Source organism: Triturus cristatus, chromosome 6 (genome assembly GCF_964204655.1).
Source record: "Triturus cristatus chromosome 6, aTriCri1.1, whole genome shotgun sequence".
Lineage (NCBI taxonomy): Eukaryota > Metazoa > Chordata > Amphibia > Caudata > Salamandridae > Triturus > Triturus cristatus.
Window position 1 is genome coordinate 1,747,718,760 of NC_140589.1, and position 144,179 is coordinate 1,747,862,938.

General features: G+C 45.9%; 1 long non-coding RNA gene across 1 annotated transcript; it reads right to left on the reverse strand.

The window, feature by feature from the left end:
- Positions 1-42,924: 42,924 nt before the first annotated feature.
- LOC146821918 (uncharacterized) lies at positions 42,925-90,232 on the reverse strand. The gene is made up of 3 exons (XR_014962784.1): positions 90,116-90,232; positions 43,522-43,590; positions 42,925-43,036 (listed from the first exon to the last, which is right to left on the reverse strand). It is a non-coding gene; the product is annotated as an uncharacterized LOC146821918 (long non-coding RNA).
- Between the last annotated feature and the right edge of the window lie 53,947 nt (positions 90,233-144,179).

Consider the following 144,179-nt stretch of genomic DNA (forward strand, 5'->3'; position numbering starts at 1 on the left):
AAAGTCAAAAAGGTGATAATTGGCCAAGAGTTATCAAGAGACTGAAATATCGATTTAAGACAATCAATGAAGAACCTGATCAAGTAAATGAAGTAACTAGTCAATCTGGACCTTCCAAAGTAATACCAAAACGAAGGAGTCAAAGATTGAAGACATTAAATAACAAGTTCAAGGGTCCTGAATGGACATATATTATTCTTGAAGACTTTGAAAACCTCGATTTAAATGAAGAAAGTGATGAAGAGCTGAATATTGAACAAGTTAAAGAAGAAGTGAGACCGACCTGAAAGAGAAAGGCATCTAAGGTGTTATCTCATACAAAGATCTGAACTTAAGAAGATATAATCTTCTTGCCCAATATGTCTGATAATAATGTTGCCCGAAAACCAAAACAAAGCTGCATAAAGAGGTGCTGTAGGATTTGTATATGTAGTTTAATATTAGTCCTCATAATATGGGTGATATTAGCAATAGCTATTCCCTATCTGATGGTTACTGATAAACAAAATAGTACTAACACGCATACAGAAGTTGCAAACATTAAAGGAGCTAGAGTAGACTTAGAAACACCAGATGAGCTAGATTTACGCCACACTGTAGAAAAGAATGAGACTGATTTAAATGTATTTGCAAATCTCTTAGTACATTATGTAGAAACTATGGAAGTTAGTGATTGTTATGTTTGCATGAAATTGCCAAGCTCAGTAGCTGAAGGAGTAGCTTATCATAATTTACCCTCGACATATGGAATTTCATGTAGTGTACTAGCTAGTTTATTCTATAGAACTGGAAAATTGCAGTATTACTATTCTAATGTAGTTGTTATATTTTCAGAAGTTCCCATGCGAAAGAGCATGAACCCTGTTCTTAGTACAAGAGACTCAAAATTCATGGGTGAATATTTCCTAACAATGAAGACAGTAGATATAGCTGATGCACATAGACGCAACTTAACCTGTAAATTGCACGAAGAAGAAAAGATATTTTTGAATCTAGTAGAAAATAGGAGACAGGATTTCCAAAGAAGAGCTTCTGAACCGAAACCTCAGATACCTAAATGGGCTGAAAGGGAAGACCTTTTAGTAACTAGCAAGACTCATGCTGCTATGTCCCTGGACTTTGAAAAGAAAGGGAAAATCTGTCTCCATAGGCTTAAAACAGAGTATAACAATGTATTTATTGGTTCCAGTGAATGTGAGCATAACTTTTTAGTAATTGGGGGTTGGGGACTAAAAGGAGGAACTGATCCAGTATTTCCTGGAATTTATTATATTTGTGGAAACAAAGCCTATTTTAGGTTGCCTGATCACTGGTATGGGAGTTGTTATTTCGGAATAGTGTTCCCTAAAGTCTATCATGTTAAAAGAATCACTGGAAGCAATAATGACAGTAGTGGACTAACAAGATATAAAAGAGCTAGTTTTTCAGAAATAGTAGTTGATATATTTGGTGCATTGATATCTTCAGTGGGGGTTCTGTTAAATTCTCAGAAAATTTGTCAATTGTCAACAGTAGTTGATCGGTTATCTACTGACACTGCTGGAGGATTTCTGCTGATCAATACTGAATTAGTTGCGGTCATGTCTATGGTTTCACAGAATCGACTTGCCCTTGATATCTTATTAGCAAAAGAGGGCGGAGTCTGTAAAATGATGAAAGCGCAACATTGTTGCACGTATATACCTGATAAAAGTGTAGAAATTGGAGGATATATCAAAAATATTACACATTTGGAAGAAGAATTGAAACCACTGGAGGTTGACAGTGTATGGAAGAAATTAACAAATAGTTTTTCCACCAATAGTAGTTGGATTTCTAACATAGGTAAAGGTATTTTAGGTCAAATATTATTGCCGATCATGGGCATCACTTTGCTAGTTCTAATGATAATGTGTTGTCATAAATGCAGTGGGAAAAGGAAAAGGTACGAAGGGAATGAGAAAGGTAGGAAAAGAAAATTAGAAGAAATACGACTTTAAGAATTGAAGGGAAATATCTACAAAAGAATGAAAGGGTCACAATTTAAGAAAGATAAGGGAAGGAATGAAAGATTTGAAGACATCGAAATGGTAGAATGCTAAAGTTGGCATCTGATTTAAATAGAATTTAGTGATGGCATAAAATACCATCAGAGAGGGGATTGATAGAGCAAGGTTTCACATCAAAAGAAACTTGCTCGTATGCAATCCTCTCGAATAACATGTAATACTGTAACCAACTTGTCCGTGAGTACTAAAATTGCACCACATTTTACATAATCATATCTAGGGGAAGCTTTTCTATGTGCTGTGGTAATAAGTAACTCAAGTGTACTAAAAATGGCCGCTTAAACGTGGGAACTCTTCTGAGCATGCGTCTACCACATCACGTGGTGTGACGTTCTGCTGTCGCTTGGGGGGAAATCTTTGCAACTGCGCAGTAGCTTCTAAAATGGCCGCTTCAAAGTAACATACTAATGCGCATGCCGATCTGAAATTAACCTATGCACGTACTACTAAGCTATTAATGCGAAAGATTTATTAAGTAAATGGGGTTAGAGTAGAAGTAAGTGGTATACATTGAATTCATTAAATTTGGTATTCTAACATATCTCTCTTTGACTTTATTAATAGTTCGCATTTGGGCCTTGGAGGATGACTGATGTCCTAATCCTTTGTCGCAACCACGCATGCGCCTTACATCTCTGCTCTCAAGTCCATGAAGTCATGGGACGACTGCCAAACCCTAAGCCCAGCAAGGACATGGGAATTCAACTTTTGAACCCTACGAGAGGAAATCAAAGAAACATTGTGCCATAAATTTTATGGCAAGACCGGAGTCTCCTATTATGCCTTCTTTTCTTGCCCTTTATTTCAATAGCAGCCAAGAAAAGTAAAACTACAGTTCCCAGAGGGCCAAGCAGAAAAAAAACTGGCCAATGGGAACACAATAAAACAGAACCTTATAACCAATCAGCGTGTACTAGCATGAATAACGTCACAACTGACTGCGAACAGTCCTCTTTTCCTGCTGCTCGCAGTCAGATAAGTGACTTATCTTCGTTGCTCCTTTCGTTTATTGCAATTCGAATGTATTTGTTTTATTGAACAATGTATTTCCTTATGAATTTCGTTAGTTAATCCATGCGTAGCTTACCGCTTCACTTTTCAGCGTTTTATTGCTGCCGCTTTCGTCGTTCCGCTCCGTTTTCCTCCCCTGCTCGTGCGAGTTTCGGTTGGTCCCAACCATCGTGCAGTGACAGTTTTCTCCCGCTTCCTCCCTCACGGAGAGCGCACGTCTCCTGCCTTCTCAGTCTCTATTACAGAGCTTCTGTTGCTCGTATTTTCCCTCACGCCCCTGGGGGAGTGTCCTGGTTGTGTTCCTCCCTCTCAGCCTGGTTAACCCTTACCTACCTCGTTTTTTCTCCTTTACTGAGTCTATGGAGATTGACAGTTCTCCTGGTTCAGACCGGCAACATGATGAAGGCGAGGCCTTCAAGTATGATTTAAACAAATGTATAAATAATTCACTGGAGACTGCAGTGGAAACGTCAATGAAACGTTTTTCAAAGGGCATGGAAAATTCCATGATTAGTCTGTTGTTCAAAGCACTGGCCCAGTCTGCGGGGGATAGCAGAAAAACAAAGGTGGTTCCCTCTGCTTCTATACCTGTCTCTAATACTGCGTCACGCTCGAACAGCGAGGTCTCCTCGCACTTGACTGAGGACTATGTTTCTCCCAGGCCTCCTTCTAAGGAGGGGTTGTTAAGTTCAAATGGTAAACGCAAAAATAAATCAAAGCATACAGAGGTTCCCAAAAAGTTGGTTATTTCCGCCATTTTGGACACAGACGATGACATGGATGACGCAGATGATTTATTTGACTTATTTGATGTGTCCGATCCTCCCTCCCCTCCTGCTAAAAAATCCAAGTCCGATTCTTTTACTTTTGAGCCTGTCCTAGACTCTGAAGGGGTTCCCATGTTTGACCCTTCTTCCATCCGCCACCCTAATTTCACCTAGTGGTTTCCGATCACTCACGTTGGTGATTACATTTCTGCCAGACTTCGCCTTCCTTTGGAATCTTCCGCTAGATCTAAGTTGAAGTCTGAGTGTCCTAAACCCTCCTTACCTGCGAAAGTTTCCATCGACCCTTCCATTGACCAACCTTTACTCACCTTTTTCTTAACGTTTGGCAAGGATCCTCGCAAGGGGGTTGACAGAGCCTGGTCCACCTGCCAGGATAAACTTCTTGATGTGGTGGGTCCTTTGGCTCGCACCTTTGACTTGGCAGAAACTGCTCATCTGGAGGGGTCTAATTTGCCTGCGGAAGATATCTCGCTGTGGGTTCAGCGAGCCTTTTGTTTTCTAGGGAATGCCAATGCCGCGATTACACACGAACGCCGCAAGCAGAGACGTTTTAAGGCATGGGCAAAGTGGGCTCTGGCCCAGGGCCCCAGCCTTTCAAAGGGGTGGGGGGGTGAAAGAGTCTTGCCATCATGACCTTTGAAATATTTGTTAACACGTTGTAAATAGCGTTTTTCTATCATTCATTTTTAATGTGTAAGAGTCTATTATAGACATTTTGCAGACAAAATGAGTTTATGCGTCATGCATTATTTTAGATCAATACAGGACCTCGCATATGAGAAATGGGAGGGTGTGATCGAGATTATTTGCAGTAATTTTAGTGAACTTCTGTTGTGTTACATACTGAAAACACACATCACTATCCCTGAATATCAGATGTACACACATTTAGTATTTGACCAAAGAAGGCATGAAAGAGTTGAGACTGGATCATAAAATCAAAGCTGGTCCGAACAGGGGCCCCCAATATACATTTGGCCCAGGGCCCCCAAAATCCTTAAAACGTCCCTGGCCGCAAGGGACTTCTGATCAAACTTGATCTCAAATTGGCTAATCTAGCTCCACAGGACCCAGGCATTAAGGCGAATGGTTTTCTCTTTGGGGAGTCTCTTGTTAAAGATCTCAGCAGGGTTGTCACTACCTTCGCCTCCTTGGATACGGCGCAACAGTCAATCAAAAAGGCTTTTTCCCCTCTGGTTTTTCGGCGGGCCGGCAGAGGCAGGGGTCGCTCTTCCGGCCACTCCTATCCCAACCAAGGCTCCAGAGGTTCCTTCAACTCCGGTTCCCAAGAGTACAAACCTCAATTCTACCCACAAAGAGGTCATGGTTTCAGAGGGCGAGGTTAGAAGAATTTCCGCAACAACAACCAACAAGGTAGGTCTTTCACCTCCTCCCCCGGTGGGAGGTCGTCTCAACCTTTTTCTGCAAAAGTGGCAAACTCTCAGGGCAGATCCGTGGGTCCTGAATACGGTCCAAGGTTATCTTATAGAGCTTTATGCGCTGGCTTCCCAAACTGTGTTCCCTCCTCCTCTGGTTTTCTCAGCAGAAATGTCTCATCTCATCTCTCTGGAGGTCCAAAGTCTGCTCCAAAAACGGGCCATTCAAATCGCTCCTCTATATCCAACAGGGTTTCTCAGTTCTATTTTTATGTTCAGAAAAAGAACAAAAAGATGCGTCCAGTTATCAACCTGAAATGGTTCAACCAATTTGTGGTTTATCGCCACTTCAAAATGGAGACTATGATTCACTTACGAGATATCCTTCGGCCAAACGATTGGATGATCAGGTTAGACTTGCAAGATGCATACCTCACCATTCCGATTCACCCTTGTCATACAAAGTTTCTTCAATTCCAATGGCTAGGCGTAACCTATCGTTTCTGCTCTCTTCCTTTCGGTCTGTCTTCAGCACCATGGTGCCTTACAAAAGTCTTGAAACCAGTGGTGGCCTACCTCCGATCTCACAGGATCAGGCTTATAATATACTTAGACGACATTCTGATCATGAACACAGACAAACAACATCTTCTGTCCGATCTCAACACCACTCAATCCTTACTCCTAGACCTTGATTTCCTTCTCGAACATGAAAAGTCTATGCTCCTTCCTTCCCAACGCATCGAGTTCTTGGGCTTCCTCGTGGACTCTTCCACGGCGTCTCTCCTGCTTCCACAGTCAAAGGTCTCGACCATCAAGTCAGAGATTTCTCACGTTCTTCTGACCTCTCAAATTTCTCTCAGATCTCTCGCAAGAATCGTCGGCATTCTCTCGGCTTCCATTCAAGCCATTTTTCCAGGTCCCCTCCATTATCGTGCTCTGCAACGTCTGAAAATCAGACATCTACGGCAAGGGCTAGCCTACGCCGATCTTATCGCTTTGGATCAAGAGTCCTGCATCGAGCTTCAATGGTGGATCGACCATTTAGATGCATGGAACGGGCAAACTATCTTCGCTTCTGCCCCAGATCTTGTGTTAGAATCAGATGCAAGCCTGTCAGGCTGGGGCACCCGTTGTGGACCAATATCGACTGGCGGTACATGGTCTCGCGAGGAGTCGAAATTGCACATCAATTGTTTAGAGATGCTTGCAGGCTCCTTTGCGATCCAAAGCCTCACAAAGAACAGGGTTCGGTGTTCCATTCTCCTTCGCATGGACAATGTTTCTGCGGTTCGCTACATCAACCATCTAGGTGGCACCAAATCTAAACCCCTCGCAGAGCTAGCAAAGAGCCTTTGGGAGTATTGTCTGTCAAACAAACTATCGTTGACAGCGGAGTATCTTCCGGGAGATCTCAATTCTGTTGCAGATTGGCACTCTTGCTATCTTCGGGACTCCAGCGATTAGAAGCTTCTTCCATCCGTCTTCCAATCTCTATCTCAAAGATGGGGCCCTTTTTATATCGATCTTTTTGCTTCTCGCCTCAACTCCCAATTGCCTCTCTTCTTCAGCTGGCGCCCGGATCCTTCGGCCCTAGCTACGGATGCTTTCCTCCAGGATTGGTCCCTTCACCTCAACTATGCCATTCCTCCTTCATCATGATCAACAGAGTACTTTCCCAAGTGCGTCGCCAGTCGACATCCTTGGTCATAGTGGTCCCATTCTGGCAATCTCAGATTTGGTTTCCTTCCCTTCTGGAGATGGTAGTGGACTTCCTGGTTCTCCTCTCTGCCCGCAAGGACTTGCTTCTGAACCCCTTAGGACTTCCACACAGTCTCATTCTGGACAATTCTCTGGTTCTATCAGCATGGAAGGTCTTCAGCCTCTCCCTTCTGACCTCCTCATTTCGCAAGAGGCTTCTCTCTTTATCAGCAAAGCCTGTGCCCCTCGACCTTCAAAACATACAAGTCCGCTTGGTCTTTATGGGCAAGCTGGTGTCTGGAAAGGCATATCGATCCCTTTTCAGCCCCTCTGAATTTTGTGGGCAATTTCTTGGCTTCTGAGGACAGCGCAGGTAAGTCCTACAGAACGGTCAATTTGTATAGATCTGTTATTTCCCTCAATCATTCACCAGTTGACGGTAAGCCAGTGGGAGTTCACACTTTGATTTGCCGCCATTTACGAGGAGTTCAGTTTTCCAAACCTCCGTTGGCTAAGTGTTCAAATTTATGGGATGTTAATGTAGTTCTCAAGTTATTTTCTGATTGGCCAGACAATTCTACTCTTTCTCTCAAAATGTTGTCTGCTAAGCTTACCATGTTACTGTATCTTGTTTCTATCAAACGTGTTTCAGATGTTAAAGCATTGGATATTTCATCTTGTCAGTTTTCTCCTACAGGTGTTTTGTTTCAGATCAAGAGACGGACTAAGACAAATTTAAACTCTGTTTTTTATCCTTATTTTCCTTCCCATCCTAAATTATGTGTAGGTCGATGTCTCAAAGTGTATGAACAAAGAACTTCTGATCTCAGAACGGCCTCTCATTCCCAGCTTCTCATTTCTTTTCGTAAGCCCCATCTTCCCGTTTCCTCTGCTACTCTGGCCCGTTGGGTCATGTCCCTTGCGGGCATTGACGTCTCTGTTTTCGGAGCCCATTCCACCAGGGGAGCCATGGCCTCCAAAGCTTTTTGGGCGGGCTCTCGTTTGGAGGACATTCTGAGATCGGCAGATTGGTCTAATGACAATGTTTTCCGAATGTTTTATTGCAAACCTGTTGTTACTGCTGCTTCTTTAGTGGTTGATATGCTTTAAACAAGCATAATATGAGCCTCTGGTCTTGCCGTAAAATGTAGATTTTCCTAATAGATTATGACGGAAAGTCTTAATTTTATTAAAGACACGGAGGCGAGTATTATCCCACCACAACACTTCTAATCTGTGTTTCTCCCTCCCTACAGCGACTCCAGCGTTGCCTCTCGCTTCTTCGTGATGGAACTAATAATCTGCAAGAGCGTTCTCCACCTCGTCTTGACGTCTCTCCTTCCTGTTTGGATTCTTCTTCAGTGATTCCTGCGGTTCGACTGTCCTGGCTGGATGTTGGTCAAGAGATTTGTTCCTGGACTTTAGCCCTTACTATTGTTCTATCGATTGTTCCACTATTTTTATTATAGATAGGTAGTCACACTTGAGACTTGATCCTGAGATGCTGATGCTATGCTGAGATGCTGCCCGATTTTGCTGCAGTCTGACTGAAGACTCCAACACTAGGGAAAATTTGCGGAACAACCGAGGAGGCACATCTTCGAAGGGTCCGGACGTGCCGAAGACGGAGAGAGTAGCACCAGAGAGGGGTGTAACGCTGGCGTTGTACTAGAAGTCACCTTTCCCTGTCCCGAACCTTTCCTGAATCCTTGACTCTCTGATGTCGGGGTCCTCACACCATTCTAGGTAAATATATCTGTAGGGTAAATGTTCCATACTTGATCTCTGTCCTTTCTTTCCTCAGGTGCTGTCATTACAAGAACTTATCAATGCAAACTGATTATAAGCTAATTGTACTATTTTACCTGATGGAGATTTTCTGGCATATTCATGTGTATTTGATTTGACTCACAAAATTATTAATTCAGATAATCTTTTAAAACTCCTTGTGAGTCTGTGGTTCTTTAAATAAAAGTTAAATGTATTGTTGTATTTCCTCCCTATTCTAATCTACTACTAGATCCTTTGACAGTGCATTTTACCCAGGAGACAGGATTGGTAAGGTTACTGGTGTAAAGGTTTCCTAGGGTAAACAAATTGATGTTCAGTGGATATTTGCCAGCTCATTGCGTGTATGAATGTATATGGGCCCAAATGAGTGTTGTGTGTATGAATGTGTTGAGCTGGTAAACTCCGCTGCATCAAAGGGCACCCTTCCAGTTCAAAACCTATGTTTCAAAGAACACACACCCTAGAATTATGGTGCAAGGGTGTGTGCATTGGCACAAAACACCCTACAGAGCTCCTACGCAGGGAAAGAAAAAAAAAATGTGGGTAGACAAAAACAGTGCCATTTCTTAGAAGATATGGCGCTGTTTTTCTCTCTCCCTTTCACACAGCACAGTGCACCCCAGTAACTTTGGTTGCTGCGTTGCATCAAAATTTACACACACATCTGACATTACCACAGCCTGCCATGACAGCGCTTAGCTGCCAACCAGTGCCACTCTTATTCGTGTTACCGTTCACAGCTAATACAGTGAAAATACAAGGGGGCAGATTTACAAGCCCCTTGCGCCACTTTTGCGTCACTTTTAACATGGGAAAAGTGACGCAAAAGTGGCGTAAGGGACTTGTAAATCTGCCCCCTTGTTTTTATGTAACACTTAAGGTACAGCTTATGTCTGTATACGTTTTCCACGAAGTTAATTTAACACATATTTCCCATTATAGCTATTAGCGTCAGTGCTGAATGCCACAAGCACGGCAGTGCCTAGCAGTGACCACAGGCAGCGATGCCCTTATTTGACCTTACAGTGACATTGCCACTTCAAGTGGGGGGCAGCGCAGCCTTGTTTCCCTCTTTCTCCTCTTTGATTGTGTTTGGGCGGCGAGGCATGTCGAATAGCATCTGTAAAGTGAACCAGGTTATCGCGGCTTGCCTAGGGCAGACGACAGCGCCCTCCCTCGCCTTTGTGTGCGCAACAACCCCATTGTACCATCGGCGCTTATCTTTTCAGCGTGATCTCTTATCTAGGTCGGCACAATGCAGCCCTGACTCGCGAGAAGAGCCCCCCAGGCGCTCGAGTCACCCCGATATTGAGTAAGGAAGGGTCTATGAACGGCGCTCCCTACGCAGCAGCACTCCAATCAAGGGCTGCCTTTAGTAATTTGCATACGGCGCCAATGCTCAGCAAATGCCAGGAGTGTGTGCGTGCTGTTTTGTTTAGTTCGTCGGTACTTCAAGGAATGAATGATACATTGAATCGGAAATGTTACTTATGGTAAAAAAAAAAACCAGACAATAGATGCGGAAGTGTGGGTGTAATGTGCGTGATTCACAGTGGCTTTTGAAGGGGTACACAGGAAGACCATATTTGTACCAAAAAAACAACAGAGCGAGGCTTTTCTTTTTGATTAAATGTTGTCATTTGACGAATTGCACGCAAATTTGAGACGCTTTCAAACCCACTCAAGTCTACTCATACACGTTGGTCAGAGAACCCCGGATGCCAGCTGCGTGAGCGCCTGAGTCACGTCACGAGCCTCCGTCCAAAAATGCTGACTCAGCTTTTAATCACTACGGAAAAAATACACATTGCACCGTAACCTATTCAAGACGTCTTAAGGCATCTTTGTAAAATAATATGCGGCTCGACAAACCTATATTCTTTCAAACAGCTGTTCGACAGCAATCAATGTGTAGTTTGTGATATTGAACTCGCTGGTCTAACCCCAACGAAAACGCGTAAACATGCTCGGTCCACCTGCAACGTAAACCTCCCCCTTACTTTAAGAATAAAAATGTGACACAAGAAAAGGCTGGGCTCGTAGCAGTACAGGAAGTGGAAATACGGTTTTATAAAGCCATGACATTTTTCCTCGGAGTGTAATTTCACAATATCATCAAATTCCAAATTTATCATCGAATATTCATTCACTCCGGATTTAGGCTTGTGAATTGCTTCCTGTCCGTGACCCAGAAGGGAGGTTACGAACACAAGAGCTGATTCATTTGCGACCCTGGGAAGACTCATGCAGAGACACTTTGTAACGCCCCCTCCCATTGCTGTTCGCCCTACCATAATTGCAGGGGCGGCTGGTGACATTTGAAAGTGGTGAGGCGCAAACTTTGTGTCGGAGTGCACCGTGGCGAGCGAGTGGGTAAACAGTGCATTTTCAAGCAATTTTGAGAAGCAAGAAGGTTAATGAAGCAATTGTGAAAGTGCAGTTATGACATTAATAGACTAGACAACCACACTGCCAAAAGCATACTGTTGAGCAACTCTGGTACAAGGGACCAACCGACTCGCAGCAAATCTGGCTCTCATTCAAAACTGGCACTCCCAGGGGGCTGCAAATGTGAAGCACGCATCACTTGCACAATTTCCCTCCCCCACCCCGTCAGTCCCCCAGACCTTCAGCAACCAGAATAACCCCCACCCCCCAAAGTGCATTTCCACCTCCACCATTAAACACCACCAAGAGCAATGCAAAGGTCTCAGCGCATGCTCACGTCTGTCAGACACCAGTGGCATTCACGCTGCCGCCATTTACTTTGCACAGTCAATCTAGTGACGTACATGTGCGAATGTGTCTACTGCTAACACAGGCACACCACAAACTGACATGTACCCATACCCTAAAGAAATGTCTGCTTTACTTATTGCTGGCCTTGTTGCTTCACTATAAAACCTACACGTCTCTTAACATTCGAAAAATCCACATTACTAATTACGGACCAAAACAATTTCAAAGCTAAAAATAAAATCACATTTTTGCAGTCGTATATTATCACGATTTTTCGCAATTTTACTAAGGAACACACCCTTTTAAAAAACCGTAAAACGTGTGAGTCAGGGGGCAAACATTTTATACACATGGGAATATTCATCTGCTTAATGCAAGCCTGTCCTACATACACACCAACCCCTGCACAGACCCTCCAAAGATGTGTGGAGGGGGTCTCGGTTACTTAATCGTGGGCCTGTTGTTGCGAACAATAAAGTTATTCCATTTGTTATTTATGATTGGCGAGCCCCCGAGCAACCTGTAAGATTATGCCTCCTGTAAAACCGAAACTTTGCCAGCAGCAAGCACATGCGATAACACCTGTGATCCAAAACCAAACTATAAACAAGCATTTGCAATGCAATAGGTCTCGCAGTTACGCGAGTTTCAGCTATTGACATTGTAAATAACAATGCCTTTTATTTATGTTTTTAAAACAAAAACAACAGGCATTATTATTTGCAATGTGAATATCTCGCGTAAATGCGAGACTTATTGAATTGCAAATGCTTGTTTTTAAATAGCGCTTCATACCACACTTCTACACTTTCCAAGCAATGTAAATTCCCAATGTAATGGTTGGTAGACAATTTACCAACCACAAGAGGATGGAAAGCGGAGTCTGCCTTGCTAGGGATGTATACACGTATCTTTCAGGCCCCTGCTGAAGTCTACGGAGAGAATTATCTCTCGGGACACCGATTCACCAAAATACCAAGGGCCGCAGAAGGGAAATCTCACACCTTCTAACTTGGGTTTGCATCACAATATGTGCCCAGCAGCCCGCTATTTCCTGCTGGGGGGGAGTCAGGGGAAGGGCATCGAGTGCAAACAACCGAAAGTAAACAGGGCTCACAGAGGCGGCTTCCTTACTCTACTTGGTGCTCAATTGCTGTGGCAACGCCAGAAATGAAAGTTAATTTTGCTTCCCCACAGATTACAGTCAAGCCACGGCCCACGTGCTCTGAGATCCATTGTTCGCCTCTGAATATTTCAGCTGGTGCCTAAGCTTCAGTGCATATAAATCCCTTCCTCACGAAAAGTTTCTCTTTCCGATGGGGTTTGCTATCTGTTTTCAAGTTGAAACATGATTTCATTGTCGCTTGGCGGTCTGGTATTTTCTTTCAGTCAGACACGGCAGGCTTCAATAACCCTACCTGTGTGACGAGTTCTATTGGATAGCCACGCTACCCCACTGAGAACTTGTGAAAATATTAACACGCTTCGAAATCGCATATTTTTGTAATGATTCCTTTTTATTAGATAACCATGCTAATGTCGAAAGAAACGGCGGTAAGATATCAGATTTCTCAGAGCTGTGTTTTCACTTAAGAGACTTTGAGACGCAGATAGCGCTTTCACATTAATAACTTTACAGGGTTGAGATTCGCGGAGGAGTCTATAAATCGATTCGCAATAACATCTCCATTAAAATGAATCGAAGATAAGAAACATACTTTGAAGACCATAAAATGGGCCGTCAAGAGTTGTAAAAAATGCAGGCAGAAGCAGTCGCGGCTCGCGGGGGGGGTGGGGGGGGTTGGGGTCGCGCACGGGGGGGGGGGGAAATGAAATATTTAATTTAAAAAAAAAAACTTACCTCACAGCCGGTCCCGTCCACGCCACCTCGCTCTCAGACCTCTGATCCCTTGGGCGCCTTCACTAGTGACGGTACTGGAGGAGGGGCCTGCCAACCCCTCTCAGCCAATCCTGGCGCTGCCAGCAGCGCCAGGATTGGCTGACGGCACAGCTTACGCTACGCCCGCCGCCTGCCCATTAGGAGACCGAGGGGCTCCTAATGGGCATGCGCAAGGCAGTAAAATCACAAGTACGCATGACTGGGCACGGAGTAAAAAATTAATCTCCATGCCCACTCATGCGCACTTGTGCTGCCTTTCCCTAGCTTGTGACAATGCATGTCAGTCAACATGACGCCGGACCGCCCACGGTCCGACGTCATGCTGACTGACATGCATTGTCAGTTAGTTCTCCCCCACCCTCGGCCTCGGCGTCTCTGAACTTGCGGGCGCGGGCGGGGGGGCTACGCCCCAACGCCCCAATGGACGATCCGCGCCTGCATAATTGTATTTATGTAGCGCTTACTACCCTTGACCAGGCGTTGAAGTGCTTTACGGCGAGTAGCACGTTTGTCCCGAACCCATGGCAGCTGGGGACTTATTTGAGAAAATAAAGAATTGTTTATTTATGGCTGGTGGACCTGCTACTTGTCTCATTCATAGTTTTAATTCCAAAAGCATTTTTTCATGCAAGGTTTTAGGAATATATAGGAGACTTTTTGACACAACATCCAATTTGAGAATGCAAAACTGTAGAAAGAAATAACAATATTGACACATATGATAGTGTATTGTATTGCAGAATTTGTCTAGCTCTTGCTACCCATATATGAGTCCTGAAGCGCTTACCCGCGTGGGTAGCACGCTATTCCATGTGGGTGTGTGGTTGGAAATGTGTTGTTTTTACTTTGAGCCAATGTGGAAAGTGTTTCTAGGTTGAGGATGTTGACCACTGAGGTGCGGTTATCGTGTTATGGGATGTGGAGCTTGGATGGATGAGGATGTGTGAGAGATATGAATGTGTCCTCATGTAACGCAACTGGTACTTGTGTATAGCGCTCTGATACCTTCGGGTCAAGTTTACGCTATATAAAACTCCGTCAAAAAAAAAATAGACGTACATTTTTATAGTTTGCCAGTGTGAAATAAGGTTGAGGTGTCTGATGGGGAGCAAGCAGACCCTTACACCACTCATTAACATTTCAACACAGCAGTTGTGTTTATGTGACCTCTTGCTGGTATGCTGAGTACATCAGGGTTTGGCTTTGTTCTTGTGGGCATAAAAGACTACTTCTCCTTAGTCCGCCTTCCTTGTCATATAGTCCGGATTTAGTGGTAATTATGGAAAGTGAGCCTTGCACCTGATCACATCCAGCTCGATGTTTGTTTTTTACACCATTTTCTTTATCTCTTGATAATGTTCCATTAACAAGTCTTCATTAATCCCGTCATTCACAAATCTGTATGGTGGTTGTATTACATTACTTGTTAAAGTTGTCAACAAAACTGCTGTTAGTACTTCAGTCAAAGTTTTTGAACCAAGTAAGTCTCGAATTTACAGCAAGACAACAGTAAATAGCAAATAATGCATTCAAAATCAAAATAAAAGAGAAAAAATAGCCACAGCTCAGAACTTTGCAATCCGCACCCTGATCATACTATTAAGGGGAATTGCAGGGTATAGCACTGAGCAGTGAACCCTGGACTGTGACAAATACAACCAGTGGATCATCAATTGCACACAAAAGTGCCATAGAGTATTGCCCCATTTGTACCCAAGGGCTTCAATTCAGGCTTTAACCAGACTCTTTGTGAATTCATTATATTATAATAACACAGTCAGACATTATCCCCAAATCCCCCTTTCCACTGACATTTCTCTGTAGATAGTTTTCTTGATATTTTATCCAGATGTCTAAAAAATAGAATTTGTGTTGATCAAAGCCCATTTTGAATTGGATATCCTTGGAAGGCTCATTTAACCACACAACAAATTGCTTAATTCTTGGGTAGTGGTGGTGCAAGTGCAAATAATGTCCTTGATATATCTTATCCAACTGGAAATATTAGCAATAAAATGGTTTTGAGTGAAGACGAACTGTTTTTCAAATTCGGCCATGCAAAGAACAGCTACTTCTGGAACAAACGAACAGCCCTTCGCTGTCCCTTTGACTTGAAGGTAACGCTCACCACAAAAAAGGAAACAGTTTCTCATGAGGGCGTCCCTTTCACAGGAACCACAACAATGTTTTATAATATTCTCAGAAACATCCTCTTATGAGTTGGATACTGACCAGAACTCATTTGAAGGTCCATTCAACAGCAACTACGAGAGATGTCTCAACACCCAAAATATTTTAGGTCGAGGCCAGTATCGAGAAAGAGGCCGGTTCAAGCCTGCAGGAAGGTTGAATCTGACTGCATGGTTACCCCCACTTTTTGCCTGGTGTTTTGCTGGTTTTCAACTTAGTCTGACTGGGATCCTGCTAATCAGGACCGCAGTCTATCTGCTTTGTCCCTAAATTGATTGCATGTACTTTAGGTACACCACAGATTGGATTCTGGAGTACCTTTATAAGTTCCTAGTATATGGTATACTATGTACCTAGGGCATAGGTACCCCAGAGGCCTCTCAGGGACTGCAGCATGTATTATGCCACCCCTGGGAGACCATTCAAAATGACACAACAGGTCTGCTACAGCAGCCTGTGTAAGGTGGTATATGCACCCCTTACTTAGACATAGGTTCCCTATATCTATCCATATCACTGCACATATAAACCTATCAGTCACCCCTATGGCAGGCCTTATCAATCCTGAAGGCAGGGTGCTGGATTTTATGTGAGAGGGTGCCCATGCATGAGCAGAGCCCCTCTGCAGCCTTCAGAACCTTTATTCCGGGGTTGTTTGTGATGCAGCCAAACCATATACTCTTAAGTGCATTATAACCTCGTGGTAAATGCTAACTTTGGAATGGCTGCATGGAAACATGTTTTGTTTGGTGTCAAACACCTTGGAATCATACTTACCTGCCAGTAACTGACGGGGCAGGTATGATTCCTCCCTACTAGAGGGAGAAATATGACTTCACCAGTACACCCGGTACCAGCTTCACAGAACCCTGGCATCACAAAATGGATGGTGCCAGCCACAGACATGAGTCTGCCCTCCTGCTGCTGGACAAAACTCCAGCAGGGGAGGCTGGACAATAGGTTTCCTGTCACAGGGAGGTGTGACCACCTCCCAGACAGGCTTTATTGTATCGGGGCTGTGTGGGTGCACTCCAAGAGTGCTTTGATATCTGCACTGGGGGCACATTTGGTGTCCCTGTGCATAGTCCAGCGCAAATCGGTTGTAGGGGCTACCAGCCCCTGCTCTGGCGCAAAACTGGACAAAGGACATGGGTGTAGCCACTCCTCTGTCCTGACCCTCCCACAGGTGGGTCCCCAGAGCTTGTCCCACCTCTTCCTTGGGTATAAAGTAGGAACCCCTGGCTACAGGACTTTAGATTTACCTGGACGAATCTCTGCTACAGAATCCCAGAACTTCTACTATCTACACGATGTTGGATGACCAAAGAATCTCCCTTGGAGTAAAGGAGTTACTCCCCTGTAGGGCAGGCACCAAAGACGCATCTGTCCGGTTTCAACTACGCAGCTCCTGAAGGACTCCGAAGACTTTGCAACACAGGAGGTGGGTTTCCAAGCTTTCCCGAGGCCGATCCGTGCTCTTAGCAAACCTGAGATCCAAAGCCCTCGTGGGGACTGTGCAACCCAAACCCCTGAACACCGTGCCCCTTTGCAGCAGCATATGCTTTTTGGCGATCCCTGAGGGTGTGCTTTGAGCTACTTGTAGTACAGACCCCGAGCAGTGATTCCACCGAAGATTACAGACCTACACTCCTCGAGTGTCCCGTGCGCTGGTATTTAGTGATTCCTCTCGAGGTCCCTTCGCAATCCCTTCTCCGTCGACGTGTGGGTCCCTGAGAAGGGTACTTTAACTTTCAATGGGCTTATCTGGTTGCTCCAGACGTGCCCTGACTCTCCATCGCTTGGGGAGTCCACAGGAACTTGCTGGTCCACACCAAAGCCGTTTTACTCTCACAGCGTGGGTTGCAGTTGCCAAGGCTTGCTGGTCTCCAATCTGGACATCGACCCCCCAGTACTCGACATCCTTCGTGGGACAGCCTGCCTGCGGACTGTGTTTGTTGTTGACGTCTCCTGGTCCCCCTTGGCAGTGGAGTCAAGCTTTACATCATCGTACCTGAAACACCCGACATCGGTGGGCATTCGTCTATCGTGCCCCTGGTCACAGGCAAGTGACTCAGACTCTGTCCCCTCTGCTTTCAGGTTTGTCTCATCTTCTAACCAGGCTTGGACCACACCGGACACTTTTCCTTTCCACGGCAGCAGCACTTTGCAGCAACTCACCATTGAAAACAGCGAAGATTCCCAACACCATTTGACACCTATGCACCCGGCTTCCCTGGGTTAGGTAACACGAGTACTCCGGTGCTCACATGGGTGCTGGCCTTAGAACCTTCTAAGTCTCCAAGAGTTTGCTCCAAGTCCTCTCCTAAGTGTCCTTAATCTTTCAAATTCCAACCGCGACTTTCCCATAGGATTGTACGGAGCTCGCGGCTGTGTTCTCACACTGCAGGCGTTCCCCGTGGGTCCCCTGTGTCACTACCTTGGGTGGTTCCTTGGGGTCCCAGCGATTCTACGTGCTCTAGGCACTGTGTCTAGTCAAGCCATGGTTCTTATACCACTTTCTTAATATATGGTTTGGTCTCCCCTGGGGCCCATTGTATATTGTGCTATTTACTGTCGTTTTAGAACTGTAATATTGTGTGCCTTGCTCTCTAATCTCATAAAGAGGTTAGTAGAGAGTGTTTAGAAATAAATACATATATTTTTTATGTATCTGGTGTGGTTCTCCTTTCATTTGGTCATTCAGGAGGTTAAAATCTGGTAAACCAAACTGCTTTACATTCCTTCGAGACTTAGCCTGAAGGCTGCTCTCCACAGCTACCACTAGGATAGCTTTCAATAAAGGTTGTCTTTACCAATAAGGGTTGTTTGGACTGGTGCAAGATGCCCACTATAACTAGCGGACAGCATATACCAGGCCAACTTCTCACATTGGTGTGCAGCGGTTGGATTCAAGCTTGCTATTGCTTTACCAGATAATCTCATTGAGTGACTAACTGAAAACCACTATAGGTACATAGGTACATATAAATCAAGTCTGGAATACAATAAGTTCTACTGAACTTAGAGTTGTGTGTCAAGGACTTAGCACACCCTTTCTACAACTCAAGAGAGTTTAGTAGTTCCCACTAGGTTAGGTAGGTGCAACACCTCACAACACTAGTATGTCGTCAAGATCAGAAGCCAGTGGCTCCTTGCTAACTAAGTATAACCATCTCTCATTTCAGGAATTGAGAAATATGTGTGCATCTAGAAAATTGAAGACAGGGAAAAACCCTAGGACTCAAAGCCTCATAGAGGCTTTGCTTTTAAATGTGCTCAGAAAGACCCCAGGGTCTGATGAGACAGGCAAGTTGGGCCGAGCAGCAGAAGATGACAAGACTGGAAGTGAAAACATCCAGGACCTGGACTCTGAAGCTGACCAGGAGGATCAAGATGATTCTAACCTGGACAATCCAATCTTTCCCGAAGGTGCAGGTGAGGGAGAAGGCATTAATGGCCCTCTCTTTCCCCCCCCCCTAGAGGCGTTAACAGTTTACCAAGAAGGTCTAGATCTCCTTCTCAGGAATCTAATCATTCTGGTACTTCTGTAGAGTTCTCTGCTTCTTAAAGGACCACTACCTCTCATAAAAGGGAGTTCTCTTATGACGGAAGTGCAGACTGCTTGACTTTGAGAGAGCAAAGCTCAGAATCAAGAAAGAGCAGCTGGCCTTAGACAGGGAATCCCTGGAGATCCTGAGAGCTTCACAAAGGTTGGGGCTAAAGCCCCATATTGGCAGCAACAGTGTCCCTAGAGGTAGAGAACATACACATGACCATTGGAACCTGAACAAGATTGTCCCTCCCTACCAGAGTGGGGATGACTTCCACAAATGGATAACTGCCCTGGAGAGGGCCTGTAAAGTACAGAGGGTCCCTCAAGAGCAGTGGGCAGCAATCTTGTGGCTCTCCTTTGCAGACAAAGGTAGAGACAAGCTCCTCACTATTAGAGAAGGGGATGCTGATAATTATAAAGTCTTGAAGAGTGCTCTGATTGATGGGTTTGACTTAACCACTGAACAATACAGGATTAAGTTCAGAGACACCCAAAAAGCACAGACTCAAGACTGGGTTGACTTTGTAGATTGTGCTACTAAGGCTCTGGAAGGTTGGATACATGGCAGCAAGGTGCATGACTTTTTAGGATTGTACAATTTGATTATGCTGGAGCAGATCCTTAATAATTGTCAAAAACAGCTTTTACACCAGTACCTGGTTGACTCTGATCTGACCTCTCCCCAAGAATTGGGAAAGAAGGCAGACAAATGGGTCAGAACCAGAGTAAAGCCAAAAACACAGGGTGGTGCCCAGAAGACAGATTCTTCCAAGACCCAAGAGAAAGGTGGGGATAAATCAAAAGATAAGTCCACTACAGGGCCCAAAAGTCTTTTTCTGGGGGTGGGCCCCAAACTCCTTCCTCCCCCGAAAAGAAACCTTACTGCCATGTCTGTAAAAAGTCTGGCCACTGGAAAACTGATCCCAGTTGCCCTAGGGTTAGCAATAAGGAAAATGTTCCTCCAAGCAATACTACCACTCCTGCTGGTACTACAAGTAGTAATCCCCCAGTTGGTAGTAGTGTACCCAAAACGTTAGGTGCATTCTAATGGGGAACAGAGGTGGACCATAATTTAGAAAGGTCCCCCTCACAGGCCTCCTCAGTCTGTGATGGTGGCATGGGATTTGCCACTTTTACTGTCAGCCCTAATTCCTTGGGCAAGTACAAACAGGAGCTAATAATCAATGGTCAGAAGGCGTTGGCATTCAGGGACACAGGGGTTAGTGTCACCATGGTGACAGGGAAGCTAGTCCCCCCTCAACAGCTTTTACTTGAGTTCAAGTACCAGGTGACCAACATTGATGGTATCAGAACAGATCATCCCATGCCCATAGTCAATCTCAGCTGGGGAGGGGTCACTGGCCCAAAGAGAGTGGCAGTGTCCCCAAACTTGCCTGTAGATTGCCTGTTGGGTAAAGATCTAGACAGTTCACCCTGGGCTGAAGTTGAATACCAGGCCCACTTAAGAATGTTAGGCCTCCCTGAGAGAGTTGGTGGGGCTGTGAGGGCCACAACCCAACCCCAGTGAAAGTTTGGAGTAATGGAGCCTGAAAGAATGGCCCACTCTCCTCCACAAGAGAGCACAAGGGTTGAAGAAAAGTCTTCTTTCCCCCAGACTATAGGTAAGGGTCAGGCTCCTCAGGGAACTGATCGTACCCCTAGTGAAGGAACTGCCCCAGAGGTGGTCAGGCCTGTCCTGGCAATACCCCTGATGGCAGGGGCCCCTTCCAAGGTGGTACCCAGTCTGGAGCAGGTAACCTGCACCTCTCTACCCTGCCTTGATCAGCCTAGGGCTGCAGAGGTCAGAAAGGTCAGTAGACCCCTAAAGTCCCACTGGCCAGAGGAACCCCCCCATCAACAGATTAGGGGCACCCAGTCTAGTAGCCCTAGCCAGGTGAAAATTCATCAACACACTGAGGGAGCCCTCTTAACATTGAATAGGGACCCCCCCAGATGGACCCTGTTGGGCAAAGGCAAACCTGGGACCAAGTGGTTCCAAACCTACCATGTCCCTCCAGTGTTCCAACCAAAGGGACCCAACCCCCTGCTGTTGGCAGACAGAGGTTGACCCTTAGGGCCAGATACAGCTCAGTCATGGAAAGAAAGGCCTCCATGGTGGCCAGTGATCTGAGGAAGCTGAGGCCAACTTTATTAGGGCCTCACTTCTCTACTCAGACACCCCACCAGCCTTTTACTTTGCCAAAATACCCCATAGTTAGAAATCCCAACTTTTGGAGACCATCTCGTACCCTTAGGAGTAGGGACTGCCTAGTGGACCATAAGACAGGGGGTATCCATGCTAGTGCAGGATCTTCCTTATATAGCCACTTAGTTAATAAAGGCTCAACTGGCCAAGGTTAGCCTTATCTCCTTTCGTTTGGGGGGTTGTGTAGGAAGTTGGAATCTGACTGCATGGTTACCCCCACTTTTTGCCTGGTGTTTTGCTGTTTTTCGACTTAGTTTGACTGGGATCCTGCTAATCAGGACCCCAGCCTACCTGCTTTCTCCCTAAATTGATTGCATGTACTTTAGGTACACCACAGATTGGATTCTGGAGTACCCCTATACGTCCCTAGTATATGGTATACTATGTACCTAGGGCATAGGTACCCCAGAGGCCCTCAGGGACTGCAGCATGTATTATGCCACTCTTGGGAGACCATTCAAAATGACACAACAGGTCTGCTACAGCAGCCTGTGTATGGTGGTGTATGCACCCCTTACTTAGATATAGGTTCCCTATATCTATCCATATCGCTGCACATATATACCTATCAGACACCCCTATGGCAGGCCTTATCAATCCTGAAGGCAGGGTGCTGGGTTTTATGTGAGAGGTTGCCCGTGCATGAGCAGAGCCCCTCTGCAGCCTTCGGAACCTTTATTCCGGGGTTTTGGTTGTGATGCAGCCAAACCATATACACTTAAGTGCATTATAACCTCGCGGTAAATGCTAACTTTGGGATGGCTGCATGGAAACATGTCCTGTTTGGTGTCAAACACCTTGGAATCATACCTCCCCACCAGTAGGTATAATGCCACCCTACTAGAGGGAGAAATATGACTTCACCGGTACACCCGGTACCAGCTTCACAAAACCCTGGCATCACAAAATGGATGCTGCCAGCCACAGACACGAATCTGCCCTCCTGCTGCTGGACGAAACTCCGGCAGGGGAGGCTGGACAACAGGTTTCCTGTCACAGGGAGGTGTGACCACCTCCCAGACAGGCTTTAGTGTATTGGGGCTGGGTGGGTGCACTCCAAGAGAGCTTTGATGTCTGCACTGGGGGCACATTTGGTGTCCCAGTGCATAGTCCAGCTCAAACCGGTTGCAGAAGCTACCAGCCCCTGCTCTGGTGTGAAACTGGACAAAGGACATGGGTGTAGCCACCCCTCTGTCCTGATCCTCCCATAGGTGGGTCCCCAGAGTTTGTCCCACCCCTTCCTTGGGTATAAAGTAGGAACCCCTGGTTACAGGACTTTAGATTTACCTGGATGAAACTCTGCTACAGAATCCCAGAACTTCTACTATCTACACGATGTTGGATGATCAAAGAATCTCCCTCGGAGTAAAGGAGTTACTCCCCTGAAAGGCAGGCACCAAAGACGCATCTGTCCGGTTTGCAACTAGGCAGCTCGTGAAGGACTCCAAAGACTTTGCAACACAGGAGGTGGGTTTCCAAGCTTCCCCGAGGCCGATCCGTGCTCTCAGCAAACCTGGGATACAAAGCCCTCGTGGGGACCCTGCAACCCGAACCCCTGGACACCGTGCACATTTGCAGCAGCATATGCTTTTTGGCGATCCCTGAGGCTGTGCTTTGAGCTACTTGTAGTCCAGACCCTGAGCAGTGATTCCACCGAAGATTACTGATCTACACTCCTCGAGTGTCCCGTGGGCTGGTATTTAGTGATTCCTCTCGAGGTCAATTCACTATCCCTTGTCCGTCGACTTGTGGGTCCCTGAGAAGGGTACTTTAACTTTCAATGGGCTTACCTGGTTGCTCGCCTGCGGACTGTGGTCATCGTCGACGTCTCCTGGTCCCCGTGGCAGTGGAGTTAAGCTTCACCTCATCGCACCTGAAACACCCGACAGTGGTGGGCATTCGTCTATCGTGCCCCAGGTCACTGGCAAGTGACCCAGACTCTGTCCCTTCTGCTTTCAGGTTCGTCTCATCTTCGATCCAGTTTATCAATCATAGTCCTTTGTATGATATACCATCAACACCTAATCCTTAAAACAGAACCAGGAAGTATACCAGAACACCTCCTGATGTATCTAGTTCCTTTGTTATCATTTTGACCATCTTATTGTCACACTAAACCAATCATTTTGACCTCCATCGATCCCGACCCTATTGCCATGTCTGATCGATTTTCGTAGTGGGTAATACACTCAAGTGGGTCGTGGTATCAACGACATCGACACTTATCCACATGAAGTTTTACTCAGGTGACATATCTCCCCTTCACCGCTCCAAGATGGCCGCCCCCTCTTCTCCTGAACTTCGCCCAGCATCGTACTCATATACAGAACACAGGGTGTATCCCTAACCCCTACATAGACTTACCACACTGGTTCCCTATCAAACAGGGTACAGAGACACTGATTAATTATGGTCTCTGCAATCTAACCCGGGCTTGATCTTCGTCTTGACCGAACAGAGTACCAATATTGATACCATTTCGAGACTCGCGTTTCCCATTCCAACATGGCCGCCACCTCTCGGATAGTCACTGACGAGCCCCCTTCACGCTACGTGATGACGCCACGGCCACAACCTTCCGCCGCGTTGATTCCCGTATTTAGGGAGGTCCGCTTCCCGACCAGGTATGCTACCGGCAGTACCGTTGGACGGGTAGGTTTCCGGTTCCGTGAGGCCATATCAGAAGTAAGTAACTCTCTGTCTGTATTAAGGATGCTGTGCTGGTTCCTGACAAATCCGCTGGGTTCACCTGATGTAACTGAGTCCCTCTTCTTGTTTGTTTTTCTCAGCTTCACATCGCGGTACATCCGACGGAGCCCTTCTCAGACCATGGGAGGGTAGGCGGGAATTTGTATCTCTCAGTATATAATTTTTTCCAATTAAAATTTTTTCCAATGTATATGCACCACTGCCACATTTAACTCTGGGTCCGGTGTAATTTCGCTCCCGACCCCACACGAGTCCTTTCAGCTGTACCTAAGCTAGTTCTATGTTCTCCAGGCATGTCTCGTCCTTAGCGACTCCGCACGGGGTCTAGATTTTAACCAGCGTCACTTCCTTTTCTCACTTTTTTATCACAAAACCTGTGGCCACCGAATATCAAAATATGGCACCGGGTGGTAGAGGTGTACCACCCATACATTACACCATCACCATTCGGCGTCACAATGTAAATCTATGATGCAGCGTAGTTCACTCTGTGCACTTCCGTCACAGCTGCACTTTGTAGGTACTGCCGCTCGCCGTTACCCAGGTAGAACCCACTCCACAGTATTTTCTTTTTACAATGCATGTTACATCGAAGACGCACTGACGCTTCACTAGTTTCATGCATCTGGCACTTGGGCACAACCCGTGCACTTGTGACTTCGAGCTCTCTTTCTACAGGAACATATGTAATTAATATGTCACTGGGCTCTGAATACCCTTTTTTCTTTTTTCTCTTTTTTTCCCCCCCCCCCTCCTTTTGTCTCCTTTTAGGCTGTGAACTAGGACATTAGTATAAGAACGGGTCCTTATAATTATTACCGTTACATACCTTAACCAGGTTTTTCTAGGGATACAGTGTGTCTTTTCCTGATCCCTGGTTTCTTTCTCCAACTGGTCCTGATGAAGCGCTGAAGGATCCTTTAGGGACCAATCTGTAGCGCGAAACATGTCGACCCCCTTTTAAAACCGCACCTTATCACACAACACTCGGGTTGAGAGAAGTGGGAACTTATTTGGTTCTGTTTCCCCTCTCGCAACGGCACAAATGTGCATCTCCATCCCCGTTGACTTTTATTTTGGAGCAGGGGTCCTACAAATAAAATTTACAGGGCCTTCTGTTCCATTTTAACTCACACTCACTGACACTTCCTTCCCACATACCCGCACTCACCACTGTGGCAAACTCCTAAAAGATCTCCGCCAGAGAGCCCCTTGGGGCCCGTGAGGGACTGCAGCGCCACCCCCACGAGGAGCAACCTTGCCCGATGATGATGCTATACACTCGAAAGGGTGTGTGAGGGCACTACGTACCAAACTAAGGAGTACCTTCCTCTTTCTGTGCACACTCACCTATCCCAGGAGACTACCCCTCTTCTCTATAACACCACGTAATTAGTGGCTGTGTTCCCCTTAACCCATAGGAACTGAAACCATCCATTGTAATTATTAGTAATAATTTTGGGAGCATTGGTTCAGGACCTTCTCTGAATAGCTCCTAGTCCCCCCTCTCCATTTTTTGACTTGCAATTAGTACGGCTGTTGGCCGTGGGACAACCCCCTATCTTCCTACTTTTGCACACATATTTCATTCCCCTTCTACCTGTGGTTTATTGTTACGGTCTAGACTGACATCTTACATCCTTGGGATACGATGGATAACCCAGGCCTAAGTTTTGATGACGAGATGGTAGCTGAGATCTTAAGAGCACCATCACTCCTAGCAGAAGATGGCAGCGCACCATCGGGCAGTGGCAATGATGACTGGAGGTCGCTTCAAAATCTGCGCAAACTCCAGATCAAAACAGCTTTACATGGAACGATTATGACGGAATATCTCAGAGCTAATATCGCCCCCAATGGCCTATTGATAACTTTGGCCCCAAGGATATTCTTGGAAGATCTGACATTCCGGCGTGAATGGTCAAGAATATCCTGGAAGTGTACACGTGATTGGCTGATACTGATCATTAATACAGCAAAGCGCCTTTCTGATGAATTACTGATCCAGATCAACCTGTCGGAGAACAGACTCAAGACAGGCATTTCAATTACAGCATTCAAATCGAAACTCTCCGAGATAAATCTGGAAATGAATGAACACAAAGAATATCTCACAAAACAAAAAATCAATCAGCTACAAAAGGATGTCAAGAGGTTCGACAAAGAAAAGATCTACCCATATACAAAAGACGACTATGTCTTCCCAAGTATGGACACCTCGACAGAAGAGACGGGCAGCAATTATTCAGGCAGCTCTGGCTCTTCGAGCAACGAATCCAACTATGAAAATAGAAATCAGAAACCAAGAGGAGGATACAGACACCAGCATCCACCACCACCATTGTTTCACGGCTTCCCCGCACATCCATTCTCTACACCAATGTATCAAGGACCATGGATGGGTCCCCAACCCGTATGGAATGGCCCCATGGGACAGAACCCGATACAGAACTACCAACAATACCAGAACCCTCCCCCCCCTTTTTTCAACAGAGGGAGGGGCAGAGGCAGAGGCAAAAGAAGAGGAGGCAACAAGTCCGTCCATTGGCAGGATCCGGAACCGATGATCTTGCGAAGCAAGACAACAAGACCCTAGTGGTGAACCTATCCTCGAGACCCATCACTGACGGTGAAAATAGCCTTCTGGAAAAAGGCTTAGGGTTTGTACCAACACCTAAGGAAGACGATTTTATCTTACATCAAGAACTCCATCAATTCTTTCGCAAGGTGCGCCTTAAAGCATTTTTTCAAGACAAACCAGAGACCACACCTGTCGGCTCAGGTCTCAAGAATAAATCCAGATTTACCCCCACTGCAGCAATGACCCTGCATGAGGTACTGACTTTTGAACAGGCTGTTTTGAAAGAGGTAGAGAATATAACCGCTACCCGCCCCTTCAACAATCTTTCCAAAAAAGACAGGCTTCTTCTGAAAAATCTGACAGAGGACAAAACCATCGTTCTGAAGCCAGCGGACAAAGGAGGTGCCATAGTCATTCAGGATAAGGTCGTCTATGATGATGAATGCCTACGACAACTTTCCAACACTAGGTACTACGAACCAATTGAAGAAGACCCAACCACACGTCTCTCCACCCAGATACAGCACTTGACTGTGGAAGCGGAGGCAGAAGGCTGGATAACGAAGGACGAGGCTTCATTCCTTATGAACAAGTACCCCCGTACTCCGTACTTCTATTGTCTACCAAAAATCCACAAAGGGGTCACCCCCCCACCTGGAAGGCCCATTGTCTCTGGGATCGATTCCCTGTTAGAACCACTCAGTAAGTTCTGCGATGTATTCCTACGCCCTTTGGTTACTAAGACCCCTACCTATCTGAGGGACACAACAGAAGTTCTGAACCTTATTGAACAATTTGAAACACCAGAATCGATTACCCTCCTAGTCACCTTAGACGTTGAGGCTTTATACACGAACATTCCTCAAGATGCGACACTCATAGTCTTGGACAAGGTGCTCCGTAACGTGGACCCATGGCCATCCGAGACACCTATCACTTTCATCTGTGACTGTGCTACCATAGCATTGAAAGAGAATTACTTTGCTTTTGAAGAACAACTTTACCATCAGGTCCAGGGGACCAGCATGGGGAGCACCTTTGCGCCGAGTCTGGCCTGTTTGTATATGGCGGACTTTGAAGAAGAACACATCCTCACAGACGCCAACCCCTACAAGACCAACATTCTACTATGGCGAAGGTACATCGACGATATCATCATCTTCTGGAAAGGGGACGAAGAGTTGTGTCGAACCTTTTTAACATGGATTAACACTCTTAACCCATTCCTCAATTTTGTGGGCACCATGTCATCGGAGTCCATCCCTTTCCTAGACCTCCTCATATCTTTGAAAGACGGGTCTCTGATGACCACTAACTACAAAAAACCGACTGACAGGAACAGTCTCCTCCTGTTCAATAGCCACCATCCTAAATCTTTAAGGAACAATTTACCAGTGGGTCAGTTTCTACGGTTACGACGCAACTGCAATACCATCACAGAATATGAAAAAGAGGCGGACACCCTAACAAAAAACCTGATTCAAAGGGAGTACCCTAAGAAAATCGTGAATCAAGCCCGAAAACGAGCCAGGAACAATCACAGAGGAGCACTACTTGAAATAAAAGATAAACCGACCACAGATGTCCTGACCTGTGTCACATCTTACACACCCAATTCCAATAAGATTCAAAAAATCATCAAGAAGAATTGGAAGATCCTTGAAACCGGACAGTTCCAACCGGGTCCTCAACCACTCTTTTCTTTCAAAAGAACCCAGAATCTCAGGGACATGCTCGTGCACACACGTCCCAAGAAGACTATTCAGACACAACCCACACTATGGAATCTACCTCCAGTGGTTGGTCATTATCCATGTGGCTCATGTGCAGCATGCCCCCAGACAAGCACTACCAAGGAACTAGACTTGGGACTTCCAAGGCTCTGGAAACAGACACGGCACACGAACTGCAATACCAAGAACTGCGTGTACTTAATTACCTGTCCCTGTAGCCTACAGTACATTGGCATGACCACCAGACCAGTGAAGGTCCGAATAGGGGAGCATAAAAGTACAATCCGTCGCAAACGCGCAGCCACCAGACTACAAAGTCACTTTCTGGACAAGAACCATCCACCAGAAAGTTTGCATTGGACAATAATCGAATCCAACTCCCAGTGGTCAGCAACCACATTATTCAGACAAGAACAACGATGGGTGTTCAAACTCAGTAGCAACAAAAAAGGACTGAACGAAGATATACCCTGGGTAGACCTATCACACTAAACCCTGACACCATGGACAGTTGTATTAAGATGCTTGCTACAACCCATACATCCCATCGTTATATACTCTCTTAAGAACCCTTAATCAGTTTATCAATCATAGTCCTTTGTATGATATACCATCAACACCTAATCCTTAAAACAGAACCAGGAAGTATACCAGAACACCTCCTGATGTATCTAGTTCCTTTGTTATCATTTTGACCATCTTATTGTCACACTAAACCAATAATTTTGACCTCCATCGATCCCGACCCTATTGCCATGTCTGATCGATTTTCGTAGTGGGTAATACACTCAAGTGGGTCGTGGTATCAACGACATCGACACTTATCCACATGAAGTTTTACTCAGGTGACATATCTCCCCTTCACCGCTCCAAGATGGCCGCCCCCTCTTCTCCTGAACTTCGCCCAGCATCGTACTCATATACAGAACACAGGGTGTATCCCTAACCCCTACATAGACTTACCACACTGGTTCCCTATCAAACAGGGTACAGAGACACTGATTAATTATGGTCTCTGCAATCTAACCCGGGCTTGATCTTCGTCTTGACCGAACAGAGTACCAATATTGATACCATTTCGAGACTCGCGTTTCCCATTCCAACATGGCCGCCACCTCTCGGATAGTCACTGACGAGCCCCCTTCACGCTACGTGATGACGCCACGGCCACAACCTTCCGCCGCGTTGATTCCCGTATTTAGGGAGGTCCGCTTCCCGACCAGGTATGCTACCGGCAGTACCGTTGGACGGGTAGGTTTCCGGTTCCGTGAGGCCATATCAGAAGTAAGTAACTCTCTGTCTGTATTAAGGATGCTGTGCTGGTTCCTGACAAATCCGCTGGGTTCACCTGATGTAACTGAGTCCCTCTTCTTGTTTGTTTTTCTCAGCTTCACATCGCGGTACATCCGACGGAGCCCTTCTCAGACCATGGGAGGGTAGGCGGGAATTTGTATCTCTCAGTATATAATTTTTTCCAATTAAAATTTTTTCCAATGTATATGCACCACTGCCACATTTAACTCTGGGTCCGGTGTAATTTCGCTCCCGACCCCACACGAGTCCTTTCAGCTGTACCTAAGCTAGTTCTATGTTCTCCAGGCATGTCTCGTCCTTAGCGACTCCGCACGGGGTCTAGATTTTAACCAGCGTCACTTCCTTTTCTCACTTTTTTATCACAAAACCTGTGGCCACCGAATATCAAAATATGGCACCGGGTGGTAGAGGTGTACCACCCATACATTACACCATCACCATTCGGCGTCACAATGTAAATCTATGATGCAGCGTAGTTCACTCTGTGCACTTCCGTCACAGCTGCACTTTGTAGGTACTGCCGCTCGCCGTTACCCAGGTAGAACCCACTCCACAGTATTTTCTTTTTACAATGCATGTTACATCGAAGACGCACTGACGCTTCACTAGTTTCATGCATCTGGCACTTGGGCACAACCCGTGCACTTGTGACTTCGAGCTCTCTTTCTACAGGAACATATGTAATTAATATGTCACTGGGCTCTGAATACCCTTTTTTCTTTTTTCTCTTTTTTTCCCCCCCCCCCTCCTTTTGTCTCCTTTTAGGCTGTGAACTAGGACATTAGTATAAGAACGGGTCCTTATAATTATTACCGTTACATACCTTAACCAGGTTTTTCTAGGGATACAGTGTGTCTTTTCCTGATCCCTGGTTTCTTTCTCCAACTGGTCCTGATGAAGCGCTGAAGGATCCTTTAGGGACCAATCTGTAGCGCGAAACATGTCGACCCCCTTTTAAAACCGCACCTTATCACACAACACTCGGGTTGAGAGAAGTGGGAACTTATTTGGTTCTGTTTCCCCTCTCGCAACGGCACAAATGTGCATCTCCATCCCCGTTGACTTTTATTTTGGAGCAGGGGTCCTACAAATAAAATTTACAGGGCCTTCTGTTCCATTTTAACTCACACTCACTGACACTTCCTTCCCACATACCCGCACTCACCACTGTGGCAAACTCCTAAAAGATCTCCGCCAGAGAGCCCCTTGGGGCCCGTGAGGGACTGCAGCGCCACCCCCACGAGGAGCAACCTTGCCCGATGATGATGCTATACACTCGAAAGGGTGTGTGAGGGCACTACGTACCAAACTAAGGAGTACCTTCCTCTTTCTGTGCACACTCACCTATCCCAGGAGACTACCCCTCTTCTCTATAACACCACGTAATTAGTGGCTGTGTTCCCCTTAACCCATAGGAACTGAAACCATCCATTGTAATTATTAGTAATAATTTTGGGAGCATTGGTTCAGGACCTTCTCTGAATAGCTCCTAGTCCCCCCTCTCCATTTTTTGACTTGGATCACACGGACACTTTTCCTTTCCACTGCAGCAGCACTTTACAGCAACTCGCCATTGAAAACAGCGAAGATTCCCGACACCATTTGACACCTATGCACCCAGCTTCCTTGGGTTAGGTAACACGAGTACTCCGGTGCTCACATGGATGCTGGCCTTAGAACCTTCTAAGTCTCCAAGGGTTTGCTCCAATTCCTTTCCTAAGTGTCCTTAATCTTTAAAATTCCAACCGCGACTTTCCCATAGGATTGTACGGAGCTCGCGGCTGTGTTCTCACACTGCACGCATCCCCTGTGGGTCCCCTGTGTCACTACATTGGGTGGTTCCTTGGGGTCCCAGCAATTCTACGTGCTCTAGGCATTGTGTCTAGCCAAGTCGTGGTTCTTATACCACTTACTTAATATATGGTTTGGTCTCCCCCTGGGGCCCATTGTATATTGTGCTATTTACTGTTGTTTTAGAACTGTAATATTGTGTGCCTTGCTCTCTAATCTCATAAAGAGGTTAGTAGAGAGTGTTTAGAAATAAATACACATATTTTATATATACCTGGTGTGGTTCTCCTTTCATTTGGTCATTCAGGAGGTTATGATCTAGTAAACCAAGCTGCTTTACATTCCTTAGAGACTTAGCCTGAAGGCTGCTCTCCATAGCTACTACTAGGATAGCTTTCAATAAAGGTTGTCTTTAACCTAATCATCAATGAGGGTTGTTTGGACTGGTGCAAGGTGCCCACAATAACTAGTCGACAGCATATACCAGGCCAACTTCTCACAAAACCCACCATTGAGCTATAGGATATATTAATAAGGAGCCAAAATTATAAGAGACAGTGATGAATCCAATTCTCAGTCTCTGACGATTCCCACTTACTGGAGAACAACTCAAAGTCTTGCCCAGTAGGCATGGGTGAGATTTAAATTATGCCTGCATAATGCGACTAATATTGGGAATTTCGCATTACGCTTTTTACATCAATTTCCCAAAATGACACCCATATACCACTTTGTGCAATAAAAATTTACAGCGAATGGGGCAATTCATGTTAATTTGCAGTGGAAAAGTACTGGGAACGCACAGAAATAACAGAACACCAGTGACTGTTGTTCATGCTCTTGTTTACATGCATCCTTGCAGCAAAAATAAGCGCAATTTTGCATTCGGAGCTAAAATATAGTGCACATTGGTGAATTTGCATATCGCTCAATTACGCATAATTTTGCTGTAATTATGTGAAAGAAAATCATGCACATTTTGCAGACCCCTTGTGTCCAAATGACTGTCTTTTGTGCCAGCTGGAAAGTTGGATTTCATTCTCCTTAAAACTGAAGCTCTTGAACTAATCTGCAAAATCAGATTAAAAAATGTTTTTTTCAGCTAAGGATATTCCACAACAAGAGGAAGCCTGCGCTCTGAAAAAAATCTACATTTACACCACCTGCCACTGAAATGCTGGAGAAGTACTGACTTTTGAAAAAATAACCCTTTCTGCAATTAACCATTTGGAGAAAAAGTTCAACTTCTTCAAACCAGACATGCCGTTATCACATATAAAAGCTATCACGGAATAAAAAAAACAACAAAACTATTTTCATTATGTGCCTGCAGAGAAAGGCGGAACAATTGTGAATCAGAATAAAAATGACTACCAGGTACCGGGTACTCATAGTACGGCCCGCGGGCCGTTGGCGGCCCGGCAAGCCTTCCTTGGCGGCCCGCGGACCTTGCAGACAGTGCCTGTGCCCTGTGCTTGTCAGCGAACACAGCCGGTTACAGCAGCGCGGAGCTGTGAGGCCGAGCGATTCTTTTAAAGGCCATTTACTTGTTAATGAGGCTTTGTTGTATTTCACCTCTTCTTAGCACCCCTGCATCTCCCCTCTCATTGAGTGGAGATGCAGGGGCGCTAAGAAGAGGTGAAATACAACAAAGTCTCATTAACAAGTGAATGGTCTTTAAAAGACCTGTGAAGTACTTGGGTGCGGCGGCCGTGTGCGTTCCCTGGAAGCCCTCTCAGCGCGGGGTGAGGTGACAGAGGACAGCAGGGTGAGGTGATGGAGGGCAGCAGGGAGTGAGAGCAGGGGGGGAGGTGACAGCGGGAGGAAGACAGAGTGCAACAGAGGGAGGAAGAGGGAGGGAGAGAGAGGGAGAGGAGGAAGACAGGGAGAGGAGGAAGACAGGGAGAGGAGGAAGACAGGGAGAGGGGGGAAGACAGGGAGACAGAGAGGGAGACAGAGGGAGGGGGAGGGAGAAGGAGGGAGATGGAGGGAGAACAGAGGAGGGAGGGAGGGAGACAGAGTGAGAGATAGATAGATAGATAGATAGATAGATAGATAGATAGATAGATAGATAGATAGATAGATAGATAGATAGATAGATAGATAGATAGATAGATAGAGCGGGAGACAGAGCGATAGATAGATAGATAGATAGATAGATAGATAGATAGATAGATAGATAGATAGATAGATAGATAGATAGATAGATAGAGCGGGAGACAGAGTGATAGATAGATAGATAGATAGAAAGATAGAGCGGGAGACAGAGTGATAGATAGATAGATAGATAGATAGATAGATAGATAGATAGATAGATAGATAGATAGATAGATAGATAGATAGATAGATAGATAGATAGAGCGGGAGACAGAGTGATAGATAGAGCGGGAGACAGAGTGATAGATAGAGCGGGAGACAGAGTGATAGATAGAGCGGGAGACAGAGTGATAGATAGATAGGGCGGGAGACAGAGTGATAGATAGATAGGGCGGGAGACAGAGAGATAGATAGATAGGGCGGGAGACAGAGAGATAGATAGATAGATAGATAGATAGATAGATAGATAGATAGATAGATAGATAGATAGGGCGGGAGACAGAGAGATAGATAGATAGATAGGGCGGGAGACAGATAGATAGATAGATAGATAGATAGATAGATAGATAGATAGATAGATAGATAGATAGATAGATAGATAGATAGATAGATAGATAGATAGATAGAGCGGGAGACAGAGTGATAGATAGATAGATAGATAGATAGATAGATAGATAGATAGATAGATAGATAGATAGATAGATAGATAGATAGATAGATAGATAGATAGATAGATAGATAGATAGATAGATAGATGGATAGATAGATCGGGAGACAGAGTGATAGATAGATAGATAGATAGATAGATAGATAGATAGATAGATAGATAGATAGATAGATAGATAGATAGATAGATAGATAGATAGATAGATAGATAGATAGATAGATAGATAGATAGATAGATAGATAGATAGAGCGGGAGACAGAGTGATAGATAGATAGATAGATAGATAGATAGATAGATAGATAGATAGATAGATAGATAGATAGATAGATAGATAGATAGATAGATAGATAGATAGATAGATAGATAGATAGATAGATAGATAGAGCGGGAGACAGAGTGATAGATAGATAGATAGATAGAGCGGGAGACAGAGTGATAGATAGATAGATAGATAGATAGATAGATAGATAGATAGATAGATAGATAGATAGATAGATAGATAGATAGATAGATAGATAGATAGATAGATAGATAGATAGATAGATAGATAGATAGATAGATAGATAGATAGATAGATAGATAGATAGATAGATAGATAGGTGTGCATACCGGGTCTGGTGGCTCAGTAGATGAAGGCGTCTGCTGCAGTGGCCTGTGTTCAACCTCATGGTCATAGTTTTTTTTTTGCTCTAGCCCCGCCCCCTCCCCCACTGGCCCCGCCCCCACCGGTGCGGCCCTCAGCCAGAAACCACACTGTAAATTTGGCCCCCGAGAGAAAGTTTGTGAGTACCCATGCTCTAGGCTTTAGTTACATTTGATGCCATCTCACTTTACACGAACATCCCACAAGATAACATTGTTACAGGTGATAGAAGGTTATCTAGATAAACATCCAAGAACACGCAGGCTACCCACGGTCTTTATTGTCTCCCTTGCAAGGATTGCCCTCATGAGAAACTATTTCCTCTTCGGTGGTAAATTTTACTTTCAAGTCAAAGAGACTGCAACATGCTGTTCCTTTGCCCCAGCAGCAGCCATTCTTTACATGGTCGGATTTAAGGAACAGTTCATCTTCGGTCAAGACCCTTCCTTTTTACATATGGATGACACTCTTAGCATTTGGAATGGAACAGCCCAAGAATTAAAAAAAAATTCTGTGGTAACTTCCCATTCCAGAGATAGCCAATTTAACGTGAGCTTTGACAACACACAATCAATTGCTGGACAACTGGATCAAAAAAAATCACAAAACTGTTTGGTCAGCTCACTTTACATCAAACCAACGGATACATTATAGTGACTGTTCTGGTGGTGCAGTCTCCTATGACCCAGCTGCTTTCTACTCTTTCTTTTTAGATAGCTGGGCTCTTGGTAGGATTCTTTTAAGATGTGCATCTTGAATGTTTGCCTAAACTGGAGCAGCGTTTCGGGGAAGTCTTAATAGATACTGGGATGATATGTTGTCCATGATCGTGTGCGTGGATGGAAAAGTTAGCAACTCTGTTTTTTCTTTTATACACTTCTTAGTCACCAATGTGATGGTGTCCTGGCTGTAGGTGGGCTTGGAGTCACCAGAGATGGTGAGCTTGTCTCAGTATAAGTATGGGTGGTGCTTGTAATGGCTTTGTAAATGATGCAGCTGATTTTGAAGATGATGCAAGCAGTAATGGAAGCTAATGGAGTTCCAACACAATGGAGGTGATGTGATCATATTTCCTCGGGCCCCAGATGAGATGTGCAACAGTAGGATGTCCCTACTGTGTTAAGAAGAATAAAAAGGATGTTACACAAATTGTTAGTCACGCACAAGCTATGGGCCCTTTAAGGACCGCAAAATTTGCACATTTGACTACAATTTTTCGTTGAGAAAAGTGTCATCCCTAGTTTGAACCTTAACGTGTGTTACAAACTGTTAGTGCATACAAGTCATTTGGAAAGCTTGCCACACATTTGTACTGAGTCTATGAAATGTATGTACTCTGGACCTTAAACTGAAAGGGATACACAGGCCATATGTAAAGCAGGAGGAACTGCAAGATGCCCATAGGCATGTTTTTGTACAGAAATTCTATTTAATTGCAACAAAGGTGTGCCACTTTTAATGTTCCCATATTCTGAGTAATTTTAATACATTAGTGATGATAAGTGAACATTGTACTATTATTCCGTTCTCTCCGTTGCAGTTAGTACTTTGAGAGTAGTATTTAAGTGGGACTATGAAGAGGGACAGACTTTGTTTTATCTATTCAATAATCATTATGTACTGTTTGCACACCTAACAAATTTTATTATGAAAATATTCTCCCCATTTGCATGATCTCAGTCTGTTGTTCCCCTCCTCAACCAGGTACCCTTCTACAACTAAACCGCAAAGTAGATTGGATAATATCAATATGGATGCAATGTGTGGTGCAGTTATAATGAAGTTCAAGTTCTGAGACCCCCATCCCAGTCCTACCATATGGCAATTGTCACATCAAACTGATGTAGACATTTTGTGCATTTTTCAGGCTCACTTCAGGATCTGTAATTTTTAAGAATGAGCCCAAAAACGCTATCAGGAGCACAAAGTCGGAAGAGGAAAGCGGAAAGTGAAGCACACAAACAGAAAGCTGCAAGAAGCCTTGAGAAATTTTTACGACTTGGTGGACCATCTAAAAAAAAATTGATGAAGGAGGAGGGCCGAGTGTAGGGATTCTAGGAATTTAGAATTAGAATCGTCTTTTGCTTCAACGGACAAAGAAATTGACAACGTGACAGCTGTGCTAATTGACCAAAATGCTAGTATCCTGTCTGCTGAGCACAATATCTTGTCATCCTCCGAGTGTCTGGATTCTACAAATTTTGAATTAGAGTCATCTCTGGCTTCAATTGAAAAAGAAATTGAAGACAACTCAGCTACTGCTGTAAATAGTCAAACTAGTACATTGCCAGCTGAGCACAATACCTCGTCATCCCCCATACATGACACAGCTGATCCAGCACTGTGGCCAGACAAATTGAATTCTACATTTGAGGATAATATTGTAACTTCTGGACCACCTGAAATTGAGGATATAACATTCCCTTTAGATAAAAATAAACGTCATTTTTCTAAAATCTTTCAGATGAGGACACTGGACAATAGTGAAATAATAAAGCGCAGATGGCTTGTTTAGTCAAAAACTTCAGACTGTGTGTATTGTTTTTGCTGCAAACTTTTTCCATCTGAAAAAGTCACAAACTTCTCTAGGAAGTACAGGTTTTCTGGATTGGAGACACATTAGTGTTCGTTTGAAGGAGCATGAAAAATCACAGGATCATATGACCTCTTATTGTGTTTGGATGGAAACAGAGGTAAGACTTCGGTTAAATAAAGGTGTGGATGTGTCACATCAGCAAATGATAAACCAAGAAACTATTCATTGGAGAGGTGTTCTAGAAAGGCTTATGTCAATAAATGTATTTTTATCGGAGCACAACTTGGCCTTCATGGGATCCTCTGATAAGCCGTTTACGCCAAATAATGGAAATTTCTTGTGATTGGTACAACGTCTTGGCAAGTTTGAAGTTGTGACCCAATAACATTTGAGACGTGTTTGTGCTAAGGAGAATACCGATCATTATCTTGGAAAAAACACACAGAATGAAATAATCAATCTTTTAGCAAACCAAGTGCTTAAGGCTATTCCACTTCGAGCAAAGACAGCGCGATATTTTTCTGTTATATTAGACTGCACACCTGACATAAGCCATTCTGAGAAGCTATCACTGACCATAAGGTTTACTGATATCACAAAAAAAGATATATATGTTAAGGAGCATTTTATTGGTTTTAAAGAGGTGAATGACTCTACAGGTGAAGGACTAACTGAACTGTTATTAGGAGTGCTGAAACAGCATGACTTGAATTTACAAGATCTATGAGGTCAAGGCTATGATAACGCTGCCAACATGAAAGGTAAAAATAAAGGTGTCCAGGCCAGAATACTTAGAATGAATTCAAGAGCATTTTTTCTTCCATGTGGATGTCATTCCCTGAATTTAGTGATGTCGGATGCAGCCGCAGCATCTATAGAAGCTGTTTCACTTTTTGGAGTACTACAAAGAACTTACACTCTGTTTTCTGCTTCAACTCAGCGATGGAAGATTTTACTAAATCATGTACCTACCCTAACTCTTAAGCCATTAAGTGTAACTTGTTGGGAAAGCCGCATCGAAAGCGTGAAAGCGTTGTGCACCCAAACATCAGAAATTTATGATGCTTTAACAGAATTACATGATTCAAATGCAGTAGATGCAGGTATCCGGCACGAAGCATATTGTCTGTTTGAGTAACTTATGGACTTTAAACTTCTGATAGCTCTTTCTGTATGGTATGACATTTTATATCAAATCAATACTGTCAGCAAACAATTGCAGAGTGAAAAAGTAGATGTAACAACAGCAACCGCTTTAATAGAGGGCACTATACATTTTTTGTCCTCTTACAGAGAGAATGGATATGAAGAATCAAAGACAAAAGCAAAAATATTAGCCACATCTCTTGAAGCAGACACTACCTTCAAAGAGACACGCAGATGAAACAAAAAGAGGATGTTTGATTATGAAAGTTTCGATGCAATGAATAAAAACCCAGAGGAAACATTTAAGCGAGAATTATTTTTCACCACGGTCGATGCAGCTTTCAGGAACGTTTCCAGCAACTATGTGATCATACAAAGTTGTGGGGATTTTTATTTAATTTGAAATCTCTGCCTGAAGGTCTTTCTGCACATTGCAGGGATTCACATGTAGCCCTTACAGATGGAGAGTCTTCTGATATTAATGCATCAGCCCTAACTGAAGAATTAAAACACTTTCAATTCAGTCTTCTTGATGGTAAAAATACTCCTCGTGAAGCATTGCAGTTTCTTCAAGACATGAGTATGCAAGATATCTTTCCTAATATTTATGTGGCTTTGCGCATACTTTTAACTCTTCCAGTGACAGTAGTTAGTGGAGAGAGAAGTTTTCCTAAGTTAAAGTTAATTAAAACATATTTAAGATCCACAATGAAAGATGAAAGGCTATCATCTTTGGCAATCCTATCCATTGAAAATGATATTGCACAACAACTGGACTTATCCACGTCAATATTGGCATTTGCAAAAATGAAAGCCCGTAAAGTTACATTTACTTGAAATTTGCAAATTGTATTTTACAAAATTAACACAGTTAGATGTTAATAATTACATCAACAAGATATGTATATTGCTTTAGGCTATAAAATAAAAGTTATATTTGACTGATGGTGTCGTAATATCTGTTCCCCATCTAATCCCTATTTAATTTAAATGATATTTGAGCATACATTTTATATACTCTAAAATGTATCCTGTATATATTTAATATGCGGTTGAGAAACCATACAACTCAACACAAAAAATAATGTTTATTGGGGGGGGAGGAGGTGGGCGCCAGGAAAGATTGTAGCACAGGGCGCCAAAACCTCTAAAGCCCTGACAGTACATTACTTGCTTTCAGGTGTTTCTGGTCTCTTGGTTTGTTGCTGCTAAATGCCACCGTTTGTTAGTCGTTAGAGGAGGTGTTTTTATCTCTGAAATGTAGATCTGCTGGCATTCTATTCATGCTTTTCGTGCGAGCACAAATCTGCCCCATCTTCATTGTTCTCCATTCAAACCCCTGTATCTATGCAACTGCCAGTGCTTTGCTCCCCCTTTCGCTCCAAGCGAAACCAATTGGCTTTGCTAATGCTTGTTTTCAGACTTGTTTACAGCATTTCTTTAAAACGTCCTTGCAATCTCTTCTGTGCAGGCAGAACAGTTCCCGTGCTGTTTTTGAAGTAGTGCTTTCCCTTCGTCCCTGTAGAGGGCGCACGCTTCCCATGGCTGGAGCCCTGTGTGCTTGATGTGCAGAGCTACAGAGGCACCGAGACAGATGCAGAGGAGAGATAAACTGTGAGTAAAAATAAAACCCACCACCAAGGAGGGGCTGCAACTTGATTTGTCTGACTTATAAAGGATTTATGGCCGATACATTAGTTATAGATGTAAATCCTCAGTTTTGGAAACGTTTTCTGCATTTTCATTGCTGCGTTTATTTTCCTCTGGAATTTGAAAACATCTTGGGGGATTAAGCGCGGCTTCTAATTCTCCCAGCAATGATTGTTTTAGCTTGGGGAAGAAAAATGAAAATGTGCAATTACATTCCAAGCCAACAAAATAAATGAATCTCCGAGCTGGGGCGAGCGGAATACTAAACCAGCGCTGGGGAAGATCTCCCGCCAGAAAGCAAACACAGCACACTCAAATACAAATGATGATCGAAAAATGAAACAACTGGTTCCTTGATCACTGTTTGATGTTTTATTTGAGCGGCGGTTTCCTGCGGGGTGTTTTGTGGCAATTCAGAATGCCACCAGCCGAGGAGAGTCACAGCTTGTCACAACCATGACTGCAAGCGACCTTTGTGAGATAAAAATAGAAACTGTGCACATTGAAAATGCCTCCATTATCCCCTCTAACCCCCCCTCCCTGCCCAACGAGAAGGATCATCAGCTGAGGACAACAAAGACATGGAAAATACATTTCCATCTGTAAGTCGAATTAAGGATTAAAACATTCAACTTTGATGTGACAAAAAAATACCCATGTATTAGCTGAATTGCAGAGAGTCAAACTGGAAAACCAGGGGTCAGTCCAGGCTTCCCTGCTTGACCAAATGTTGTGATCCTTGGCAAATACAGGTTTCACTAAAGGGCCTATTTGTTCATTATCACACATGAGAGCACGTTCAAATACTTGAGTTGGGGATGTGGGCTGCACAAAAACCTCTTGTTTATGACTGAATAATCTATTTTGTTGCGTTAGAGATGGGCGAGCCAGCAAACTAACAGGGAGAGCAGAGCCAAGCCAAGGGTCTGGCATGGCTCTTAGAGCCCATGCATGAGCCGATCCCTGAAAATGTTTGTTGTGTAGATCATAGAACAAACATCACATAAAATATGATAAAGTCTCTACAAAATAAAAAAAATGTGATTTTTTTACCTTCTGGGAACTTGAGGCTTGATTTTGAGACACACTCGCGGTGGTGCAGCGGTGGCGGTCCTGCATCCGCCCTATTCCAAGGATGCTTTTAGGGCTGGCCTCTGCTGCGCCAGGGAGTTGCCCTTCCCTGGTGGTCGCGCAGCACAGAAGCCTATATAGTATGCAAGGCCGGCCCGCAGTAGTCCGCCAAGCATATTATGAGTTTCTCTTCCACCAGTTTGCATGCACCCCAAGTTCCTGAGTGGCATGGACTTCAAAGTCCATGCTGTTCTGGAACTTCTTTTGCGTTCCCATTGTGGTGCCGTTTTCAGGGCACCACCGTGGGAACGGCAAAAGAAAAGACAGGAAAAGTCCGCCAGATACAAGTTCAACTGTCCCTGCATGGCTTTGGAGGTGCTGAGCTGGCGCAGAGCTGGCGCAGCTCCACCAAAGTCATAAACTGACCATAAGATATTAATAGGACCCATTAAAGGACTTCACTGAGAAATACTTACTAAAAGTGCTAGTTTCTAAACATTAACTTAGGACCATTCCTACCCCTTCCCACACTAGCAACAGTGCTGTAAGTGTACCAAGAGGCAAGACAGTTGTAATGTGAACCCTGTATGTAACCCAGATTGTTATAGATAGAACAACATCATAGTATATTAAATAAAATACAATGGTTTTTGTACCACTGATATTTTGAACTCACGCATTCGAATGTGCTATCACACCCAATTATGAAGAAAAATAAGTTTTTATCAAATAAAATATTTGCCTAAGATCACACAGTTTAAGTGGGGAAGCTGTGATTTATCCAGGGTTTTTGTTTTCACTTTGTACAAATCAGCCACTAAATGGTCATCTAAATATTAATCCTTTTTATGTTAATGCTTTATTTTGACCTCTTTGTCCATTTTACTGAAGTATTGTTTAATTAGCGCAAACTCGATCCAAAGATTTTGAAGCTCTTTATATGAGCACCAGGTACATTAACTTGGTCATGGTAATTTTTTTAGGCATAGGGCAATTAAGTGATTTACCCAGACTCACAGGATGTTGAGCTGGTGCCGAGACTCATACCTAGTCCCCAGTTCCAAAGGCTGCAGCTCTGGTCATAACTCCACATCCTGGATAAAGCAAGGTTGGCAGGCAGAGGCCACATGAAATCCTGGCTCTTTATGGACTTCAGGACCTTGAGCAGAGCTAGAGCCAGGCTTGTGGCTCGATCCTAGCTCAAGCTTTCAGTGATTCGCTCACCTCTACAGAGCATAGGCTGATCTGGAAAAGTGTCAATCAACCCAAGGTGTGCTTAATGTTGCCAGGCACCTATATGTTCTAAGCTTGGTGACCTTTGATATTATCTGGTCAGAATGAAAAGGGTGAGAAACTTAAACCTACCGGGTTCTGGATCAGAGGAAGGATGTGCCAATGTCTACAGTAGTAGATACAAAATTATGAAGCTAGTTAAGTTTAAATAGTTCATCCAACTCGATAGGCGGTGAGGGCTAGGAGGTGTGGGCACTAGTGTGTAATATCGGTTAGTCGATTAGATAGTTCATCCAGGCTCAACTTTCAATGGTCCCACCACCACTGGGCCACTAATCATCAAGAATTCATTACCTATCCTGAAAGGAGCGCCTCAGTTCCCAATGTTCACAAATCTATTATTCAAGTAATGGTTTTGTGCAAAAAAAAGGCTTATAGGCAGTCTTTGACGAATTTTAAACTCTGGGGTTTATTTAAAAAACCTTTCAAATTGTTAGATCCACACATATAGTAACGAATCAATCAGCCAACACGTTTCGTCCACACTTGGACATCATCAGGGCTGTAAATTAAAAGAAAACACAATACATCAATGAACAAATTACTGGTGTTCCTCTTTTTCAAAAACAAGAATTCATCAGTGTCCCCACAATTATTACCTGCCTATATCCAATCTTTGAATCCTCCCTGGTTCTAAGGGTATAAAATTCCGTTGTACCAACATAACAATAATTCTATACTGTGCACCTGGTGCCCATGACTGCCTCGTGAGAACATATTATGCTTTCACATCCCATCTTAATACAATTAATTCTAATCACAGTTCATCAGAACACGTTCAAATATGTCTTAAAAGTCTTAATACAAATTCATTATATTTGCAGTTAGTCAGAACCCTTTAATTCCATCTCCCAAAGTCGAATATATTAATAGTCTCCCATCACTCCCCTCCTCAAATGTCAATGGTTCTGTCTGATCCAATTCACAAATCCACCTCCCAAGCGCCAGTAATCAATACCCTTAAAATTACTGATACTGAAAACATACCTCAAAATGATGTATTGATAATCTGCTCCAAATTTCCATTTCCATCCATCGCATTAATGAGGAAGTTTTCTACAAAACAATAAATATATATGTCTATGTGTGCGATAGAAATTAACACACACATTCATGTCCCAAGCCCGTCACAATTGGGCGAGTTGCCCCAACATAGCTGTCTACCCAGGTGTGCTCAACACAGTACCAGAACCCCTCCGTAATGCAAAAAATATATATGCAAATGTGCAGTCAAGTTTGACTCATATATGAATATCCCATGCCACTACTCATCAAGCGCTATGTCCAATCATAGCTGTTAACATTATGTCGACCATCGGGCGGGGTTTTTGTTTAGAACCCCCCTCCTAAAATCCTTTTACTAATCGCCCCCACCAGTTTGTTTCCCTTCTGAAAGGTATATTAACCAAAAAAATTGCAATCCTCATATTACCATGACTAGAGAATCTGTATTTCATTAAAGACGCGGAGGCTGACATTATGCATTATTCCTTTAATGCAGTCCAAGAAGCCGCTAACATCACAATATTAAAAGGTTCCAGAATAGAACAATAGCAACACATGAAAGGCATGAGCCATCAACAATCTGCCTCTTTTAAATGTGGAGGAAAATAAGTTCATGAAACTTAAAACATCAAAACGATCTTCTGATGAGCAGGATGAAGGAGAAGGAAGAACAAAGGTAAAACCAAAGGCCAGACGACACACAGTTAAGGAGCGTTACCTGAAAACAGAAAGAAGTAAATATCTCTTGAAGTAAAAATTAGTGTTAAGCTTATCAAGCTAAAAGGAACAAGAGATGAAACAAGTGCTGTTAATAAAAAGTACAGTAATAAACTGTAACAAAAACAGCCTTAAATCATTGTAAGACCGCCAAGGGGTGGGATGGGAGGGATAATGTCAGCCTCCGTGTCTTTAATGAAATCCAGATTCTCTGGTCATGGTAATATGAGAATCGCAATTTCATTACAAGAACGGAGGCTACATTATGCATGTTGGTAGCTTTGTAAAACAACATCAGACATATGCTCAATAGGCTTGCAATAATGATGTGCAAAGGTGCTAGCATTTGACCAGTCAGAAGCTTTGATAATGTTGTCCAACTTACCTCCAGACCATAGAGATTTACTGGCCATAGCACCCCTCTAAGGGAGTGAGCTTGAAAAATTTCTTTAAGTCAAAACCTGCTAAACTCATAACAGTCTTATCCCATCTAGCAATAGAGGTCGAGGTTATGCCTTTGTGGTGTTTAACAAAGGATATAAGTAATTGGTTAACATCCTGAGGGCGAAGAGCAAACATTCTGCTATCATACTCTCTCATACAGTCCAAAACCCAAAGTTTTGGACATAAATCAAAACATGGGTAAAAGATTGACTCAGACATAGTCTTTGTTCTTCTATAAATCTCAAATTTAACTCCGAACATGTTATGAGATCTATACGTAATCTCCAGGGCTTTGACATCAGAGACGCTTCTGCATGAGATTAGGCATAGTAGAGTAGCCAGCTTAATGGAAAGCTTTTGTTTTTTTCTATTGGGGAGAGTATTAACAGGCCAGTTATTGAAAAGATCAAGGATTAGTTTGACTTCCCAAAGACTTTCATATTTAAGTTTAGGAGGTCTTCTTAAACAAATGCTTTTCATCACTCTACAAACAATTAACCCCGGGCGTAGTACTCCGCTTCGCCCACAGAGTGTACGTAGCGCTGCCTGCTTCGCGGTTTACGAAGTAGGCATAGCCCGCCCTCATTTTAATATAAGGTAAACTATGATAGAAAATAAGATAAAATGCCTTATCTGCAGTGCGGCGTCCCGGGGCTCCCTCTTCCTGGTTGACGGCAACTTCTTTTCACAAATGCACATGCACGGACGCCCGCGCATGCGCATTTCTCGCGAGAAATGCGCATGCGCGGGACCGGGAAAGATGGCTTGGATGGAGGAGGACAGGAGACCCAGAAGTCTGGCTAGCTCTCTTGGAGATAAGTCTTCCTGTTTCAGGACGTGTCTTATTTCCTTTTCTGATTTTGGTAATCTTTTTGGAAGGCAGTAAAAGGAGACATTTCAATGTGTCTACTGTGAAACCTAGGAACTCCAGAGATCTGGAAGGGGACAGAATTAATTTTTCTTTGTTTATGATGAATCCGAAACTTTCTAGGAGATCCATCACAGTCTTCAGGTCTTTGGCTAGTTATGAAGGATCTTGAGACATTATAAGAATGTCGTCTAAGTAAATGATTAAACAAATGCCCCTTATTCTTGAGATGAGGCAACAGCTCTCATGACCTTGGTGTAGCACCAAGGGGCAGAGGAGAGTCCGAACGGGAGAGCCTGAAATTGGTAAAGGTGATTTTTCCAGACAAATTAAAGAAAGGGTTGGTGGGATTCGGCCATAGGAATGGTGAAGTAAGCATCCTTTAGGTCCAGTTGACTAGCCAGTCTCCCTCTAGAAGTAAATCCCTCAAGAGATGGATGCCCTCCAACTTGAAGAGTCTGTAAACCAAATATTTGTTTAGGTCTCTTAAGTTTATGGCAGGTCTCCAACCTTAGTCTTTCTTTTTTACAATAAAGAGTGTGCTTATAAATCTTAAAGTTTCTAATGGGACCTCTATTATGGCTCCTTTCTGAAGCATAGATGAGATCTCCTCCTCTATTATTTTTTGTTGCTCTGGAGAGACAGGCATGTCTCTCAGGAAAGAAGTTTGCAAAGTTATGTGAGTCAAATCTATCATAAACCCATTGACAGTGTTTAAGAACCAAGGATCTTGAGTGATCGATCTGCAATTGTTAAAGAAGTATTTGAGATTGCCACCCACTTTTTGGGGGAAAGAAGGAGAAGGGAGAGGGGAGAGTGTTCTCACTTGCAGGGTTGTTTGATATTAAGGTTCCACGGGATCTAAATCCTCTGATGCGTTGGCCTCGAATTCTCTAGGGGTAAAATGGAGGCACGTTGTACTGCTGATAACCTCTTCCAAAACAACAGAATCTTGGAAATGGCCTTTGGATTGAAGCGGCCGGAAGAGAGGCCCCGTCTTCTGGCCCACCCAAAAAGGTTAGGATTGAAAACTCTGCGCATATTTTGCTGTGCCTTGTCCAGGGCGGTAAAAGTGGAGACGTATTTTCCCAAGGATTTAATGAGGTCTTCTCCAAAGAGTATAACTTTTGGGTTTTGCGAGGGTTCTTTATCCGCCATGTCAGTTAGTTTTGGATTTATTTTAGTCAAAACGACTCTTTGTCTTTCTGCATTAATGCTAGCGTTGGCATTACCCAGTTGTCAGAACTCCAAAGGATCAGAATCATTCAGTCTGTTTAACACATCAAGAACACACGATTTCTAGCTCACAGAAGGTAAAGGCCATTACTTGGAAGGAAGCTTGGAGATTGTATAACTCCAAGATGGCCGACGAAGTGTTGAAGTTTATGGTCTAGTCTTTCTTCGTGACGGAGCTCTCTAGTGGCGCTCACAATAGAACGTTGGTGCACTTCACCGAGATTTTTGACAGAAGCGCACGCATTCTTGAATCCCAGTCAGTTAGTTAGTTAGTTAGGTTTCGTTGATGCTAGTCTGTTATCAATTCTTGCCATAGTAAAACAACTCCAGAGATATTGCCGAGTCTGAGATATTCAAATACTACTTTCGTCATAGAAGCTTCGTTGGATTGCTTGCGCAAGCCTCCAGCAGAGACACTATTCAATAATCTTTGAAAACCAATTCAAGACCACTACCTCGCCGTGGGAGCAGTGTTCCAGTCAGAATCCGAGCTGTCACAGAAGTTACAGAATTTCGACTTCCTAAAGGAAGCAGCGTTCCCGACCGAAGACTGTTCAGAACTAGAAGCTAACTCGTCGAGTTAGTAAGGAACTTTCAACACCTCAGCTAAGTACCACGAGTTATTGATTGAGTGAATGTAATTACCTAGCTCGTGTTCCTGATAGTTCTGAGGAGACCGAAAAACTGTAAATATATTATTTTCTCTGAGGAAGAACTTGATACACACCACATAAATATCATCTCCCAGTTGTCGAGAGGAGGCTACGTGAGAAGATTATCCGGTTGCCTTGTCTCTACACTCTTATTAGGAAAAAACTAGAATGATATAGTAATAAGAAATTAGGTATGTATAAGTTCAGTCAAGTTAATAATTGATTAGAAAAGAATACAGTCCATTTGCAGAATCACTTATAGATATTATCTTGCTACAGAACGACCCTATCTTAAAATGACAGAAAGATACTGAAGACACACATGAGGAGAGGCAAAGGCCAAGGTTATACTGGTAGGTACACAGAGAGAAGGAAGTTGAGAGAGTATTTAAGATTAAAGATAAATATAGAACTAAGTATGCATGTGTTTAGTTTCTAGAACCAACTATCAAGAAAGACCACAAGTGCAGAGAAGAAACAGAAGGTTGGAAGCAGAAAACCTCAGGCAGTCTCTTTGTCTTCTTTATTATTTTATCCACTCCCCCTTCCCCCACTGGGAGATTCCCCTGGGGGCTAGCAACATTGGCACCAGAGGTTCTCCTGGACGGGGCATTGGGAACAAGCATCTCTGCTCCTGCACAAGTCAAGATTTGACAGAGTGAAGTGCCCAAGTGTTGAAACTTGCGCCTGAGCAGAAATGGCTGAAGGTTTAGAGTTAAAAAACTTGGGAGAAGTTTTAAGTCTAATCCAAAAAGAGCTTACAACAGTTAGAGACGAGAATAAGGGATTGAGACAAGAAATAATGGACGCTAGAAGGGAAACTGTAGAGTTGGCAGCTAGATTAACTGAGACGTCTAGATTTCCAGACACAGAAAGAGAAAGCTTAGGTTCCACTTCCCGATTAGCAACTCATGTGGTGCACTCCCTGTCCCCGGTGATACCATTAGCACCTCCAGAAAGATTTAGTGGGGATCCACAAAAGGCCCAAGTGTTTTTGACACAATGCTCTTTGCATTTTATGTGTCGTCCTACGATTTTTCCGGATGCACAGACCCGCGTGGCCTTCATTTTGTCCTATCTCAGTGGTGATGCCGCCAATTGGTCCATGCCATTGATCTCCAGAGATGATACTCTGCTATATGATTTTGAGAACTTTAAAAAAGAATTTCTTCGAATTTTTGATCGTCGAAAGATATCGCAGGCCACAGATAATGAATTATTAGAACTAAAACAAGGTAATAAGGAACTTGTGGCATATCTGGCCCAATTCAACAAGTTGGTAGTAGAAACAGACTGGCCAGAGAGTAAAAGAGCTGCTGTCTTTTATAGAGGGCTAAAGGACGAGTTGAAAGACGTTTTAGCCCAAATTCCAAATCGACCCACTGATGTATCGGCCTTGATAGACTTAGTTTTGGAAATCGACTTTAGACAAAGCGAGAGGAGAGGTGAAAAGAAGAAAGAATTCAGATTCAACACACCAAGATTTGACAGAGTTAAGATAGAATCAACAAGAAATACAGAAGGTCAATCTGGGGTGGAGCCAATGCAGATAGGAACAGTCCGTGGGCCTTTAACTAAGGAAGAGAAGGAGAAAAGACGACAGAATAATTTATGTATGTATTGCGGAAATAGTGGACATTTTGTGAGAATGTGCCCAAAAAGGCCAAAAATATTTTCCAAGGAGAAGGAAAACTTCAAGCACCACCAGTAAAGGGAGTTGGGCTGGTGGTTGCAGAGAATAAAACAACTCCAGAAGAGCATTATTTGGCAAATACCTTACAGTCATCGAATCCTCACCTAGTGATTTCTATGACATTGAAGTTCAGAGACATTACCCTGACAGAAGTTTCAGTCATGTTGGACTCAGGAGCGACTGGGAACTTCTGTGATATAAAATATGCCAAGAAGATTGGTTTGAGAGCAATTCAAAAGGCGAAAAGTGAACCAGTGAGGGCAGTGGATGGGACCAATCTTTCTTCCGGACCCATCACCAGTCATACGGAACAAGTGGAAATGAGCTTTCAGGAGGGTCATCGAGAAGTTATACAATTTAATTTAATTGATGCTCCTCAATTCCAGATTATACTGGGTCTGCCATGGCTCACAGAACACAACCCGAGTATAAATTGGGAAACTAGAACAGTGAAAATGAACTCTGACTTTTGCACAGAAAATTGTTTTAACAATACAGACAGAGTTAGAGAACCTGGGCCGGCTACGCATTTGAGCGAACTAGATGTATCAGTTTGTGTGATCCACACAAGTGAGATACCACCGGAGTACAAAGAGTTTCAAGATGTATTTGATGAAGTTGAAGCGGAGAAACTGCCCCCTCATCGACCATTCGATTGTCGGATAGAATTGGAGCCAGGTGCGAATTTACCGTGTAGCAGAGTCTATGCCTTGACAGAAAAGGAGAATGAGCATCTGAAGAAGTATATAGAGAAATATCTGGCAAATGGGTTCATACGCCCCTCCCAATCTCCTGTCTCTTCGCCGCTTTTTTTTGTCCCAAAGAAAGAAGGAGACCTAAGAACGTGTATTGATTATCGAGCAATCAATAAAGTCACCATCAAGAACAGATATCCTTTACCACTCATATCAGTACTCTTAGACCAGGTGAAGGAAGCACAGATATACACTAAGCTGGATCTTCGTGGTGCTTACCATTTGATTAGGGTTAAGGAGGGCGATGAGTGGAAGACGGCCTTCAGGACGAACTTGGGACTGTACGAATATCAAGTAATGCCTTACGGATTGTGCAATGCCCCAGCTGCCTTTCAGCACTTCATCAACAGTGTGCTGAGAGAATTCATAGACCAATCCGTTATTGTATATATCGACGACATTTTAATCTACTCAAAGACAGAAAAAGAACACCCAGGTCAAGTAAGGAAGATTTTGCAAAGGTTGAGAGAAAACAATCTGTATGTCAAATTAGAAAAATGTGAGTTCAATACAAAAGAAGTGGAGTTCCTTGGATTCGTCCTCACACCATCCGGAATAACCATGGATACAAAGAAGGTGAAGGCTGTTTTAGAATGGAAGTCTCCAAGGAATATTAAGGAGTTACAAAGCTTCATAGGCTTTGCCAATTTCTATCGAAGATTTGTAAATGAATTCTCTCATAAACTCATTCCACTCACTCGACTTCTGAAGAAGGGTGTTCCTTTTAATTGGACAGAAGAAGCTGAAAAGGCCTTTCAACAATTGAAACTTGAATTCACCACCGCACCAGTTTTATTGCATGCCGATCCCACTGAGCCTTTCTATCTGGAGACTGATGCTTCAGATTTGGCAATCGGAGGAATTCTATCCCAAAGGAATAAAAGGACTGGGCAACTCCATCCAGTTGCTTATAGGTCTAGAAAATTAACTTCGGCAGAAATCAATTATACAATTACCGAAAAGGAGCTACTAGCCATCAAGGACGCTTTTAAGGAATGGAGGCACTACTTAATGGGTGCAAGACATGTCGTGACGGTGTTCACGGATCATCGAAACTTGAAGTTCTTGAAATCAGCAAAGACTCTTACTCCACGCCAACTTAGATGGTCACTGTATTTCGCAGATTATGATTTCGTAATCACATACAGGCCTGGAAACAAGAATGGAAAAGCTGACGCCTTGTCCAGATTAGACACTGATGGGGTGGAGAAACATCAAGAACAACAAAAGATCATTCCAGATAATAAGATCGTGGCTGTAGTGAATCAAGAGACAGTAGAGGAAAAGATAATGAAGGCTATGACATCTGAAGAAATGAGAGAATGGACAGAACAAGAAGCTGAAAGAGAAATACGACATGGTTTACCATTCCACGCAGGAAAATTATTTCTACCAAACCTGGACACACGACAAATAGCTCTTGAAGAAAACCATGACCATAGATTGGCTGGACACAAGGGAATACAGAAAACAAATGAGTTGGTTAAGAGAAACTTTTGGTGGCCACAAATGTCTCGGGACATTGATTCCTATGTGGGTTCATGTGAGGTCTGTGCTCGGGGAAAATCTGAGAGACAATCCCCTAAGGGGCTGCTCCAACCCATGCCCACTCCCCCATATCCATGGCATACAATAACTATGGATCTAATAGTGGATTTGCCTTCAGACCAAGGTTACAACACCATATTGGTGTTTGTTGATGCCTTCACCAAGATGGCTCATTTTGTTGCCCTAAAGAAAATCCCAACAGCCAAGGAGTTAGCCCAACTCTTCAGCACTCATGTCGTGCGAGCTCATGGTATCCCAAGAGTAGTGGTCTCAGACAGGGGTTCCCAATTCCTATCCCATTTTTGGAAGACATTCATGGAAGGTTTAGGGGTCGAAGCTAGATACTCCACGAGTTTTCACCCAGAAACAGATGGGCAAACAGAGAGGGTGAACCAAGAATTGGAACAGTATTTGAGGCTATACTTACTTGATCAAGAAGGGGACTGGCCAGAGTATATTTGGGCAGCAGAATTTGCATACAATAACGCAAAAAATGTCTCTACAGGTTTTACTCCCTTTTATTTAAATTATGGAAGACACCCTAATTCCTCGACACATTTTAGAGAAGTTTCAGTTCCTGCAGTCCAAGACATGATTAAGGATCTAACACACGTTCATCAGGTAGCAAAAGGAAATTTAATCAGGGCCAAAGAAAGTTATAAAAAATATGCAGATAAAAAGAGAAGAGAGGGTCCAAACCTAAAAGTTGGAGATCAGGTATGGTTAAACACAAAAAACCTTAGGTTAAAAGGAACCCGCAAATTTCAACCCAAATTTATAGGGCCTTATCAGATCAAGAAACTAGTTAACCCAGTAACTTATCGATTGAAATTACCAAAGAAGATGAAGATCCACCCAGTGTTTCATGTCTCCCTGTTAAAGAAGACCTCACCAAACCTCAGAGTGACACTACCTCCAAAAACTGTACAATTAGATTCTGGAGAGGAATTTGAGGTTAAAAGAATACTGGATTCTGCTAGACGTAAAGGAAAGATCTACTATTTGGTTGATTGGAAGGGTTATGGTCCTGAGGAGAGATCCTGGGAACTAAATTCTGATGTTCATGCTCCACGTTTGGTAAGGTCCTTTCACCGAAAATTCCCAAGGAAACCCCAACCGGAAGGACCTACCTTGCGAGAGGGTACTGTCAGAACTCCAGAGGATCAGAATCATTCAGTCTGTTTAACACATCAAGAACACACGATTTCTAGCTCACAGAAGGTAAAGGCCATTACTTGGAAGGAAGCTTGGAGATTGTATAACTCCAAGATGGCCGACGAAGTGTTGAAGTTTATGGTCTAGTCTTTCTTCGTGACGGAGCTCTCTAGTGGCGCTCACAATAGAACGTTGGTGCACTTCACCGAGATTTTTGACAGAAGCGCACGCATTCTTGAATCCCAGTCAGTTAGTTAGTTAGTTAGGTTTCGTTGATGCTAGTCTGTTATCAATTCTTGCCATAGTAAAACAACTCCAGAGATATTGCCGAGTCTGAGATATTCAAATACTACTTTCGTCATAGAAGCTTCGTTGGATTGCTTGCGCAAGCCTCCAGCAGAGACACTATTCAATAATCTTTGAAAACCAATTCAAGACCACTACCTCGCCGTGGGAGCAGTGTTCCAGTCAGAATCCGAGCTGTCACAGAAGTTACAGAATTTCGACTTCCTAAAGGAAGCAGCGTTCCCGACCGAAGACTGTTCAGAACTAGAAGCTAACTCGTCGAGTTAGTAAGGAACTTTCAACACCTCAGCTAAGTACCACGAGTTATTGATTGAGTGAATGTAATTACCTAGCTCGTGTTCCTGATAGTTCTGAGGAGACCGAAAAACTGTAAATATATTATTTTCTCTGAGGAAGAACTTGATACACACCACATAAATATCATCTCCCAGTTGTCGAGAGGAGGCTACGTGAGAAGATTATCCGGTTGCCTTGTCTCTACACTCTTATTAGGAAAAAACTAGAATGATATAGTAATAAGAAATTAGGTATGTATAAGTTCAGTCAAGTTAATAATTGATTAGAAAAGAATACAGTCCATTTGCAGAATCACTTATAGATATTATCTTGCTACAGAACGACCCTATCTTAAAATGACAGAAAGATACTGAAGACACACATGAGGAGAGGCAAAGGCCAAGGTTATACTGGTAGGTACACAGAGAGAAGGAAGTTGAGAGAGTATTTAAGATTAAAGATAAATATAGAACTAAGTATGCATGTGTTTAGTTTCTAGAACCAACTATCAAGAAAGACCACAAGTGCAGAGAAGAAACAGAAGGTTGGAAGCAGAAAACCTCAGGCAGTCTCTTTGTCTTCTTTATTATTTTATCCACTCCCCCTTTCCCCACTGGGAGATTCCCCTGGGGGCTAGCAACATTGGCACCAGAGGTTCTCCTGGACGGGGCATTGGGAACAAGCATCTCTGCTCCTGCACAAGTCAAGATTTGACACCAGTAGACTTAATGCTCTCTGGCTCCATCCCCTGATGAGATTGGCGTTGAGAGGGGTGCCATTGATGTGGTTGTCTTCTGCGGAATCTAGGATTCTGGCTAATGGTCCCAGTACGTCGAGAAGACGGTCTTGGCACCCTTTCAGGGATTTTTCCATCCCTTTTCTTGGATCACGTCCAAGTTTGAATAGGAATTTAATGAGTTCAGGGTCCAAATTGGGGGTATAGCAGCTTTTATCCTCAGTAGAAAGTCTAGAGCATTCAGCTCTAACGATGTTACGAGTGTCCCTTTCTAAGACGTTTCTTATCCGTTTTTTAATGAATTTTGCTGAACCACTCGGAACTTCTTGGGTGTTTCAGATTTAATGGGGAAAACATTTCTTCCCCTAAGGGGTCAAGGATACTGTCCTTAGAGGATGATGAGAGTTCCTCTTATGGATTGTAAAATTCTTGATCATCTTCATCAAGATCAAGGACTTACTCAGCAGGTGTGTCTGAGGATTCTACATCATTAGATTCGTTATCTCCCATATTGTAAAGAGCATTATGCTATTTTGTGCCGCTAGGGACACCTAGATGTTTTGTGTCGCTAAGGACACCCAGATAAGTCGTGCTGCTAGGGACACCTTGGGAGTTTGAGGTGCGAGGACCTCCATTAGAAGTTGAGGTGCTAAGACCTCCCTGAATTGATGAGGTGCTTGGACCTCCTATATTGCTCTTATCAATGTTTTTACTTTTCTTAAGTCTTTTACCCCTTAATTCAGTGATCTTGTCAGAGTAGGGGTTTGGAATTTCTGAGATTTCGTCCTCATCAGGGAGTGACCGTTAGAGGACATGATCTGACTTAAGGTCTCAAACATAAAGGACCTCAATTCCTTATGAAGGATTTTTTGCAGGGCTTCATTGTTTATATTAGGAGTAAGGGCAGAAGCCTTGTCTGAGTCAGAGTCAGACATGGTATATAGAAAATGTTAACTTGTAAAAAGTGGTAAAGCCCTTTAATGAAAGATAATTAGGGAGGATTTCCCTTAATAATAGTGACAAGGTTTATAGATGAAGGAATGTCAAGAGAATAAATCCTCTCTTATTATAATTAATTTTGTTTTAGAATGTTGAAAAGGTCAGTTAAATGAGGATTTTCTGCTAAAACCCCCCTTTTTTTCTCTCAATAAGTTTGTAAAATAATAACTACTTGCGGATGAAATCCGAAAAAATAAAAGGTAGCGATGCAGAGCCGCGTTGGAGTGTGCGGCCTGCATCGGTGGCAAGAGGTGAAAAACAGGAGTTAAACAAAGAGATTAGGTAAGCTAATTATGGCATGAGGAAGTAGAACAAGGATGAAATTGAAGAATAATTGTTTACACAAAAAACAAAATATTAAGTTTCGATGAAACATCTAAAAATCTTTAAATATATTCAAACATTAGAAATAGTACATAAGCTGAAAGAAAAGGCAGGTTAATCTGGTCAGTCACGCAAGGATGGGACTAGGGAAGGGGGTGTAGGGAGATCTCCGTAAATTGGAGATCGGTATAGAGGCAGTAGGAGGGTTCCATGACAAAGCAGTGTTCTTGGCACGCATCACCACACTTCTCCCTTTTTCCAAATGAAGAACAAAACAAACATAGAATAAGAAATTAGAAAACCTAGGAGTAATGCAATGAAATACAATGATAAGCATGTAAGTAGAAGTAAAGTGTTCACAATGAAAACAAGAAGAACAGTATACTCTCCTCCCCTCTAAAAGAGAAAGAAGAGATTAATCACAAATAAAGTCTTGAAACTTGCTTGGTGCAAACTTGGTGCGGATGCTTCACCTCAAGCTTCGTGTGAAATTCCATTATCCACTTGTATGAATTGGTGATCGAAAGAGTTAGAATCATTTTATTCATTAGTGTTCATACCAGCACTCGGATCAAGTGCTAGACGAGAACTATTCCACCAATTTCCATCTGAAAGTTTTTCAGCATTTTTCCAGAGTTCCAACATTTGTAAAGGTGCTTTAAATTTAGAAAAACCTTTCCCAACAAGACATGGATTTTTAACATGAACCCAGTCACCTAACTTCAATCTGCTGCATTTTGAGTTGTCATATATTCTTTTTGCACTTGAAGCTTCCAAATTGGATTTGGCTATATTCCATGATTCATTAATATTAAAATTTTTGTCAAGGCTTGCGGTCATCCAAAAAGGGCATAAATCAGTTGTTGCTTTTCTGCCTCGCATCAACTCTTAAGGAGTTTTTGTCGTGACACTGTGAGGTGTCGTTCTTTAACTCCAAATCAACTCTTTTAAAGCAGTTTCAAGGGGCGTGGCCAAGATGGCGGAGTGAGCGGACGCTTCCTCTGCCGGCTCCCGCTCTGCTGAACCCCTAGCCCGACCCCGCAGCAGGATCTCCCCCCGTCCTGAGGCTCTAACGGGCGGAGGGGACGGCGGAACTGCGGGGGGCGCAGATAGGAGACCCGGGGGCCCCGAGGCAGCTACGGAGGGCCACGGTAGCTGAGCAACCGATCAGAGGCGGAGCCTAGCGCCGGGGGGGACGGCAGCGCGCGCGGCCTGGCCGACGCGAGAGAGTCCGGACTCACCGAAGAGGCCTGGCGCTAGGAGAAGTGGGGAGCGAGCCCGCGCCAGGGAGCGAGAGCGGCCCCGCGCTGAGCGGAGCGGCCCCGCGGAAGGAGGGGGCTGCACGGACGGGCCGAAGCGGACAAGGGAGCTCCACCCGGGAGAGTCGGCGGACGAGGGGGAAGGAAGCAGCGACCCTAGCCGACAGAGGCCCAGTGTCGGGAGCCCCCGGGTGAGTCCCGAGGAGAGAGGACTGTGAGAGCGGCGAGGCTACCGGGGTCGGAGCCCACGCGGGGTTCCTCGCCCGTCCGGGCCCCCCTTCCCCCCCCCCCACCCCCCCCGTGCCATGCGGGATCGGTGACGGAGGGGGAGCACGCGAGGAAGCGGACTTACCTGCAGCGGACCAGGACCCCGGGGGGGGGCGCACGGGGACGGACTGCTGAGAACGAGCCCCAGGGAGAGACCAGGCAGCTGCCAAGAACACAGAGGAGGCCCACAGCCATGGGCAGCGGAAGGCCTTGGCCCGAGAATCTACGCCTGCGGGGACACCAGAAGTGGGACCCCCCCCTCAGAGGAGGATAGGGAGCGAGCAGGTCCGGTGGAGTGCCCCTGCGGCAGTAGGTGGACGGTGCCCGAAGGCCGTGCGGCAGCGGTGAGTGCGCGAGCAGCCATCGCGCTGGATGGATCCGGGGCCGATGTAATGGCGGCGCAGAGCCGTTGAGGGCAGCAGAGGCCAGCGGCTGAAGCACTAGGGTGAGCGGAGGCGTGGACGGGGCCCCCTCCAGAGAGGCGCTACGCCGGAGGACGATCGGAGGGCCCAGTGCTTTGAAGACGGGGTGGTGACTCGGCGACTGGGGTAGCCCCCGGGAGAGCGGGGACGACCCGGTGCAGCGACGACAGCAGACGGGACAGAAGAGACGAGTCAGCGGGGTCTGGGACCACCAGGAGACCGATCGGAGCGCCGAGGGAGGACCAACCGGGGAGCGCAGCCGGGCACAGCGACCACAGACAGCCGTGTTGGGAGGTTAGTCCTGAAGAGGGGAGGCCGGAGGTCGAAGAACAGGGGGCCCAGAGGAACGCTCGGGCACGGGACGCCCCCAGGAGCAGGCCCGGCGCCAGATCAACAAAGCGATCGAGACCGGCCCCCCCGACCCAGCGACCATGGCTGGTAGCAGAGGTGGGCGGAAGGGAGAGAGTACTCTTCCTGAGATGTTGGGCCGGCAGTCGCAACGGCAGGAAAGGGGGCAGCGGTCACCCCAGGCCCCTGGAACGGCGGCAGACCCCGAGGGAGGGGAGGCCCCGCTCACCAGATCCTTTATGGAATCCCTCTTCGGATCTCTACGGGAGGATTTTCAAGTCCTGAAGAAGGAAGTGGCCAGTGAGGTGCGGGAAATTAAACGGGAAGTGGACGGCCTAGGTGAGCGAGTGGCCACGGTGGAAGAGACTGGCCTCCGACGAGACGAGGAGATCGAACACTTGCGACAAGAGGTATTGAGACTGCGGGACCAGCAGATCGATCTCCAGTCCCATGCTGAAGACCTGGAAAACAGGTCTCGGCGAAACAACATACGGGTCCGCGGGGTCCCATCGTCAGAAGAGGGAACAGACATGGCAGGATACTTGGGGGCGCTGTTCCGGGAAGTCCTGGGGGAGCCAGAGGGGTTCCAGGTCCGAATCGACAGGGCACACAGAGTGGGAGCACAGCGGAGAGGACCAGCGCCGGCCCCGGACATTTTAGCCTATCTACCAGACTTCCGACTCAAAGAGCGGATCGTGGCAGAGGCGCGGAGACGGCAGCCCCTGACCTTCCGGGGGCACTCGGTGGCCCTCTATCAGGACCTGTCGGCAATCACGCTCCAGAAACGGAGGACGTTCAAACCGGCCACCGACTTTCTACGAGAAAACCAGGTGCCCTATGCTTGGGGGCATCCCTTCAGGCTCATCTTTCGGTGGAATGGAGTCCAGCACCAGCTGCGGTCCCTGCGGGAAACCTGCGGAATTCTGGGCTTGCCAGAAGGAGAGGAGGAGGCGCCCCCGCCGCGCCGAGGGCGCGCCAGAGGTGGAGACTGGCGGCGGGTGTCTGGGAGGCGCTCTCGGGACCGCCCGACGAGGCCAGGCGTACAGGCCGTCCGGGCAGAAGGGGACAGTGCAGATCCAGAGGTGGCCGGAAGCGCTGGCCCCAATGACAGTGACGTCGCATTAACGGCTTAAGAACTGCTCCGGGGGGAGATCACAAGAGGACACACCAGCTTTCAGGTTCGGGGTACAGGGAGGGGAGGGGGAGAGGGGGCTGGCGGGGGGGGGGTAAGTGGTCTAACGCCCACTGGAGAGAGTTACCGAAGACTTGTCCTCTAGAGGACCGGACTTGGACTATGCAGATGCAAGTGTCGGGGTTAGGGCGGGGGGGTTTGTTGGGGCAGTTGTTGGTTTGATTCGGGGGCACGGGCTGGGGGGCGGGAGGGGGGGGAGGGGGAGGGGGCAGTTGACGTTACGGCGCGGACGGGAGGGAAGAGTGGGCACCACACCGGGAAGGGGAACAAAGATGGTAGGTCAAGGGGAGGGGTGGAGGTACCGTCCCAAGCAGGACAGATTGCAAGACAGGGAAAAGGGGCCAGACAGGCGCAGCAACCTCATGGAAATGCCATTTGGCACCGGGGGAGCACGGAGCGGGAGAGGCTTTACTACTACATGTCACCCGTGAATTTTAAAATAGTGACGCTGAATGTGCGGGGCCTTAACAATCCGACCAAACGGCGGGCGGTACTCTCTTTATTAGACAACACGCAGGCAGACATCTGTCTACTTCAGGAAACGCACCTCTTGCCCAGGGATTGCGCCAGACTGCGCTCTCACAAATTCCCCACGCAGTTCTTCTCCTCTAATAAAACCAAAACAGCGGGGGTGGCGATATTGGTAGCTCGGCGATTTCAGGGAGAGGTCCTCCACAAGCTTGCGGAGCTGCGGGCCGTTTGTTGGTCTACCGGTTCCGGGTGGCGGGCACAGCCATCACAATTGGATCTCTATATAGCCCGAATGACCGGCAGGATCGATTTCTTGAGGCGGCGCTGGGGGAGGTGGCGGCTGCTCCAGACAGACACGTAATTATAGGGGGAGACTTTAACCTAGTCTTCGATTCGACGCTGGATAGATCCGCCCAGCGGTCGCAGCAGGCGGGGGAGTTCTCGGCGGGTAGCAAGGAACAGCTGATAGACATGGGACTGCGGGATCTGTGGCGTCACCTGCACCCGACAGAACGGGACTACACCTTCTACTCACATGCCCACAAAACCTATGCACGGCTGGATCACTTCCTAGTGACCGAGCCGGTCGGCGTGCTGGCTACAGCGGCGGACATAGGAGTAATCTCCATGTTGGACCATGCCCCGGTGACGGCTGTCTTCTCGATGCCGCCGGTGAATACCGCCCCTAGAGTGTGGCGCCTTCGGGACACCTTACTATACAGAGGGGACGTCATCAAACAGGTGATTGCCGCGATCCGGGAATACCAATCCCACAATGAGAATACGGAAACCTCCAGGGCGACGCAATGGGCTGCCCTGAAGGCAGTCTTGCGGGGGGAGTTCATTGCGATCTCGGCGGCGGATAATGCACATAGACGTAGCAAACGGGAGGAGCTCACGCAGAAGGTCAGGGAGTTGGAACACGTGCATCGCCGAACCGGGGCTCCCCGGATATGGCGGCAGCTCCAAGGAGCAAGAAAGACCCTTGTCGCTTTGGATATGGACAGAGCGGAATACGCGGCGCTCCGCCTTAAGCATGCCTACTACACTGGGGGGGATCGGTGCGGCCGCTTGCTTGCGAGCAAGCTCCGGGTGGCACGCCAGAAGCACCGGGTGAAGGGGATCACCCGGGGTCGACGGTCACGGAGGATGGCCTCATCGCGGATGCTTTCCGCCAATACTACGCGGACCTTTATGCTGGGGACCGCCCGGACGGGCGCGCCACAAAGGGATATCTGGATTCGGTTTCTCTGCCCACGTTGACACCGCTGCAGGCGGAGGGTCTTGACAGGGACATTAGAGTGGAAGAGGTGATCTCCGCCATAGCCAAACTTAAGATCGGTAAATCTCCGGGACCGGATGGATTTACCGCCCTCTTCTATAAAACGTTCTGCACCGATCCTCACACGCCTCTTCAACACCTTCGCAGAACAGGGTACTATGCCGCGGGATTTGCTGAGGGCGTCACTGACGGTTATCCCTAAGCCGGGGAAAGACGGCTCCCAATGTGGCTCCTACAGGCCGATATCCTTATTGAATGTGGATCTAAAGGTATATACGGGGATCCTGGCGTCCCGATTGGCCCCCCTGCTGCCGGGGCTTATAGGTCCAGATCAAGCGGGCTTCGTCCCCGGGCGGCAGACGGTGGACAACACCAAACGAATCGTGCACATTATAGAAAAGGCGGCACGGATTCGAGGTGAGAGAATGCTCCTGGCGGTAGACGCCGAGAAAGCCTTCGATCGGGTGCACTGGCCTTACCTAGAACAAGTGCTTGAGAAAGTGGGGATAGGGGATAAATTCCGTAACATGATATTCAAAAGCTACGGGACTCCAACCGTGGTGGTGAGGGTTAATGGCTGCAGCTCCGGGAGCTTTAACATTGAGAGGGGCACGAGGCAGGGCTGCCCGCTATCGCCCATACTGTTTGCCCTGTATATGGAGCCGTTCGCGCAACGTATTAGGGACAACCCAGAGGTGAAAGGAGTGAAAATGGGTGGGTTCTACCACGCAGTCAGCCTATACGCAGACGATGTGATCTTCTCTTTGGAGGAACCGCTCCGGGCCTTGCCGGCGTGCCTCGAGGAGCTGGCCGCGTTCGCGGTGGTTTCTGGATTTAAGATGAATATGGGGAAGTCAGTGGCCCTCGGCCTGTCGCTTTCGCCGGTGACCAGGGCGCGTCTGCAGCGTCTGCAGCGTCTAGCCCCGATAATCTGGTCTACAGACACGATCCCGTACCTGGGGATACAGCTGGCCCCCACCCTGCCGGAGATGACGGCGGTCAATTACACGACCCTAGGCAGGAAGATACGGGATGAATTGGCTCGGTGGGACCGCGGTACCCTGTCGTTGCTGGGCAGAATGGCAGCCATTAAAATGACTGCCCTGCCTCAGATACTCTATCTGTTTCGGGCGCTCCCGTTGACGCCGCCGGTTGGGTGGATCCGGAGGATGCAGTCGGACCTGGGGAGGTTTGTGTGGCAGGGAAAGAAACCGAGACTGCGGTGGGCGCTCTCCCTGCTGGCGCCGGAGGAGGGGGGCCTTGGCGTCCCGGATCTCCGCAAATATTTTCAAGCAGCTCAGCTGCGACACCTGGTGGAGTGGAGCAAGTGGGAGTCAGACAAACACTGGCTCTTCCAGGACCAGGCGGTGGCGGGTCGGCCATTGCAGGAAGTGCCGTTCCTGAGACGGGCCCATCGCCCAGCTAACCTCTATGCTTCTTTTGTCACCAGAGTGCCACTGAGGGCGTGGGACGCCACAAACCTTGCATACGGGTTGACCTCGTTTCCGTCCCCGCTGACGCACCTGGTGGACAACCCGGACTTTACACCGGGGATGCAGAGGGGAGCGTTTGCCCATTGAAGGGCGGCTGGCTGCAGAGCGCTGTGCCACCTGTACACCGCAGAGGGGATTATCCCTTTCTCGAGCTTTAGGCAGGAATATATGTTACCCGAGACGGAGAGAATGAGGTATCTGCAGGCCCGACACTGGGCGCTGAGCCCTCAGGTGCGGGAGTCCGCAGATAGGAGACTATTCCAATATGAGCGCTGGCTTATGACACGGACGTCCGACGCGAAGCTTATAAGTGATCTCTATAAATTTCTCCAGCTGCCTTCCTCGCACTTTTATCACCCGGGCCGGGTGCGCTGGGAGCAAATTGCGTATAGGGCACGACACTCGGCGTATCACACAGGCCTGACAGAGACCCTCACGAAGGTGTCTCTGTATTGGTACTACACTCCGGCACGCATTCATGCTATGGACAGCAGTAAAGACTCGAGATGCTGGCGGGGGTGCGAGCAGGTAGGGACATTGACCCACATATTGTGGGAATGCACGCGACTGGGGGATTATTGGAAGGAAGTGTTGGACACGGTTGACTCCCAGTTTGATATTGAGTTACCACGTCTGCCGGCCTACATTCTGTTGGGCCTCCCCAACGCATTGATGTACCCGCTCAGATCTCGTAGAGGGAGGCAAATTGCGATAGCGCTAGGCTCAGCCATTCAAAACATCCTCACACATTGGCGCACACCCACACTCCCTACGGTCACAGGGTGGTTGCACAGACTGTGGTTTGTGCTGGGAATGGAGAAAATGTCTCTGACAGCACGGGGGGAGGTCGAGCAATATAGGGAGATCTGGAGGCCGTTTATTTCTTTGCTCGCCACCGAATTCAGGGAACTGACATGTCCTAGATACCTCAAACTCTTACAGCTTTCGGAACCGGAAGGACAGGCTGGGTGAGGCCCCCTGCGTAGGGAGGTACGGATGGATGACGTAGCGGGGAGCAAGGTCTTTGGAAATCAGCTATGGACAGGGGGGGGTTGTGGTGCAGGGGGGAAGGGAGGGAGGGTTGAAAGTTTACTGGCACATAGACCACGGGTAACGGAGAAACTTCTAGAGAATGCTACGAGGGGCCGGGGAGACACGGGATATCACATTGACAGGGCGACAGGGTCTACGGGGGTCCCAGGGGAAGAAGTTGTTCCATGTGATACTTGCCGGCCCCTGTGGTTGTAGGCGTATGCATGGACTGTTATGGATGCTGCTGGTTTTTGTTGGTATTTAATAAAGAGATTTAAACATAAAGCAGTTTCAACATTCATGTTACACTTTAAAGTAGACTGGATACATTCAACTAAAATTCTGTTGAAGCGTTCTACTTTACCATTACTTTGGGGGTTATATAAAGGTGTTTTAATGTTTGATATTACATTTTTCTAGAAAAGATTTCATTTCAAGAGAAATAAATTGCACACCATTATCGGTTAGAATTTCACCTGGGATACCTTCTCTTGCGAATACATCTTGGAAGAAATTGATAACATTTTTAGGTCTCGCCTTGCTATCGCGTAAGTGATCGCAAAGCGAGACTATTGTAAGGGGCTCCCAAAAGTGCTCCGAAAAGCGGATTGCATGGTGAGCACGCGCACAATCACGCGCATCGTGCCGCCATGCAATCCGTTTGGCATCTCACTTCAAAGGGTCTGCTCCCCCGCCTGGAATGCGCTCCTCCGCCCCCGCCAAGCGCGCGCGCCACGCTCCGCCGGGCTTGTCTTGTTCTACTTTGAAGTTCTACAAATTACCTACCTTGCTATCATAGATCACAACCTCTCGTGCCTTATCCCAGTAATACTTCATCTGTTCCAGCCCTGTTCATCCCTCGATCCAGTTCCTTTTTGCCAGAAAGTCTCACTAATGCTGCCATCGAAATGTTAATTAAATTTACCATAAAGGAAACTGAAGTAAATGCACGGAATGCTTCCCCTCAGAGCAGCAGGCTTAACCTAATAACCAATTAACCGCTGGATTTAACCACTAACCCTGTGGTTCACAAGTACCATGCTACTTACCATAAAGCGTTTCAAGCCCCTTCAACGGTAGCGAAGCTCTAAACAAATGCATTTACTACAAAATAAGTTACCTTCCCCAGGATCCGAACCCGTGACCCGCAAGACACCCCCAGCTCTGTAGCAGGGGACTTAACTACGAGCCATGAGGTGACAGACAACCTGTGACATGCACCACACGCGCAGACCAGTGCAGCAGGAGGTGTATTAACCACCTGGGTTAACTCACAACCACTACGAGCGGTTTATAAGGTGATCCTGCAGAGGGGAGGGAGAGAGTCTCTCTCTACCTCTCTCTCTCTCTTTTCCCCCTCTGTCTCTCTCGTTCTTTCTGTTTCTTTCTCTTTCTCTCCCTCCCTCCTCTCTCTTCCTTTCTCTCCCCCTCTCTCTCTTTCTCCCCCCCACTCTCTCTCTCTTCCTTTGTCTTTTTCTCTCTCTCTCTCCCTCTCTCCTCTCCTCCCCCCTCTCTCTTTCTCTCTCTCTCTCTCTTCTCTTTCTCTCCTCTTTCCCCCCTCCTTTCCCCCCTCGGACCATTTATCCGCCTGAGGTAGGTAAGATTAGTATGGTTGAGTTCTGTAGTAGTAACTCCTGCTATTGAAAACGCTGTGAAGCTTTTAGAAATAATGCATAGAAAAATGTATGTCTGCCAGTGTGTGCAGTGCACCACAACGCTGCCAACACAAAGCCCGGTGACCACTGCTCCCTAAAGCTTTGCACTTCGCAGAAAGGATGCCCTCTTCCGCCCGACCCTTTTTGCTGACCACTTTCCGCCCCCTGAAGCCACAGCTGCACTGAGGGATAGTGAGTGATCTATAATTCATAGCGCCTCCCTGCAGCCTACGGGTGCATGCACGTGAGTGCAGATGTCGGGTTTGCTCTCAGGAGGACTTCCGAGGGTGTTCACTCTGCTGCTGAATTGCTCTCCTAGGCACAAGCTAGCGCCCCGAGGCCCTCGGTACGAGTGAAGAGCTACATTCGGGCAAGGCACTAGCCCTAAAACAAGCATTTGCAATGCAATAGGTCTCGCATTTACGCGGGTTTGAGCTATTGACATTGCAAATGACAATCCCTTTTATTTTCGTTTTCATTTTTAAAAACATAACTAAAAGGCATTGTCATTTACAATGCCAATAGCTTAAACTCGTGTAAATGCGAGACCTATTGCATTGCAAATGCTTGTTTGTAGTGGGCTCCATCACCCCTCTAACTTCTACCCATCTTGATAAATGGTCAATCATAACAATGAAATAGCTCATATAGTTGAGTAGGACATGGTAGGGTCCTAAAAAGTCTACTCCAACACGTTGCCAAGCTCTTTCTGGACAAATGGTGGGAAACTCAACCACCCCTTCAGTTTTTAAAACTTTGTCACTGACTTTACATTTTCCACAATCACGTACATACAGATCTATTTCATGGTCCATTTTAGGCCACCAAAAGTTTTCTCTTACATTTATTTTGGTGGAGGTGGAACCCAAATGACCAGAGTGAGCTAATTCAATAATACGTTTGTGGAAACAAGTTGGAGGAATCAGTTTATCACCACGCTTTAGTTTACTACACTCTAAAGATAATTTGTCAGATACTTTCCAAAAAGCTTGTAATTTATCAGGTAAACTTCTTTCTTTCGGCCAACCAGAAGTAACCATGTGTATGACATCCCTTAGAACAGCATCATTGTGTAATTCTTGTACCCAATCGTTCTCTTCTTTACAAATGCTTGAGTCGCCAATGTAGGCAATAAAGCATTCTTCAATCTCTGACTCCCAATCATATTCATCACAATCTCAATCAGGAGTCTAGAAAGACAGTCTGTTCTAGAGTTTTTTCCACCTGGAATGTATTCTACAGAGAAAGAAAATTCTAGTAGTCTTGCTGAAAGTCTAGCTATGCGGGCAGTGGTGTGTTTTAACTTCCTTCCTGACAAAATTTCTACCAGAGGACGATGATCAGTCCTCAGAGTAAAAGGTCTTCCCCACAAATAAGCTCTAAATTTCTCTACGCTCCATACGCATGCTAGGAGTTCTTTTTCTATAACAAAATATTTACGTTCGGGTGAATGTAAAATCCTAGAGGCAAAACCAACAGTTGTTTCATGATTAATGTTGAGTTGGGTCAAAACTGCTCCTAAACCATATTCTGAGGCATCTACAGTAACAAAAGTCTTTCTACCTTCTACAAATGATTGTAGTGCTGGTGCTGAAGTAATATCTTTTTTAATTTTCTCAAAAGTATGTTGACATAGGTCTGACCATGCAAATTTTTTACCCTTTTTTAGTAAAACCTTAAAACATTCAGTAATTGTAGCAAAATTCCACATAAATTTTGCATAAAATTCACACAAGCCTAAGAAAGATAACAATTGTTCTCTATTTTGAGGAGCAGGTGCATCTACAATGCTTTTTACCAGACTAGGTTTAGGTTTTACACCTTGTTCAGAAAATTCATGCTCAAGATACTCAATTTCTTTTGTTAAAAGGAATGATAGTGCGCAAGCAAGGTCTTGTATTAAGGATTGATGATTTATTCTTCAGATCCAAATCATTAGTTACATGTTACAGGAAGATGTTCTGTTCCTTCTTAATGCCCCACCAGGAGCAGCGTCCTCCCTGCTCAGCCCCTTCTCACCAACTGATCCCACTAGAATCCAAACCACCCTCAACATTCTATCATACCTCATCAAAGGCTGAGCAGGCAGGCAGAGAACCAGAGTAGGGAGAGTGTATAGATAATAAGCACATTACAACACATCTCCCCCCTTATAATATTTGAAAACAATCAACATGTGTTATGATGATACAACACTCACTGAGCATAGGAGGATGCATTAATAACAACTAATTAAACATCACCCCCCCAGCGATAATGATCATATACAGTAAAATGCATGAAGATAAATTTAACACACATTTAGTAGAAAAGGAAGATGAATAACCAAAACATTAAACACCATCCTTCCCCTGATAATGATCAAAAACAAAATTGCAAAGCTAGGATGAAAATTCACACTACAACTATGGATACAAGACACTACACCCCACAACGTACCCATTGTGCCTCATAAAAAGACACAAGACTGCGGCAGAACAGGGATCTACAACCCTAAACTGCACAACTAAGACAAAACAGATCTACCACTAAGACAGATCTAAGACTAAATCCCTTAACCCTAACAAACATAGGGTACCATTAAACCCAAAATACTTTATGGGTAACTATAACTGGCAAATCAGGGTATCCCTTAACCCTAAAACACTCTAGCGATAACTATGAGTAACCATAACTCATGACAAATTTAGGGTATCCCTTAACCCTAAACACACTCACAATAAACACTATGGGAATTTATAACCCATGTCAAATTTAGGGTATCCCTTAACCCAAAATCACACTTGCAAAACACTACGGGTATTTATAACCCATGACAAATTTAGGGTATCCCTTAACCCAAGACACATCCAAAAACCCTCACGTGGGTGACTCTAGACCATCTAGGGTATCCTTTAACCCTAACAACATAGGGTAACTTTAACCCCAAAACAATTCAGGGCAACTAGAAACCCAAAACAAATACAAGGTAACGTGAAACCCAAAACACACTAAAAATATACTGGCCAAGAAGAAATTTCAAAAGTCCACAAGAAATTCGCAGAGTCTTGCACACACACAAGCACTGCAGAGGACAGACACCAGTTAACACCCCACATATCCCAAGAAACAAAATCCACCACTCAAAACAAAACAACCAAACAGTAACGCAATGACAAGATGAAGAAAAGGAAAGTCTCTGACTCCGGTGAGCGAACTCTCACCCGAGGTCTTGACAAGAGAAAAAAAAACTTTTCCAAAAGCTGCATGAAATTGCCGCTCTCCATTTCGCTCTAGCACAGCAAGTTCACCCCAGTCAGTGCTAAGAAGTGCTCCACAACTGTGTATAGAAACACTAATGCTGACCGCTTGCAAAACGAAAAACATACGAAGTCACAAGTCTCCAGCGTCCACAGGGTGCACATACCAAAAACACTTGACAGATGAAGAAAATAGTGAAGTAGAAATCATGAAGACACCGCGTCGTCACTGGCACACATGTCGACATGCAGGAAACTTTATTGAAAAAAAACGCAAACACGTTGGTTGGCAGGAAGACACATGAACTCGGCAACTCTGCGCTAATCAGAAACCTCCAAAAGGAAAAGCAACCGCGGATGCCAGCCACAAGATGGCGGCACGCTGTCAACGTCATTGCAGAGTGGCTCACGGCGCGTCGGTGCAAACCGCACGTCCCAAAAGCAGCCAGGAAGCACAACAGATTCCACCATCGTCATGGAAGTCACGGACGTCAGCGATGAAACAGCGCGATCTCCAGGAGGCAGGTAAGTGTCCACGCGCTTATTGTAGCACGCGCCTCAGCTTTTGAATATGAAATGAGAAGCTAAACCAACTGTAAAACGCTGCCAGTGACCGAAAACAATGAAAGTCACAAGACTCAAAATGCGCCGAAAATTGTACAATTGTCATTACCCACTGAATCTTGCCGCATATAAACAAAACTATGCCAATTGTAGCAAAACGTTGTATGTTAACTGTGCAGGATCTTCATCATGCTGGCAATGCCAAACCAGCAAAATCATGCCCAAAACATCGATCACACACCACGCTTTTCAAGACGAAATGCAAAGATTGGCATGTTCTTGACTTCTTTAAACTGGCTTTGACTGGAAAACCCACTTTGTTGTATTAACAAGCCTCAATGTCTTTTAAAATTATTTCTTAAAGTCTCTGGGGGAACTTGACAGCATTTCCACTCCGAGGCACTGTGAAAACTTGCGAGCAACACATTCTTGTTGGTCCTCAGGGAACTCCTCTACATGAAGACACACTCCCAAAACAGCAGAAATTGGCAGGCCCAGTCTAGGGCTGACCGTTCCCAAATGGTCAGAAATGTCCAAAACCACAGTCAATCTAGTCTTTTGGGGAAACACTCACCCAAGTCCATCATCTGGCACGTCCACGATAGGGCTGACCGGTCTTTTGTTCGCTGGTGGGGCTTGTGGAGTGCAAGATTACTTCTTTTTTTTTCCTTTTATGCACTTCTTCAATTCCCAAATTCATCCAAGGTAGGCTCTTAAGTTTCACAAGTCCAAAATCCTTTGAAGGTACACGCAGGTTCTTTAACTCGTCGCCAGTGTTAAAAGGAATGATAGTGCGCAAGCAAGGTCTTGTATTAAGGATTGATGATTTATTCTTCAGATCCAAATCATTAGTTACATGTTACAGGAAGATGTTCTGTTCCTTCTTAATGCCCCACCAGGAGCAGCGTCCTCCCTGCTCAGCCCCTTCTCACCAACTGATCCCACTAGAATCCAAACCACCCTCAACATTCTATCATACCTCATCAAAGGCTGAGCAGGCAGGCAGGCAGAGAACCAGAGTAGGGAGAGTGTATAGATAATAAGCACATTACAACATTTTGAATGTACATTTGTCTTTTCGCAGCGTGACACCTCTTTTTTCTAAGGTCTCTAGAACATTGTTTAGTGCAAAGTCATGTTCGTTTTCGCTAACAGCAAATATTAAAATGTCATCCTGAAAGATTGCAACATGTTCGTTACCAGTAAACATGTGTCAGGCTCTGTGCTCTTCTGGATCGCTCGGGAGCAGAATGTTCCCAACGCCCCTTCCCAGCTCTCTGGGCCTCCCGCCTATTGATACGAGTGGCCCAAGAAAACCGGGGGGGGGAAAGGGGAATTGGACAGAGAAGAGACAGTCACTACATCTTTTTCTTTCTTGAATGTTGTCGCTCTTTCTATCTTCCACTGCTGTGATTGAAGTGGATATACTGTAAGGAAAAATAAATATTTATTAAGCGCTCTACTCTACACTCTACTCTTCTATGCCCTGAGTGACCTGTCTTAGGTTATACCCACCCTAACTTTAGTGACCGATGCTCCTCTTCTGTTGTGTGGTGGTGGTGTCGCCTTGTGGTGTAGTTTTTTCCTGCAATAACAAGTAATCTCTTTTAGTTTGTCCCTACTCTCTCCCTCTACTTAACTTTTATTTCTTTTGCTTCTACGGGCTCTCTTACCCTAGTTACCACTGACGGCGCCTTTAACTGGATTCTGGTTGGTGAGTACTTCTTCTTCTACTTATAGTGTACTGCTACCATGCTTCTCTTCTTTTCTTTTTCCTTGTGTTTTATTTGCCCCTATATCTGCTCAACTGGAAAGTTTCCTAGGAGGCTTCTTGGGAGTCTTTTATCGCTACCTTCGAGGGAGATCTGCCCCACTATGTTGATTCAGCGCTCTATTCTATTTACACACTACCCTGAGGTAATATCAGTTCAAAAGGCTATTCTCTGTGGATTGGAAGTCAGGTTCCTTCTCTGACTGCTGACTGGATTTTTCAACTGAGGAACATAAGTATTATTTTTCTCGTTATCACTAAAATTCTCCTCACAAACTTCGTTTCAGAAATATACTGGTACTTATGACATAATATTCTAGGATAAGCGAGATAAGCATGAGCTCGTCTTCCTTCGCTTAAAGTTCGTTTTTTCGAAGGCAAGTAACTCTTACTAATATACTCTGAGGTGAGTTACGGAACAGTCTTACTTAGTGCTCTGAAACTTGGACTTGTTTTCCTCTCAAACTTGACGATGAATTCTCTTCTCAGACGCGTGGCACAATCGACGACTCTCTCTCCTCACGACTCCGGTGAAGTGCGCCTCTCCACCGGGCTGACACCTGGATCCTACTGATTGACCTGGAACGCTAAAGCGCTAACCTGCTGCTCACGCGTTCCAACAGCGGCGGCCATCTTAGATTCCAGTCTTACTCCTTTTCGCTTGGGGATCACTGTAGCGCCTGGTCTGCTGGTCCTGACAGTACCCCCTCTCAAAGGACGTCCTCCCACTCTGGGCTTATTAGGAAATCTCCTGTGAAATTCCCTAATTAAACGAGGAGCATGAATCTTTGAAGAAACTTCCCATGCTCTTTCTTCGGGCCCATAACCTTTCCAATCCAACAAATAGTACATTTGGCCATTTCGTATCTTGGAGTCCAAGACTCGCTGTACCTCAAATTCTTCCCCTAATTCAGTTTGGATTGGTTTTGGGGGTATTTTAACTCGTAGATCTCTTGAAACCTTTTTCAATAAGGAGACATGAAAGACTGGATGCACCCGCAATCCTTTGGGTAACTTCAACTGATAATTTACAGTACTTAGTTTTTTCTCAATCTCATATGGCCCTACAAATCTGGGTTGAAACTTCCTAACCCCCTTGAGCCTAAGGTTTTTTGTGTTTAGCCAAACCTTCTCTCCAACTAATAAGTCTGGTTCCTTCCTTCTTCTTTTATTAGAATAAAATTTGTAAGTCGCCTTTGCCTTGGTTAAATTGTCTGTGGCTAGTGAATGCACTCTCGTCATGTGATCAACTAAATTTGTTACTGCTGGAACATCTACCTCTTGAAAATCTACAGCTTGATGGGGATGCCTTCCTGTGTTTAAATAAAAGGGGGAATAACCTGTGGACATGTTTTTTGCATTATTGTGGGCAAATTCCGCTGCCCACAGATAATCCGGCCAGTCTCCTTCCTGTTCTAATAAGCATAGTCTTAGGTACTGCTCTAACTCTTGGTTTGTGCGCTCCGTTTGGCCATCTGTCTCTGGGTGATAACTAGTCGTGTACCTGGAGTCAATACTTAATTTTTTAGTGAAGGCCTTCCAGAAATGGGATAAAAATTGGGACCCCCTATCTGATATCACCACCTTGGGTATGCCATGGGCTCGAACTATATGTTGGCTAAAGGCATGCGCCAGAATTACTGCCGTGGGTACTCCCTTCAATGGTACAAAATGTGCCATCTTAGTAAATGCGTCTACACGCACCAAAATAGTATCATAACCCTTACTGGATGGTAAATCTACTATTAAATCCAAGGTTATCGTGTGCCATGGGTGTGGTGGTGTAGGCAAAGGTTGTAATAACCCTTGCGGAGCTTGTCTTTCCGGCTTTCCCCTAGCGCAAATGTCACAAGTGGCCACATATTGTCGCACATCCTTTGCCAAATTGGGCCACCAAAAACGTCGCCTCACAAGATCTTCGGTCTTAGTTATTCCTTTATGGCCTGCCAAAAGATCATCGTGACTTTCCTTCAAGGCCTGTTGCTGCATTTCTGTTGTCGGCAAGTAAAGGACCCCATGATGATATGGTAAACCTTCCCGAACCTCTCGACCTGAATCTTCTCTCACCCATTCTTCCAATTCCTCCTTGGTCATAGAAAATTGCTTCTTCTTTTCCTGTGATTCTCGCAAAACTGCTCCAATTATTTTCTCTGAAGGGATGATGGTCTGGTCCTTAACCTCCTCCACAACTTCTTCGGTTCCTCTCCTAGATAGGGCATCCGCCTTACCATTTTGAGCCCCTGGACGGTAAGTTATTATGAAGTCATAGTCCGCAAAGTATAATGACCATCTTAACTGTCTTGGTGTCAAAGTTCTCGCAGACTTCAAGAATTTCAGATTTCGATGATCTGTGTAGACCGTTACCACATGTCTGGCCCCCATTAGGTAGTGTCTCCAGTCCTTGAAGGCATCCTTAATTGCCAACAACTCCTTCTCAGTGATGGTATAATTAATTTCTGGTGCCGTCAACTTCCTCAAACGATAGGCCACTGGGTGCAGTTGACCAGTTGATTTGTGTCTCTGTGATAGCACTCCTCCTAAGGCCCAATTGGAGGCATCAGTTTCTACAAAAAATGGCTCTGATGGATCTGGATGCAATAGAATTGGGGCGGTAGTAAAATCTTTTTTTAACTGTTTGAATGACTCTTCTGCCTCCTCCGACCACTCAAATTTGACGCCTTTCCTTAGCAGCCTTGTCATTGGAATTAACTTCTGAGAGAAATTTCGAATGAACCTCCTGTAAAAATTGGCAAATCCGATGAAGCTTTGGATTTCCTTCACGGATTTCGGAGATTCCCACTCCAGAACTGCCTTGATTTTACTCTCGTCCATAGTCACCCCACTGGGGGCGAGCACAAAACCCAAGAATTCCACGGAAGATACACCAAAGGCACATTTTTCCAGTTTGATGTAAAGACGGTGCTCTCGCAGTTTCTGCAACACCTTCTTGATATGCTCTTCATGTTCTTCCACGTGGTTCGAATAAATGAGTATGTCATCTATATACACCAATGCATGCTGATCGATAAACTCCTTCAAAACATCATTGATGAAATGCTGAAAAGCTGCTGGGGCATTACATAGGCCATACGGCATTACTTGATATTCAAATAGGCCATGTTTTGTCCGAAATGCCGTCTTCCACTCATCTCCTTCCCGAATTCGGACCAGGTGGTAGGCCCCTCTCAAGTCCAATTTTGTATAAATTTTTGCTTCCTTCACCTGATCCAGTAATACAGAAATCAAGGGCAAGGGATACCGATTCTTAACCGTTATTCTATTTATTGCCCTGTAGTCAATGCAGGTTCTTAATTCCCCACTCTTTTTTGGAATAAAAAAAAGTGGCGACGACACGGGGGACTGTGACGGTCTTATAAACCCGTTCTCCAGATATTTGTGCAGATACTCCTTCAAGTGCTCATCCTCCTTCTCAGTTAGAGCATAGATTCTACTGCATGGAAGATTGGATCCGGGTTCCAATTCTATCTTGCAATCGAAGTCTCGATGCGGAGGAAGTCTTTCCGCCTCCATTTCACTAAATACATCTTGGTACTCTACATATTCTTCAGGCAGTTCTACGGTGTTGATCACACAGATCGTAGACTTCCCTTCGCTTAAAAGAAAGGCCTGGGTTTTTTCTTGATGTCCGGGACCTCCCAAATAACAGTGTTCCTTACAATATTCTGAGTTCAAGGCCACCGTACGAGCTCCCCAATCTATTGTAGGGTTGTGTTCGGTGAGCCATGGTAACCCCAAGATTAATTGGAACTGTGGAGCATCGATCAAATTGAATTGAGGATCTTCTCGATGACCTTCTTCAGATTCCAACTCCACTATTTCAGTATGACTCACTATGGGTCCAGATGAAAGATTTGTGCCATCTACTGCTCGAACTGCCTCACTTCTTTCCTTCTTGATGGCCCTCAATCCAATCTTTTCCGCGAATTTCAGGTCACAGAAATTGCCTGTTGCTCCCGAATCTAACATCACTGCGACTCGCCGTAATGTTTGTTCTCGGTAATGCAGCGTCATCATTAAGATTAAGTGCGGAGCTGCAGACTGCAAGGTATTCGCCAGGGTATGAGTATTTGGAGCTGTTTCTTCATCTGCAACCACCAGTCCAACTCGACTTACTGGTGGTGTAAGGCGTTTCCCGCCGGCTTCTGCTTGGGCTTCTTCTGGCAATCCCGAACAAAATGCCCAGATCCTCCACAATATAAACATTGCTTGTTCAGCCTCCTTCTTTCCTTCTCCTCCTTGGAAAGTGGACCTCGAATTGTCCCAATCTGCATGGGCTCTCCCCCACGGGCAACGTCACCTTCCTTGCTGCTTTCTGTTCTCACCCGATCAAACCGAGCCACACTTGGACGATAATCTCGCTTCCTTTCTCCTCTTCTCTCTCCTTGACGGAAGTCAATTTCTAAGACTAGATCGATCAATGCTGATATCTCCGTGGGACGATTGGGTACTTGTGCTAATGCGTCTTTCAACTCATCCTTTAGGCCTCGATAAAACACAGCAGCTCTCTTGTTCTCGGGCCATTCAGTTTCTACCACCAACTTATTAAATTGAGCCAAGTAAGCTACTAGGTCTCTGCTTCCCTGTTTTATTTCCAATAGTTCATTGTCTGTGGCCTGGGATACTCTTCTTCTGTCAAAAATGCGAAGGAATTCCTTCTTGAATTCATCCAGATCATATAATAATGGGGCGTTACAGGTGACCAGAGGCATTGACCACGACGCCGCATCTCCACTTAAGTACGACAATATGAAGGCCACTCTAGACTGCGCATCGGGAAATAATGCCGGACGACACATAAAATGCAACGTGCATTGGGTCAAAAATACCTGTGCCTTCTGGGGATCTCCACTAAAACGCTCTGGGGGCGCCAATGGAATTACAGGTGACAAGGAATGAATTACTTGTGTCGTTACTTTAGGCTGAGTGCCTGAAGACTCACTGGCAGCTCCTTCTGAATTAACTGGGTACCTGAAACTTGGGTCCGAGACTATGCCACTCATTTTTAAGTTTAAATCTGTGGTTTCCTTTCGCAATTCCCTATTCTCCTCTCTAACGGAAATTAACTCTCTTTGGATTCCTTCTAAAACCTCTCCTAATTTTTTCAAGTCCAAACCCTCAGCCATTCTGCTCAAGAGCGAATAAAAAACGTGGGCACTTCACTCTGTCAGGCTCTGTGCTCTTCTGGATCGCTCGGGAGCAGAATGTTCCCAACGCCCCTTCCCAGCTCTCTGGGCCTCCCGCCTATTGATACGAGTGGCCCAAGAAAACCGGGGGGGGGGAAAGGGGAATTGGACAGAGAAGAGACAGTCACTACGTCTTTTTCTTTCTTGAATGTTGTCGCTCTTTCTATCTTCCACTGCTGTGATTGAAGTGGATATACTGTAAGGAAAAATAAATATTTATTAAGCGCTCTACTCTACACTCTACTCTTCTATGCCCTGAGTGACCTGTCTTAGGTTATACCCACCCTAACTTTAGTGACCGATGCTCCTCTTCTGTTGTGTGGTGGTGGTGTCGCCTTGTGGTGTAGTTTTTTCCTGCAATAACAAGTAATCTCTTTTAGTTTGTCCCTACTCTCTCCCTCTACTTAACTTTTATTTCTTTTGCTTCTACGGGCTCTCTTACCCTAGTTACCACTGACGGCGCCTTTAACTGGATTCTGGTTGGTGAGTACTTCTTCTTCTACTTATAGTGTACTGCTACCATGCTTCTCTTCTTTTCTTTTTCCTCGTTTTATTTGCCCCTATATCTGCTCAACTGGAAAGTTTCCTAGGAGGCTTCTTGGGAGTCTTTTATCGCTACCTTCGAGGGAGATCTGCCCCACTATGTTGATTCAGCGCTCTATTCTATTTACACACTACCCTGAGGTAATATCAGTTCAAAAGGCTATTCTCTGTGGATTGGAAGTCGGGTTCCTTCTCTGACTGCTGACTGGATTTTTCAACTGAGGAACATAAGTATTATTTTTCTCGTTATCACTAAAATTCTCCTCACAAACTTCGTTTCAGAAATATACTGGTACTTATGACATAATATTCTAGGATAAGCGAGATAAGCATGAGCTCGTCTTCCTTCGCTTAAAGTTCGTTTTTTCGAAGGCAAGTAACTCTTACTAATATACTCTGAGGTGAGTTACGGAACAGTCTTACTTAGTGCTCTGAAACTTGGACTTGTTTTCCTCTCAAACTTGACGATGAATTCTCTTCTCAGACGCGTGGCACAATCGACGACTCTCTCTCCTCACGACTCCGGTGAAGTGCGCCTCTCCACCGGGCTGACACCTGGATCCTACTGATTGACCTGGAACGCTAGAGCGCTAACCTGCTGCTCACGCGTTCCAACAGCGGCGGCCATCTTAGATTCCAGTCTTACTCCTTTTCGCTTGGGGATCACTGTAGCGCCTGGTCTGCTGGTCCTGACAACATGTCTGACATGAGTCTTTGGAAGACTGCAGAGACGATGCCAAATGGCATGCGACAAAATTTGAAAACTCCATCAGGGGTTACGAATGCAGTCAAATGACGGGAACTTTCATCTAATTCAACTTGGTGGTAAGCCGCTTTTAAGTATAATTTGCTAAACCACTTGGCTTGGCCAACTTTAGTTATTAGGTCTTCAATCCTAGGTAGGGAGTAGTTATCTATCCAGATAGCTTCATTCACACTCCTCAAATCCACACACATGCGTAATTCCCCATTCTTTTTCTTCGCTTAAACAATGGGAGATAACCACAAAGTTCCATCAGTTTTTACCTAGTGAACACACATCATTGAGCATGGCAGAAAGGTCACTTCTCACACTGATTGGTATGGTACATAACTTATGTTTGACAGGGGCAACATCATGTTTGACCTTAATGCAATAGGTAACGTCTGAAATTTTGCCTAATTTGTCATGAAAAACTTTACTGAACTTTTTGACTCAAGTGTTGTTGTGGTTGCTTACTGAACCTAGTCTTTTCTTTTCAAAGGAAATAGGTTGTTCCAAACCTGGTCTGATTGTAATACCAAATTCAGCTTGATGAATTAAGCCTAAAACATTGATCCCTTTTTTTGCGACATACATATGACCATTGATTGATTCATCTAAAATCTTAATGTCAGCCCAGAAGAAGCCAATGAGGTCTACTTTGCATCCTTGAAATGCTACTGTAGGAATATCTGGAGGAAGTAAAGTTTTATTATACCAGTATTTTTAAAAAATATCATTGGAGATAATAGTTATGCATGCACCAGTATCAACTAAAAGTTGTATAGCATGACCTTCAATAGAAACATTAAGATTTGGATCAATTACTAGGTCTTCATCGTTAGAGTTAACACATCTAACACCTAAAAGTAATTCTTGCTTACCCTCAGGATCTTCTTCATCAAAATTATTGCCAAAATCATTTAAAACACAATGAACATTAGTAGGCTTGCCTGCTCTGCAAATTTTTAGAAAATTGCCTATCTTTTCACATTTCTTACATTGTTGACCAAGAGCAGGGCAATATCTGAATGAAGAAACATGTGAAGGTGAACCACATCTGTAACAAAATACTTTCTGGAATTGTTGAACAGAGAAATTTGGCCTGTTAAATGTTCTGGGTATAATAATGGTTTGAGGATTTTTTTGTAGAATTTGGTTTGTTGACAACTGTGCCAGGAATTGTGGATTTAGCTAAAGATTCTTCAAGTAACTTTGCATCGATGGAGGAACCCTCAATGCTTTTAGCTATATATATAGCTTTATCTAAAGTTGGATTTTTACATGCAAGCAACCTTTGTTGTATATTCTTAGAGTAGCATCTAGCTTCTAATTGGTCACGTATTAGTTCCGCAGTGAAGTTGTCAAATTCACACTTTGATGCTAACATTTTCAGTGCAGTGACATAAGTGTCTATACTTTCGTTAGGTTGTTGTGTTCTCGTAAAGAATTTGTACCTATGTTCAACCATATTTTTTGTTTTCGAGAAATATTTATCTAGTTGAGCAATTGCAGTCTCAAATTCATCCAAATCTTCATCTTCTGCAGGGACATGTTCAGGTAGATGATCGTAGATATCTTGGCCTTCGACTCCCAAATTATAGTACATGAGACTTTTCTGTCTTTCTGGTCTGAACTTATGTGCATCAATAGCTCCTAGATATGCTTTAAAAGATCTTAGCTATAAGTTCCACTCTAAAGGTGGTTCTCCGGGATCTTGTAGGAATGGTGCTGGTGCTTGGACACTCTGCATGTTGGTTTGGATGTAAATGAAGAGAAAAAAAAACGCACAAATCGCTGTAATTTGCACGAGTGACTTTCTTGAAAGAGCGTGCAAATCGCTGTTGTCGATTTCTTTTTTTTTTTAAACTGAATAGAGAAAATGGTAATTTTGTTGATGTAAAGGACAATGAAGCGTGCAAATCGCTGTAATTTGCACACAAAAAAAATTCTTGATAAAGCATGCAAATCGCTGTTGTGATTCTTTTTTTTAAAAATAATTCTTGTGTTTGTATATAATATTCACTCTCTTCTTATCTCTCTCTCTCTCTTCTTTTTTTTTTTTAGTGTGACTTGAAAAACGTGCAAATTGCTGTTGAAAAATATCATTTGAAATCCCAATTGTGAAGCAAAGTCTTCTTTCTATTTCAGGTTGAGATGCAGCTGGAAGTTAAGGTGAGAGTCTTTTTCCTATTTTGAATGTCTAATGATGTCCCAAGATGCAGTGCAGTAGGATCAGAGGGCAGGCTGCAATGAGGGAGTGTCACGTCCTAAATCAGGTGAGATCGGGGCAATATTAAATTGAATCAATCAGCGCAATGAGCCAGGAGGAATAGCTGGCTTCCACGCTCGTTTTAGCTTGTTTCCCTTCGCTTGCTGAAAAGCTGCTATACGCGGCTATACGCAGAACATTTAACACACTTCTGCGTGTTACGCGGCTTCGTACAGCTTAGTTTCACGGGCGCGCGCAGGATTCAAATGAAGCGATCCTGTCTCGCGCTGCTGAGCTTGTGTTAATGCGCAACGTAATGGGAATAATAAAGGCGAGGGAACAAAACCACAAATCTCACCTCGCAAAGAAGGGAAGTCAAACAGCTTGACGAAAACTCAAAAGTCTCACAGATTCTCTGACCCCTGTTTAACGCTTCCGTGAATCCGGATACAAAAAAAAAATCATGAGAGTGTCTCTTACGTTTTCGGGCGATGGCCGCACGCTTCGTAGGTCTGTCCGATCGTCGCCAAATTACTGAAGTATGCTCCGGACGCTCTCAGTAAATTGAAAGGATTTATTGGTAACAGTGAGGAGGGAAAGCTAGTTAATCCCAACAGGGGCCCAGAGGTAACTGCCTGTCCTGGAATCTCCGAGGGATTCCGGTTCCATGACAGAGCAGTGTTCTAGGCACGCATCACCACAGGAACTTCAAAATAGAGATACAAATGAATAATGGTAATGAAGGAAAATGAACTTATCTGCTTGGAGCCGCATTTAAAAGAGGCAGATTGTTGATGCCTTTCATGTGTTGCTATTGTTCTATCCTTTTAATATTGTGATGTAAGCGGCTGCTTGGACTGCATTAAAGGAATATTGCATAATGTAGCCTCCGTTCTTAAAGGTATATTAACCAAAACAATCGTACTTTGCTGTGTTTAAGGAATAAAACCGTCCCTTCCGTTAAGCAGTTCTGGCGCTGCCCCAAACACAGCAGACCTCCCATTCCCTATTCTCACCTGACTAGAAGCGCGTTCGAATCCAGCGTGCCTTCTTTCCCGGCTGGTTCGATAAATCCCGCCACGAGCCAGCCACCTCTGACCTCTTTCTATTTAAACTGCTTCTAGGCCAATCAAATCATCTCTTTTCCATGCCACTGTTTAACATATTCGAAGGATGTACCCTCTCTGGTCCTCCATGGTGAAAGCCAATCACGCGCATGCAATGTCATAATGCCTGACCTGGCTTATCTTGGGCGTGGCCAACCTGCAAACTCAGTTAGGCTACTACTTTGGAAGCTTCCAAAGTGCTCCCTCTCTGGTCCTACATACTACTAACCAATCACAATTCACCCAGCTTCAGCCAATACTTGATCCGCCTGATTCTGGGCGTGACCAAAGTTCATACTTCAATAATGCGATGTTCGAATTCTGTTTAAAACCTTCTAAAGGGGCGCGATGGGTGTGCCATCTCGTTTACCCTATAAATACATGGTCATTATATATTATTACAACAACCTCCATCCTTACTCTTGTACCTTCCGACACTGCTGCCCAGTTGCAGGGGTGGCCTGCGTGATTATCAAACCACCTCCTGTCCATCACTGGTAAATCAATCTTTCCCGTATTTGGCGCAATAATGCTTTACTTGAATAATAGATTTGTGAACATTGTGCACCGAGGTGCTCCTTTCAGGATAGGTTATGAAGTCTAAATAGTTGTGCAGGTAAGAATACACATTGCTGAAGACCACATACAGCTGGAGTCTGGAAATCTGGAGTTCCTCAGATGCTGAGGGGCCGATTCCGATCCAGGGCGTAAGGGCACCGAACGCAATCCGGCCGGAAAAACTACGAGCAAATTGTCCGGGTGGTTGCCTTTGGGGGTCTACGTCGGACCCCCTGTCAGCCGCAGCCCTACGACTCGGACACAGGGGTAGACCAGGGGTAGACCCATGGGTCTCCCCAACACAGGCATATACGGTGCGGATGGCACCGGCGCGTACCCACTGTAGGGGGCGCCCTTGTCCGCGATGTACCCATTCAGTCAATGGGAGCCCATGTAAGCGTCATACGACCGGCTCCCATTGACTTCTATAGGAGTCCGACCAAACCTTGTTCGGCAGCATACGGCTGCATCGTACTCGCTCGGTCGGACTGCAGGACTCCTGCTCGGTCGGAAAACACTCTGGATCCGGCTCGGTCAGAGTGCTTTCCGACCCGGATCGGAATCGGCCCCTAAATGTTGAGGTCTTATTTATCAAAGCTTTCCTTGAAGAGTTACATTTTCATGGGTTTCTCACACAGTAGGTACTTTGGTTGCCATGTAGTTGTCAGATTTACAGAGAGGGACCCTGCAGTCCACAGGCTTGTCTTTATGGCTTTATCTGTTGAATCCCTTCATGCTGATGGCCTGTAAAATAAACAACTGAAGCTTCCTGTCCTGGCTAGTGCATTATTGCTCCCAGCTTCTGCATGTACAATGGACCCTTGTTTTAAACATCATTATGCATAGAGGAGAGAATGTAGGGCCTTATGATGACGGTCAGTTGGACCGCCAACCACTATTGCGGCGGTTAGAAAACCGCCGACAAGCAGTTGGTGATCCAGCCTCAAAGTGCTCCTTTACACGGCGGCTTGTGCTGTGGCCCAGGAAATGGGCCTCAGCACATGTTGCAGTGTAAAAAGCCCTTCCTGCACCTCCATGCACAGTGTGCCTCCAGGGCCACTTTACAGTGGCCCACGACAGAAAGGGGCACCTGTTGGGGCCCCCAAACTCCATTTCCGACAGCCTTTTCATGGCTGTCTTTCAGACATGCAAAGGCTGTCGGAAAGGGATATCGTAATCCCGATGGCGGGGCATGCCGCGGCACCGCCTCCAATCGGGAATGCGGTTCTGACCGCCGCCCGATGGGATCACATATCATGGCAGAGGCGGTGGTCTGTCCCCTGACCGTTTAAGGTCTGACCGTTTGGATTGTAATTTGGCTGAGGTACCAAAGGGCTGTCGGTCGGTCGGTCAGTCTGCCACTGACAGCCTGTCGGTGGCGGTATGACCTACATCGTAATCAGTCCCTTAGTCTTGGAATTCTATGGCAGCTAAAGGAGCATTTGTAAAGCTAGTTTGATGTGGTCGGGTATTTTCAAAATTGAAGGCCATGCTTACTGACTGATGGTTAACATGTTGAGATTATGGGGAGACCAGTATCAATCCCATAATGGTATTGTGGCAGCTTCATCAGGTGGTTTGCTTGGTAAGTTAGCAGGAAACTCAATAGGGTGAAACATTGGAGGTTTCTCTATCTGGCTACTATGTTCATTTGGAAGAGAGCTGGGGGGGACCAAGAGGGGTAAGAATCAAATAATATGCTGAGGTTTTTAATTTTCTCCGTAGGCTCTGAGACTGTCCCCAAGAATGTGGGAGGGCATTGCAAATGTGTTTCTTTTGCATAAATCAGAGCACCAGAATCTTGAATATTCCTACTCATAGGTTGAAATCCTGATTGGCAAACATGGAATGGCTCATGCCATTAGTGATATTCTTGCAGTTCTCCCGTTGAAATGTTATCACTTTTAACAGGAGTTTTGAGGGTGGGAATCTCTCTGCTGGAGTCCTGGAAGTCCCATAGACCTACTGGTCTGTGTGTGTTCACCTACTCCTGTGCGATGCCCAGGCAGGGCACTCTGATTTTACCACCCCTTATGCCTTTTCAAATGTAGATTTTCCTAGTTCATTAATGCACTATGTGAGGGAAAAAATATCCTGATTCTGTGATTCAGGATCTGAAATTTGCCTGTGCAACTTAGCTGTTTTGCAAAGTTGCTGAACCAGGTGTTTTAGCTCAATGTGCCAGAGTTTATAAATCATAAGACCGTAGTGCTTAGAACCACACTCATAAGAAGCATCACGTACATAAAATACCATTTACATTACTTGCTTGCAGGTTTAGTTACAAAAGGGTAAGCATTGCATTTCTATGGGGACTCATCTCCCACCGTATTAAGCACACCAAAGGGCTGCTATGAAAGCTAATAGACCTCCTCAGCGAGGCTGTTGTAAAGTTTTAATACATTCATCGGCATGGTCACATACGTGTTCATGAGTGTTTTACTGCTTCACAGCCAGACAGCGAATCCTTTATTTAGAGAGTTCTAGCACAGTGTTTGGACAAAATATTGAATAAAACATACTGTGATACAAAAATATCTTGTCAAGAATATCGGGATGTCAAACATATCATTAAGAGGAATATCAAAGGTTCAAAGGTAAAAATATCATGTTAAGTGATGTTTTTAATATCGTTTAAAAAATATAGATTTAGAAAATATCATTGTATTTAATATCATTTGTTGTATTTGTATGTATTTATTATATTGTTTGATTCTATATGCCTATCAATTTTTTTTATTTATGTTTTTAGTAAGATTTTTAAAAAGTGGATATTTTAATGTAAATGTAATGCTAATTATTTTATTGATATGCAAATTATTATTGCATAATTTTTAGTTATTTTGTAATGGTAACAATTTTAATAAATAATAATTTATAATTAATTCATATATGTATTCGTTATAATAAATTTCAAAAATATTCCATGGTAAATTGTAAAATAAAAATGTTAATTATAAAATGTTTAAAAACAAAAAATACATAAAATAATTGTTATTAAAATAATTAATTTTTAAAAATGCATATAAACAATGTAAATTATATAATCTGTTTAACAAAATACCCTAATTAACATATTTCAATAAATGTTATGTTCAAAATTATGCCATTGTAAAATAAAAGATTTTTGATTTTTTATTTAAAATATTTTTTTATATTTTCTTATTTTAGGATTGTTCATTTTGGATTATGATTCAATTTTTAATTTCAGGGTTCAAAGTTTAGAAATGGTAGCACATTTTTTTTAATGTTAATTATTAATAGTGATAAGAATATTCTTTTATATCTTAATGTTCAAATATGAATATTGTAATTCTGGCTAGTGTCTTTTTTTATTTTTACTCAAACTCTGTTTATTGAAATTTTTCAAAGTTACAGTACATTCGCAGTGTGGGAAACAAAAGCACCAATTAGCATACACATAACATTGGCAGCACTTACAGAACAACATTTTTTTAACCCTTTTCCCCAGTGGATATATTGAAACTGTCATGGTCAAGAGGGTATCTAAAGGCCTGTGGGCATACCAATGCTCTCCTAGTTAGAAAGGGGGCATGGTGCCTTGCTCCCACGCCACTATATGCATAGTCAGAAAGCGCAACAATAGAACTAATGGGGAGGGGGTGGAAAGGAAGAGGAAGGGGACCATGGAAGGTCGTTAGGTCTTCAGTCAAAGGCTCTTGGTATTGGGGCACAATGGGCAGTGGGTGGCGCTGGTTTCTGTGAAATCCTCGTTACAGGCTGCCAGGGGGGTGGAGGGGACTCCCCTTACTACTCCGGCAAGTCAAATAGGTGACGAGCATGGAGTCTGGGGGGGGTTGGAAGCATAGGAATTCTAGATGGGACATGTATTCAATGATGGGCGAGCATAGGCGCAGGATTTTTTTTATCTGTATAAGACAGTTTGTGCATCATTTGTTCCATTGCAATGGTGTGCCAGATATGCATGAACCAAGACACTGCTGGATGGTCGGAAGGGGACTTCCAAGCTCAAGTTATGAGCAACTTGGCAGCACCAATCATGAGGCTTATGAGATACCAGTCCACATGGGTCATTGATTCTAGCATTGTGGGGCGCAACCCCAGAATGATTGTGTGATAGTCTTCCAGAATAGGGTAACCCACAGCACCCTTTATGTGGCTTAAAATCTCCTTCCTAAAGGTATTGAGAACAGGACAAGCCCACCATATGTGATGAAATCGCCCACCTGTGCCTCACATCGCCAGCAGGAGGCTGAGACTGTGGGATATATAGAGTGTAGGCAGGCTGGGGTGTAATATCACTGGAACATTACCTTGTGGGCTGCCTCCTGCTGGGGAATGCTTTTATGTATATGTGGAATCTCCCTCCATAGCTGTTTCCACTGTTTATGGGTAATATTTGGAGTGTTATCAGTGGCCCGTTTCCACTGATAGGGATCGCGTGGTAAGAGACGTTATTGTTGGAGCACATGATATGTCTGTGACACCAAGCCAGGGGATCCTTCGAAGCTGCGAACTAGAGTTTCAAAAGAGGTGAGGGAGCAAGTGGCTGCTGGTGTTGGGAGGGTGAAGAGCCCAATGTCGTAACTGAAAGTACCAGTGGCGAGTTGATGAAAGGGAGATGAAATTCAGTTTTGCACTGGTCAAAATGTTCGATAATCTGTTCCTGGGATAAGTCCTGAAGAATTCTACATTCACCCCTCACTCAGTCTGGGAAAGAGTCCCGAGGGAGAGCGGGAGAGAAGTTGGGGTTCCACGCAATGGGGTTGTTTGGCAATGGGAATGTGGTCAGACCCCTCCCAATAGCTAGTTTGTCGTTGTTACAGGAGCCAAGCCAGATCCCAGAGCGGGCGACAGGCAACAGCCTGATCCATGTTTAACCATTTTTTTCTCGCTCTTTCACACTACCCATTCAGAGATGTAGTTTAGGTGGGCAGCCCACTAGTAGTCCTGGAGGTTGGGACAAGCAAGCCCTCCCCAGTTTCGTGGGAGCATAAGGAGCACCTTGGAAATGCAAGGACATTTCTGCTTCCAGATAAAGGAGCGGCGGTCCCCCAGCATTCGTTTAATGTCTTCGGAGGAGGTGGGGGTAGGCAGTGATTGGGAAAGATATTGGAGCTGGGGGAGGATGGTCATTTTTACCATGTTGACTCTGCCCAACCACGAGATCTGTAGTGGTCTCCAGCGCCAGAGGTCTTAAAGTATCGCTTTGCAATAGTGTGGCCAATTAGCCCGCATCCATGTGGCTAGAGTGTTTATAATAGTGAGGCCTAAGTACTGGATGGAGTTAGAAGACCACAGAAAATGGGTTAGTGCCAGTAGGCGATGAAAGTATTGTTGCAAGAGGGTATGGTTAAGTGCTTGCAACTTGGCCAGGTTGATCTTATACCCAGAAACCTGCTCATAGGTTTGAATGGTCTCAACCTCTGCAGTGAGAGAGGTATCTGGCTCCGTACGTGCCAGGAGAAGGTCGTCCATATAAAGGACCACTTTATGATCTTGGCCCCAAAGGGGATGCAATTGCTGTCAGAGGATTGCCGAAGGTGGATGGCGAGGGGTTCCACCACAAGGGTAAACAGCAGGGAGGAGAGGTGGCAACACTGTAGAGTGCCCTGTATCAGTGGAAAGGAGTGAGTCGCCTGCCTGTTAACTCGAATTAAGGCAGTAGGTGCCAAGTAGGAAGCCATGATCCTGCTAACCCTTAGGGGGCCCAGCCCAATTTTCTGCAGAGATGCCCTTAAGAGAGCCCAGCTCACCCTGTCGAAAGCCTTTTCGGCATTTACACAGTAGAGAAGGGTAGGGTGGCATGTCTGTGAGCTATCTCAACGAGATGGGCAAGGTGGTGGATGTTGTCTGATCTCTGTCTGTGCTGTAAGAAGCAGACCTGGTCGGGGTTGATTAAGCAGAGGAACAGATCTTCCAGGCGGTTGGTCAACATTTTGGTATGGAGTTTAGCTTCAGTGTTGAGCAGGGCTTTCGGGCAATAGGAGGAGCAGAGTGTCAGGTCTTTGCCAGGCTTGGGGATGAGCGTGATTTCTGCGTTAGACATGGTAGGGGTGAGGCCTATTGTTTGGGTGAATACATCTTAAAGCTTGAGCAAGTGATTCTGGAGCTGTGGCAGAAAAAACATATAGAAAGCCGGGGGAGGACCATCAGGCCTGGGGATTTGCCAATGGGGAGCTCTTTAAGGGCCCTGCGGTTCTCAGTGATAGAGAAGGGTTATTCCAGTTCATGGACTAGGCAGGGGTCTAGCGGCTGCCGAGTGCAGTCCTGGAGGTATGAGGCTATCTGGGTGGGTCCTCTCCCCCGGAAGTGTAAAGACTTTGGTAGAAGGCTAGGAAGGCCTCCTGATTGTCTGTCGCTTTGATAACCCAGCTGGGTTCACCTGGTCTGATGTCGGCGATGTGGGACCTGGTGAGTTGTTGGCGCAATCAACGTGCCAGGGGTGTACCCACTTTGTCACCCCCTTCATAGTACCATTGCTTGAGCGCTAGAAGTGAATGCTCTGCTTTCTTAACTTTGTGTTCTCGGAGTTGACCATGCAGTATGGCCAGTTGTCGTTTGACCCTCAGTGTAGGATGTTGCTTATTAGAGCATTCGAGGGAGAGATAGGCGCACCTCCTGAGCCCTAGCTATAGAGATTGAAGACATCACTCTATAGATTGTGGCCTTAAACTCATCCCAGAGGGTGTGGGGGAAAGTGTCGGGAAAGAAGTTGAGTGTAAAGTGTAAAGTATTCGGTGCTGGTGTCTTTTATAGCTGCCTTATCTACTGGGTCCCATAAGAGTTGGGGGAGAAATGCCAGATGCTCGCAGTGTCCACATAAGCTCCACATGTGCGTGGCATGGTATGGAGATGTCAGAAATCTGCGCTGATGTTAGGTTTCGCAGCAGGGAGGAAGTGACAGACATGTAGTCGATGCAGGAATAAGACAGGTGCACATGTGAGTAGTCCTTTGAGTCCGGGTGCAGATATCACCAGGCTTCAACCAGACCCATGTACGAAAGCTCTTTCGTAAGTATTCCACTCCCGTACCCAGAACACGCGTTGTGTTTCTGTCCAGAACAGGGTCCCAGACCAGGATGAAATCCCTACCCACTATGATGCCGCCCCTGACAGAGCTCAATTGTCCATGAGTGTCTATCTTAATTCGTTTTACTTTTCCACCGAAGCCACCGTTCACTCATAGTGGGTGCCGCGAATAGCCATAGAACACTCTCCCCTGTCAACATATAGCTAATGTATTTGATTGATTATATTCGATTAATTATATTTCATACATATCTTGTGGCTATATGGTAATGTTTATATCATCAGGGAAAGAGTCATGTGGTATCTATATAGCTGTTTAGACGTGCATGTCCCATCCAGGGCACAATCAAATTAATAATGTAATTGTAACTTGCAGCACTAGATGTGTGAAATAGCAAGAATACATTAATTACGTGGGCCCATCCAGGGCGAAATTGTAAAAATACATATAGATATTTCTAGGTGAATATATAACCTACATGAAATTGAATTGCTTTAGATTGAGATTGTTGCTGCAAGATATCAATGCATATCATGTGAAAACAAATGTCTAACAAAAACATGACAAATTGGCTGCCACATTAATCCTGTTTTGGCATGCAGTCTATTTGTAGCCTGTTATTAATTGGCAGATGAGTGAATCGACATTGAAAAAGGCCAGGAGGCTGAAACGCATCTGTGGTTTTGTTTTTGCATATTTAATAAATTAATCAATATGCAGCTTTTGCATGTGTGACATTTTTTGTGGATTTGCGAGTGTCTATCTTAAGGATACGTCTTGCGCTTCGTTTGGGGCATAGAGGCTGAGGAGTGTGTCCGTGCCCCTTTCAACTGTCAAGGTAAGGAACCTCCCTCTGTGGTCCCTGGTCACTTTAGTGGCTTTTGTACAGAAAACCCTTCTTGCACAGGATGACGACTCCAACTGTCTTTGTGTCGGTGATGTAGTATCCGGCTGGATACATTCTAGTGTTCCACTTGACTGTAACCCACACTGAACACCCACCCACCACAGGCGTCACGAGTCAGGTGACCCTGACAATAAAAGGGGCCGAGCGCACGTGCTCGTGGCCAGTTTACCGTACAAGTCATCCGGTGTCTGTGTCCTTCATTTCTATACATGAGGGCCTGAGGGCCCAATCACCACATTGGCGACGAGGGGGCTGTGCCCTGGCGTGCAGCAGCCCAGCAAAGATGAAAGGAGGGGTGAGAGCTGCCTGCGTGTCAACCCCAGCAGGCACGGACAGCGCCTGATCGACGCCGGGCGTGTGAAGAGCCCCGGGCGTGAGCAGCGACCGGTACCCAGCCCGCATCGAAGACCAGCGGGCGTGCATGCCGCCCCAGAGAGACGGCGAGGAAGTCGGGTGCCCACCCCGACCCCGTCGCGCCTGCCGCTGTGCCCGGTGGAGAGTGCGAGCCGTGCGGATCCCACCCGCATCGGCCGCGTCGCAGTGACCCCAATCCACGAGGTGACCGGGAGCCCACCCCGCACCTCAGGCGCCTGCCGAGACTAGTCCCGGCGAGGGGGGAAGTGCCCGGAACAGCGCGCACCGAACGGAGCCCACCCGCATCGGCTGCGATCTGCCTGGGGTAGGAGGAAGAAAGCACGGCCAGCGGAGCCCACCCGCAAGAGGCGTGTGCCACGCGGTGCCCACCCGCGGAAAGAGAAGAGGCCCGCCGGCCGAAGGTGAGGAGCCGCGCGAAACGAGAAGCGGACGGGAGCCTACCCCGCCGCGACAGAGTGAAAGCAGAAGAGAGACACCAACAAACCCCCCCCCCCCCCGCGCGGTCCGTGAGGCAAAGAGACCGGCTGCGGGGCGGTATCGATGTGAAAGCAAAGCGGAGCCCACCCGCGTGGAAGTGAAGCCCGGCCGGGCCGAAGGTGAGCCTGCTGCCCAGAGGATTCCGTAAAGGAAGCAGCTGCCAGGTCAGAGCGCTGCAGGCGCGATAAGGATTGCAGCGGAAATGGCGCCAAGTCCGGGTGCACCCCCGGTGCCTGTGTCCCGGCAGAATTGAGCGCGAGTCAACCGCTCATGAAGAGGGAGTGCTGCGCGACGAAAGTGAACCAGCGGGTGCCTACCCCGCACAGAGATGACCATGCCGGCACCCCCTCCCCCTCCCTGCCACGCGAAGACTGCAGGACGATGCCGCGGGCAGGGAGGGCGATCCTAACTGCACAGAACGGCCGCCGCCGGCCATGGAGGGTCATGCCCCACCTCGCAGGACCCCAGCAGCTCCCCACAAGAGAGGCAAGCGGCCAGCGACGCCAAAAGTGACCTGCAACCGAGTGCGCGTCGGCACTGATTGCCATCATGCCCCAGAAGTCCCAAATGTGCTGGCAAGCACAGCGTGGCGAGCGAGGTAGTCTCCCCCAACTCGTACACACACAACACAATGCCTGGACCTGTGCAGCTCTGACAATGCCTGGACCCGTGCAGCTCTGTCAATGCCTGTGGCCCCCTGCCTCTCCGATAAAGAAAAGTAAAGAGACTTACCTGCTGTCGTCTAGCCACGGTCCTGCACTCCACTGCTCTGCTGCAGCTCTGGCCCCATCTGGACTCCACTGGTCTGCTTGGCTCCTGCCTCTGCACTCCACCGGAGCCTGGAAAAGGAAAGAACATTCAAGGAAGAACAGGTTTGCAGCAGAGAAGGTTGCTGCTGAGGGAAGTGAAGTGAAAACCCTGCACTGCCATCTAGTGGCCGGAGAGCAGCATTGCACCAGCTGCAGGAATGGAATAGAGAGGCATGGAGGAGAGGCAGCGAGGCATGCACCGCAAGGTCAGACTGATGCACAATGGGGAGTGCACAGGAACGCGACGGAGGCGCGCAGGAATGCGCCAGAAGCGCAGGAAGAAGAAACAGTGTGTCACCGGGATGCCGCGCCATCCCACAGCAAGACAAGGTGAAAGAATAAGGGTGTCAAGCCACATCCACCCCAGCAAGGACTGTGCTGTCGCCGCATCAAGTGGAGCGGAACCCTCGAGCGAACTAAAGGACTCTGCGCAGATGTACCCCGGACGCGGAAGGTACACAGCAGCGCCTAGGAAGAGGAACTCACTGACGAAGATGCGCGCAGCAAGTATCCGACACTGGCGGGCGAAGGATGAAGAAGTACACCCAGTGGCGCCAAGAAGCCACCACCTCAAGAAATCACACAGCGCAAGGAGCAACGCGACTCTGAAGATGTACCGCGACGGTACGAAGAGAAGCATGCACCAGCACTCGACAACTCAGCAAACACAGGTAGTCGCACGACGTGACGCACCTCGTGAAGCCGGCCACCCAGATGGTCGCGCGAAGGTTGCCGACCGCCCAGATGGTCGCGCGAAGGTTGCCGACCGCCCAGATGGTCGCGCGAAGGTTGCCGACCGCCCAGATAGTCGCGCGAAGGTTGCCGACCGCCCAGATGGTCGCGCGAAGGTTGCCGACCACCCAGATGGTCGCAAGGAGGACGAAGCTGACCACCAGTTGGTCGTAAGGAGGATATAGACCTACAAGAGGTCGGAGAGGGCACTGACCTGCCAAGAGGTCAGAGCTGAAGAGAATAGGAAGTCCGAAGGGACGTCAGTGAAGAGGACCCCATGAGAGGTTCACAAAGAGGACCAGGAGGAGTAGGAAAAGAGGTCCAGTAACATCACTCAACATCAGAAGCAACTACGAGACAGAAGGTCGCGACGATTGGTCCAGTCACAGAGCGAAAGGAAGACAGTGTCCTAGTGGCGGGACAAGACCAGAGGGAAACGCGTAGAGTGCGCGCTACACGAGGAAGCCTGGTAAGGACGAGCCAAAGGCAGGAAGACTGGATCACGTCGCAGTGGAAGGAGAAGGAGAACACCCGAAGAGGAAAGGAGAAGAGCACAGAGGTGTGCGTAACAGATCAACACGCACACACCAGAAGGAGAACACCCGAAGAAGAAAGGAGAAGAGCACAGAGGTGTGCGTGACAGATCAACACACACACCGGAAGGAGTACCCGAAGAGGGGAGTGAGAAGGTGCATGGACACCCAGACCCAGTACCTGGAAAACAACATCAGCCCCACTGGGAGTATACGTCGATGCGCTAACCCGAAGGTCACCCGGGGATGACAGAGACGAGCAGGCCGGTCCGTTGGGAACAACCACCTCTGGGACGTCACGGAAACAGGACCGTGGACATCCAAGGGGCAGAGGCCTCAGGGACACCGGTGGCAGCGGATCCCAAGACGAGAGATGGACTGTTGAAGCTGGCTCTGGAGATCCTAGGAGAACAGAGGCAGAGCGCGAAGGACCAAGTGCCAACAGCACCCTTTTAGGTGGAACTTCGGACACGGAAAGAGGACCCGCAGCGACTCCTCCAACGCGATTGGAGCGACCAGGCGCGGTCAACCGTTCCAGTGGAAGCCTGGCAACAAAAGGGCCTCCGGGTCGTCCCGTGAGAGGGGACACCCACGAGAGAGGGGTATCCGTGAGAGGGATATCCTGCAACGGGGAGTCCTGTAAGAAGACAACTACTAGTTGGAGGAAACACCTCTACCAGGGCATACAGCGGAAGGTCAAATAACGAGGGTCCACCCGCATTCCACCCACACTTCCACCGACGGCGGTACAAGAAAGAGACTGTGAAGCGCACTTCCACATTGTAAGTCCCAAATCACGCATCCATAGAGCACTTGGACATTGTGCCAAAGAGACCGAGTGGTCCCGGCTGTCAGAACACCCTAGACGGCAGTCGACCATCAGCAAAGAGACTACGTGGAAGTCCTGCTTGCCAGTCAATGTTTTGTTTGTAACTTGTGCGTTTTCTCCCACAGGTTCGGACTTCATTTTGGTTCAACTTTCATTAAAGTTTGGGAGGGATGTAGTATCCGGCTGGATACATTCTAGTGTTCCACTTGACTGTAACCCACACTGAACACCCACCCACCACAGGCATCACGAGTCAGGTGACCCTGACAATAAAAGGGGCCGAGCGCACGTGCTCGTGGCCAGTTTACCGTACAAGTCATCCGGTGTCTGTGTCCTTCATTTCTATACATGAGGGCCTGAGGGCCCAATCACCACAGGTGTATTCCCAGTGCTGGTGAGGGTACATAGGGTACACAGTGCGCTGACAGTCAGTTCTAATCAGGTGCATTTCTTGAAGAAAAATTATGTCATGGTCTTGTTGGATGAGGTAGCACCAAATCTGTCGCTGTTTGTTGGGGGAGTTGAGCCCACGAACATTAAGGGATAGTAGCTTCAGGTCTTGTGGGGAGCCCATGTGGAAAGAGGGATGTACAACCGGTGGCCAAGAAGTTGCCCGTCCGCCCTCTGAAAGGCTGCTGAAGAGGAGCACCAAGCCTCACCCCCCCCCACCCCCCCCGTTGCTGGACCCCAGGGGGATTCGAAGAGACAGCATGGAGATCTGCCAGGGAGGGTGTGAGTGAGGGGTGGGGCAAGGAAGAACTGAAAGGGCCAACAGGGCCCACCCTAGTGAAGTGAACCTCTGTAGTGGTTCCCAAACAAGGCGCCACAGCCTCCTGGTTCCGTTAGAACTTGCCAGGGGCGCAGCATTCATCTTTAGAAAGTGGCACTGCCAAATGGGTTACTCAGGCCGCAAATAGTATGTTTGAAGAAGATCTTTGTAATGTGCAAAGTTTGTAAACTTAACTATTTGCTGCCCCGAGAAACCCATTTGGAAGTGTCCTGTTGGGGAGTTACTGAATGCCCACCTGTCAGTGTCTGGATCATGGTTTGGCTCAGCGCTTCTGTGTGATAAAGAGCCTCTGCTTAGGCGGGGCCAGGCACAATCAGGACACAGTGATGCCGTGTATTATTGCAGCCGGTGTTCCGCATTAGAATTTGGGACAGGCATAAGGCAAACCACGCTCATCTTTACTCAGCAATGCTCCAATGTGGCAGGCACAGGACATCCAATCAGAATCTTGTATCCCAATTTCCACACGCTGATTTCTTCTCCACCTCTTAAGTTGTAAGCATAGTGGGCCGGGACAATGGAAAAACCCCAGGGCCAGCCACTGCTGTGGAGACAACAACATGGCTTTCTGGGACTTCAGTAGGCCATGAGAGTTTGGCCTCCACTGACCTGGGCAGCGCTTACATCCTGGAGCATGCAAGTTTTGTGAGCCAAGTGAGAAAACCACTCGAGGGATGCATCTCTATTCAGTGTCACCACCCTGGTCTAGGAGAATAACAGCTGGCATTATGAGTCTCGCAAGTCCTGCACTGTCAAGGTATGGCACCAACATGTTTTTCAATTTTAATGGTTGATATTTAGGGCAGTAATCAAAATCATATAAAAGGCAGCCTACATTTTTACCTGACATGTATTTCCATATAGGTTTTGTGAAATCTGTATTTTCTTTCTGAATTCTTCATTGCACCAGACTACTGCATGCTTTCCCCATCCTCCCGCCCTAAACAACTCACTCTCCTGAAAGTCTTCTCTGGCTGATTTATTTTTCTAAAGCAGGGATTGTTCATGCACATATGGTGATCTACTATCCCTGGCCTCACAGACCCTCACTCCTGTGTTCGCAGCAAATCAAAGGTGGTCACAAGTTATGTGCTGTAAGACCTGCAACGTTTACTACATTGGTCGCATTGCAAAATGAAAAGCAGGTCGCAGACCATTTAGTGTGCAACATACACATTTTCGTTTTCAAACCACCCTCGATACATCGGGTCTTAGGAGTGCAATCTTTCCCTTTGTCCCTGATTAGCACAAGTGGAGCTAATGTGAATGATCTTGACGCTTCCCTGTTCGCCAATGTTCTTCGATAGGGTTTTTAAGTTCATCAGTTATGTTCCCCAAGAAGGTGTGCAGTCGTTAATACTCATTGGGGGATATTCTCAAGGAAGTGGCAGTGAGAGGCGTTAGCCTCCTTGGCTTAACGCCTCTCCCCGCCACTTCGGAAACGCGAGGCTGCACCCCATTCTCAAGAATGTGGTGCAGCCTGGCGTTTCCCCCTGTGATGGCGCTAAGTTTCACGACTTAGCGCCAACGCAGACATCCTTACACCAGAGTGCAAGGGTGTCTGTGTGTAGGGGAGAGTTGTTTATGTACAGGAAGGTGCCCCTTCCTGCACATAAACAATCCTAAAATACCATTTTGTAACTTTAATATGTGCTGCTTTGTGCAGCACACATCATAGTTACAAAATGGCATTTTTGAAAAGGTTTGTTCATGTACAGAAAGGGACACCTTCCTGTACATGAACAAACCATGGCATTTAGCTTTTTCCATGTGTGCTGCAACACATGTGTGCTTCCAGCATACATGGAAAAATCAAAAACGAGGAGAAATAAAGCATTTCTCCAGGTTTCGCCAACTTTAGACCAGGATATTCCTGGTCTTAAGTTCAGCTCTGCCACCTATTATCGCTGCCCTTGATAATAGGTGGCAGCGTCGATCACATTGGGTGTTGCTGTGGAACGCCCACCGCAACACCCACTGCACGCCCCTTTCACGCTAAATTGAGTGTGAAAGGGGCCTTATTCTCAAGGCAGTATTAAGCCACTTAACATGGCTTAAAGCCACGTTAAGTTAAAGCCACGTTAAGTGGGTTAACGAGGCCATGAGAATAGGGCACTGACCCTCTCGCCACGGGAACATCAGAAAAAGTGACGTTCCCGTTGCGATAGGGGCTTGAGAATATGCCCCATTGTGTTCCTTTTTTTTTTAAAACAAATTTTATTATGTCAATATAGCCATCACCATGCAGAGCCCTGTAACCCAGAGACGTCTGCCAAATCCTTTATACATGTACATAGAGGCAATAGACAGTTGTATATTCAATAACTCCCCAACTCCCGTCCCAACCCCCCCCGCCCACCCCCAAAGATCGCACTTCCTACCGCTAGCCTTACTCTCCCCCTTCCGTCCATCCCGCTCTCCCCTCGCAGCATACGCACCCCCGCACTGCCCCCCCAGGCCCACCAACGTCCGTAAATAGCTGCCCCTATGAATTGATCTCCCTCTCTGCGGGAGGTTCCAGCCCAATTCCACGGTAATCTGCCCATCGTTTCCAGATCTTAAAGTGTTTGCGTGGGCACCCCCTGGCCTCGAAAACGGGCCGCTCCAGCCCCATACAGACGTCCAGGCCGTTCTTCCATCTCAACATGGAGGGGGCTCGTGCCGCCTCATTGTGTTCCTTTTTAATGTTAAAACAATTAGAACTCTCACCATTGACTGGACAATGGTTGAGCGGTTTATTTATGCTTCTGCTTTCAATTAAAAGATTTACAGGAAAACCAATTAGCACTCTAGATGTATTTATTTGTAAGAATCTGAGAAAGGGAATAATAAGCAAGCCTTATTGTAGCAGTTTGTTTGGTAAAAGAAGCAATACTGATTCTACAGTTCAAACCATTGAAATACATTTTTACAAAAATAATTTCGATCTTGTGTTTTTATAGTAACAAAACATTACTGAAGGCAAGTGCCAGTGGGTTTCACTTTTGTGCTAGTCTTCCTGTATTACTGGTCCATAATCTATAAAGAACTCAAAATGCTGTTGTCCATTTGCTCTCAATGGGAAGAGACCAAGTTATGGAGAGCAGGGGGCCCTACATTGGTTCAGCCAGAGATAGTATTTTCATCAGATTAGTGTGCAATGTCTTCAAATGTATTCATGCACTCTCCTCCCGCTATATAGCTCAGAGAATTTTGGTGCTCAGTATCTAAGGAGCAAATATATACTCTCTAACAGCCTAAACCTCCCCTGATGGAACTCAATTCAAAAGGTCTGTTCTCCCACAATTTCCTATCTGAAACATCTGGGAAATCTCCTCCCTTGGCTCCCTCAAAAAAAGTAACTAAATACTGCTCTTTTGTAGGGTAACTGAAATACCCGCTCCAAGGGATCCTAAGGTGGTGAACCGAGGCCAGGCTTATATCCTACCAACATGAAAAAAAGTGACATAATAGGGAGCCGTGGCCAACGGCAAATAGGTGAAGGAAGTTGAGGGTCGAAAAAAGTTTGGAAACCACTGCCATAACGGATCAAGGGAGGGTTTCGACCCTATAGAGGTGTTGCCTTCAATGGAGAAAGACCAGTGGGGGGCAAGAGGCCAAGAACAGTACAATCTGTGGGTTAGACCAACCCTAAAAGAGTCAAAGAAAAAGAAAATCACAATCAATAACGTACAAGCCTCAAGAGTCCAAGTGCCGGGCCCTGCGATGTTGGAGGAATTACGATAGTCTGGTGGTGTCCAGGGCAGTCCAGGGTTGGGACAGGGACTTGTTCTCCGTGAATCAGTTCTCCTCAGCTGGGAAGTTGGAGGCTCTTGTTTCATCTTATGGAGGTGTGTGATAATGTCTGCTTTTTCAATGTTGGAGGCCCGTGCTGCCCCACCGTTGCAGTTGTTGCAATTGTGGCCACGTCACTGGGTCACCAGGTTTCCGGGTGCACTGAAGAGGTGGGTGAAGCGTCTCTGCTGGGGGAGTCCCCCGGAGAGGCCGAGACTGTCCTGCCTTTACCAAGGAAGCGGACCAGACATGGTATAACATTCCAGGTGAAGAGCGGGACAAAGGGATGGGACCATTGGTATTTAATTCCCTGGGTACACAGGTCCTCCCTGATGAGCTTAATGTCTTGCCAGATTTTCAGAGTCAAGGGGAAAGGTCCTTCTGCACGGTGTGGCCGTGTAACACTATGTCGGACCTCCTACACGCAGCCTTGAGCACTGCCTCTTTGTCCTGAAAAAAGTGGACCCTGGTGAGAATGTTGGGAGGCGAATCAGGCCGCTCAGACATGGCTGCCACTCGATGTGCCCTGTTGAGTTGCCTAGGATGGCCCCTATAAGGTCCCTGGTGAGAGACATAATGTCCGTTCTCTCCTCCCCATGGGGGATACCTCCGATGCGGAGATTGTTGCGCCGGCCCTGATTCTCTAAATCTTCCTGTTTGGCCTGGAGCTCGATATTCTGTTCTTGCAGCACAGTGACTCTTCTCCAGAGTTCTTCTAGATCCGCCGTGCATGCGTCGACAGTGCACAACAGTGCGTTCTAGGTCGTCCACTCTGTCGCCCGCCGCCATTACATCTCTTCAGAGGTCATTGAGGTAGCTCTTAAAGTCTGTTTTTAAAGATTCGATCGCCTGGCAGATGTCTGCCAGGAACCTTTCCATATAGGCCTGTGTGATGGAGAGGGCGATGGGGGCCCAGGGGCCCGAGCAGGGGAGTCTTTCCCACTACTTATGTCAGCTATGGTGGTTTTAGCTCAAAGGGAGTCCACAAAGGTGTTTCTGGTGGTCTTATCCCTGGGTATTTTAGGTGAAGCAGTAGGTGTGCAGGTTCTGAGTGTAACGAACAGGGGGCTGATGGCAGGCCCCTACCTCCATCCCAGGGCAAAAAGTGTGCAAGGTAGGGTAGTGAGGCCTGTATGATTTGGATAAAGGAGGCAAGAAAGGTGATGCAGCCAAGCGATGCCCCCCAGAGCCAACAGTTCAGGGGGAAGGAGGTTTCAGCCCTACAGCAAATGTTCCAGCGGGTTCAACCTACGCGGTCGTCGCACCAGATCCCTGCTCCATCACCAGGGGTCCAGACTGGGAAGCACCACCTAAGCGCTTGGGGGCAGCCCCTTTAGCAAGGCACAGATTCACCAAGACCAGTCCTTGGAGAGGGACCCCGCCACTCCACTCCCAGGCTGAGTTCCCCAGAGGCAGTCCCCACCGCTGTCAAGCCGGAGGCATGATCACCACTTTGGCGGGGGAAGGTTGATGGAAGGTCTCTGCGGGGTTTCCATGGGAGGGGACGACAGCCTCAAAGAGACCCACGCTTTGTGTAGAAAGACAGGAGCTGGAGCTGTCCACAAAGCATGCTTGGGCTTGGCGCAGCACAGCCCTCTGACCTTGTGGGGCCCCCTCCCCAGCTTGGCAGCAGTAAGAGCTGCAGCAGTAAGAGCTTTCAGGGCCTCGTCAGTCCTTGGGCCCACCCAGAGACAGGAGCAGTACACCAGGGGTCATGGGGTACTTGCACAGGAGACCCCCGGCAATTTGAGAAGAAGCTAACTGTGTCCAGAAGGGGGGGGGGGGCGGAGCAACAGACACAAGGTCCTCACCCTCACCAGGGAGCTTCAAGGGAAAATGGCAGAAATGTCTCAGGCGTCTCTTCAGGCCTTAGGTCCATCAGGTCCACAGGAGCTCTAAGCGTTGCAGCAGGTGGAGCACCAGGGGGAGGGGGGTGCCCAGCCCCGAGTCCACAGCTTCCAAAGCCCCCCAACCCTAGGACACCCTCAGTCGGCAGGCTTACCATGGGCTAAGGGCCGTTGCATATAAGCGAACGGGGCAGCAGCGATATTCAGCAGGGAGGCACAGGAACCAGTCGGCCACAACTCCAACGGAGGCCTCCAGGCAGTTGCTCCCATGAAGGCACGAGACCAAGGAGGTTCCCAGGTGGGGTCATCACCTTCATGATGCAGGTAGCAAAATCGGCTTTGCTCAATGAGCCACAGTCTGGGGGCATGGCAGGAGAGCCCCAGCAGAGCCGGCACTTACTATCGGCCCACAGTCTCCCCAAGCAAGCACACCGAGCCAGGAGGGACTAAAGCAAGATGGTGAGGTGCATGAGCCAATGCAGGGCCAGGGAGAGCCTTCGTTCACTGTTGGTGCAGGAGCTGGAGACCATCCACAGCTCCCCAGATGTGGTCGCCTCTGGCAAGAACTGCTGCAGCACCTTCAAACACAGTTTCAGGAGCTGGAGTGGCTTTTCCTTGCTTTGGGGCCCAAGGGAAGCAGGAACTCGGACGATCTACATCCTACCCGATTCCCGGTCAAGCTACGCCCCCCTGGCTAGTGTCATTTTAATGTAAATCATATTTTAATAGTATTGTATGTTGTACATTTTCCACTTTTTTCCATTGTTTAATATTTTTTAACTTTTGTTACTTTGTCTAATATATATATTTTCAACATCATTTTAACATACGTTTTTTCTGTATATATTAAATAATTGTATATGTTACAAATATTTTTGGGGGAGATAGTCTTTTTTTCATTTAATTTAGCAGCTATTTCTTTTACCTCTACCTGCAATTTTCTAGTCTATTAGTGTCATTTTTAGTTTATTTTCAGGATCCAGGTCGCAGTATGGTGCTGCTGTTTGTCAGAACAGCTCAGTCCTTTTTAAAGGTTTTTTTTAAGGGTTTTGAGGGTGGGGGTGTAGGGGAGGTCTAGAGATTAGTGATAGTGTTGTTTGTGGGTTTTCTGAACATTTAGGGGCTATTATTGCTAAGTAATCTACTCCTTTGCTGTTTATGAAGATTTTGACTTTACATTGTAGCATGTTGTACAGTCTATTGGTTTATTTGCAAAATTTAGGTGCAATATGGGTTACAGATTGCTCCATTCATAGTTTTTGGTAGCTTTACTGTTTTTTTAATGCTTCTATGAGTGTAGGTTGGTTTCTGCCTAGTGTGGATTGGAAGGCATTGTGTGTTATCCTTCCACTGCATTGTTTGTTATGGCTTGCTGTGCCAAGGTGCTGTCATAGACATTCCACCATGGTGTTTGGAATTTGGGTTGGCATCTCTGTCCTGAGTGATACAGTCTGCCAACCCAAGTGTCTCAAAATAATCTATTAGTGGTATAGGGGATTAGTCTGTCTTAATGTTAATGGTTGAAAGGGTTTTCTATTAGTTAAATGTAGGGGTTAGCTACCTCTGTGACTTGGCAATAGGCTAGTGCTATCATGTTTTAATTTTAAAGGCAATTTGGCTATTTTTAGCATATTCTATACTTAATGCAGATTGTAGGAGGTGTCTCCATATGCTTTGATTGGAATGATAGTAACAGCCTTGTATGGCTGCATGGGGGTACATTTTAAAATGGTTTGAATCATTGCTTGTTCAAAGTCTATGATTATTTATTGTAGGTAGTAGGTATTTGTTTTATGTTTAATGTGGTTTAAGAGGTCATAGTAAGCGCTTCTTTGTTTATTTGGCAGTAGAGCATAGACAAATGAGATATTTGTGTTTTGATATTTACCATGTATGATGTATATCTGAGTGAATGGTTGGGAGACATTTTGAAGGTCCCATCCAACATCCAGGTTTGACAATGGCTTAGTTTTAGTAATAAAAGTAGGACAATTCAAAACGGTGAATTGAATCACAATTGGGAAGGGGAAACAAAGGAAGGGAGACCACAACGTAAATTTGCAAATTATATACAGTGTTTATATACAGAACAATCAGGTAAATAGATTGACCACAGTAGCGCCTGAGTTCAAGGCTGGATAGTCGACGGCGTTTCAACCTGAATGATTGCAGGTCATCATCAGGACAATGGTCATTAGTTGAGGGTAGTGCTCTAGTAGAGAGAGTTTAAGGTAGATGTGGGGGATCCCGAGATAATCAAGATCTGCGAGGCGTCAGGGAAGCTTGTACGTTCCAGATTCTATAGTCCAAGAGCGCGGTAGGCAATATATGAGGGCCCAGGGAGGAGCTTGGCAAGGTATCCATAAACAGCCCGGTTAATGGGCGTGGAGGTTGACTTTGGAGGTCGATGTCTGGAGAATTCCAAGGACAGCACAGCGAGATGGCAAGAGGAATTAATTTCCGTGGCAGAGGAACGAAACCTCTGTGTTGCAGTCGGGTGAAGGACGAGTGAAGCGTACTCTCTACTAGAGCACCACCCTCAAACCAATGACCACTCAGGCGCTACTGTGGTCTGTCTATTTACCTGATTGTTCTGTATATAAACACTGTATATAACTTGCACATTTTGACCACCTTCATCTTACCTATTATCGCCGTTCACGCTGTTTTCCACACTTTTATGTCACTGCGCCGCCCTCTTTCACTAACACGTCCAATGCTCACCTTGTGTGTTATGGTCATTTTATAATCATGTACTGTAGTGCTTCTTAACTACTTACCGAATTATAGTTTATTTCACTCCACCCTACCCTTACGTTGTGGTCTCCCTTACTTTGTTCCCCCTTCCCAATTGTGATTCAATTCACCGTTTTGAATTGTCCTACTTTTATTAATCTCCAGTTGAGACATTGTTTTTGTTGCAAACTGCGCCTGGTCTCACCTGGGTTAAAGGGCCTTACTCCTGTTAATTATTTAGTTTTAGTAAGGCATCTGCTGTAGTGAATATAAGGATTGGTTTATCATAGTTTAGGTTGCCATAGAAAAGGAAAAAGTCTTCATTACATGTCATTGTTAAATGTTCCGATATTTCTACATCTTGGTATCTTCTAGGGGCAGGAGGAGTATCACTGGTGGCTTTTTTAGTTTGTGCAATTGTTTCAAAGAGGGTATAGGTGGTAGTTGGCCTATGATGTGTTTGGGGACTTTAGCCAGTATATCTTTTAGGATTTTGATTGTGGGTTCAGGGGCGCTAATGCTTGCCTCTTTTATATCCTGCAGTATATCCCTTACCTGTATTTTTTTCACATTTGGGGGGTGACAGAGTTACATTAGTTACATCGGGGCATATTTACAAGGGCTTATCGCCACAGGACCATCACTTTTTTACAGGGTGGCGTTAAGCCATTTAACGTGGCTTAACGCTGCCTTGTAAATAAGGCCCCCTTTCATGCTACCCTCAGCGTGAAGGGTGTGGGCAATGGGTGTTGTGGTGGCCGTTCCGCTGCAACAGCAATTGATTTTGATGCTGCCCCCCATTCACAAGGGTGCCGTATATATGGGGCTGTGCAAACATGACGAAACGAGGAGAAATGATTAATTTCGCCTAGTTTTTGCTGTTTCTAAGTGTGCTGCACAATGCAGAACACATAGAAGTTACAAATCACCATTAGTGACTGTTTATATGCAGGAAGGGACACCTTCCTGCACATAAACAATCCTTTACTCATCGGAGGCACCCTTGCACTATTGTGCAAGGTTGCCTGCATTGGCACTAGGAAGCTGAATTTATCGCCAGCGCTAGAGAAAACGCAGGGGTGTGCCTTATCCTTGTAAAAATGGTGTATCCCTGCGTTTTCAGAATGGCAGAGCGCGGCGTTAGCAATTTTAGCTTAACGCCACGCTCCGCCATTCTATTGTAAATATGCCCCATCATCTTTTGTAGTGGCCCTCCCATAGCATTCCTTTCTGAGATGTTATGTATTTGGCTCTCTCTATCATTGTATCTGATGAAGTGTATTAGTATAAATAAATGCAAATTTTAAAAGTTTATATGTTTGTCATTTACATATAAAATTATGCAACTGCATACATTGTTTATACTTACAAGTATGTTCTTTTTGGATGTTTCACACTTTTTCATGGGGGATGTTCTATTGTGGAGCAGGTGCTTTCTATTCTGTTGGAAGAAAAAAAAGCGTAATTTTTATTTAAAACTTTTATTTGTGTTTAGTTTGAAGACCTGGAGGTAAGTAGGTTTATTTTTACTCACTATATTGGAGTGAGTTTAGGTTTTTTAAATAATTTATGTTTACTTACTTTAGTGTATCTTTTTGCTGGTTTGTGATAGGTGATTTTTTCTGGCAGTGTATCACTTTTTGAAGCTGTAGTATTTTCTTTTAGGAAGTACATGTAAAAAGGTAGAAGTTAGAGAGTATTTTGTTAATTAGTTGCTATTTTACCTTTTTAAGTTTATTCACAAGTACGTTTTAGGTTAAATATATATTTTACTTACTGTGCTAGATAGTTGTCGAGATGTCTATAGATCTTCCTCAAAGGTCTGGTCCTATAATCTGGCAGAGTTCCTCGTTTTGCAGGGTTTGTTTTTTTAAAGTACTTAGTTGATAAAAATGTGTGTGCCTGGGACATGGCCACGAGCGTCAAGATGGGGTCTCACTCTGAGAGTGCTCCGGACCCCTCCATCATCCGCTCTAATCCATGCCAGTCTCTAGCAATCCAGTGGAGGGCCGATGGCCGTACCCCGTGCTAGCAGACGGGCAGCGACCCTAAAGGCCGGTGCGTGAAGGCGGATCTTTGTGAGAATCACAGAAGCCCGTCCATGCAAACCTAAGATGGAGACCCACAGTGGGACTGGAGCTCCGGTCCACTGTCGCGACCACTGAAGTGGGAAGACCTCCTTTGAATCTGATACAGGAGGGGGAGACAGTGACGACTCCGCAGGGGAGCGGAGAGTGGGCAAATCCGGTCCTCGGCCAACTGGACCCTGAGGAAGAAAGGACCCGGATTTGCGAGCTCCCTGTTGCAGCGAGACCTGGGAGTCTTTTTGACAGTCGGGCACTGGCGGTCTGTCCTGCGTGCCCCCCTCCATGGCCGTCAGAAGAGATGATCTGCTGCTGCCCTGGACCTTGGTGGAGGGCCTTTCTCCCCCCATGGGGCCTTAAAACTGTGGTGAATACTGCGGCTGCAGGCGTGGGAGTGGGAGTTGCTCTGGCCTGTAATGCCCAGAAGACGGCTAGTGGAGGCGGTGCACATCAAGACTGCCCGGCACAGCCAACGAGAAGGTGAGGCCTGAGCCTGGCGGCAGAGAAACCCGGGCCTAGTGAAAGAGGCCTCTCTCCCGCTCTCCTCCACGCTGCCAGGCTGCAGCAGGGCAGTGTGGGCCCACCCGCAGAGGGAGACGAGACCTGGAATGGAGGAGGGGGACGCAACGGATGGTGCGGTGATGCCGCTGGCCTGAGGCCCAGAAGTAATCAGTGACTAGCTCATTTCGGTGCAGGACCGCCGCCCAGGGCCGTCCAAGCCCCCGGGACCTGTGCTGCTCCCGTGTGTGTTTCGGGCGGCCGAGGACCCCTGCACTGTCTGAACCGCATAGGGGAAGATGTGGCATCACCCGCTTCGAGGCCTGCCTGACAACTTTGACGTGTTGGGGCCCTCATTATTGCTGCTATAGTGAGTCGAACTGTCCCTGGGATGCCCAGAGGGGGTACCAGGACAGAACTGCCTTGCTTGCTGGGAATGTGGCACCCACCTCCCGGATAGGAGTGCTTGGAAAGAGGCGGCTGTTGCTGTGTTCCCCCCATCAACTAACCCCATATGGTCCCTGACGCAGCCGTGAGCAGCTTCCTCTGGAAGACTGGGGAGGTGAAAGTGCAGATCTTTAAGACCAAAGGGTACCTGCAGCAAGCGGCCCAGTGGGGACCCCATCAGCTGGGTGACTGCTAGCTGCATGCCCAAGTGAGGTGGTGACCCGGAGGAACAGACGGGAGGCCCGGATCTCCGGGAGACGAGAGCGGTCCCCTGGTAGGACCCACGAGCTTCCGTGTGTCCATGAAGGTAGGTCGGTAGCGAGAGGAATCCCAATCCTTGACTCTGGACGCATGGGATCTCAGGGGGTGGGCCCCCTTCTCGCGCCTGAAATCTTCTTTGGGAGGAACAACCTTTACAACGCAACTTTTACAACGCACTACACTTACAACGCATTTTTTACAACGCACAATCCATTACAACGCATGACATTACAACGCAGGACACTACAACGCATTTTTAAAAACTACCTTTACAATGCATTCCATTACAACGCATACTACCATTACAACGCATACCATTACAACGCATAATATAGTAATTTTTACCCCTATACTATCCAACACTTACCCTACTATTGCACCCCCTGGAGTTAGAATAGTAATTTTTACCCCTATACTATCCAACACTTACTCTACTGTTGCACCCCCTGGAGTTAGAATAGTAATTTTTACCCCTATACTATCCAACACTTACCCTACTGTTGCACCCCCTGGAGTTAGAATAGTAATTTTTACCCCTATACTATCCAACACTTACTCTACTGTTGCACCCCCTGGAGTTAGAATAGTAATTTTTACCCCTATACTATCCAACACTTACCCTACTGTTGCACCCCCTGGAGTTAGAATAGTAATTTTTACCCCTATACTATCCAACACTTACTCTACTGTTGCACCCCCTGGAGTTAGAATAGTAATTTTTACCCCTATACTATCCAACACTTACCCTACTGTTGCACCCCCTGGAGTTAGAATAGTAATTTTTACCCCTATACTATCCAACACTTACCCTACTGTTGCACCCCCTGGAGTTAGAATAGTAATTTTTACCCCTATACTATCCAACACTTACCCTACTGTTGCACCCCCTGGAGTCAGAATAGTAATTTTTACCCCTATACTATCCAACACTTTCCCTACTGTTGCACCCCCTGGAATTAGAATAGTAATTTTTAGCCCTATACTATCCAACATTTACCCTACTGTTGCACCCCCTGGAGTTAGAATAGTAATTTTTAACCCTATACTATCCAACACTTACCCTACTGTTGCACCCCCTGGAGTTAGAATAGTAATTTTTACCCCTATACTATCTAATACTTACCTTAAATGCAATTTAATATTATGCGTTGTAATGGTATGCGTTGTAAAGGTAGTATGCGTTGTAATGGAAATGCGTTGTAAAGGTAGTTTTTAAAAATGCGTTGTAGTGTCCTGCGTTGTAATGTCATGCGTTGTAATGGATTGTGCGTTGTAAAAAATGCGTTGTAAGTGCATGCGTTGTAAAAGTGTGCGTTGTAACGACATACATCCCTTCTTTGGGGTCGACCGATCGGACCCTAGCGACCCCAGAGCTTTCCCTCCCAGACTTGGAATGCTATATGGGCAGGTGCAACAAATCAGAGCTGTCAAATTGCGCCAGTCACTCATCACACTACTGAGGAACTGGAATCCGTGAGCAGCTGAAGCCGTGGGAGTGAGCCCCAAGCAGGCCTCTATGAAACCCTTGCACTTCCGATGGATGGAACCGGATTGGGGACCCAGGTGAGGGGGTGAGGGAATCAACAGGGGCAAATCAAATATGGCGGTCAATGGGAGGTCATTGCCCCCCCTTCCTCCCCTCTTCTTGGCAGCAGCGATGCATGGACGGGAGGCAGGCCGTATGGTCATTGGCAAAGACAAGGGGATGAAGCTGCGTCCCAACCAGACCTGCATGGACAAATACACGACTGGTCACGCAAGCGCCAACAGCTCTACCCAGGTTACGACAGCCTTGCCAGAGGGAGACCAAGCCAATATCCTTCAGGCCATGCGTACCATAGTCTCATTCGTCAAGACTTCAGTAATGCGACAGCCCGGATCACTGAAGCGGAATCCCAAATCTCAAAGGTTATGTTATGTTATAACAATTTATTATGCGCACTACTACCCGAAGGTGTCTAGGCGCACATGGTCTCCAGGAACTGTGTCGGAAAAAAACTAATTACTAAAAAGCCATGTTTTAAGCAATTTCCTGAACTCTAACAAGGAGGAGGACTTCCTAAGAGGAAGCGGAAGGGCATTCCACTCCTTGATAGTGTTGTAACTGAAACTCCTTCCCCCCAATTAGTTCTTTTAATTCTGGGGGTGAGCATCAGGAAGGCATTAGCTGAGCGAAGCGCTCTGTTAGGAGAGTACCATGAAAAAAGATCCTTAAAAAATCGTGGTCCTTCTCCATGCAGGACCTTAAAGGACGTGCAAAGCGCTTTAAATTTGATCCTCTGGCCGACTGGTAACCAGTGCAATTCCCGAATGCCTGCACTAATAGACTGAAATTTCGGGGTATCCAGGACCAGCCTAGCCGCAGCGTTCTGTACTGCCTGCAACCTTCTAAGTAAATTGGCTTGCATATTTATATATAATCCATTACAATAATCCAATTTAGATAAGACCAGGGAGGTCATCACAATTTTTCTGGAGGTAATCGGAATGAAAGGCAGAATTTTCCGTACCATTTTCAAAGTGAGAAATGCGGCAGAGACCACCTGAGAAACTTGAGATTTCATGTTAAGTTTATCATCTATGATGACCCCTAAGTTCTTGGCCTTTGCCACTGGTATGGGAGTTATGCCCAATGTGTCCTGCCACCAACCTGGTGACCATTGAGGGGAGAGATTCCCAAATAGCACCACCTCAGTTTTTCCTGAGTTCAGCTTGAGGCAGTGCCTACCCATCCAGTCATTCAGCGAGACCATACAGTCAAGGAGTTTAGTTGAATAGTTGATGTCATAGCTTTTTCTCCATCTTCTTTCCATCCGTCTGCAAGCTTGCTTATCTAAGCGTAGGGCCTCTGAGATAATTGTTGAAGATAATGTTGCGACGACGAGGGCCCAAGTAACATGTCTGCTGTCCCACACGGCAGAACTTCATAGGAGGGCAAAGGACTCAGAAAATCGCTCATGTAGGAACAATCTTCGCTTTGTGAGCATACCAGAAGGGACAGAACTGCCCCAGGTGGCTCTCTTTATAGAAAACTGGATCAGAACATGGATGCCCCCGGAGCGCCTGTTCACATGGTTTGTAGTGGAATGGGCCCACTGCACCCTGGCGCCTAAACTGCCCCCTTTTAAAGACAGGGATGCTATTTTACAGGAGGCACATTCTCAAACCACCCTCTCTTATCAAGGGACTAAAGTAATGATTTTTCCGCATTATACGAAAGTAGTCCAAGCTCAACGGAGATCCTTCACGGTGGTTAAACATATTCTGCAGACACTGAATTTATCATACCGACTCCTATTCCCAGCCTGCCTCAGAGTCATCCTGAATAATAAGAGTCATGTCTTTGAAACTCCAGAAGAGGCCTGGACGTGGGCTACAGAAGAACACCCCATGACCCTACCGAGAGAGACAGCGACGTCTCCGAAACGGGGTATCACGAACTCCAAATCAGCCAATTCATCGGGAACACAGAGAAGGCGCACACAATCCTGCAGAGGCACCGGTCGGACAATGTCAAGATCACCGGGACTTGCATGAAGAGGCGCATCCACATCCCCTGACGAGGTCAAGCGAGATGGAAACTCGCAGCATAAGGGACCAGAGGAAAGAACATTGCAGAAGGGCTCCCCAACTCGCATGATCAGCGACTCCAGTGAAACAGACCTCTCTCGCAGCCCAGTGATATAAGATGCTAGATACAAGTGCAAGTGAGCACAGGGTCGGCCTTTAAAGCACGCTTTATTAGTTTACTATAATGGGACTTGACACATCCTGCACTATGGAGGGGTCCACTACCTCGTCTTCCAACTGTAATGGTTACATCTGTTCGAATTGTTTGAGTTAGGGTGACAGATGCTTCAGGGCAAGAAGTACAGGGAGGGAGGATTGTTGAGGGGATTGTTCAAGGGATTTTCTGTTCTAAGTTCCTGCACTCCACTCAGTTTGCATTTACATCAGTCACACATGACCTCTATTCTACTTTACATGCTTGGCTGCTGCTGAGAACTCCACGTGCTCCACTAATGGGCCTGACAGGCACGGACCCACATGCACCGGGGTACACCACCCACTGCTCTCATAATGGTACCACCAATTGCACCACCCACCACTAACATAGAGGCCCTGTGCATCCTCTCCTGGAATGTTAATAGCCTCTTAGATAAGGTGAAAGATGCAGCAGTCCTGAAATATGCGCAACGCTCAGCCCCCAGGATCCTTATGATACAGGAAACCCACCTCCTGGGCACTCACTGCTCCTTTCTAGCCCACCAGGGATATGATAGGGTATACCATGCGGGGTTCACCCGGTGATCTAGGGGGGTGGCAATTCTCCTCCGCCATTCTCTTCCAATCGCGGTGGCACAGAGAACCCTGGATCTCCAGAGTCGCTTCCTAGCTCTCACAGGGCAGTTGGAGGGACACACCCTTAACGTAGTAACAGTATATATACGCCCAACACTCCTAGAGAACTCTCTTAAAGATCTAGCGGTCCTTTTGACGTTTCTTCCCCCAGGACCGACAGTGATAGGAGGGGATTTCAATGCTGTTATGTACACTGCTAAAGATGTTACGGGACCCCTCTCCTAGCAGACGTTTGGGTGCCCGACCGACGGCTTTCGGAATGTGCCTCCCAACTAGGGCTTTGCGATATCTGGCGAGTTTGGAACCCTCAGCTCCAACTTTACACTCACACTTCGGCAGTCCACCATTCCCATTCTCGCATTGACATGATGTTCATGCCTGCCCCTGATTGCTGCATTGTAACAGACATCCAGGCTTTCGCTTAAGGGCTTTCTGATCACTCGCCAATGCTCCTGTCTATGGGAGGGTCCTCTGACCCACTGCGCCCAGTCTGGCGCCTTAGCGCCTTGTCCTACAAGATAGAGAATGTAGAAAACCCTTAAAAGAGGAGGTCACACAATACTTCCAACGTAATGAACGCACTGTAGGGTCACCGGGCACAGTGTGGGCAGCAGGTAAAGCCACCATCAGAGGTTTCGCTCGGGGGTATGTCAAAGCAATGCCAGCCTAGGGAAAAACGTCTCTCCCACCTGGAGGCTCAGGCACTCCGCTTGGAGCGCAACATAGGAATGACAAGCGATTGCACCGACGCCCTCCCAACTTGAGCTCATACGTGAAGAGATTTGTCACATCTCCTTGGAATCAGCCAAACAAATGTGGAGGTCTTCTGTGGCCTGCATTTATGGCTGGGGGGACAAAAAAAGTAAGCTCTTTTATTGGCTGGTGTCATGCCCTTTAGCGAACCAGATAATCCCTGGAATTATTGACGCTAACGGGAGCACCAAGCAGACATCAGCGGCCATAGCCCAAACCTTTGCGACTTATTATGAATCCCTGTACTCCCGCACCCGGGCTCCAAAAGTGGGAGAGGCCACTGCCTTCTTATGGGACATCCCACCCCCACGACAATTGGATGCAGACGTTCGGGCCCGTGACCATCTCATTACAAAAGAAGAAGTGGAACAAGCCATACTAGCGCTAGCCCCTGGTAAAACACCAGGACCAGATGGTTATCCGGCGGGATACTTCTCGACATTTCGAGAGATACTGATTCCACACCTCCAAACCCTATACGCGAAAGCAATAGAGAGCGGGAGGCTTTCGAGAGGCATTGATGTGGCCACGATTGTGGTCATACCGAAGGCAAACCCACCCTCTACCTCCTGTTCAGACTACAGACCTATTTCCCTTATTAATACGGAAGCCAAAATATATGCCACGATTTTGGTGGTCCATCTCAGGCAAGTGCTTTCTGCCTTGATACACCTCGATCAATGCGGCTTTATATCCCATCGTAGCACACGACACTTCCTTAGGCAATTGCACGTGACGCTAGCCCATCGGCATCTTTTGTCACTGTACCTGGCTCTTCTCTTGATAGATTTTGAGAAGGCCTTTGATTCGGTAGATTGGCACTACCTGGAGGAGGTACTGCACCGGGAAGGGATCGAACCATAATTTAGAGGGCTGGTGAAAATACTATACTCTAACCCATCGGCTTGGGTCCTGATTAATGGGACCCTCTCATGAGAGTTCTTGATTCAGAAAGGGACGAGACAAGGCTGTCCCTTGTCTACCTTACTCTTCGCCCTAGCGATCGAACCCTTCACCTGTCTCATTAGAGGAGACGCACAGATCCAGGGCTGGCGGTGAAACGCATCCCACAGTGACCGCATTACCCTGTACGCAGACAACGTACTCCTGTTTTTGGCAGCCCAAGCTCGAACCGGACACCGATGTGTCCGGCTTTTGGAGTTCTTTGGAGAGGTATTAAGCCTTAGGCTCAACCAGGCCAAGTCATTACTGGGTCAGCTCCACGGATGCAGAGAATGCATGGACTGGCAAACCAGCATCCCCATCCGACGTCTTAGCTTTCGTTATCTGGGAATCTGGGAAGCACTTCCCCGAGAGCTGACCTGGGCCCTCAATCTGACCCACTTGTGAAGAAAGCCAAAGAGGATCTGAAATAATGGCAATCCCTGCAGCTAAATCCAATTGGAAAAACGGCACTATATAAAATGATGATACTTCCGCGCTTCCTTTATGCAATGCAAAACCTCCCCCTTCATCTCCCATGCCAAAGGTTCGGATTCATGGATGCACTACTGAAATCATTCATCTGGGGACAATCTAGGCCAAATGTGGCATTAACCCGCTGTCAAGGGGCACCAAATGATGGGGGCCTAGGCACGACAAATCTTTACCTATACTACCTTGTGAAGCGGCTTTCGATAATCAATGAATGGTTCTCAGGGGGATGGTTGGATCTGGCATACCAACTGGAGCTTAACGAGTTGGGGTTCCCACGGGTTCAGGCGATGCTTTCTGGCACACCCATCTCACACACCATCCCAACGATTACCAGAATGGTTCTTGTGGCCAGGCGAGCAGCACTCCAATATACTCATTGGGAAACCAAACTTACATTCCAGACCCCATTGTGGCAAGGTACCTGGATCGGGGACGTTGCGGCCCTGGTGGGCCCCCTGACAGACAAATTCTGGTGAGATGCCCAGAGTAACTACCGTCTCAGCGAGATTGCGCCTAATCCAATTTTACTATCTTCAATGTGCATACCTCACTCCCAGTAGACTTCATCGAGCGGGTAACCTTCAGAATCCCGATTGCCTGCACTGTACAGGTTCACCCGCTGACTTTTATCATATGACATGGTCATGTAAGGTCATAGCAAGATACTGGGAGGAGTGCTTGAGTAGTTGACTGAGGTACTGGGGTGGGAGGTCCCCCTTACGCCCCAAACCTTACTCCTGGGGGCAACCACTATGGTAGCAAAGAGAGACATTGCCGCTGCATGGAAGAACCCCCATCCACCTATGATCTCTCAATGGCAAATGGGATTGGATTGGTGCGCCCACAAGAACAGACAGTATATGAAGCCCCAGGTTGTCCAAATAAGCATAAGAATGTTTGGGGCAAATGGTTGGGCCTGTTGGGCTAAGGATGTACAGGAAAGGCCGAGGTGTGGAGGATGGTTTGTGACGTAATGTATTGTCAAAAAAACAGTTGAAAATGACCTATGCCGCAAAGATGACTGAGCGTACATTTTGTTAAAAACCTAATAAAATTGAGTATAAATATCATTTGTGTGCCTTTCATAGTGTTGATTTAATTGTTTGTATGGTTTTATTGGTTAAGGTTGTTTATAATTTGATTTTATTGGTTAGTTTAGTTTTAGTTTGAACTTTTTTTATCAGTTATGTTCTTCTATGGTAAACATTAATTTAGGTTTTATTTATAATGTATGATATATAGTTTGATAGTTTTATATATATTCACTGAAAAAAACATAGGTTTCAGGCACGTTATAGTTAGGAATTAGCATTTAAAAAACCTTAGAAATTAGTTAGCTGGACTTTTCACTCGTACAAAACCATTGAAATTCCCCCGTTATAGTTAGTTCAGCTAACTATAACTCGCGCGCCCGCAATGGACTGCTGATGACGTCACATATTACATCACTCATGACATGGTCAGTGAGATCACTCACGACATCACTGATGACATCTCAAATGACAAGTCCCTTTGAATCCTGAGGGTCCCTAGGGTCCAACTAGACCACTAGGACCCTCCAGTAAGCGCCACAGAGCTGCGTTGCAGAGAGATGTAAAAAGGGGAACGGCCTAGACCACCTCTCTGCAACGCAGAGCAGTGGCGCTTACTGGAAGCACCTGGTGGGCTAGTTGGCCCCCAGGGTCCCTCAGGATTGAAGGGGAATTATTTCCTCAACTTAAAACGCGCCACAGGGCTTGTTTGCACACGTTAACTCAGGCCCCGTTCCCTGCCTTCACCACTGTGTAAACACGCCCTGTGGCCGTTTTTAGTTGGGAGATTAAGTTCCTTTTAATCCTGAGGGTCCCTAGGATCCAACTAGCCCACTAGGTACCTCCAGTATGCGCCACAGAGCTGCGTTGCAGAGAGGTGTAAAAAGTGGCACGACCTGGACCACCTCTCTGCAACGCAGCTCAGTGGCGCTTACTGGAAGCACCTGGTGGGCTAGTTAGCCCCCAGGGGCCCTCAGGATTGAAGGGGAATTATTTCCCTAACCTAAAACGCACCATAGGGCGTGTTTGCACAAGTCACCTCAGGCCCCGTCCCCTCCCTTCCTCACTGTGAAACCACGCCCTGTGGCCGTTTTTGAAGTTAGGAGATTAAGTCCCCTTGAACCCTGAGGATCCCTAGGGGCAAAATAGCCCACTAGGTACGTCCAGTAAGCGCCATTGCAGAGAGGTGTAAAAAGGGGCACGGCCTGCACCACCTCTCTGCAACGCAGAGCATTGGCACTTACTGGAAGCACCTGGTGGGTTAGTTGGCCCCCAGGGTCCCTCAGGATTGAAAGGGAATTATTTCCCCAACTTAAAACGCGCCACAGGGCGTGTTTGCACACGTCACCTCAGGCCCCGTCCCCTCCCTTCACCACTGTGTAAACGCGCCCTGTGGCCGTTCTAAGTTGAGAGATTAAGTTCCCTTGAATCCTAAGGGTCCCTAGGGTCAAACTAGCCCACTAGGTACCTCCAGTAAGCGCCACAGAGCTGCGTTGCATAGAGGTGTAAAAAGGGGCGTGGCCTCAGAACACCTGTCTGCAACGCAGCTCCCTGGCGCACACTGGAGATACCTGTTAGGCTAGTTGGCTCTCAGTATTGAAGGGGAATTAATTCCCCAACTTACAACTGGCCAGGGGGCGCGTTTGCAGAGTGCTGCAAGGAGGGGGCGTGGCCTCCAGCGCGATGCCGGTCTTTTATTTATTTTATTTTTTTAAGAAGGAGGGCTGTGTGGCCCCCCCTTCTTTTTCTAATTTACTGGCCCTGGGGACCCCATCCCCCTGGGCCTGCACCCTAATTTTTCTTGTTGAAAAAAATACATTTGGCCCTCCCAAGGCCTTAATCGGCCCCGGGGACCCCAACCCCCGGGTCATGGCCTTTTTTTTTTTTATTCTTTAGGAGGGGGCTGCGTTGCCCCCCTCCTCAGGCCACTTATGCCCCGGGGACCCCATCCCCCCGGGCCGGCCTTTGTTTTTTATTATTTTTTAAAAATATATATTTATAGAAACACCTAGGACATGCTGGACAAACCGTATGTACCTATCACCATGACGATTTGCGTGATATTCATTAAACGGCGACTATGCATAGAATGAATCCACATGGAACATATTTACACCGCTAGTGAAGCTCTGACGTGTCTGGCGCCCTACCGTGCCTAATCCCGGCGCCCCCGCCGGTGAGTACTTCCAAGTAGACACCCTTGTCGTTTATTTATACAAACATGGGTAGCTATTGACGGGCACATTTAATATACACGCACACCAAGCCATTCAAAGGGGATTCGACAAAAATTCGACCAAACTATGCAAGAAACCCCCCTCACGGTTAATACAACACACATCCACCGCCGGATGTGTAATACTTTTTATTTTACTGTCTGGAAAGGAGACGAACCTCACTTGAGAGTCACAGCGTGCTCCTGGCTGAGCCCAATGCTGTGTTACACCCACCAGTGCCCGCCGAGTGCCTCACACCTCTGTGTTGTATTCCACCAGCTAGTGCGTATGCTATGACACTCTCTAGCCCATGTGCACTGTAACACCACCCCGTGAATATGTCATGCCATGCTTGCCTTCGCACAGGTTATATTGCCCCATCTAACGTGCCTTCCTCGATGCGTATGTTATAACGCACAGCGCTCTGCCATACATATTACAATCTGGGATCCATATCTTTGTCACAGTGCATATGCAACGTTATACTCCCCAGCACATATTTTATATTACAACTTTAGAGACTAGTTATGTTACACAACACTGCCCTGTGCATATTACACTCCAAGGCGCATATCGCATAGCACGCGCTAGTGCCTGTGCTATCTCGCGCTCTCCAATGAATCTGTCATTGCGCACAATGTATTGCATATTATATTTCACACCCCGGTTCATCTTATATCACACTTTTTGGTGCATAGTTTATACCATATACTATATCTAGTTTTCATTTTCAATCGTGCTCTCAGGACTATGTTCTATATAACACTGCGTCCACCTACCCTTTTCACGGGCATTACATTTTGCGATGGGGGTGGAGGGTCAGGGGGTGTTTCTGCCAAGTGAGCCCGGAGTCATAGTCACAAACGTCCTCTTCTTCCTGAATAAAAGTGAGATTATGCTGCATACTTGTTCATATTTTAAGTAGTTCGCACAGTCACGCATTTTAAAAACAATAAAGTTCCTAATACAAACAATAAAGTTCCTTCTCTGAACAGTTAGCTTGCTGCCCCATCCACCTCCTCCCTATCCTCTGTTGTCTGAATCCATGGACTAGCCTCCTCCCTCCTGCCATGCATGGTCTGATGTGCTGCCACTGCCCTCCATTTAGCATGATGTACCAGTCCACTCCTCCTGCCCTCCATTGCCCAATTCTATGGCCCATCATTGACCTCCTGCTTAGCCTCTGTGCTTAGCTTGCTGCCCCTATTCTCCTTCCCCCTGCCCTCCGATGTCTTTGTGCATGCCCCTGCTCCATCCTTTTTGCCCACCATGTTCCATGGACCTGCCACTCCTATCTACTTTGAGTGTTCTGTTGAGCTGCCACTCCCCTCCCACCTGCGTAGCATTGTCAGATGACTGTAACTTGTCCCTGCCACCTCCACCCTGCCTGTCCACATGCCATGCCCCTATCTCCTTCCTCCTGTCCTCCATGGTCCATTTTACTGCCACACCCTTCTGCCCTCACTGGTCTGTTGTGCTGCAACTGCTCCTCCTGCCTGCCCCGCACGGTTTGTTATGAGGCCCCTTTCCTTGAACTCTCTTGTCTGTGCCCAGGTCCTGACCCTCCCTTCTATCCTCCATGGTCCTTTGTGCATAGCCTTGCACCCTCCTTCTTGCCCATCATAGCCATTGTGCTGCCACTAACCCTCCCGCTTGCCATGCATGGTCTTCTGTGCTGCCATGGCCCCTCCCACCTTCCCTGTGTGGTCAGCTAGCTGCCCCTGACCCCCTCCCACCTTCCCTCCATGGTCTGTGTGTATGCCACTGTAGTCTCATTGTTGCTCTCCATGGTGTGTCTTGTTTCTAGTGCCCATCCTGCCTGACCTCCATGGTCATCTTGCTGCTCCTGCCCTGCCCCCTTGCCCCCAGCCCTCTGTTTCCATGTGCAGACCCCCTATTCCCTCCCTCCTGGCTTGTCTGTTCCATTGTAATACCCCTGATCCGTCCCTCCTGCCCTTTATGGTCTGTTATGCTGCAGATTTCTCTCCTGTCTGTCCATTATGGTCAGCTAGCTACCATTGCCTCTTTCCCCTCTGTTCTTTGTTGTCCATGTGCATGTTCCTGTCCCCTCCCTATTGCTTTCTATGGATTGTTGTGCTGCACTCCCGTCCCGCATGCGCTGTGTGGTGTATTGTGCTGCTGCAAACCCTGATACCTGCCCTGTAGGGTCAGTTTGGTGCACCTCTCCATGTCCCTCCTGTCCTCTGTTATCCGAGTCCATGTCCCTACCCCAATTCCTCCTGCCTACCATGATCCAATGTACCACACTTGCGAACATTTTGAACTTGGTAAGAGGGAGATTTTGAAAAAAAACTGGGGTATTAATTTTCCCCTTTGAGTTACATTGAAAAAGAGGAGATTGTAGACAGGAGACAGATCAAATAAAGCCCATTTGAGCTTAAAAACATTGGATGTTTCCTGGCTGATACGGGTCTGTTGGCATGTATGGTTGTACTACCACTGCCTCTTCCTTCTGCCCACAATGGTCTATTATATTGCCACAGCCTCTCTTGCCAGTCCTGTATTGTTGGTTTGTTGCCCCTGCCCCCCTTTCCACTGCCCTCCATAGTCTGTTGTGCTGCCACTGCCCTTCCTGCCTGCCCAGTGTGGTCAAATGGTTGCCTCTGCACTCTCCTACATGCCTTCCATTTTCAGAGTTCGTGCCCCTGGCCTCTGCCTCTCAACAGTATCCCAATGAACAACTAGATTGCTAACATTCTATATTTATTACAAAAGTGTGGAACGCCTGACGTCATCTTGATGTAATCAAAACTGTAATACCTAGAGTATTTCCTTTAGAAATTACATATATGAGAAGGTCTTATTTGCATCAAAATTATGGTTAGTGCTCTAAAAAACTAAAATGAGGACATATTTTCTAAGTTTTCAAATAGCGACAAAGAACTTTTAAATTATTTGTAATCTTTATGTTTTTTTATCCAGTTGACCACTTGATTAAATGTTGCACCTAGGGGAGAGGATGTGGTGTTACTTCCAGAGCTGCAGACTTTGCAACTGGGGAACCAGGTTGGAGTTTCTGCTTCAGCTCAACATTCTGTGATTCTGGTCAAATCACTTAATCTCCCCATGTCTACAACCAAAATGAATTTGATCTTGTGTGATGTAACCAATGCTCATGTAAAGCACTCCAATACCTGACAAGTCTGCACTATATAAAACTGCAAATACACAAAAAATAAGTGTTTTGCACACTTCTGTCATTGGGCTACATGTGGGCTACATCTGGGTGGTATTTGTGCTGCATTTGGGCTCTTTTATGTCTGGTGGCCATCTTGGGAGATTTATTTGTTATGAAGTTTCCTAATTTCCTCATTTACTGCAGTCTCCTCAGTAGGAAATGCTTTCAGTTTTTTACTTTGATTCCATCAAGAAGGTATTCAGATATGTCACACATTTGCCATACATTCTGAATGTTAGCACTCTAGTTGCTCATTAGATCACTGTAGTAAAGCTACTGCTCACCACGAAAGTCTGCTGCTGGTATTAAAAGTGCATGTTTCAGTCTGCATATCAGAATTTTTTAATGAAATAGAAGAGGATTTGAGAAGTCACTCAAAATGTGCCCTAATTTTTCTTTCTTCAGCACTAATCATAATTTCTATGGCAAAATGAACCCCCTCATTGTGTTCCTTTTTAAATTAAATGTTTTAAGTGTTACCAGTTTATTCCAATCAAGATGGCTTCAGGTGTGCCATACTTTTGTCATAAGTAAGACAGTAAGCGCTCTAGTTGTTCTTAAGAACACTCTGGGAGATTCTGTCATTGGGCTATACTTGGGCTACATCTGGGTGATATTTGAGCTACATTTGGGCTCTTTTGTCTCTGGTGGCCATCTTGGGATATTTATTTGTTATGAAGTTTCCTAATTTCCTCCTTTACTGCAGTCTGCTCAGTGGGAATACTTTCAGTTTTTTGTTTTGGTTCCATCAAGAAGGCATTCAGATGTGTCACACATTTGCCATAAATTCTGAATGTTAGCACTCTAGTTGCTCATTAGATCACTGTAGTAAAACTACTGCTCACCAGGGAAGTCTGCTGCTGGTATTCAAAGTGCATGTTTCAGTCTGCATGTCAGAATTTGTTTATGAAATAGAAGAGGATTTGAGAAGTCAAAATGTGCCCTAATTTTTCTTTCTGCAGAACTAATCATACTTTCTATGGCAAAATGAACCCCCTCATTTTGTTCCTTTGTAAATTAAATGTTTTAAGTGTTACCACTTTATTCCAATCAAGATGGCTTCAGGTGTGCCATACTTTTGTCATACGTAAGACTGTTAGCGCTCTAGTTGTTCGTTAGAACACACTGGGACATTCTGTCATTGGCTATACTTGGGCTACATCTGGGTGATATTTGGGCTACATTTGGGCTCTTTTGTCTCTGGTGGCCATCTTGGGAGATTTATGTGTTATGAAGTTTCCTAATTTCCTCATTTACTGCAGTCTCCTCAGTAGGAAATACTTTCAGTTTTTTACTTTGGTTCCATCAAGAAGGCATTCAGATGTGTCACACATTTGCCATAAATTCTGAATGTTAGCACTCTAGTTGCTCATTAAATCACTGTAGTAAAGCTACTGCTCACCAGGGAAGTCTGCTGCTGGTATTCAAAGTGCATGTTTCAGTCTGCATGTCAGAATTTCTTTATGAAATAGAAGAGGATTTGAGAAGTCAAAATGTGCCCTCATTTTTCTTTCTGCAGCACTAATCATAATTTCTATGGCAAAATGAACCCCCTCATTTTGTTTCTTTGTAAATTAAATGTTTTAAGTGTTACCCCTTTATTCCATTCAAGATGGCTTCAGGTGTGCCATACTTTTGTCATAAGTAAGACTGTTAGCGCTCTAGTTGTTCGTTAGAACACTCTGGGACATTCTGTCATTGGGCTATACTTGGGCTACATCTGGGTGATATTTGGGCTACATTTGGGCTCTTTTGTCTTTGGTGGCCATTTTGGGAGACTTATTTGTTATGATGTTTCCTAATTTCCTCATTTACTACAGTCTCCTCAGTAGGAAATACTTTCAGTTTTTTACTTTGATTCCATCAAGAAGGCATTCAGATGTGTCACAAATTTGCCATAAATTCAGAATGTTAGCACTCTAGTTGCTTATTAGATCACTGTAGTAAAGCTACGGCTCACCAGGGAAGTCTGCTGCTGGTATTGAAAGTGCATGTTTCAGTCTGCATGTCAGAATTTTTTAATGAAATAGAAGAGGATTTGAGAAGTCACTCAAAATGTGCCCTAATTTTTCTTTCTGCAGCACTAATCATACTTTCAATGGCAAAATGATCCCCCTCATTTTGTTCCTTTTTAAATTAAATGTTTTAAGAGTTACCACTTTATTCCAACCAAGATGGCTTCAGGTGTGCCATACATTTGTCATAAGTAGGACTGTTAGCGCTCTAGTTGTTCTTTAGAACACTCTGGGAAGCTGCAGTAGAACACAAAGGAATCAACTGACAGTATCTGCCCTTGTTGGATGTACATGTTTTACTGAGAATGTCAGACTTCATTCTCACATGACTGAGAAAGATAATGTGTATTTACAGAAAATATGCTCTCAGTTAGCTTATAGATCACCTTCCAAACCCCTGTGGGAAAAGCATGAGAAAATAGTTTTCTCTCAAACATGATTCATGATATCACAGCAGAAGGCTTTTTCACATGGTAAAATCACCTTAGAACACACCTCAATTCCTAAAATGAGTATGGTACCATCAACAAATGATTTATAATGTAACTAAAGTCTTAAAACTGCAATGCTTTTTAATGAGGTGCTATCATGTATCATGTATATTGGTTCCAAGATGGCTGCCAACACTTCTTGGATGAAGTGCTGACAGCCAATCAGATCTCACGATGAGATGTGTGGTTAGGCTCCGCCCAGATATATATGTGATTTTACTTTTGATTTTCTCAGGAACTACTGAACGGATTTACACCATTTAAGCAAAAGGCGCGAGTCTGAACTGAGGACTACCTCTTTGCCAAATTTGGTGTAATTCCGTTCAGCACTTCGGGCTGTAGCTGCGTCAACAGGTCCTATGGGAAAATGCATGGGGAAAACTTATTTTGGGACCCCCCCTTTTTCTCGGCCCCCGCTTGACGAATCACTGTGAAATTTTCAGGATAGGAGCGGACCGGAGCTGGCCAAAAGTTTGGAAAATTTCGCGAAGATTCATCAATCAACGCCAATGTTATTCCAAATAGAATGTTGCGGATTTCCTTTGGAAAATAGGTCCTAACTATAACTACCTACTGGCGACTGCCAGTAGGTAATATGTATATATATATATGTATAAATATTGAGATTGTTGTATAAATGTTTGTAGTCAATAGAATTTTTTGGGGTTATATTGTTAGGATTTTAAATCTATATTTTATTGTGAAAGATTTTGGTGATGTAATATATTTTTTTATTAAAATGTGTATAAAATGTTTTATGTTAATTTTAAATAATTGTTTAACATAAACACTCCTACTTCCTGGTAGTGCCATTTCTTGGCGGCCATTTTAGTGGGTTGACGCTCCAGTGTTCCCTGAGCCCAATCTATATTAACTTCCTTCGCCCCGCGCAGCGGTAGCGCCTTAGACGCGCCAAAGAGAAGCCAGTCTGCGCCAGTCCGCGTCCAGACGCTTCCAGTCTCCGGACCCAGCTGTCATCATGGTAGGAAATCTCCTCACATACAGCACTTCCTCACTATATGCATTGCGTCCTTCGGTCAACCCACTATGTTTGCATTCAGTCCTTCCCTTACACCCGAAGGCCCACTGCAAAACTTGTGATTGGGGCATAACTACTCCAAATGTTGTGAAAAACCCCTCCAAGCAGAAATGGAGGATGTTCCTTCTTAACTGCCGTTCCCTGCCCAAACACCATACTGAACTGGCCATGCTGATAGAGGAGCTCAATCCAGATGCCCTCTTTCTAACAGAGACATGGCTTCAGCTAGAAACTGATCCTGCAATAGCATGGGCCACCCCCCAAGGCTATACTATTAAACATTTGGATCGCAAGACTGGCAGAGGTGGAGGGCTGGCTATTATCTATAGGGACAACTTTAGATGCCGCTTCACTCCCTCCCCCATGCCAGCCTGTGAGAACCTACATTTCACTCTTGAGTTCTCCCCATCCACTACTTTCTCCGGTATCCTAGTCTATCGACCACCTGGTACCCTCAACAACTTTATCACTAACATGACGGATTTAGCTACCAACCTAGTGCTCACCTCGGCAAATTTCACCCTGCTGGGCGATCTTAATTTACACCTAGATGAGCCACTTGATTCAACAGCCAATAGTCTTCGAACAAACTTTCAGTCCATTGACCTGGCTCAGAAAGGCTTTCAATCAACGCATGTCAAGGGACATCTCCTAGATCACATCTACAGCAATCTAGATAGCTTAACCGTCGAGGCTCCAGTACCACTATCCTGGACCGATCATTTTTTAGTACCTTTTACATGGTCCACTTGCTCCCCCCCCATCTCACAAAATCACAATAAGCAGCGGGGAAGAAAATGGGCCTCCCTCCCACTTTCTAAGTGGAAACTGGCTCTTATAGAACACCTACCCCCAAATGTGACCAATCCCAATACAGCCATTGTCAATTTTGATAACTGGATCTCCAGTTCCCTTGACCTAGTCCTACCAGAGGAATCTTTGCACTTAATAAACAGAGCCAAAGTGGCCCCCTGGTACTCCCCGACTCTCAGGACTATGAAGCAATCTTGCCGCAAACTAGAGAGAGCCTGGAGACAAGATTACTCACAATCAAAGCAAGTTGAGTATAGAGCCGCAATAAAGCTCTATAAAAACCAAATAAAATCTGCGCAAGCCCATTTTTATGAAGCCAAAATCAATCTAGCTGCAAACTCCCCCAAAGAAATTTTTAAAATAGCCAAATCTTTAATTTCTCCCCCTCCCCCCGAGCGTCTGTCACCTGACGGCGCGCAAACCCGTTGCAATAATTTAGCCACTTTCTTCTCCCAGAAGATCCAGGCCATCTATTCTTCATTTTCTACTGGCAGTGGTGACATGGACCACACCACCACCACAGATTCTGACTTCTTAGCCCCCAGCTCACTGGATGAATTCCCCCTCCTAGATTCCGACACTTTAGACGGAATGCTTCTTAAAGTCATCTCGGGATCCCCCAATGACCCAGCACCCCCGCAAACTCTCAATAAGGTGATGGACATCATCTGCCCTGTCATTCTGGATGTCCTTAATGCTTCCATCTCCTCTAACTCCGTCCCAGCACCATGGAAATGTGCGATGGTTAGGGCCCTTTTGAAAAAACCCACCTTGGACCAGAACAACTTGGCCAATTTCCGCCCCATTTCCCTACTTCCCTGGATGAGCAAACTGCTTGAAAGGCACATCAATAATATCTTAGTGGACTACTTAGAATCAAATAGTCTGCTATGCGCCTCTCAGACGGGTTTCCGCCCACAGCATGGAACTGAAACTGCTCTCCTAGCAGTGACGGAAGAAACTAGATTGGTGCTGGACCGGGGAGGAAAAGCAGCCATCATACTACTCGACCTCAGTGCCGCGTTCGACACTGTCAACCATGCCACACTGCTACACCGTCTGAAAGGCATGGGCGTGTCGGGCGCGGCCCTGGAGTGGCTGACCTCCTTCCTGGCCGAGCGGTTCTTCCAGGTGTTTGAGGGCAAAGCAGTCTCCCCTAAGCAACCACTTAGATGTGGGGTTCCTCAGGGCTCCTCCCTGAGCCCCACACTTTTTAATGTCTATATGCGACCTCTAGCGGAGATAGTCCAGCCCTTTGGCGTGCGTATTGTCACCTACGCGGACGACACCCAGTTGGTGGTCTCTCTGGACCACACTGAGGAGCCGTCCAACACCCTGGGCCTCTGTCTAGAGTGCTAAGTGGATGCAATCGTCCTGTCTCAAACTTAACGGGGAGAAGACAGAGATTATGCTATTGGGTAACCCTCCTCCAACCATTTTGACATCAATTTGGCCCACCTGCCTTGGTGCTCCCCCCCCTCCCAAACCGCAGATAAAGAGTCTGGGAATCTGGCTCGATAAAGCGCTGGACTTCTCGGTCCAGGCTACCAAAATTGCCTCCACGTGTGTCGGCCTAATGAAAATGCTCCGCAAAGTACTCCCTCTGCTTCCTTTCCAGGCGAGGAGAATCATGGTTCAGGCCCTAATACTCTCCCGCCTGGACTATGGAAACGCGCTATATCTGGGTGCCCCGGCTTCAGTGACCAACAGGCTCCAAGTCACGCAAAACTGCGCCGCCCGATTATTATTCAACATCCCCCGCTGGCAGTCAGCCAAGAAAGCTCTAAAAGAATTGCACTGGCTCCCGATGGCTGCTAGAGCACAGTTTAAAGCTATGTGCATTGTGCACAAATCTTTCCATCGAACAGGCCCTGCCATCCTGTCCCCCTTAGTTGTGCCCTACGCTCCATCCAGAGCCCTTCGCTCGGGATCATTGTACCTAGTTACCACTTCTAACATCAACAAAGCACGTTGGGGCGGCCGTTCCTTCTCCCATACTGCTGCGAGACTTTGGAACTCCCTCCCCTTAGCCCTCAGAGAAAATAATAACCGGCTGGCTTTTAGGAAAGCTTTGAAAACCCACCTGTTTGCAAAAACGTTCTAGTCTCACCCTGCGGCCCGCCACAGTGATCAATTAAAGCGCTGCGAGGCCTCCGGGTAGTCTATGCGCTATATAAATATAATTTTTCATTTCATTTCATTTCATAAATAGTTTTTAAATATATTTATTAATGGTTATGTAATTAGTTTAGGTTTAAATCTTTTATTAGTAATTTTAATTTATGCATCAAATGTATGCATCAAACAGTGCCTTCAACAATAAGCCATGTAGAGCGTACATATACAGCAGGGCACATATCAAAAAAAAAACTCAACTCCCTCCCCTCCCTCCTTCCCCTCCCTCCCGGGTGCCACCCCAGGGCTCTCCCAAACCATCTTCTATCTTGGTCCTTCCCGGGACAAATCAAAGCTTTTAGTCTGTAGCGTCCGGTGAGGCAGGTGGTATAGATTCCTGTAGGGGCTCCGTGAGGCATAAGAGGCGCAAGTATTTGGGACAAGTGAGTTCCCGCATTTCGGTGCATAGTAGGGAGAGGAATGTGGGCCAGAATATTGTAATCGATATTTTTGACATATAATATATTTATTTACAGCTGACAATGTTTTTGTTTCCATTATATTTGTTTTAGATTTTAACAATGATATTTGTGTTCTCGATATTTGTGGTTATATTAGTTAGGCATATGAAGGCGATATTTTTGTTAACAATATTTATTTTCCAATATTTTTGAGTTTTGTTATTGTATGCATCGATTTTATGTCAGTGATCCTACCAGCAATGCTGAGGAAACTGCAGCAATTTAAAGGGACATCACATTTCTCAATAGGACTTGAATACTTTTAATGAAACAATATTAACACTTCTCAGACGGCTACAATGGTAATGACTTCTTACCAGTACGTGTTGCAGTCACAACTGGGAGCCCAATGATTGACTGGGCATAGTCTAAACACCCCTCCAATCTTTTAGGTATTGGTATTGGTATTGGTATTGGTAGGGGTTTTTTATAGAGCGCACGACTCACCCTGGGGCATCTAGGCGCTTGACTGGGAGATACGGGAGATGAAATATACCTGCAACACATGGAAAGATTAAAATAGGTCAGGTTTAATACACAGTGGCTGCACTGTCAAATCCTACACCTCTGTTTGGGAAATCTAGCTATAGTACTTACAATTCAGATCCTTTCAATACATTCCCCATGCCACATAATAATTATGTAGCTAGCAGCACAGGTGCAAAGACTTTCAGAGTCCAAGGCAAAATAAGAATTAGCTGCTTGTGCAAGCGCCATCCTCTGGCAATAGTGTTATTCCCCAGGCAATTTGTTGCAATATGGTGCCCTCCCTCGACCTTTGTGATAGCGCTGGAAGAGAGCTGCCTACAGTGGCCATAATTATATATCTGCCCTGCTGACAGTGTTCAAACCCTACCAGACCTTTCTTACGTTAGCTCCTTTCCAGAGGCTATTATTAATCACAAGTCAGGAATACCCTACTTTAGACAGACAATGCTCCAGCCTACAGCCTTTCCAGAGCTACATTTCTTGTATGAAACATAGCTGGTTGGGTTATTGTGTTTCCTGACGAAATGTTTAATTTGGGGAACCCAGGTTCTGATTTCAGTTAGCTAGTTTGGTATGTCAGTGTGCCTGCTGCATAGCTCTGCACAGACCTGAACGACGGTAATTCGAATCTCTGCTGATCTAAATTACTCTTGCTTTTTCAAAAGGGCAGCTGTAGTTTAATCAGCAGAACACAAGGACTTCTCAGCAGAGCTGCAATGCATATAAGAGAACAGAGCCAATACTTCTCAGCAACGCTGGTAGTGTTTTAATAGAATATCGCCCATTACCAGTGAACCTAAGTGCATATCATCAAGGAGGCGATATAAAATTATAGCCGCTTTTGCGTCTGTTTTCGGACGAAAAGCGGCGATCATTTTATCGTCTTATCAGCAAGGTCACGCTATCGCGTGAATCCTTGCATTAGCTCCCTTTCCCGTAACGCCCACCTTTGCATCTCTAATTAAATGCAAAGTGGGCGTTCCATCCCAAAATTAACTGGAGAAATATCGCTAACTGACATTTCTCCAATTATCAATGGGCACGCTAACAGGCATAGTGATAAGAAAAGTAGCGCTAACCTTGGTTAGCGCTACTTTCCTTACGCCTGCTTTTAGTTTGACTTAGCCATTATATCCAATGTAAGGTGGATATCATGGCTAAGTCTGCCCTGCCCTATCAACAAGCTATCGCCAAACTTTGTGAGATTATCGCTGGATTTCCAATGATAATCTCACATTTGGCAGTTAGCGCTTGGAATTTGATCGCTTTTGAGATAAGCGTTGCTGATAGCACGCTATCTCAGCGATAAAATTCCACGTTACCCGGCGATCATTATCCTAGCGCTAAGTGCGCTTAGCGATAATTATCGCCGGTCCTTGATGATATGCCCATTATGCTTTAGTGGAGCAGTGCTACCATCTCAACAAGAGGGTCATGCATGTTATGAAATTGTGCTCCACATGTCTGCACAGATTTATATCTTTGGAGGGCCTCTACAAGAACATGTCTGCAACACTACTATACTGTAGTAGATAGAACAGTAACAATATTAACACATCTCTGCTATACTGCTATTTAAAGGGACATTACAGGCAATTCTTAGCAGGGGATATAACCGTCCAATGCAAGAGTACTGATGCCTGTCTGCAGGGCTGCTCTATCTGTACCCCATCCATGAGGTCCTCTAATAAACTGTTCCACCATGTCTCAGAGGGGGATAATATTTTAATAGATTAGTACTGTCACTTCTTTTGGTGCTGCTGTGCTTCTAATATGGCAATACTAGCAATATTCTATATGGTTGTCATAACTCTAAGGAATAATATCAACCTGCGTTCTTTACATGTTCTTGTACTGGGAAACTCATTGGTAAATAGGAACTCTTTCCACGAAGATATATACCATATATAGTGATATGTCTCTGAAGTGAGCACTGGATAAAGACGTTCAACATGCTGAGGTGCTGATGAGTCGGATCTCTCTGTGTAGTGAATACTGAGGGCTGCATTCTGGATTGTGGCTGGTCCAGTTGATGCTGTATTCAGCACTTTTGGTCAGCAAGGAGGGCTGCATAGTGTGAATCGTCCTTGGAAGTCACTGTTACACTGAACCGCACTTCTGGATATTAACAGACAGCATATTTCGTTGTGTCTTGTGGTGATCACCACACATAAGTAGGATTTAGTAGAAATGCTTTTATTTAAGTTACAGAGTACAAGGGTGCATCAACCTTCTCTGTTAAAGATCCCTTCACCTCTCTTGTACAAGGTTCCATTACATCATATATATAACATGGGATCTCAGGCTCGAGCATAGAGCCTGGCATGGCAGAGATTCCATGTTTAAGGGGAAATTTACCATATAATACACATCCTCCTTCTTTAAACACAATAAAAAACGCATAAATACAGAAAACAAAGATACCTAACTAAAAGCATGCAATTACAAAATATATAACGTCGCCCCTTCTTTAAACACGATGCTGAAAGAAAACAAAATTAAAGAGTATACAACAAAAACACAATATAAATTGGAAACAACTTAGACCATTACATACACGTTTCCAGTAAGTATACATAAAGTAACCTACCTTAATTGCATACAAAACTTTCCAAAATCTTAGGTTTCTTAATCAACCTTCATGACCGTCTGGCTTGGATTACTTGATCACTGGCTCACTTGGTTATATCCACCACATCCTCAACATTACCATCTTCCCTGCTCACGTCATCCAAACCTTGTATCTCTATACCATTCATCCTGTGGCCATTCCGCATCTGTTCCTCATCAACAGTGACCTCCAACCACCAATATCTCCTCATCTTTTTCTCAACCACTTCTTTATCATGTAAATCTTTGACATTAGTCCTGGGCTTGACAATAGCCTAACCGACTCATATAAAAAAACAACAGTTGATGAACAGAATGCAGAACAATATCATACATTCACCCCAGTACAGAGATTTGGGCCTAAATCCATCGTTTTTTCTGCTCAGCATGCCATTCCAGTTTGATTTCAGCCATATGCAAATCAGTCTTGACCCTGTGCATCATGGGAACAGTCCAGCCCGAACTGCCAAGCCAGGTCCTCCCTGGACTGGAAACAAGCATCCTAGGACCGGTTTCGGGGTTTCACCCCTCTTCATCCAGGATAGCTTGATTCCAGTGGCATGGAGAGCACGGGACCCACGTCTGGGCATACCCGTCTCACTCGGGGTGACAAATGCAAAAACAACAGTTGATGGACAGAATGCAGAACAATGTCATACATTCACCCCAGTACAGAGATCTGGGCCTAAATCCATAGTTTTTTTGCTCACCATGCCATACTTGTGTAGTGTTGCCGCGCGGACCTCCGCTTACAGCGCTTTTTAACGTTCTTACCTTTATTTTTAAAAATACTCTTGTTTAGACTAGTACTGTATTGCATTATTTTGTGACTGCTAAAAAGGAAATGCACCTTTGCACTGATTGCTGCTCGATCTCCCCTGCACCTCTCCACCCCGTGGCCTCAGCCTATCGGCCGGCAGGAGGAGGAGTGAGAGGCGGGGCTTAGGCTTCAAAGCAGACTGCAGCGCGGAAGCGGGCATACTTGTGAAATGTTGCCGCGCGGAACTCTGCTGACAGCGCTTTTTAACGTTCTTACCTTTATTTTTAAAAATACTCTTGTTTAGACTAGTACTGTATTGCATTATTTTGTGACTGCTAAAAAGGAAACGCACCTTTGCACTGATTGCTGCTCGATCTCCCCTGCACCTCTCCACCCCGCGGCCTCAGCCTATCGGCCGGCAGGAGGAGGAGTGAGAGGCGGGGCTTAGGCTTCAAAGCAGACTGCAGCGCGGGAGCGGGCATACTTGTGTAGTGTTGCCGCGCGGACCTCCGCTGACAGCACTTTTTAACGTTCTTACCGTTATTTTTAAAAATACTCTTGTTTAGACTAGTACTGTATTGCATTATTTTGTGACTGCTAAAAAGGAAACGCACCTTTGCACTGATTGCTGCTCGATCTCCCCTGCACCTCTCCACCCCGCGGCCTCAGCCTATCGGCCCGCAGGAGGAGGAGTGAGAGGCGGGGCTTAGGCTTCAAAGCAGACTGCAGCGCGGGAGCGGGCATACTTGTGTAGTGTTGCCGCGCGGACCTCCGCTGACAGCGCTTTTTAACGTTCTTACCTTTATTTTTAAAAATACTCTTGTTTAGACTAGTACTGTATTGCATTATTTTGTGACTGCTAAAAAGGAAACGCACCTTTACACTGATTGCTGCTCGATCTCCCCTGCACCTCTCCACCCCGCGGCCTCAGCCTATCGGCCGGCAGGAGGAGGAGTGAGAGGCGGGGCTTAGGCTTCAAAGCAGACTGCAGCGCGGGAGCGGGCATACTTGTGTAGTGTTGCCGCGCGGACCTCCGCTGACAGCGCTTTTTAACGTTCTTACCTTTATTTTTAAAAATACTCTTGTTTAGACTAGTACTGTATTGCATTATTTTGTGACTGCTAAAAAGGAAACGCACCTTTGCACTGATTGCTGCTCGATCTCCCCTGCACCTCTCCACCCCGCAGCCTCAGCCTATCGGCCGGCAGGAGGAGGAGTGAGAGGCGGGGCGTAGGCTTCAAATGAAGACTGCAGCGCAGGAGCGCAGCGGACGTGCCTGCGGCGCGCCGAAGGCACGCCAAAGGCAAGCCCGTCTGCGCCTGTCCGCGCCCAGACGGGCCCAGGGGCCTTGCCTTATACAAATTTTATCTCTAACTCGTCCCCTGACCTCCGGCTTCTAGCTGATTTCTATGCCCCCCTCAAACCTTCAATTAAGAAGATCCTAATGGAAAATAAAATCTTCCAAAATTCTCTGATCCCGACCATTCCACCTCTCCCCACCCCCTTCTTCTCTGAGCCTCCTATAGCCAAATTTCTGCCTTTGCACATCTTCTACCTTAACACCCGTTCCCTGGTTAGGCACCAGCTCGACGTTTTCCTCTTACTGTCATCTCAAAAACCGGACATTTTTCTGGTTTCCGAAACATGGCTAACCGAGGACTCTGCCCCTGACGTCCTGGCAGCACTCCCTGCTGATTATTATATCTTACACGCCAACAGGTCCTCCGGCAAGGGTGGTGGTGGGGTTGCTGCTATCATTAACAAAAACTTGAATTTTGCCTCCCTTCCCCCCCTTGCTTTGCCGGAAGTCGAGAACATTGTTCTCAAACTTGACACCAACTATGGCTCCATTGTTTTTGCGCTTATCTACCGCCCCCCCCAGGCTATGCCCACCTTTCCTACATTACTTAGCGAACAAATGGCTAACCTTCTTACTAACTATTCTAATGTCTTACTTGTAGGTGACCTAAACTACTGGTATCAGGATGCCCGGGGCGGTCCGCACGCTATAGAACTCTCCGAGCTGCTCTCTAATCTTAACATGACCCAACATGTACTAGCCCCCACTCATAAAAAGGGGCATATCCTGGACCAAATTTGGTCTTCTAACTTCAGCATTTCAGTGCCCTCAATTTCACCCTGTATTTGGTCTGATCATCACTTGCTGAAATTTACTGCCTCCATACACGCCGGGGTCAAAGCCCCTTCAATTACAGGAGGGATGACTAGAAAATGGAGGGCACTTAACGAATCAAGCTTCGTTAACACCCTGTCTAATACTGCCCCCTTGTCTAACCCCAACATTAACATCATTGAAAAAAATATATCCAATTGGCTACAGTCGGCCTCTAATATTCATGCTCCCCTCACCAAATTTTCCCGCGCCCGTCACTCAGACGCTCATAAATGGTTCTCGGCAGAGCTAAAAGAACTAAAACTCTTGCTCCGCCAAATGGAGGGCTAGATACTCCATGGAAGACAAAATGCTTTTTGTACAGGCTCGGAAAGAGTACAAAAAAGTAATACTGGAGACTAAGGCCGACTACTTTTCAGCCAGAATTCTTAACGCTCATAACAAATCGAAAGAAGTTTTTACAATCGTAGATGCTCTATGTAACCCCGAGCGTACACGCCCCATTCAGGCTCCAACTCAAGAGCTATGTAACTCTTTGAATAATTACTTTCTGGACAAAATTTCAGCCATTAAAGCCAGCATACCGACTAATACTCGCATGGACTCTCTGTCCAGCGGGCCCGTTAATCCCGCAACTCTATCCCATTTTCCACCCATTGGCCCCCAGCTATTCTTGGATCTGATGACCCGCGTCAAATCTGGGTCTCCAAATGACTGCTGTCCCCCTCAAGCTAAGCGGCTTGCTCTAACCAACCTTCCTCAGCATGTGCTTTTCTTCCTTAACCAATCTTTAGCGCAAGGCTTGGTCCCCACAGCCTTTAAGAACGCTATCGTGATTCCCCTGCTGAAGAAACCAGGATCCGAGCCCTCACTGCTGTCTAACTATCGCCCTATTTCTCTCCTCCCCTTTTTGGCCAAAATTTTGGAAACTCATGTCACAGGCAGCCTCTCCTCCTTTATTGAACAGACAGAATATCTAGAGCCCCATCAAGCCGGATTTCGGCCTGCCCATTCTACAGAATCGGTGATTCTCGCAGCCCTGGACACCCTCAGAGCCAACCTAGACAAAAATATCCCCCAGGCCCTGGTGCTACTGGATTTGTCGGCCGCTTTTGACACGGTCGACCATAAGATCTTGCTGGACCGTGTCACACAAGCCGGCATACAGGGCCCTGCATTTAATTGGATAAAGTCTTTTCTTGAAGACAGGACACAGGCAGTCCGCCTTGGCTCTTTCACAGCCCCCAAACTTTCTACCACCTGTGGGGTGCCACAGGGCTCGTCCCTATCTCCACTCCTTTTTAATCTATACCTCAAACCTTTGATTTTTTCATTAAAAAGTAGAAAGGTGACTACCTTTAACTACGCTGATGATCTTCAGCTAGTGTTCACTCTCGATTCTGCTGACTCAGTGGCCGAATTTCAAGCCACCATGCTCCATATCCAGCGCTGGATGGATCTTAACCATCTTAAACTCAACCCTGGTAAGACGGAACTGGTCTTGCCCGGGAAGAGTGAGATCCTATGGGGCCACCATTTTTGTCCTACTGAATTAGGAGCCCCTCCTAACCCCTCATCTGCCGTGAAGAGCTTGGGGGTGACCATTGACTCCGCCTTGTCTCTTAAAGGACAGGTTGGGGCAGTGGTCTCCTCCTGCTTCTTTCAACTGCGTAAAATTTGCAAGATCTCTCACCTATTATCTCACTCAGCACTCACAGAGGTTGTAATCGCCTTGGTCCTCTCACGTCTCGACTTTTCTAATTCCATCTACTTTGGTCTCCCCCTGCTTCTACTTCACCGTCTCCAACTGGTTCAGAATCAGGCCGCAAGACTAATTTTTAAAAAATCTAACTGGCACTCCGCTAGATCCTGCCTATCCGAACTTCACTGGCTACCTTTAGCCCAACGCACAGCATTTAAGACTGGTTGCGTGATATTCAAAGCACTACACTGCAGGAGCCCCAAATTCATCAACAACATGATTTCCAAACATACACCGCGTCTCAATCTGCGCTCTGCCCACCTTCATCTCCTTATCCTCCCTCGCTTCAAGCTCCAGCGACAAGGCGGCCGCAGGTTCTCCTACCTTGCTCCTAAATTCTGGAACACCATACCGTTACCGATTAGGAGCTGTGATAATCTTTTAAGCTTCAGGAAAGCTCTTAAAACCTGGCTGTTCACGCAAGCATATGCTTAAGCCTTCTCACCGTTAACACTACTCAAGCTTAGCGCCATGAAACCCACCGGTGTCCGTGCGCTCTACAAGTTTTTTATAACATAACATAACATTCCAGTTTGAACCCAGCCATATGCAAATCAGTCTTGACCAAACTAAAATGGGGTGGCATGGTGAGCAAAAGAATGATGGATTTAACCCAGATCTTTTGACTGGGGGAGAAAGTTTTGATTTGTTCTGCATTCCGTCCATCAATTGTTTGTCTTTTGCTTAACCGACTCATATGGTAAATGCTACCATCATCCAACTTCACTGTGTTTCTCATGACTTTATCTTCCTTGGATCACCAAAAGGGCTCTCACCTTTGATCACCATCTTGCCTGATTTAACTCTTACCCATTGACTTTCCTTAAACAAGCATCCTTAACCTTGTTTTTGGCATCAAAATAAGCTATATTCTTTCCCTGCGGGAGCCTAATACAACGTTTAGCGCTTTCCACTTCCAATCCACCATCCTGCTTCTCTTCATCCAGCCAGGATTCAACTTGCAATGGGTACTCTGCCCCTCATCAAACAAAGAGGACTTTGCCCAACTGTCTCATGTGGTTTCATCCTGTACATCCACACCCTCCTTTTCAGTTCAAAATCCCAATTACCCTTTCCTTTACTTGCCAATTGTATGATGATTTTTACCAATCTATTAACTCTCTCAACAACACCATTTACCCTGGAATGATATAATGGTGTAAGTTTTTGTTTGATATCTGCATGTTCCACAAAAGATCTCATCTCTTCTGATTTAAACTGGACTCCATTATCAGTCAACATATACGCATGAAAACCTTCTCTCAGAAATATTTCCTCCAAAACTTTAATGACAGTGCCCATGTCCACCTTGTTTACTAGTTCCAATTCAATCCATCTGGTGAACAAATCCACCAACACAATTGCATACCTTCATTTCCCATCCTTCCATGTCGCAGGTCCCATAATATCATGCTACCACCTCCCAAGGTAAATTGGAACAATCAGTAGAAGATACAAAGAGATTGAGAGTTTTCAATGTTATGTCAGCATTTTCACAATCTACACCAGTTCTCACAAACATCTCAATCTCAAGATCCACCTTTGCCCACCAATGCAACATTTTTTGTTTGCTTCTCATAATACCTGAATATCTTTCATGTCCCATAATAAACAACTTACTACGAACAGCAGTGGTGGGAACAACTCTTTCCCCTTTGTAAATAAATTCATCACAAACACTTAGCTCGTCTCTCACTTTCCAAAAATCGTTCAACTCATTATCTCACTCTTTCCTGCGTTCCATTCCTTATCCATTCATAATTCTGTTCTTCACTGCTATCAATGTGTCATCCTTGAAGCATGCCACCATCCATTCTTCCTTGTGTATACAACAGGTATACTTTTTGTCAAAAATACCAGCAATAGAGCACTCACTTCATGGATGGTGGTCAATTTCCGTTAGTGGTAACGACATTCTACTAAGAAAATTGGACTTCATACACGAAATCCTGTAATCTCATGGACAAACAAGCAATTCTCGCTGACACTCTGGAAAACCCTCCCGTTGTCAACACTTTAGTCAGTGGTTTATGGTCCGAACCTAATGTAAACTTCCTGTCTCAAATACATTTTCGGAAATGTTCCATGGTCCACACACATTCTAAAGTCTCTCTCTCTGTCACTGAGTACTTTTCCTCTGTATGTGATAGAAAGCGAGACACAAATGCAATAATCACCCCCTTACCCTTTTTCAGAGTTTTTGGACAAAACACCTCCTAACCGCTGGCCTCAGTAGTGACATAGGTGTCCGCCAAAGGATTAAAACCTGGTAAAGTGGGAGCATTCACAATGTCTCATTAGATTACTTCAAACGATAGCTGGCAATTCTCAGCCCATTCACACTGAGAGTTATGTTTCAATAAAGACCTTATCTTATACATTTTGTGTGAAACATTCTCCACAAATTTTGCAAAAAACTTGGCTAAACCAAGAAATTATCAAAATTCTTCCTTATTTCTAGGGAAAGGGGCATTAACAATGGCTTCCATCAACCTAATTTTTGGACTGATGCCAACATCAGTGATCTTATGATATGTAACTTTCTTTTCAGAAAATTTGCACAGTGAAACCTTTATCCCTAAGGATGCTCAGACCTTCCTTAAAACCTCATCATGGTGGTGTTTATTCTTACCCATCACTAGGATGTCGTCTTGAAAAAAATCTACTTCACATATATGTCCCAATAATTTGGACATAAGCTGTTGAAATACAGCAGTAACTGATGCCAATCCAAATGGCATGTGCTTGAACTGGAAACAACCAAAGGGTGTACAGAATGTGGTAAGATGTCTACTTTCTGGTACCAACCCCACTTGATGATAAGCCGCTGATAAGTCCAGTGTGGAGAACCACTTAGCTTGCCTGGTCATCATTAGCATTTCGTCAATTTTTGGAAATGGAAACTGATCAATTATAATGTTACAATCCAAAGAGCAAGTCCACACATAGACGGACCTTGCCATTGGGATGCTCTATGACCACCAATGGAGAAATACATTTGGAGGCCTCCACTGGCTCAATAATGTTCAAATCCAACAATATTCATATCTCCTTCTTCACTTCATCCCTCACTATGAACGGTATGTTACGTACCTTATGCATTTTGGGGATAACTCCACCTTTGAGTCTTATCTTTTGTGAAAAGCCCTTGAGCTTCCCCATTTTGTCATCAAACACAGAGGGAAATTCCTGTGATACCCCTCTCTAGTGTTCTCACTCTCACAAGCTACCAACACTTGCTCTCTGCTGTTAGGGTCCAAAATAATGTTGATACTTTTCTGATCCTTCCACCCCAAACCTGAAGGACCTTCTTTAGCAAAATACAGTTTGCATGAAGCGTATCTGTCCTTAAGTCTATATATTAATTGCCTGAATACTACCATATCTATTCTCTCCCCATGAAACTTTCTGGGGAAATATCTTCTGGTTCCAATTGCCCACCAATTTGACCTGCAAAGTGCTTCTCCCAAACTGCTTCAGCAACGATGGTGTAAGGTGAGCCTGAATCAGCTGCTACTTGTAACCTGACTCCATCAAAATGCACCCAGCAAAGGGGTTTGGAGGACCCCTGCCCCCTGCCCAGAAATGTTCAACACAACTTTACCACATATCTGATGAGTCTCCCTCAACACATTCTCTCACACACGCTGCTTTGTGATACATTAAACCTTTCTTTTGTTTTTTTCTTTTTACAGACTTTTGCAAAATGCCCAAATATGCCGCACTCCAAACATTTTAAGGACTTCGCGGAACATCTTTCAAATCTTGCAGATTGTGACAAACTCCCACATCTAAAACAAATAATATTAGTGCTCTTCCCATGTTCAATACTGTCTCCTTTTTTCTTTTCCTTCCTTTGGTCTTTGTGCATGTCACTGTTTAACCTATTCTTATGCTTTCTATCCAAGATCTTCCCTACCACTTCTGTAACACCTTTTTCCTGTGACAGTGTAGCCTTGACGCAACGATCCAAAAGTTCTGCTTTTTTATCATAGCTATTATCTTTCTAAGTTTATTTTCTCCTTTGACCCATAACATGTCTTGAATGGCCTTGTTTTTTTGTGTACATGGCAATTTGGCATGTAGTAGCTCGTCCTGCAAGTTTCCAAAACTGCACCTACTAGCAAGCTGTTTGAGAGCTGCATAATCCTCAATGCTTTCACTTTTTTTCTGCTTCCTTTGAAATAAAGCATGTCTTTTAACATCTACGCACACAGACGGTGTGTAGTGATCATCCAAATCCATCATAGCGCTTTTAAACACATCAATGTTACCCCCAGCTCTCTCCGACTTCTGTAACTGATTGTAAATGTGCAATCCTTCTGGTCCTAAGCAGTACATGAGAATATTTTTGTTTTCTTTCTGCAGAAAATACACCACTGATGTCCTCCAAAATAGCAATATAATTCATGAAATAGTCCTTCCATTCATTCTACTGGACTGCTTGTTCACCAGGTGAAGATTCCTTGGGAGATGACAAATGTAAGGGCTATTGCCTTGTGTTACACTTCTTTCTGCTTCACTGAAAGACATGTCTATTTAAGGTACAAACCGAGCACACCAAGCAAGCACGCACTCTGCAAACATTTACCTTAAAATATTACGATTTAAAAATATATATATATATTTTAATGTCCTCATATCACCATTGTTTGCAAAGTCAAGCCTGATACCCAACCTGTATCACCCCAGGCTATTTGCAATTGAACATATAGTCCTGCGATCCAGTCCATCCAGTTTCCTGGGTACTGGTTCCATGCAGGTGTAATCATAGGACAAAGGAAATTAGGTTCTTACTGTTCCATTCCAACTCAAAAAATCATTCCAGATCTTACTACGTGGGCCACCCTCAATTCCTATATCCATTTTGCAAATAGTTTTAACCGCCTGAAGCCAATCAAGATCATGAGGTGGTAAGGGGTCGATCCATCTCTTGCAGATCTCTCTTCTAGCAAGAAGAATCAGCTAAAAGAGTAAGTCCCGCCTATTTGCAGATAGGGACGGAGTTGGCTGATCTTCCAGCCCTATCAGTATCAACGTTAAGTTCATTTTTATATTGGTCTGCAGAATATTGTTGATTACTTTCTCGACTGTAAGCAAGTACTCCTGTAGGTGAGGGCATTCAAAAAACATATGTCGATCGTCAGCACTTAACATACCACATCTATGACATCTTGGAGCTGGGGCTGATGTAAATTTTGCCAATTTCTGGGGGGTCCAATAGAGCCTATTAACCGTAAAGAAGTGGTTTCTCTTCAAATTAGCTGGTTTAACCACCTTCGAAAGTAGTTTGAATGAGAGTTGCCAGATTCTCTGTGGCTCCGTCATCTGAATTACACCATCCTGTTAAATGGTAGCGGCAGTTTCAGTCGATAACCCTCCAAGTATTGCCCGGCGGTAATCGCCTCTCATACCATTCGATAATTTACCAATGAAAGAGGCAGGCGCCGGAGACTGGAAGGCAGGAAACAAAGTTTTATTCCGTCGGAGCAGAACACATCAGATCAGACAGCAAGGTATCGTCACGAGGTGCTCTCTCTGCATCTCTGAGGCCTGGCCTCTTATACACCGGTTTATGACTTTATTGCAGGTTTATTATACATGGCACATTCTTGAGATTGTTTTGGAACATGAAAGAACATCCTCGGAATCCCCACTTTGAGCTCGTTCCCACACATATCTACAGTGGAAGTCCCCACCCCATCTACAGTAGGAGATGGCTATCACGCAGCTGGACATTCCGCCAATTCCCGGGGATGTGTGCAACCGGCCGGGTCTCAGGGGGTAGGGGCTTTGATCCACTGTAATCCCTTTGATGTGGGATGTTTCCCTTACAGTAGGGGCAATAAACTGCATCCGCAGGGCTAGGTGATGGCCTGGGATCGGTTCGGACAATGGGGCGCAGAGGAAGGGGGTTATCAAAGAGAGGCATGACCATGTATGGGATGTCGGTCAGGCGTAGGATGTGGTTCCATGGCTGGGTCGCGCAGAAGGAGAGGGTTTATGGCCCGTGTATGAGAGAGCGGGGGTGGCCGGCGCGCGGGGGATGCTTGCAGCGCCAGGGGAACGCGCTGGCGATCGACAATGAGCGGGGGAGAGAGTGGGGTGCCTAAAATGGCGGCCGTGCGTTCGCTGTGCGTGGCGCTGGGGAGAGGCAAGATGGCGCAGATGATGTTCAGTTACAAGCTAAATTTCCACAGTCCTCCCTTTTAACATATCTCGCCAGCTTGCCTGGACGACATTTCACCTTCGTTAACCCTCCAGCTATAATATCGTTAATGTTTTCCATATATTCCTTAAAGATACAGAGTTTTTAGGGCAGGCGGGAGTAATCTGACGCATTCATACATAGTTACATACATTTGATAAAGTAGTCGAGGAGGTAGTACATACAAAATTACATCAGCTGCGCCGCATGTCAGCCCCAGGGATAGGAGGAGGGGAGCTCGTTTGAGCACAAATAGGATACTGTAGATCAAAAAAAAATGTTTCTGGCAAGACAAGGGATATTTCGTACATTACTTAAGGCCCAGACTTCGTGCGGATCAAAAATAGTCAGTATAGTCGTGTGCATGGCTGGTGTTGTATGAATGTCATTATACAAAGTTAGATTTTCTTAACATCTTAGTGTACAGTCGGAAGTGATTGATGCAACATCATGAAAACTCGATAGGAAGATAGTTAATATAAAAAGGTGGTTGGGAGAGGATTTTTCAACTTAACATGGGTTCTTCTTTCCAGTGTCCTATTTATAAAGAGCCATCACTGGTAAGCTCTTATTGTCGTTCTTCTTTCGTTGGCACTGTTGAGCACCGGCGGTGGAGCTAAGGTCCAGCTCAAATCCAATTTCTCACGTGGCAGGGTGTGACCATTCGTTGTTCTCCGATCACAGTCCTGTTCCTTAACACAGTTCATCATAGGTACTTTGAGACAGGGTACCCGCTTTGTTCTTCTGTAGGTAAGTCAAATTCATAATCCATATAAAAGAGGGAGAGAGAGAGAAGGGTGTGACGTGCTTCGGGATGCCGAGGGAAGAGGGGGTGGAGTGGGATCGGGTCAAAATGCGGACCAAGGAGAGCAGAATCTTCCGGCACTGGGCCCATCAATCGGGCCAGACGGGTTGGGACTTCAGGCACGCTGGTCAGTGAGCAGGGGGCCTCGATATAGCCCTTCGTTTTATCGCTTATCATCCTGATAATGGTGCCTCGTCTCACGCCCTTTTTGCTTCGATGCTTCCCCCTTGGTCGATGCCATAGATGTTCCATGGTCCGCAGCCAGGCTGTGCGTCACGTCCGACCCCTCTCTTCCGATGGTCGCTGATTATCTTTGAATGGGTACAAGAAACAAAAATCTTAGAGAGTTGGCAGGGAAGACATTTACATACTTCATCCTCTCTCCCAACCACCGAGTAGTTGCGGGAATGCTTTTATCGGTTGCTGTATGATTGACGTCTATTAACTCTGATGTTAGTGTGCATGTTACTAATTTATTATGCATTGCTGTGGTGCAGGTTTCTGTGGGTGTCCCTGTCCATCATCTGGCCTTCTAGGTGTCGATTCCTGCGCCCTATAATCGTTGCGGGAAGCTTGACATCTGTCAACCTTCTAGTCTATTAAAAATTCGAACCGGCTTCTCTGGTAGAGACTCGTTCATTTCAACACAAGTTTTGTTAATACACATTTTCCTCCGAGGACTGCTAAGTTTATGAAAACTACTGTCATGGGTTCACGAGTATCCTATTTCGGGGAGGAACATAAGCTAAACATTATTCTTGCTGGAGACAATAGGTAACCTTTATCAGTTTAGGCGATGTATTTTTTTTTTTTCTTTAGGGAATAAGGTCAACGGCTGTTTCGTTCGAAATACTCTGAGACGGCTAGTACAGGGCTGGGGTTATTTTGGAAGAACGGGGCGCTTTAGACATTCTATTTCGGGGTAATTGGGCGGGGGCAATTCTGGGCGGTGGAGATGGTGTCTCTAAAAACAAAAACCACTGACATATAGTCCCCGTGTTGAGGGCCAGATTGGGAGACATCAGTCGTCTTACCTGTCCTTTCTTTCTCAGCCGATTAAGCTCAACATTTGCAGAAAGGAGAGGTAGTAACGTGGTAAAGTATGGTCGTTTTGTTTCTGTCAATTTGTTCGAACACCACCGTGTTTCAGGCCAATTATACACTTACCGAAGAGGTATGTGTCGTTAATTTATTCAAACGGAAAGAGGGCAAGAAAGCCTTTAGCGAGGGAGGGGGAGTGAGTGAGCGTGAGAGAGAGAGAGAGAGAGTGAGAGTGAGAGTGGGAGTGGGAGTGAGAGTGAGAGTGAGAGTGAGAGAGAGAGAGAGAGAGAGAGAGAGAGAGAGAGAGAGAGAGAGACGTGTGCATCAAGTAGGCTATTTGGCATATGTACGACACAAAACGAGAGAGAGAGACATAGGTACGATAATAGGCCACTTGGTGCACACACAACATGGAGTAGCATGGGTCTGTTCTATGTAAGAAAACACAAGCGGGAAAAAGACATAAATTCGGTGATCACGTACACACAAATACCGGATAGGGTGTGACAGTGCATGCATCAGGCGCAGAAACTTAAGACGGAGACTCAGGGCTACGCTGAGTATGGGGACCTCTCCTTTCCTGTCCTCTTTCCTAAGCATGCTGCGTATTTTCAGTATTTTGTAGTTTATCTTGGGGGGGTGTTGGACCTTTTACTCTTCTCCCTTTGATCGATGGGCGGGCACTTCAATCATACGGTGACGCTCTTTTCAAGTGATCCAAGCCTGAAATGCATACACAGTCATACCGTATAATCGTAGCACACACGCACAGTCATATCATACAGTTTTTCATGTTCCCAATGGTGGTCTGCACCTTACGCACTATCCCACAACGTTTGTCTATGTTTTTCCTGATATCGAACACGGTGCGGTCCATGTCCACTCCATTCTTCAGTCGGAACTTCGTTGTGACCTATAGAGGGGAGAAAAGTGGGGAGGGGATGTGCAGTATTCAAAGTACCTTAGCGCGCGTAGACACGAAAAAGTTCTACTTACCACGTACCAGGCTAGCCGCAGGAGTGGGTAATACCACAGACCTATTATTCTTTTTGTCCGAGGCAAAGATGCTCTATTTCATTCATCTCCTAAATTCGGGTTCCCTGGTCGTGCATGCCTTTCTCAATCGGTCGTGTATTATGGTGCAAGATATCATACCTTGCGTTCGGCCTACACCTTAAGCTATAATTGACCATTGATTTGACAACTCTTGGAAAAGGACGGGTGTGATGGGTACAAATTCCGTTAATAAAAAAGATTCAGGCAAATGGGGTCTGCATTATCTGTATTCTTTTGCTTGGGAGTAACAATCATTTATTCAAAAGAAAAACCTTTGCCAACTTAGATGATTTGTCATGACATTGATTCCGTAATTCCTTTTAAGAAGCCCTTTATTTAAAACAATGTCAGTATACAAATACGGGCCTACAACCGCTATAGGCCGGCCACGGCGTGAGAGGCGTCGAGTATCATGAGCAACATTATTTTAGCATAAAATCGGTTCCCCCCCCCCCCGACCATCATGTGTGGAAGCATCGCATACATATCTCTTTTTAACACAAAATGCCACGTGACTGGAACGCCACAAGGAGTTGTAGGCCTCTCCTACATCGGCGCCATTTTGGGCGAGGTCGGGCCAGTGTACAGTCTAAGTCTTTCCATGAATTAGCTGTTGGACCAGAATTCCTTTCGGTAGTTCGAGAACTTTCGTTAGCGTCAGCTTTGCGTCAGCATGGCGTCACCGCGATCTTGTAGCCATGCCGTGGTCCGTTCTTGGGGCGGGGCAGCAGGCGGGTTCTTCCGCTGACGGCTTGAATCAGTCTTTCTCACTGCACCAAGCAGAGGCAAGGTGGCTGCCGTCCGGTGCAAAGAACAATGGCGGCGGTTTGTCCTTACCGGAAGTCCGCGGGAGTCGAGTGTCAATGACTCCAGCAGATTCTGCAAAGCTGAGGGGAGCGTTTTGTCAAGGGTGGGGCCCACGCCCAAGCAGACAAGCTTTCGAGTCCAAAATCGCCTCACGGAGGGCTAGGCCTGGATCCGAAGAACCGACCGCCGGAGTCCAAAAGGCAGCAGCAGTAGCAGCTCTTCGGTACAGCCACCGGGTGGGCCCAGTAGCAGCGACAGCAGTTTGGATGGTATCGCCACCGGGGCGATTCCAGTAGCAGCAACAACAGCAGTTTGGATGGTATCGCCACCGGGGTGGGTCCCCGATTACTTGGCTGCGGGGGCCCACTCCTCGCGTCGGGCGCTAGTGGCGATCCTGGTGAACCCGTGCTTGGGTGGCCGTCCGGTGGTCGAGCGCAGGGGGCGCCAACTTGGCTGGCCGGTAAAAAGAGACGGTTGGGGTGCCCTCATCTGCTGGCGAGCCTCCACCTGGGGAGGTGGGGGAGGCCTGTCCGCGGCGCTTCCCCCGGCCAGGGCACCCTCCGTTATTGAAGAAAGAAGAAGAGAATGGGAAGATCCGCCCAGCATGGCAGACCCCGCCTTGGCGCTGCCAGAGCTTCGGCGCTTCGTGCAGCCTCCGGCCTATTCGCATAGTCGTCCGCCACTGATGTCAATGGATTTTTGCATGGCTTTTATAGCCCAAAACCGACCAAAAGGACCGCCCAAAACAGGCCAATGTTGCAACTTCGAGGAAGGAGAGGCGAGGACGGTGTCACGTGGACGTGGATGCTTTGGGATGCAGGTCGCAGCAGACTGTCATGTAAATAGTTGTTTAAAACGTGTTTTAACCTGTTTACCCTGTTGGTGTGTTTGTTATACCTATAAGTTATTAAAACGTTATAACTATACTACTTCGTTGGAGTGTTTGTATATATTTGCAATCTGGCGACAAGCACAAGGATGCTACTGCGTAATCGGAAAAATAACATAGCTCAATTGTGCGCGATCTAGCCTTAGTTCGGTGACGTCGATGGTGGGTATCAGCAGGCTTCCGTTTGTGCAGGATTTGGTCATGCTTATTGGGTGGGGTGGGTAGTAGGGCAGACATGTTTAGGTAGCGAGAGCGATGGAGTCGGGCTACCTCGTGGCCGTCTCGACCGTGAGCTTGGCTCCTTCCCTTAGTTCCATATATCCCAAAAAGGGCTATTTCCTAGCATTATTTTAGTTTTGTAGGGTCAAAAAGGATCCTACCAGTGGCCACTGACTCTCGGGGTCCCCCTTTGTATATTTTATGCCATAGCTTGCTATAAACTACGGCGATTAGTTTGTATTTTAGTGAACATGTCCTTATTAGGGGTGCCTTCCAGAGGAGCTGGATGGTCCACCTCTAATAAGCGGTCCGGGCAGAACCAACTACCAATCAGTGGGGAGAAGATAGGCATGACGGGTTTCAACGGGGACAAAAGTCAGCACTACCTATCTTTTCACTGCTTGCAAAGACTAGACAGAATATCTCTATTCCTCGTTATTTGTAAGCAGAGAATACCTCCAAAGAACCAATATCGAACAACTAGTGTTCGGACAATCAATCAATCAATCAATGGGGAGATAAAGATAGGCACGACGGGTTACAACGGGAACAAAAGTCTGCGTTACCTACCCTTCACTATTTGCAAAGACTAGACAGAATATTTCTATACTACGTTATTTGCAAACAGAGAATATCTCAAAGAGCACTATTCTTCAAAACAATCAATGTTCGGACAATCAATCA